The 137561-nt window shown below is 49.2% G+C and overlaps 7 protein-coding genes, 1 long non-coding RNA gene and 1 other non-coding gene across 13 annotated transcripts in view; 4 read left to right on the top strand and 5 right to left on the bottom strand.

Moving 5' to 3' along the window:
- Positions 1 to 4150, top strand: part of ACAN (aggrecan) — a 26978-nt gene extending 22828 nt beyond the window's left edge. For both annotated transcript variants that reach the window (XM_066558663.1, XM_066558662.1), the window contains 5 exons: positions 231 to 389; positions 718 to 800; positions 1109 to 1253; positions 2262 to 2444; positions 3868 to 4150. In XM_066558663.1, coding sequence (XP_066414760.1) covers positions 231 to 389; positions 718 to 800; positions 1109 to 1253; positions 2262 to 2444; positions 3868 to 3953 — 656 coding nt within the window. In that variant the 3' untranslated portion in view covers positions 3954 to 4150. The remainder of the gene's footprint in view (positions 1 to 230; positions 390 to 717; positions 801 to 1108; positions 1254 to 2261; positions 2445 to 3867) is intronic.
- Positions 4151 to 17675: 13525 nt separating this feature from the next.
- On the bottom strand, positions 17676 to 19363 carry LOC136562031 (uncharacterized). The gene is made up of 2 exons (XR_010784457.1): positions 18946 to 19363; positions 17676 to 18200 (listed from the first exon to the last, which is right to left on the bottom strand). It is a non-coding gene; the product is annotated as an uncharacterized lncRNA (long non-coding RNA).
- Positions 19364 to 20517: 1154 nt separating this feature from the next.
- On the bottom strand, positions 20518 to 24726 carry HAPLN3 (hyaluronan and proteoglycan link protein 3). Its single transcript, XM_066558848.1, has 5 exons — positions 24664 to 24726; positions 23003 to 23149; positions 22384 to 22764; positions 21013 to 21315; positions 20518 to 20865 (listed from the first exon to the last, which is right to left on the bottom strand). The coding sequence occupies exons 2-5, from the start codon at positions 23127 to 23129 to the stop codon at positions 20585 to 20587; spliced, it is 1092 nt and encodes a 363-aa protein (XP_066414945.1). The 5' UTR covers positions 23130 to 23149; positions 24664 to 24726; the 3' UTR covers positions 20518 to 20584.
- A 3993-nt stretch (positions 24727 to 28719) lies between these two features.
- MFGE8 (milk fat globule EGF and factor V/VIII domain containing) lies at positions 28720 to 40140 on the bottom strand. Of its 3 annotated transcripts, none has more exons than XM_066558914.1 (10): positions 39961 to 40140; positions 36389 to 36514; positions 36057 to 36182; positions 35431 to 35544; positions 34833 to 35014; positions 34270 to 34425; positions 33237 to 33381; positions 32195 to 32397; positions 30763 to 30918; positions 28720 to 30098 (listed from the first exon to the last, which is right to left on the bottom strand). In XM_066558914.1, exons 1-10 carry the CDS (start codon positions 40043 to 40045, stop codon positions 29955 to 29957), a joined length of 1437 nt encoding a protein of 478 aa, XP_066415011.1. In that variant the 5' UTR covers positions 40046 to 40140; the 3' UTR covers positions 28720 to 29954. The 3 variants fall into 3 exon arrangements, with proteins under 3 accessions (XP_066415011.1, XP_066415012.1, XP_066415013.1); XM_066558915.1 differs by having other exon boundaries at positions 32195 to 32379; positions 39961 to 40139; XM_066558916.1 differs by lacking the exon at positions 36389 to 36514.
- Positions 40141 to 53220: 13080 nt separating this feature from the next.
- On the top strand, positions 53221 to 90007 carry ABHD2 (abhydrolase domain containing 2, acylglycerol lipase). The gene is made up of 11 exons (XM_066558672.1): positions 53221 to 53278; positions 62918 to 62998; positions 63789 to 63989; positions 72103 to 72278; positions 73191 to 73358; positions 76183 to 76366; positions 79861 to 79953; positions 81610 to 81723; positions 82939 to 83008; positions 83715 to 83799; positions 84664 to 90007. The coding sequence occupies exons 3-11, from the start codon at positions 63796 to 63798 to the stop codon at positions 84858 to 84860; spliced, it is 1281 nt and encodes a 426-aa protein (XP_066414769.1). The 5' UTR covers positions 53221 to 53278; positions 62918 to 62998; positions 63789 to 63795; the 3' UTR covers positions 84861 to 90007.
- A 2010-nt stretch (positions 90008 to 92017) lies between these two features.
- On the bottom strand, positions 92018 to 97959 carry RLBP1 (retinaldehyde binding protein 1). The gene is made up of 8 exons (XM_066558988.1): positions 97839 to 97959; positions 96997 to 97040; positions 96643 to 96771; positions 95802 to 96003; positions 94519 to 94697; positions 93262 to 93420; positions 92532 to 92642; positions 92018 to 92422 (listed from the first exon to the last, which is right to left on the bottom strand). Exons 2-8 carry the CDS (start codon positions 97006 to 97008, stop codon positions 92264 to 92266), a joined length of 951 nt encoding a protein of 316 aa, XP_066415085.1. The 5' UTR covers positions 97009 to 97040; positions 97839 to 97959; the 3' UTR covers positions 92018 to 92263.
- A 2496-nt stretch (positions 97960 to 100455) lies between these two features.
- On the top strand, positions 100456 to 124685 carry FANCI (FA complementation group I). Of its 2 annotated transcripts, XM_066558560.1 has the most exons (37): positions 100456 to 100539; positions 100619 to 100691; positions 101236 to 101366; positions 101770 to 101926; positions 102005 to 102062; positions 102493 to 102534; positions 102791 to 102914; positions 103824 to 103909; positions 104086 to 104218; positions 104427 to 104519; positions 105015 to 105151; positions 105938 to 106118; positions 106717 to 106804; positions 107954 to 108084; positions 108743 to 108813; positions 109688 to 109802; positions 110189 to 110311; positions 111400 to 111468; positions 112516 to 112617; positions 113464 to 113652; positions 113747 to 113868; positions 114239 to 114403; positions 114651 to 114830; positions 116102 to 116265; positions 116665 to 116741; positions 117180 to 117296; positions 117997 to 118048; positions 118601 to 118728; positions 118851 to 118919; positions 119045 to 119141; positions 119438 to 119622; positions 120249 to 120305; positions 120389 to 120448; positions 121158 to 121244; positions 122323 to 122418; positions 122935 to 123060; positions 123794 to 124685. In XM_066558560.1, exons 1-37 carry the CDS (start codon positions 100456 to 100458, stop codon positions 123857 to 123859), a joined length of 4035 nt encoding a protein of 1344 aa, XP_066414657.1. In that variant the 3' UTR covers positions 123860 to 124685. The 2 variants fall into 2 exon arrangements, with proteins under 2 accessions (XP_066414657.1, XP_066414658.1); XM_066558561.1 differs by lacking the exon at positions 114651 to 114830.
- On the bottom strand, positions 123480 to 135134 carry POLG (DNA polymerase gamma, catalytic subunit). Its single transcript, XM_066558562.1, has 23 exons — positions 135087 to 135134; positions 134017 to 134632; positions 133027 to 133222; positions 132464 to 132631; positions 132076 to 132222; positions 131570 to 131649; positions 131204 to 131386; positions 130922 to 131088; positions 130598 to 130721; positions 130298 to 130522; positions 130046 to 130166; positions 129790 to 129861; positions 129572 to 129691; positions 129231 to 129391; positions 129076 to 129129; positions 128872 to 128989; positions 127981 to 128116; positions 127647 to 127893; positions 127451 to 127573; positions 126986 to 127157; positions 126523 to 126731; positions 125350 to 125507; positions 123480 to 124272 (listed from the first exon to the last, which is right to left on the bottom strand). Exons 2-23 carry the CDS (start codon positions 134595 to 134597, stop codon positions 124211 to 124213), a joined length of 3624 nt encoding a protein of 1207 aa, XP_066414659.1. The 5' UTR covers positions 134598 to 134632; positions 135087 to 135134; the 3' UTR covers positions 123480 to 124210.
- Positions 135135 to 135258: 124 nt separating this feature from the next.
- TRNAR-UCG (transfer RNA arginine (anticodon UCG)) lies at positions 135259 to 135331 on the top strand. The gene has a single exon. It is a non-coding gene; the product is annotated as a tRNA-Arg (tRNA).
- The last annotated feature ends 2230 nt before the right edge of the window (positions 135332 to 137561 follow it).

Raw genomic sequence — 137561 nt, 5'->3', positions numbered from 1 at the left:
GTCACTGCAGACACAGGGCCTTCCACACAGGCTGCCCTCTCTGTGTGTCTTGGATGCCTTCTGACAACTTTCCCAGGGAATTCCTACAGGCAAAGGTGTCAGGGTGTGCTTTTTAGTGAAAGTGACCATGTGTTGTCATGTGCCATGGGAGCATGAGCTGCTAAGAGGTGAGTTGAAAGCTTTCAGACACATGCACCAACTCCTTTTCATCCCTCCTCTGTGTGTTCCAGACTTGGAAAACTGTGAGGAAGGCTGGACCAAGTTCCAGGGCCACTGCTACAGGCACTTTGAAGAGAGGGAGACTTGGATGGATGCAGAGAACAGATGCCGACAACATCAAGCCCACCTGAGCAGTATCATCACCCCAGAGGAGCAAGAATTTGTGAACAGTGAGTGCTGAGGGCAGCCTAAGACTGGGCATGGGTCCAACCACTGGACTCTGACTCTACATGCAGAATTATCCAAAGTGGTGTAAAAATCACCATGAGTCCTGACAAAGCCTCATCCCTGTATGGGTGCACCCATGCTCATGGCAGTTGAGTGGGGAGGGAGCTGGACAAACATGATGTGAGGAAAAAGGGCATCAGGGAATATTGACTGGGAGGCAGCTGAATGACCCAGAGGCTCCAGGGCCAGGGACAGGTGAGATGACAAAGAAATGCTTCCAGCAATGTGTAGGACAACCATGACTCTTTTCTCCCCCTCCTGCTCTTCCAGGTCATGCACAGGACTACCAGTGGATCGGGCTCAGTGACAGAGCTGTGGAGAACGACTTCCGCTGGTCCGACGGGCACTCCCTGGTGAGCCTGGAGCCCACAGCACGAGCAGGCACCAGCTTTTCGGGGTGGTGGGAAGGGTCCCATGGCTTACATGGGTTGGGCATTGAGTGGAGGCAACCCTAATCTTAGAAGGGCTCATGGTTTTTCCAAGCCTCTAGAAAAGCTGGTTGGATCCCGGGCAGCACCACAACAGAAATAACTGGTGCAGGGGCAGCGCTGGCAACCCATGGATCTGCTGGAGAGGTGTGGGAGAGGTGGGGTGAGCATGAGGGAGGGAGCAGGAGAGGCCAGGGCCCAACCTTAGCTGAAGGACTGTCCTCTCTTGGCAGCAATACGAGAACTGGCGGCCCAACCAACCCGATAACTTCTTTTCGGCGGGCGAGGACTGCGTTGTGATGATCTGGCACGAGAAAGGCGAATGGAACGACGTTCCCTGCAACTATCACCTCCCTTTCACCTGCAAGAAAGGAACAGGTCAGCACCCTGTGCCATACTGGCAAGGATGGGGGACTCAGTAGGAGGCTGTGGGTCGGGAGCAGAGTGCCCAGTGCCCAGGAATGTGGGTTTTGTTACTGCAAAGGGTGAGCAAAGAGATAGAAGGAATTAGAAACAGGAGTTGGCCAAGGGTCCAGGAGAAAGTTTCTCAAGGACTTGAAACTAAATAGGACAAGCCATTAAGATTCAACATCCCCAGGCAGAGTCATACCCTGGCTGCAGCATCACTCCCACACACCAGCTCTGTGCCCTCCCACAGACACAGGCAGCTGTTGTGATGCTCAGCTCTCACAGTCCCTCCAGGAGGCAGGAGTGAAGCACTGAGGCAGACCCCTGCTTACTTTCAAATCACAGAATTTCCATATCCCCCTGCCCCTAAGCCTTGTGGACAGAGGCAATCTCAAAGGGAGTTAAGGTTTTATTTGTGGAAGAGCGATGAGGCTTTGCCCACCCAGCCTGCCCCGGGTGTGAGCTCCCTGCTCAGCCAGGCTGGTGCTCTCTCCCTCACTCTCCAGTCTCTGCCTGTAAGGACCATGTCTGGATGGGCTGTTTGGGTCCAATCCAGCTAGCTATGGACTCCAGCCCCTATGATCTTACACAGACAAAAGCAAAAGACCAGAAGCGCTTTTCTCCATGTGGGGATGAATGTCCTCTGTTTATTGAGATGGAAAAACCCACCTGGGAAGAGACCTCATGGCTCATGGCTGGAGAATTTTATCCCAGGGGAATGGGGGGCTAATGGGATAGCAGTAAGGAAGGGCAAGGGCAGGGAGTGACCAGGGAATAGATCACCAGGGAGTATTGGGGACAGGGGTGGGTGAGGGAGAAGCCACATGATAGGAGAGATGGAAGAACAAACCATGTGATATAACATAAACTATTCAGTGCAATATAAAGACTACTCAGCACAAATCTCTAATAACCCAGTGCAAAACAACAACTAAAATAAACTATTTAGTGCAATGCAACATCTCCCACCTCCCACAGTGGCCTGCGGGGACCCCCCTGCCGTGGAGAATGCCAGGACCTTCGGCAGGAAGAAGGAGCGCTACGAGATCAACGCCATGGTGCGGTACCAGTGCGAGCCAGGCTTCATCCAGAGGCACATGCCCACCATCCGCTGCCAGCCCGACGGGCACTGGGAGCAGCCACGGATATCCTGCCTAAACCGTACGTCTGGGCTGGGGCTGGTGCCTCCCTGCAGCTGGAAGGAGCTGGGAATGCGGGGCGTCATCGCGGGGCAGGATAGCTCTGAGCCAGGCAGAAGGGGACACTGCGGTTCTCTTGACTTCTTGGGATTTTCCCCTGGGATGGGGACATGGGAGGTGACATCTTCTGGGGTAGGTGGGGACCACGGAGCTTGGCTTGCAGGACTGCCCTGGAGACCCACCAAGGCAGAGTAGGGGCAGCTCCAGAGTCAGGAAAGGGAAACAAGGAGCTTAGCAATGGCCCAGGCTACTCAGAGAAGGAAAAAGAAATGGCTTCTGAAAGGGTGATGCAGGTTGTGCCAAAACCTTCTGAAAGGTTTTGGCACAACCTGCATGAACAGAGAGAAGAGGATGGAGAGCTATGGGACCCCCAAGCCCTTCCCTGGTGTCCCCCTGCCCTGGGAGCAGACAGGAGTCCTGCAGCTGATACAAGCCAAGGCACAGGGCTGGGTTCCTGACTCTCCTTCTGTCAGGCCTCCAGCTGATGGCAGTCAGCCTTCTTCCACTGGTGTCCCAGCCCACTCCCAGGCCTGCCTACACCCTTGTCCCATCCCTGATTGCCTGCAGCTTCCCAAGAATTTTGTTGGCCTCAGACAAATCACATCTGTCCAGTGGCCTCCTTGCCAGGTCCTGCTGGGTAATTCCAGATAAGGCAGATTAAGCAATGGTCCCACAGCCAGGGAAAACTGATATGAGCTTAAGAAACAAACCTCCGCCCAGGGAGTAGATGAAAGGAGGGATGGAGGAGGTGTCCAAGGGCGGCTGCCTGGTGCAGACCAAGATGCTGATTCCTTTGGCTCTGCTGTGGGTCTGGAGAGCTGCAGGCTGTTCCCAACATGGACTGCCAGAGATCAAGAGACCTGGTCTGCTCCCAACCAGCTTTTGCTGCTTCCACCAAAACCCTCCTGCAATTATCACACCAGAGCACGCCAGCTTCCAGGGAGACTGGCAGCAAAGATCAGGCAGAAACCTTGTCCCTGCCAGCCAGGCCGGGCTGTTTCCCCTCCTGTGCCCTGAGCACATCCCACTACTAATGAATATTGGGGTTGGGGATTTCGGGATTGATAGGGCAGTGTGTGAGATGGGGACGAGCTGCCCTCCTGGCTGGGCACAGGGAAGGGATGGGACAAGCAGCCGTGGAGATGATGCTCCTGCCCAGGCTCTCTCTGAGCCACAGGCACCCTGTCCCCTGGGTGAAGCAGAGCCGGGGCAGGGCGAGAGAAGGGCCGATTGTGCGTGTGCGGGCGGGCTGGCGCCCCCGGGCAGCGCTGCCTGCGGCTGCCCGTGTTTTTCCAGGCAGCCAGGGGCCGGGGCGGCCAGCGTGGGACAAGCAGCTCCTCTGTCCCGGCTCCTGCCAACAAGGTGCCTTTTCTTCTCCTCCACAGCCTCCAGCTACCAGCGCAGGCTATACAAGAGGAGCCCCAGGAGCCGGTCGAAACCCAGCGGCAGCGCCGTGCACAGCACCCATTAGAGCGGGGCGAGAGACCGAGGGGGAAAGGGAGAAAGAGAGATTTTTAACGGAACAGTTATATTAACAGAGTCGATTTCTTCTTCTTCTTGTTGCTTTTTTTGTCATATAAGGAAAAAAAAATTATATTAAAGACAAACCCACCTTTGTGTATACATATAAAAAAAAAATTGTTTTTCCAAGCACCAAAGCAAAACGAATTAGATCTCAGCATTTTTACTAACCGTCCGGTTCCAATTATCTTCGTGCCTTTGGGGACAGGGAGGGGGGTGGGTTTGCAAAGGGCAGGGGGTTAAGTTAAATAATAAAGATGATTATTTTTTCCTGATTTTATCCACGAACAATGTAATTATTTCTGTTATTTAATCTCCAGGGTGAACAGCACCTTTTGGGGTTTTATTTTATTTTATTTTTTTTTCCAGAATCCTTTTACTGCTGCAGCACGTCAGGACGGGTGGGGAGGGCCGGGGGGCTGTGGTGGAAGGAGCTGTGGGAGGAGGGAGGCAGGGGGATGCTGAGACCCAGGTGCTGGGGGCTGTGGCCCCTCTCTGCTTCCCCACTGCCCCCTCTGCAGCACAGCACTCGTCCTGGCACAACGTGCTCTTTCCAGGGGACCGTGCGGGGCACCAGCGTTCCCTGCACCTATTTATATTTTTGAACATATCCTATTTTGAAAGAATGGTAAATAATAAAGAAAGCTAAATTGGAACGGGCACTTGGTCAGTGTTGGTTTTTTTTTTATAAGGAGGAGGGATGTCTGGTGGGCTGGGAAGAGAGGGGTCTCCCATGGCAAGGCAAAGAAGGAAGGAAGGAGAACCCAAAGAGGGTGCTCCAAGCTACACAGGAATGGCTCAGCCCCAGGCAGCACCTAAGGGACCATGGAGGTGGGAAGGGTGTCCCAAGCCCTCCCTGAAGAAGGACCCTGGAGTAGGATACTGCCCTCCCTGCTCAGCTCTCAGTTTGGGAGGGGGTTAACTCACATGCCTAAAACCCATCTAAAACCCATGACCAGTAGGAACTGCTTCACCTTGCAGCTTTCAGTCCTGACACCCAGGGGGTTAATTAACACTCACCAATGAGGGAACACGAGGCACTTGCAGGAGCTGAGCTGAGCCAGCACCAATGAGACAATGCTCAGCCAAGGATGAGACAGCCAGGGACCCCCAAATACTTTCTCCACAGCAAACCTTTCTCTTGTGTTGGGACAGAGATGGGGACACAACCATGTCACTCCAGGGCTTTCTCCACCATTTTATTAGAAGATGTCCAGAAAAACACATCTTTTCATAGCCAATGCTCAGAGAAGAAGGCACCAGACTTCAAATGGAGTTCAGGCAAGGGGCACATAGAGATAAGGCACTTGTGCTCCAGCAGGGACAGGCACAATGGCATCCTTCAGCAGGACATGGATGGGGCTGGAAGAGGGGCCAGGATGCAATGGAGATACCTGCTCTTTGCCCTGGTCAAATCCAGCCTTGCCTCTCTCCCTCATGGCCTTGACTCATGAACTGGGAGGCAGGACCAGCCTGGAAGGGCAGGTGGGTGTCAGTGACAACCTGGCACTGCAGGAAGGGGCCACCACCCATGGGGTGGCACGGCCAAGTGGGGTGGCAGCAGTGGCCCATGGGGATCATCCTTGCACACATCCCACGACAGGGACTGTCCCACGCTGCCCAGCTGGCAGCCACCCCAAGCAGCTGCAAGTGCCAGCTGTTGAGCAAGATGTGGAAAATATAAAGGAAACAAAACAAAACAAAACAAAAAGAAACCTCCCCCCACCCCACCTCCCCCCAGCAGAATTGGCTACTTGTGAGCATTCCCGGAGCCGGCAGAGGGGGCCCGGCACCCGGCAAGCCTCCGGCAGACCCCTTCCCAGACCAGGGTGGGGTCTGACATCCGTGCCCTTAGACAAGGCTCACGAGTGCCTGCAAACATACCCCAGGCCAGGGGGCCGTGGGAGAGCAGATGCTCAAGCCGGAAGGGTCCAATACCGGGTACAGTGGTGCTCTGCAGGCTCTGAGCGTGAAACCAGCTGCTCCCACCGCAGCTTGCTCAATCCCAGGCTCTCCCCTGCAGCCGGTGCCTCTGCTCACCGTGGGGTGCAGCCGCACTTTGCCACCACGCACTGTGGCCGGCAGCGCCGGTGCCCGGGGGCGCAGGGTGCCGGCGCAGCCCCGGGAGCTGACGCGGCAGCGGCGGCGCTGCTGGCCCCGGAGCCTGGGGACACCGCGGGGACACGTGCTGCCCACGCGACACACGGTGGGCTCGAGGCTCGGCAGCTTCACGCCTCGCTGTGCAGGGCACCAGCCCCGCTCCCCCTGCACCCCAGTGCCGGGTGACCCCCCCGGAACCCAGCGCTGCAGTGATGTGCAGCGCGCCCCACGTTCTCAGCTGTGAGCATCGTGCTGCAGCACCCAGCACGGCGATGCCTGGCACCCACAGCAGTGATGCCCGGCTCCCTCCATGGCAATGCCAGCCCCCCCTGCCCTTCGCGGCAAGCAGGGTGCCCATCGCCCCGCGGTGCCAGCCCTCCCCAGTCCCGGCACTGGGGCCAAGCCCTACTCACGCTGGTTGCGGGCAGGCTGCGGGCAGGCGTGCAGGCAGGCTGCAGGCTGATGCACTGTGTTTAGGGCTCTTGCAAGGCTGAGAGGAAGCAGCTCCAGGGCCTGCCTCTTAAAGGGAAACACACGCCTTTCCCAACCCCCTGCTCGCAGCCCGGAGCTGGGGTGGGTGCCCCCGGCCCCCGCCTGCCCACCATGCCTGGGTGATGGCCTCACCGTGCGTCCTCACACTGCCCACATGGTGCCCACACACCTTCTCTGTGGTGTGCCAGCTGCCTGCACTACCCCCGACGTGGAAGGGGCAGCAATGGGGACAAATGTTCTCTGTTGGGGCTAGTGGGATCCTGTGGTGTCCCAAGCAAAGCCCTGGTGAAGCCACATAGAGGTAAGACAATGCTTATACCACTGGTTTCAAGCACTGCCTGAATAAAACATCTCCTTAGGGGAAGAATACTCCAGATAGAAGGATCAAGACTGTTTTTGTGTTCTGACCTTAGCCTGAGAATTGTACAGGGGAGAAGGGGAATTACCATTTCCATCAGTAAACTTTATTTGATTCATTCCAATACTGGACATGCTAGCTGGGTTATAAGTAAATGCTTGAATTGTGAGAATAATTAGTATTGTAGTTCATAACATTTATGCTCTTATTGCAAAAAGTGTTAAAGTAATAACTTAGCTTTGTGGATGGGAATTATTAGTGCCTGTTGAATGAGAGGTACCTGAAGAATGTTAAGAGACCACAGTTAAAGGGTGTCCAAAGCAATTTGCCTGGAAATTAGTTAAGAGAAAGTGACAAGGAAATAGAGGGCAAGACCAGATTGGCCTCTGTATTTTGCCACCAAGAAGATCAAATACACCTGCTGTGGGTTGCAACCTCACAGGCATGGGAGGTGGGAGTATAAGCCATACTGGACCTCTGTTATTCCTGCTTCTGGCACTCATTTGTTGTCTTTTCCCTTTCGGGATACCAACAAGATCGTGTCACAAATGCTACAGAAAGCATCACATGGAAAGAAACCAAAGTTCCTCTTTTATTACACTTACCTATGTCAACAGCCACTGTTATAATCCATCCAAATTAAGAACCTGTAGGCAAAACAGAGTAAATTATTGGATTACAAGAAACTTAGGAAAAAGTGGTAATAGATTTGGAATTGAATGTCCAAAAGGAAAGAGATGGATTTGAAGATTCGGTTCAAGATTTGGTAAAAAAACAAATAATAAACGAAAAGGTAAAACCAGCACAGCAATTTAACTCTGTATTGACCCCAAATTATCTATTGAGTTGTACTACAAGTCTCCAAGCAGCTATAGAAACGATAGCAAATGGAACTGCCCAGCATTAGAGTTAATATCAAGTCAGCTAAGCCAAACAAAACCTGTAGTGTATCAGAATAGGTTGGCTTTAGACTATTTATTGGCCAGCGAAGGGGGTGTTTATGGAACGTTTAATATATCAGATTGTTGAAAATTCATGACCACAGAAAAGTCATTCTAGAAAAAGCAAAAGAAATCAAAGAAGAAAAAAATATATATGCATATAATAACCCAGATACCGGTCCAAAAATTAGAAAACAATGTTAAACCCTAGCTGGTAGGGTAATGTATTAGAAGAAATTAAGATCTTTCATTTTATACGTTACAACTCTTTTTATATTTCTTCCTTGTGCCGGCGCTGGATCTCTCGGTACCCGGCAGAGGGAAGGATACATGCGAGGCTCTGCAGTTTTCGCTTGCTGTGGTGCCGTGCACAGACACGGTGGCGGCGGAAGCGGCGTGCCAGGGCACAGGGATGCCGGCTGCGGCTGGACAGCGGCAGGCAGCGGCTCGGAACCGGGACCAGGCTGCACCAAAGCTGCGGCCGAAGCAGTGGGGGGGTGGCGGCGGGGCCGTGGGGATAGAACTGCGCATGCGTGCGGCTGATCCCGGAAGCGGCGCTGGGGTTGGATGAGTCGGCTGCGGAAACGGGAACGGAGCCGCGGCTGCGGTCATGGAAGGGATCGCCGGGACGCCCGTGCTTGCAGGATGCGGCGGAGCCGCGCCATCCAGCAGCTCTGAAGCGGGGGGGGGCCGCGGGGGAGAAGGCGCGGCTCGGCCCCACGGGCGGCGGCGGAGCGGCGCCATCCAGCAGCTCTGAAGCGGGGGGGCGGGGGCTGCGGGGGAGAAGGCGCGGCTCCGCCCCACGGGCAGCGGCGGAGCGGCGACATCCAGCAGCTCTGAAGCGGGGGGGGGGGGGGGGGGCGCTGCGGGGGAGAAGGCGCGGCTCGGCCCCACGGGCGGCGGCGGAGCGGCGAAGCGGCGACATCCGGCAGCTCTGAAGCGGGGGGCGGGGGCTGCGGGGGAGAAGGCGCGGCTCGGCCCCACGGGCGGCGGCGGAGCGGCCCCTCGTCAACGGGAGATGATCGCGGGAGGCGGGAGGAGCGGCGTGGAGGCGGCGGGAGGCTGCTGCGGGGGGGGACGGCATGGCGGGCGGGGGGCTGGTCGGCGGCTCGACCGCGGCGTGCAGCCGCTGGGGGCTGGGGCGGCTGCTGGCCCGGCGGGCAGGGGCGGCGCTGACCGGAGCTGGGCTGGAGCGGCAGCAGGCACGGCAGAGGCTGCAGACACCGGTGTAGGCGCCGCGGCGCCGGCACGGGCGGGCTGGGCGGGGTGGGGCGCCCCGGTCCCAGCGCAAGCGGGGCTGTGCCGGGACCGGGGGATTGCGCTGAAACGCCGGCAGGGACAGGGGTAGCCGTGGGGGTTTGTCCCGCGGCGGGGCCCGTGGGCAGCTCGGGGTGTGCGGCGTGCGCCTGGAACGCCAGGGCGGGGGGAGGGCGGGCTCCCGCGGCAACGCGCACAGGGGGCGCTGGGGACGCAGCGCGGCCGCGCCAGGCGTGCTCGGCACTGCAGATCCGGGAGCCGCAGGGAACTGCAAAGACGCAGCAGCGATGGGACTTGAGCCGCCGCCGGCCCCGCTGTATCGGCAAAGGGGACGTGGGGGGCGGCAGGAGCGGCCGCACTGGCAGCGGCGGGGAAGCGGCGGACTGGGGGGCTGGGGCCACGGTGACGCTGATGGGCGGGCCCGTAGAGGCGGAACTGAGGGGCGGGGCCCGCCGTAGCCGGGACGGCAGGGACCGACGGCATGGCAAAGGCGGGGATGGTGGGAGTGGCTGGGGATGGGTGGCGGGACCGCGAGGGCGGCGGGCGGGGCGGCAGGGGGAGGAGGACTGCTGTTACCGGAGCTGTGCGGTCCGACGGGGAGGTGGGGGGCGTGTCCCGTTGGAGACTCGCGGCGGCAAGGGGTGGACTCGCGAGAGGAGCGGGGGTCGGCGGGGCGGCTGCTGCCGGCATCCCCCTTGCAACAAACAGCTCAAGCAGCACCCTGCAAGCTGGGACCAGCTCCGCAGCAGCCATGGCCCAGCAGGAGATGCTATTAAAGCGCTTTAAAAACCTGTGTCCCAAAAGTCTCTGGTAAACACAGCTGAACGGTCAGCATTTGGGAAATTCATTAAAGTCCATTTTATCAGGGTTTTTTAACTCCTGTTGTGGTACTTTAACTTTACGACCGTCGCGCTTTACGGCCGCTTTTACGACAGTCGCGCTTTACGGCACCTTTTACGACAGTCGCGCTTTACGGCACCTTTTACGACAGTCGCGCTTTACGGCCGCTTTTACGACAGTCGCGCTTTACGGCACCTTTTACGACAGTCGCGCTTTACGGCACCTTTTACGACAGTTTTGCTTTACGGCCGCTTTTACGACAGTCGCGCTTTACGGCACCTTTTACGACAGTTTTGCTTTACGGCCGCTTTTACGACAGTCGCGCTTTACGGCACCTTTTACGACAGTCGCGCTTTACGGCACCTTTTACGACAGTCGCGCTTTACGGCCGCTTTTACGACAGTCGCGCTTTACTGCACCTTTTACGACAGTTTTGCTTTACGGCACCTTTTACGACAGTCGCGCTTTACGGCACCTTTTACGACAGTCGCGCTTTACGGCACCTTTTACGACAGTCGCGCTTTACGGCACCTTTTACGACAGTTTTGCTTTACGGCACCTTTTACGACAGTCGCGCTTTACGGCCGCTTTTACGACAGTCGCGCTTTACGGCACCTTTTACGACAGTCGCGCTTTACGGCCGCTTTTACGACAGTTTTGCTTTACGGCACCTTTTACGACAGTCGCGCTTTACGGCCGCTTTTACGACAGTCGCGCTTTACGGCACCTTTTACGACAGTCGCGCTTTACGGCACCTTTTACGACAGTTTTGCTTTACGGCACCTTTTACGACAGTCGCGCTTTACGGCGGCTTTTACGACAGTTTTGCTTTACGGCACCTTTTACGACAGTCGCGCTTTACGGCACCTTTTACGACAGTTTTGCTTTACGGCGCCTTTTACGACAGTCGCGCTTTACGGCACCTTTTACGACAGTCGCGCTTTACGGCCGCTTTTACGACAGTTTTGCTTTACGGCACCTTTTACGACAGTCGCGCTTTACGGCCGCTTTTACGACAGTCGCGCTTTACGGCACCTTTTACGACAGTCGCGCTTTACGGCCGCTTTTACGACAGTCGCGCTTTACGGCACCTTTTACGACAGTCGCGCTTTACGGCACCTTTTACGACAGTTTTGCTTTACGGCACCTTTTACGACAGTTTTGCTTTACGGCACCTTTTACGACAGTCGCGCTTTACGGCGGCTTTTACGACAGTTTTGCTTTACGGCACCTTTTACGACAGTTTTGCTTTACGGCACCTTTTACGACAGTCGCGCTTTACGGCACCTTTTACGACAGTCGCGCTTTACGGCCGCTTTTACGACAGTCGCGCTTTACGGCACCTTTTACGACAGTCGCGCTTTACGGCCCCTTTTACGACAGTCGCGCTTTACGGCACCTTTTACGACAGTTTTGCTTTACGGCCGCTTTTACGACAGTCGCGCTTTACGGCACCTTTTACGACAGTCGCGCTTTACGGCACCTTTTACGACAGTCGCGCTTTACGGCCGCTTTTACGACAGTCGCGCTTTACGGCACCTTTTACGACAGTTTTGCTTTACGGCACCTTTTACGACAGTCGCGCTTTACGGCACCTTTTACGACAGTCGCGCTTTACGGCACCTTTTACGACAGTCGCGCTTTACGGCACCTTTTACGACAGTCGCGCTTTACGGCACCTTTTACGACAGTCGCGCTTTGCGGCCGCTTTTACGACAGTCGCGCTTTACGGCACCTTTTACGACAGTCGCGCTTTACGGCACCTTTTACGACAGTTTTGCTTTACGGCCGCTTTTACGACAGTCGCGCTTTACGGCACCTTTTACGACAGTTTTGCTTTACGGCACCTTTTACGACAGTTTTGCTTTACGGCACCTTTTACGACAGTCGCGCTTTACGGCACCTTTTACGACAGTCGCGCTTTACGGCACCTTTTACGACAGTCGCGCTTTACGGCATGACCTTTTACGGTCCTTTTACAGTACTTTGCAGCACTTTACGGTTTTTATTTTTTCATTTATTAATAATTTTTTTTTAATTTTTCTTTTTTTATAGCTTTTTTTTAATTTTTTTTCATTTCATTTTTATTTTTTTCTATTTTCTATTTTTAGAGCTTTTATATTTTTTAATTTTTTTAATTTTTATTTAATTTTTTAATAATTTTTTTTTAATTTTTCTCTTTTTAAAGCTTTTTATTTTATTTAATTTTTTTTATTAATTTTTATTTTTAATTTTTCTTTTTTTAAAGTTTTTTAGGTTTTTTTATTTTATTTTTTATTTAATTTTTTTATTTTTTTCTATTTTCTATTTTTAGAGCTTTATATTTTTTAATTTTTTTTAATTGTTATTTAATTTTTTAATTTTTTTTTAATTTTTCTCTTTTTAAAGCTTTTTATTTTATTTAATTTTTTTTATTAATTTTTATTTTTAATTTTTCTTTTTTTAAAGTTTTTTAGGTTTTTTTTTAATTTTATTTTTTATTTAATTTTTTTTAATTTTTTCTATTTTCAAAGTTTTTTTTTTATTTAATTTTTATTTTTACTTTTTCTATTTCTAAAGTTTTTTATTTTATTTTTAATTTTTTTTATTTTTAATTTTTCTATTTTTAAAGCTTTTTATTTATTTTTTTTAAAGTTTTTTAATTTTCATTTTTAATTTTTCTTTTATTAATGCTTTTTAGTTTATTTTTTAAATTTTATTTTTTATTTAAATTTTTTTAATTTTTTCTTTTTTTAAAGCTTTTTATTTTATTTTTTAATTTTATTTATTATTTAATTTTTATTTTTAGTTTTACTATTTTTAAAGCTTATTGTTTGATTTTTTTAATTTTTTTAATTTTTTCTATTTTCAAAGGTTTTTATTTTATTTTTTAATATTTTTTTATTTAGTTTTTATTTTTCGTTTTTCTATTTTTAAAGCTTTTTATTTTTTTAATTTAATTGTATTTTTAATTTTGTAATTTTTCAGGCTTTTTTTTCATTTTTTGAATTTTATTTTTTATTTAAATTTTTTTAGTTTTTCTATTTTTAAAGTTTTTTAATTTTTTTATTTTTTTTATTTTTAATTTTTCTATTTTTAAAGCTTTTTATTTTATTTTTTAATTTTATTCATTAATTTTTATTTTTAATTTTTCTTTTTTTAAAGCATTTTATTTTTTTAATTTTATTTTTTATTTAATTTTTATTTGTTATTTAATTTCCATTTTTCTATTTTCTATTTTTAAAGCTTTTTATTTTATGTTTTTAATTTTATTTATTTAATTTTTTTTCTATTTTCCATTTTTAAAGCGTTTTATTTTTTTAATTTTATTTTTTACTTAATTTTTATTTTTTAATTTTACTTTTTATTTCATTTTTATTATTAATTTTTCTATTTTTAAAGCTTTTTGTTTTATTTTTTTTAGTTTTGTTTTTTATTTAATTTTTATTTGTAATTTTTCTTTTTTAAAGCTTTTTATTCTATTTTTTTAATTTTATTTTTTATTTAATTTTTATTTTTAATTTTTCTATTTTTAAAGCTTGTTATTTTTTTAATTTTTTTATTATTTAATTTTTTTATTTTCTACTTTTAAAGCTTCTTATTTTTTTAATTTTATTTTATTTATTTTTTATTTTTAATTTATCTATTTTTAAAGCTTTTTTTTACTTATTATTTAATTTTCATTTCTAATTTTTCTATTTTTAAAGCATTTTATTTTATGTTTTCAATTTTATTTTTTATTTAATTTTTATTTTTAATTTTTCTATTTTTAAATTTTTTTTATTTAATTTTATTTTTAATTTTTTAATTTTTCAAGCTTTTTATTTTATTTTTTTAATTTTATTTTTTATTTTTTTATTTTTAATTTTTTTATTTTAAAACTTATTTAATTTTATTTTTCATTTAATTTTTTTTACTTTCTCTATTTTTAAAGCATTTTTTTTATTTTTTTAATTTTATTTTTAATTAATATTTTATTTTTCTATTTTCTATTTTTAAAGCTTTTTTTTAATTTTTATTTTTAATTTTTCTATTTTTAAAGCTTTTTATTTTACTTTTTAATTTTTTTAAATTTTTCTATTTTTAAAGCTTTTTATTTTATTTTTTGAATTTTATTTTTTATTTAAATTTTTTTAGTTTTTCTATTTTTAAAGTTTTTTAATTTTTTTAATTTTTTTTATTTTTAATTTTTCTATTTTTAAAGCTTTTTATTTTATTTTTTAATTTTATTCATTAATTTTTATTTTTAATTTTTCTTTTTTAAAGCATTTTATTTTTTTAATTTTATTTTTTATTTAATTTTTATTTGTTATTTAATTTCCATTTTTCTATTTTCTATTTTTAAAGCTTTTTATTTTATGTTTTTAATTTTATTTATTTAATTTTTTTCTATTTTCCATTTTTAAAGCGTTTTATTTTTTTAATTTTATTTTTTATTTAATTTTTATTTTATTTTTTAATTTTACTTTTTATTTCATTTTTATTATTAATTTTTCTATTTTTAAAGCTTTTTATTTTTTTTAGTTTTGTTTTTTATTTAATTTTTATTTGTAATTTTTCTTTTTTAAAGCTTTTTATTCTATTTTTTTAATTTTATTTTTTATTTAATTTTTATTTTTAATTTTTCTATTTTTAAAGCTTGTTATTTTTTTAATTTTTTTATTATTTAATTTTTTTATTTTCTACTTTTAAAGCTTCTTATTTTTTTAATTTTATTTTATTTATTTTTTATTTTTAATTTATCTATTTTTAAAGCTTTTTTTTACTTATTATTTAATTTTCATTTCTAATTTTTCTATTTTTAAAGCATTTTATTTTATGTTTTCAATTTTATTTTTTATTTAATTTTTATTTTTAATTTTTCTATTTTTAAATTTTTTTTATTTAATTTTATTTTTAATTTTTTAATTTTTCAAGCTTTTTATTTTATTTTTTTAATTTTATTTTTTATTTATTTTTTATTTTTAACTTTTTTATTTTAAAACTTATTTAATTTTATTTTTCATTTAATTTTTTTTACTTTCTCTATTTTTAAAGCATTTTTTTTATTTTTTTAATTTTATTTTTAATTAATATTTTATTTTTCTATTTTCTATTTTTAAAGCTTTTTTTTAATTTTTATTTTTAATTTTTCTATTTTTAAAGCTTTTTATTTTACTTTTTAATTTTTTTTAATTTTTCTATTTTTAAAGCTTTTTATTTTATTTTTTAGTTTTATTTTTTATTTAATTTTTATTTTTAATTTTTCTATTTTTGAGGCTTTTTATTGTATTTTTTAATTTTTTTGTTTAATTTTCATTTTTCTACTTTCTATTTTTAACGCTATTTTTTTTAATTTTATTTTTCATTTAATTTTTATTTTTCTATTTTCTATTTTTAAAGCTTTTTATTTTTAAATTTTATTATTTTTTTTAATCTTTCTTATTTTAAATCTTATCTTATTTTTTCATTTTATTTATTATTTAATTTTTATTTTTAATTTTTCTATTTTTAAAGCTTTTTATTTTTTTAATTTAATTGTTATTTTTAATTTTAAAAGCTTTTTACTTTATGTTTTTTAATTTTATTTTTTATTTAATTTTTATTTTTAATTTTTTTATTTTTAAAGCTTTTTATTCTATTTTTTATTTTTATTTTTTATTTTATTTTTATTTTTAATTTTTCTATTTTTAAGGCTTTTTATTCTATTTTTTTAATTTTATTTTTTATTTAATTTTTATTTTTAATCTCTATTTTTAAAACTTTTTATTTTATTTTTTTTTTAGTTTTGTTTTTTATTTAATTTTTATTTTTAATTTTTTATTTTTAAGGCTTTTTATTCTATTTTTTTAATTTTATTTTTTATTTAATTTTTATTTTTAATTTTTCTATTTTCTCCTTCAGTTTTGGGATCCAGTGCTGATTGCAACCAGGTCTGGTGAGAGAAGTGATCATAAATACACCACATTTCTGTGTGGCTCCTGAAAATATAAGAGCGGGCGTGGCCCAAGGCAGGTGTTGGGGTCAGATCCTGTCTGCTCTGCACGGAGTTTTTGGTCCCTAGGAACTTCTTGTGTGGGGCAGGAGTTCACGTTGCAGCATCTCCTGCTGGGCTTCACTCCCACATCCTCCAGTAATGATAGCTGAGGGTTATCTGGCTGCACTGGCCAAAGATTCTCTGCTCAGACACCTTCTCCTTCAATTCTTTCAGGTCCCATCAGCTTTCATAGCCTTGTATATTTTTAAATCCTTTGACATTTGAAACACTGTTGCCCTGCAAGGCCTTCTGCTAAATGCCAGCTTCTCAGAAGGCCCAAGGGGACAGGGTTGGCCAAGGGTGGAGCTGTTCTGGGTTTGTTGGTGGTGCCTTGTAGTGAACAGTGTGTTCAGAGCTGCTCTGCTGGTTCTGCCTATCACTTTGACAGGGAAGGAGTGTGCTGGGGTATGATAAATCACTGAATTGTCACTTCTAAATGCTGCTTGCAATGAAAACATTGTGTATAAAACCTCCTAAATGGTGTTAAATTTCTCTGCTATATTTCTTCCCTCCCACCCCACCACTGCTGCTCTGATTCCTTAGTAGCTCAGTCTTTCTTTGTGTTTTGTTTGACATTTATGCCCACTTTCCCCAAAGCTCTGGGGGTTCTTTTTAAAATATTATATTGATTTTTTTTCTTGGTTTAAAAAAAAACCTGAAATACATACACACACACACAAGAAGCAGGTCTCCATGGCCCAGCCCTGAGTGGTGAAGGAAGAGCAACAGGAAGGGTGGTTTGTGGTGCTGGAGAAAGTCTCTGCAAGGCTTAAAGGAGCATCCCATTTCCACAGATGACTTTTTTTTTTTAATGGGTTATGTTGCTGGGAAGATCTGGAAAGAGTGCAAGTCCCTCATTCCAGTTTGGATGTCTTGTTTAAAGAAATGTGTTCTTTCAGCTCTTGGAGAGCATAGTTTTGGATTCATCCTCGCATCCTCCAGTCTTGGTGGCTCTGTTATTTTTTTATTTCCCTTTCTCTGCCCTTTTCCCTGCCCTCACTCCCCGATGGCTGCAGGAGATGTGATTCAGGCACTCATCACTGCTCTGTAGCTGCTTTACAGAGCTAAAACTGACTGGGTCTTTCACCCTCCTCTCATAGCAGTGGTGCAGAGTGAGGCACATGGCAGGGCAGGGGTTTTAGCTGTTGTTTTATCTTCTGGTTTGATGTTTAACACATGAGGCAGAACCCCAAGCCCCTGCTCACCATGTCAGGCTAGGCTGCAGGGGAGCACATTGACAGCAACACAGTGGCTGCACCGCAACCACAATCAATCTGACAGAAAAAGGGTTTAAGGCTTCTAACGGTGCCATGGTGACTGAGCTGAGCCCAACCTGGGTCTAGCTTAATCCCTGATCTGTGTAAAGCCCTCTTCTGTGCTTTCCTGAGGCTGGGACAGCTGGAGAGGTTGCTCTGCATGAGCACAGGATGGCAGCTGTGGGCTGAAACTTGCTGAGCTGCCTCCCCAATACGTGATGGGGTTGTGAGGGATTTAAAAGAAAAAACATTACAATGTCTTTGTCAGTCTTCCATGCTCACTTAAGCTGGCTGTTGGTGATTTGTAGTATTTTTTAAAATAAAAACCAAATGCTTTCCCTTTATAAGTAAATATGCTATGAAGAGGGCTTCAAAGGAAAGATGGTTACTATCCACCTGTTGCTTAATTCATTGGTTGATGGTCCATATACTGCATTTTTTAATGTTACTGATACCTGACACAGACCATTCCCAAGCTGTTTCATAATTATTCATCAGCCATCTGCATCAGCATCATCTGCATGACCAGTGATGGCCAAAAAGCAGGAAGGAGAGAAAGGGGTTAAGCTGTAGGCAGGAAAGGGAAGGCAGAAACCAAGCAGCAAACAATTGGCACCTGGGCTCCATTGAAGACTAAAAGTGGGGGAAAATGGCTTAATTGAAAAATCTGCCTATTGTGTGTGTAGTCTCCAAGGGGAAACAAACAAACCTATTCAAAGGAAGGGATAAAAAGACAAAGAATTAAAAAATCCTTGTGCTGTTGTGCAGAATTGGGGGGTTTAACTCTTCCCAGTCTCAGGCAAAAATATTTTTATAACCAAACCACCTCCCTTTTTAAAGCATTTAGTTGGATTGAGTAATTTCTTAAGTCCTCCATCATCAGGACCAGTTTGGGTTTGGCAGCTCAAACACCAAAGCTCTTGGCAAGGCCAGGACGAGTTCAGTGGTTCTCCCTGTGCTGAAAGAGAGGAGAAAAGGGAAGTTAAGCTCACTGCAGAATCAAAGACTCCTGCGTTTAATCTTTTGGCTTGGATTGCTCACCATGGAGTTTTAGCCATAAAAAAGTGCTCTTTCCCAGTGCTTTTATTCCAGACATTCCAAGAAAGCTCATTTTTCTTCTAGCATTCTTTCCCTAATTTTAGCAGAACCATTCTCATCCCAGACCCCACTCATCAGTTGTTCAATCCTTTGGCACTGGATCTGGACAAAGGAAGGGACACATCTGGGTCACAGGAAAGCACAGAGAGAAACCCTCCAAAACTGGACAGAGAAAAATGAAATGCAGGAAGACTTACCTGGAGCTGGATGCTCTTTGCACTGGGCTTCCTTTAAAGGAATGGATTTGCTGCTAAACACATCTCAGGCTCAGATGTGACCAGGAGAAAGTGGGATGGAGATGAGGAGTCAGACAGGGAATAGCCAGGGAGATGCAGGGCCCAGGAACATCAAGGATGGAGAAGAGAAGGAACAGGGATTGTTCTCCTTGTTTAGATCCATCAGTGCTGGGAGCTTGGGAAGCACATGAGGGTACCAGAGGGATGCTGGGCAGGAGCAGGAGAACTCCAGCATAAGGGCAAGCTGCTCCCACTCCAGGGCTGGGCCAGGGAAGGAGGGGAATTATTTCTCTCCCCTTTCCAGTGGGATGCAGGTGCCACCCCATGCAGAGACAGGAAAACTGCCTTGCAATCAAGTACAAAACCTACCTGGCAAGCCCAGGATGCCAGCAGCCATTTCTCCTGGATTTCCTCTCCGCAATCTTTGGTACTAGCAGACGCCACTCCCGGCCGAGCCGCCTTCTTTGTTGTGGTACCCTTAAGCACCCCCCGCTCCTCACACAGGCATTTCTCTTGCCGGCTGCCTCTACCCGGTCCCGACGCCGATCCCGCGCTCTCAGCGCCATTTTCTGCTGCTTTTCCCGGCGGCAGAAAACGGTTGGCGGGGTCAGCGGCACCGGAGCCCGGGGAACCGCGGCAGGGAGCGGCGGCGACGCCTCTGCTGGAGTCCTGAAGAGTGCGGCCGGAGCCCGACCCGGCTCACGCAGGCTCCCGGTACGCGGGCGCTTCGCCATCTTGAAACGGGAGCTCTGTCCCCGCCGCGCCTCCGCCACCCGCCCAAAGCGGCCTCGCCGCTGTCGCTCTTCCCAGGCACCGCCCCGCACGGCGGCCGCTCAAGCCCGGCCGCGCCCCTTTGCCCTCCCCACTGCGCTTCACCGCTCCCCTCTGTGCACAGCGCCGCTCTGTGCACACAAGGTGGCAGCACCGCCCCCCTGCCCGGCCCGGGCCGGACGCGCTACGGGGCAGGCAGGGAACGGAGGCCGAAGCTGCAGGAGAGCCGTTTGTATTTATTCCCTTCGGCCCCAGCAGCTGTTCCTACGGCTTAAGGGCACTTGATTGGTTCATTCCTAGGTAAAAACGTTATAACACTGGTTTCAAAATGACTACGCATCTCTAGTCAGAGTTTCCAACATTCCTGTATACAATAGAATGGATAGATTCTTTCCAAATCGTTCTTTCCAGATGGTTTTAGAGATAAATTCCAATTCTTTGCCAATACCTATAAAAACGAAAAACTTGACAGGTTTTGGTGTTCTACACCCACCCCTCCGTGTGAATTTTCTGGCAGCTTTTAGTCCCTCCACAGCAAACCTTTCTCTTGTGTTGGGACAGAGATGGGGACACAGCCATGTCACTCCAGGGCTTTCTCCACCATTTTATTAGAAGATGTCCAGAAAAACACATCTTTTCATAGCCAATGCTCAGAGAAGAAGGCACCAGACTTCAAATGGAGTTCAGGCAAGGGGCACACAGAGATAAGGCACTTGTGCTCCAGCAGGGACAGGCACAACGGCATCCTTCAGCAGGACATGGATGGGGCTGGAAGAGGGGCCAGGATGCAATGGAGATACCTGCTCTTTGCCCTGGTCAAATCCAGCCTTGCCTCTCTCCCTCATGGCCTTGACTCATGAACTGGGAGGCAGGACCAGCCTGGAAGGGCAGGTGGGTGTCAGTGACAACCTGGCACTGCAGGAAGGGGCCACCACCCATGGGGTGGCACGGCCAAGTGGGGTGGCAGCAGTGGCCCATGGGGATCATCCTTGCACACATCCCACGACAGGGACTGTCCCACGCTGCCCAGCTGGCAGCCACCCCAAGCAGCTGCAAGTGCCAGCTGCTGAGCAAGATGTGGAAAATATAAAGAAAACAAAACAAAACAAAACAAAAAGAAACCTCCCCCCACCCCACCTCCCCCCAGTCACCCCCAGAACAGCCCTTGGAAATGCCCAACACTGGGCGCTGGCAGGATGGAAACGTCCTTCATCCAAGAAGGATCCCTCCCGGCTCCTTATCTCTCTCTGTAGCAGAAGACTCCAAACCTGCCCTTTCTGGGGAAGCCGAAGCTGCGCACACCAGGCTCCGCAGGGCCGCAGTTGGCCCGGGGTGTGACAATGGGGTAGCGGACACTGCCATCTGCCAGCCAGCCGGCATTGCAGCGGTCCAGCCCCGCCAACTTCCAGGCGGAGTAGAGCTGCCCCACCCGGGCGATCTCGGCCCCTGCATCCTGGCAGCTCTGCTTGGCCTCCTCCAGCGTCATCCCAGCCGGGCGGTCCAGGTAGAAAACCTCTCCTAGGAGGGAGAGCGGAGCGTGAGAGGGGAGCATCATCCCGAGCATCCCCATCTGGAATGCCTGCAACAACCCCACCCAGGCCCTAACAGGGAGGGACACACAGCACCTTCCGAGCATCCCAGCCCCACCCCTGGCCCAGAACGCACCTTTGAGGGCAGAGGAGAAGCAGAAGGCATCGAAGCGGTGCAGGTGGCGGTGCCGCGGGCCGTAGCTGCGGATGCCCGGGGCGAGGTGCACGCCCCCGCAGGGCTTGCGGGGCAGGCGGATGGGGTACTGCACCGTGCCATCGGCCAGCCAGCCCGCGTTGCACCAGTCCAGCCCCTCGCTCCACGCCTGGAAGAGCTGGTTAAAGTTGGCAAGGATGGCACCTTGGTCCTGGCACGCTTGCTCGGCTTCGTGGAAATTGAGCCTGTACTGCCCGCGGGGAGGCTGGTAGGGGAACACGATGCCTGGAGGCAGATGGGACACTCAGCTGGCTCCGCAGGCAGCCCACCCAACCCGAGCCCAGCCCCAGCAGGAGCCACAGGGGTCCCCGAGCCACGTCAAATTCAGGCTCTGGGACAGGGACCACCTCCGTGTGGCGGAGACAAGGCTCAGGCATGCAGGGATGGGACCGCTCTGGACATGCAGGCGCCAGCAGCGAGTTGCCAGCGACATCTGGTGGCACAGGGACACACGGGCTCGGTCCTGGGGACACAAGGACCCCCTCACGGGGACAGCGCCTGCATATACAGGGATGCACAGACTATAATGGGGATGCAGGGACCACCGCCACGGTCCTGGGAACGCACAGACAGTGGTCCCAGGGAGGCATGGACCACCCCTGTGGGGATGGAGAGATCATTGTCATGGAGATGCACAGGCTTCAGGAACAGGCATACAAGGGGGAGCATCCCCGTGATCCCAGGGGGCACATGGACCACCAGCACGGGGATGCCGTGGGGATGGATGGACAACAGAACCACGGGCATCACCACTTTGGACACAGTCACAAGGACTGGTAGGGACGAGTCACTGTGGGACGCAGGGCCAGGGACCAAGGGGGTGGGGCAGGGACAAGAAAGGGGACATTTCCACAGCTCTGAGCTCCAAAGCAATGTCAGGGCTGAGTCAGGTCCCTCATGACAAATGAGCAAGAGAGGCTGGAGCAGTCACCAAGGATCAGTACAAGATGCATTGGGATATCCAGAGCTGGGAGGGGAGGGGAGAGCTCCACGTAATGCAGCACAGTGGGAAAATGGGTGGGAAAAGGCAGGAACTGCTGCAGCCGTGGGGTCACTCCCAACTCTGACTCCAACAGCACCCTTGGTGTCCCAGCTGAGCAGACAGCTCTGGGCTCACTCACTCCTGAGGCGAGAGCCACACAGCCCCAAGCCAAAAGCATCCCAGCCCTTTTCTGCCATGATCAAGCTCCCCAGCCCCCTGCCTTGCTGCATCCCCAAAGGAGAAGGTACCACAGGAAGGCCAGGCTGACTGGCTTGGCACAGAGGGTGGTGTGATCCCCAGCATGCCCCCACCTTGCAGCCGGAGGTCCACAACGTCGCTCTCATCCTCCAGCCCATCGATGACCTCGCAGCGGAATTTGCCATCGTCCTTCAAGCGCACGTCACTGATGACCAGCGAGGCCTCGTGCCAGCTGGCCTCACCGGCCTGGCGCATGTGGGCACGGCCCTTGAAGTCCCCAAAGGCCACGTAGGTCTTGCCAATGGCCACCATCACATCCTGCTCTTTGGTGTAGTCGTCCCGCAGCTTGGACCACTTGATGCGGATTTTGCGCTTAGGTCCCAGGTCAGGCTCGTAGCGGTAGCGGCAGGGCAGGGTGACGTTGGCACCATTGTAGCTGTAGACAGGGTCTCTGGAGGCTTCCACCACTAGCCTGGATCCACTAAAATAATCCACTGGGGGGAAGAAGGAAGGTGTGATATGCATGCCAGGATCCAGGGCTGGACATCCCCAAATCTTCCCTCCAGCCACCACCTCTTCTACCATGAGCATCCCCCAAGTATCCCTGAAGCATTCCCACCTGCTCCTCTGGGCCCCACATCCCACCAAGTGATGGGTTTCCACCCCACCCAGGGGCAGGGGGCACTTCAGCCTCCTGTGACAACCTGCCAGCCCCCATTGTCCCCCATATACCTTTGTCCTGCTCGTCGCTATTGTCATTCATGATGTGGTTGTAGTAGAAGCCGTTGTGGAAGGGGTGGTAGGAGCCACTGGCCAGGTGCAGCAGGGTGGCCTTCAGGAGCAGTGGGAGCAGCAGCATGGCTGGGAAGCAAACCCGGGCTGCAGAGGGGAAAGGACTGCTGTGACACCCCCAAATAGCCAGGAGAAAGGCAGCACTGCCTGGCAGTGATGCTAACCATACCAGGGGTGCAAGGAGAGGGTGGCAAGAGCCAGCAGAGCAGCTTGCCTGCCTGCAGGGGAGAGTGCAGGCAACCTGAGCCGTGCCCCCAGACCCGCCTTCCTCCCAGTCCCTTCCATCCTCATCCTCCCACCTGGCCCACACTGCACACCTCCACATTCCCTGCCCATTGTGGGGGTGCCCATTGAGGGGAGCACCTGGCCCCAGAGCAAGATGGGGATGGGGCAGCTGGAGGAATGGGATCCCAGGGTGTCCTTTGGACAGGGAGCACTGGGAAAAGGTCACGTAGGGGTGCAGGGGGAGAGAAGTGGCTGAGCCCCACTGTAAAGCAGCCAGCTCGGTTTACAGAGGCAGCCGAGCGTGCAGCCCGACCAAGGAGTGGGGGAGAGAGCTCGGGCTGCCTCCACTGCCCCAGCTCGGGACAAAGCCCAGCAGGACTCACTGTCCTGGCCAAGGACCCCCTCCTCCAACCCAGGGCTGCCCCTCTGCATCACAGACATGCCTGGCACCGACCCCATGCGACACATTTGGCTGCCAAAGCACGTCCCATGGGTGGGGGGCAGCCTGGCTACACCACGACACCAGAAATGTGCACTGTCCCGAGCTCTGGGCGCCAGGACACTCAAGAGTGCCCTGCCCGGGGCTCACCCGGGGTGCTACCAGCAGAACTGGCTACTTGTGAGCATTCCCGGAGCCGGCAGAGGGGGCCCGGCACCCGGCAAGCCTCCGGCAGACCCCTTCCCAGACCAGGGTGGGGTCTGACATCCGTGCCCTTAGACAAGGCTCACGAGTGCCTGCAAACATACCCCGGGCCAGGGGGCTGTGGGAGAGCAGATGCTCAAGCCGGAAGGGTCCAATACCGGGTACAGTGGTGCTCTGCAGGCTCTGAGCGTGAAACCAGCTGCTCCCACCGCAGCTTGCTCAATCCCAGGCTCTCCCCTGCAGCCGGTGCCTCTGCTCACCGTGGGGTGCAGCCGCACTTTGCCACCACGCACTGTGGCCGGCAGCGCCGGTGCCCGGGGGCGCAGGGTGCCGGCGCAGCCCCGGGAGCTGGCGCGGCAGCGGCGGCGCTGCTGGCCCCGGAGCCTGGGGACACCGCGGGGACACGTGCTGCCCACGCGACACACGGTGGGCTCGAGGCTCGGCAGCTTCACGCCTCGCTGTGCAGGGCACCAGCCCCGCTCCCCCTGCACCCCAGTGCCGGGTGACCCCCCCGGAACCCAGCGCTGCAGTGATGTGCAGCGCGCCCCACGTTCTCAGCTGTGAGCATCGTGCTGCAGCACCCAGCACGGCGATGCCTGGCACCCACAGCAGTGATGCCCGGCTCCCTCCATGGCAATGCCAGCCCCCCCTGCCCTTCGCGGCAAGCAGGGTGCCCATCGCCCCGCGGTGCCAGCCCTCCCCAGTCCCGGCACTGGGGCCAAGCCCTACTCACGCTGGTTGCGGGCAGGCTGCGGGCAGGCGTGCAGGCAGGCTGCAGGCTGATGCACTGTGTTTAGGGCTCTTGCAAGGCTGAGAGGAAGCAGCTCCAGGGCCTGCCTCTTAAAGGGAAACACACGCCTTTCCCAACCCCCTGCTCGCAGCCCGGAGCTGGGGTGGGTGCCCCCGGCCCCCGCCTGCCCACCATGCCTGGGTGATGGCCTCACCGTGCGTCCTCACACTGCCCACATGGTGCCCACACACCTTCTCTGTGGTGTGCCAGCTGCCTGCACTACCCCCGACGTGGAAGGGGCAGCAATGGGGACAAATGTTCTCTGTTGGGGCTAGTGGAATCCTGTGGTGTCCCAAGCAAAGCCCCGGTGAAGCCACAGTGCCAGGGAAGAAGAGACATCCCTTGTCCCACATCCCACTGGAGGGGACTGACCACAGTCTCCAGACAAAGGAGGTGTCCCACACACATGTGGCAGGAGCAGGCACAAGCAGCTCAGGACAGGTGGGCTGTGGCACGGAGTGATCTGTGCCCAGTGCCTGCCTGCTCTGGAATTCAGGAGAGACAGCTGAGCTGCGGGGTTCAGCCTCTTCAGGGTCTGCTTGATGCTGTGGGGACAAAGCAGAGGTACAGAAACCAGGGCAAAAACTCTGGGGTGCCCAGTAGCGCCCATCTGTGGGGGCATCATCCCTAAACTTGGGCGATGCCCTCCATGCCAGCTCCCACTGGCACACAGGCAGGCAGATAGGAGGATGGAGTCCTCAGGAAGGGCAGCACGGCGGCCGCACCGCCAGGGGATGCCGGTCAGGGGATAGACAGAAGGGACAGAGGAACCACGATGCGGCGTGTGCCCTGACCCATCGACCCGCTGTCCCAGTCCAGCGAGCCGCTTCACCCCCCACTTTGTTGTTTTACGGCGAGGAAATGAGGCGCGGGGCCCCCGGTCCAGCTCTTGCCGCCGTGCAGGATGGCTTCAAGCCGGAAAGAAAACAACCCGTGTAAAAACAAACGGCCCGAGGCTGGCTGCGGGGCGAAGGGGGCCGGGAGCCCAGCCCGGAGCACTCGGGGAGCGATGCTGCCTTCCCGCCGCCGCCACGCTGATAGCGAGCAGCCAGCAAGGAAACGGCGTTATCTGCCGCCAGCGCCGGCACCACAGCTGCCTCGGGGGAAGCCCCCACCAGGGGTGACTGCGGGACCCAGAGTCTGCAGGCACTGCTTTTCCTTGTTCTCTTTTTCCCGGGGTCTGCAGGCACTGCTCTTCCTTGTTCTCCTTTTTCCCTGCACACCCCCAGCCCTGCCAGCGCTCCCTGACCAGGGATGGCTGCGGGACCCAGAGTCTGGAGGCACTGCTTTTCCTTGTTCTCTTTTTCCCGGAGTCTGGAGGCACTGCTCTTCCTTGTTCTCCTTTTTCCCTGCACACCCCTAGCCCTGCCAGCCCTGCCCGACCAGGGATGGCTGCGGGACCCAGGGTCTGGGGGTTCTTCCTTGTTTTCTTTGTGCCTGCACACCCCCAGCCCTGCCAGCGCTCCCTGACCAGGGATGGCTGCGGGATCCAGGGTCTGGAGGCACTGCTTTTCCTTGTTCTCTTTTTCCCGGGGTCTGGAGGCACTGCTCTTCCTTGTTCTCCTTTTTCCCTGCACACCCCTGGCCCTGGCAGCCCTGGCCGAGGCGGGACGCGGCGGAGCCGGGCTGCCCCGGCCGCGGGAGTGTGACGGCCGGGCGCGCCGCCTGCTCACCTGCCCGGAGCAGCCTGACCCGCAGCCCGCAATGCAGGCACAATTACACCTTCCGGCATGGGGCCACTGCACTGCCTGCATCCTGGCCGAGGGTCGCTGCTAACCCCCAGCCCTGCCGCTTGGCCGGAGGAGGTGGTGGGATGGTGTCCCAGCTGCATCCTGGCTGTCAGTGCCCCACTGTAGCTGCTTGCCCAAGTTGTTCTAGTGATCCAGCAGTTGGGATGGTTCCCTCCACCCTCGGGCTGTGCAGGAAACAGACAGCCCTGTTGGGGCACGCTGCTCCCTGGCATGGCTGTCCCATTGTTCCAGAACCGAGGAACAAGCCCCACAGTGTCCTGCACTGCCTGCACCACAGCACCTGCCAGCAGCCTGAGCAGGGGAGCAGCAGCAGAGAAGGGGACAGGGATGCTTTCTGGCACCTCTTCTCAGCACCAGTTCCTGCCTCACCTTGGGCCACTCTTTTCTGGACGTGGGCAGTGATTTCTCCATCTCCTTCTAGGGAGCAGAGGCATGAGGAAGGATCTGGCCACCAGCAGACCCTGAAGAAGAAGGGATCTCCTTCATTCCTTCTCACTTCTCACTGTCTTTTTGTTTTCTATTCCCAGAAATGTACCTGGGTGTGACCACAGGTTTCAGGTTGAGCAAAGCCGTGCAGGGTCAGGGAAGCTCTGACCTGGGAGCACATGTTTGGGGCATGTGTCTAGGGCTGGCTGAGCATTTGGCTGAATGGGAGCCATAAAAGTGTCATCCCCATCTTCCCCACCTCAAAGCCAACACCTGACAGCTCTGCTGTGGCCTCAGCAGAGATTTGTCCATGAAATGCTGCTTGCACAGGATGATTCCAGCAGGAACACTCACATTCCTGGTGGGAAGGAGGAGGATTTGTGATCTGTGCTGGGCTTTCCGGGTGGTGGTGAGAGGATGCTCTCCCCGACGGCTGCTTCCTGAGGAACCAGCTGCCAGCAGCTGGCAGCAGTCAGCAGGGTGCCACAGCCTGCTGGCCATCCCGGCCTTCCTGCTGTCCCAGCAACCCAGCCACGTCCGGGAAGAGCATCCAAGGCACCGGGACAAGCCCTGAGGGGCTGTGCATGGCAGGGAGGGCACTCTGGCTCTCCCAATCCCCCCATCCTGCAACTCCAGGGGATGAAGGAAATGCCACGAGGCTGGGAAGCAGCTCAGAATCCATCAGAGGGGCTTGCTTGGGGGGTAGCAATAGGCAGGGGGAGCAGCAGTGGGGGGCTGAGGATGCATCCCCCACTCTGGTGTGCAGCATCTGCTCCTGTCACCCTCCTCGTGGAGCCCCTGCCATATCCCTGGCTCACAGCTGTCTCGGCTGGACTCAAAGCGAACTGCTCTTATCTCTGCCTCAGCTTCCCGATGATAAGGGTGGCATGTCTGGAGGTGAACTGGGCAGACTGTCCCCCCTGTCCCTGTCTCTATCTGTGGCTGCTATTTGTCACCAAGCAGCTGCAGCCACAGCCACAATGAATTCAGCCCAGTCTTCACAAGCAGATCCCCAGCTCCTCTGATGCCCACGGCTGGCACTCCCAGGGCAAGGCAAGAGCCCACCTCCCATAGGCAAGGCCAAGGCGGAGATGCCTGGCTGAGCAAGGCACTTGTGGCCACAGGGAGGTGCAGGAAGATTGTCCAGAGCTGCAGGGACAGAGAGCTGTGGTAAGACATGGATGACACTTGGCTATTCATGCCAATTTCAGGGGTCCCCTCCCAGTGTGGCAGATTCTGGACATGAGCAAAGCTCCTCTGTCCTGTTCACCACAATGTTCCCTACATGGGATCACACCCTCAGTGCAGGCAGATCCTGCTCCAGCAGCATCCATGTCCCAGCCCTTCCCAAGAAGGCTCTGTTTGGAACATCCCCACAGGCAGCTCTTGCAAAATTCACAGCTCCCTCCAGCCCTGGAGGCACGCTTGAGTGTAAGAGCCGATCTAGCTCCAAGCTGGGGGATTTACTCCAGGATCAAAGCCAAAGGAGGAGACACAGGGTGTGGGTGCTGATAGAGGCTTCCCCTCCCCAAGTCCCATCCCGCCACGCCTGGACAGCTGTGAGCAGTCTCCAGCAGCTGTGACAGGGTGGAGACGGTGGGAAAGATGCACACAAAGCCCTGAGATATCCTGTTTTTCAGGCAGGGAAGGGAGCTTGGAGGATCTGTGAAGGCAGGAGAGGTGCAGGGCCAGCACAGCAGCTGGCACCCCCCAGGGTGGAGGAGTCAAGGGGCTCAGAGGGAATCCTGGAGGATCACCAGCCCAGGTGGGCTTTGGGAGATGGACTTTGGGGAGGCACAGGTCAGACAAGCCAACACCCCCAAAAGTTTCAGCTGGTTTTAATACTGTCAGAGACACCCCAGAGTGGGGCCATCGCTGCCATCCCACTTGGGCTCCCTCAGCCCTTGCCAAAGCAAACCCACTGCCAGCCCAGCCCCACGGGTGCTTCACATCCCAGCAGGCAGGGGAAGCATCGCTGCCAGCCCAGGACAGCCTGCCTGTGCTCCCACCTGGGACTCACTCATCTCCTACTGCTGATCCCGAGGGCTCGAGCATTGCAAGAGGCTCCCCTCCACCCCATGTAAAGGGAAAAAAATCAGGTTACAAAAAGGGTCATGGCACGGCCCTCTGCCCACTGCATTTGGGTGGTTTAATTACCATCTTTCCCATCTTTTCTTTGCATCCTTCTGGTTACAAACCAACTCTCCCCACTACCAGATCACAGTCCCCCTGGTCACCACTGGGCTCTGAGGACAAGGGATGGCCAGGCATGCCAAACTGCAGTAAGTTGGGGATGATGGCAATGCTGAGACTGGGAGGCTGCTGGAGCTGGCATCCCAGGAAGGGGAATGGGCAATGCCTGCCAGAGTGCCCAGCAGGTAGAGCCACCATCAGTGGGGATCTGGTGCCTCCTGACAGGAGTGTCTCATCACTCCACTTGCACTATGTGGTGCTGACATCGCAGACAAGGAGACTCAGAGCCTGGCAAAATGGGCAGGGGACAACAGCTGAGATTTTTCAGAGGATTTTTACAGCCCCTGCTTGCAGACAAGCAGGGAGCAGGAGGGAAATTGGAGGCTGCAAGCCAGGGGAGCCTGCCCTAAGACCCTGAAAACTGCTGAGCCCCAAGACACAGCTCAGGCAAGAGACTGCCACTGGCTATAGCCTCTCTGCTGGAAGCAGAAGCGAGAAGGAGAAAATTTGTCCCCAGGCTTAGCTGAGAAGATAAAGCCAAGCCCTGGTTGCAGGACAGGGTCCCCCAGCAAGGCCTCATTTGCAGGATGGTGTCCCCAAGAAAGCCCCAGTTGCAGGAGGGGGTCTGAGCCCTGGCTGGAGCAGCAAGAGGACAGGAGCCATCCCCACGTCCCACCTGCAAGGGCCCCGTAAAGTGCAGTGCTGCAGCCCCAGCACCACCGCGGGGCAGGGGAGCCCTCTTGGCCGCCTCCTGAGTGTGGGGACATGAAGAGGGGGGTGTGAGGGCAGAGCAGGAGTGGGCAGGGGCAGGCAGGGTGCAGGCTGGGCAGCGGGGAAGAGCAGCCCCGTCCTCGCTCCCCGTGCCTACTCATCGCAGCCCAGCAGCTCCATGCGCAGGGTGATGCGGTTGTGCCAGGCCACGGGCAGGATGCGCACATAGCGGGCGTAGAAGGGCACGTCGAACACGTTCTTCTTGTGTGAGTAGTTGTCACTGTTGCCATGGAAGATCTAGAGGAGAAAGGTGGGTTATCAGGGCTGCCAGGACCCCAGGGCAGCGGTGACAGCACCGATTGACAGAGTTCAAGAAGGCTTTGGACAACACTCTCACATGGCGTGACTCTTGGGGTGCCCTGTGCAGGGCCAGGAGTTGGACTCAATGATCCTTGTGGGTACCTTCCAACTCAGCATATTTTTGTGATTCTGTGACCTGAGCCCCACCCTTCATCCCTCCCTGCCATGGCATGTCACAGACACATTTTATGAAAAATCCTTTTTTTAGGATTTTTTCTCCTGAGAATCTGAGAAGCCTCAGGAACAAAATGTAAACAATAATTATTTGCTGCTGTGGAATGCAACAGGTGCATCTGTGATTAGTCTTATGTAGTTGTTTTTAATTAATAGCCAATCACAATCAGCTAGTTTGGACTCTTTGTCCAAGATACAAGCTTTTGTTATTTTTTTTCTTTTTTTTTTATTCTTAGCTAGCTTTCTGATGAAATATTTCTCTTTTTTTAGTATAGTTTTAATATAATATATATAATAAATAATAAATCAAGCCTTCTGAAACACAGAGTCAGATCCTCATCTCTTCCCTCATCCTAAGACCCCTGTGAACACCACCACCATGGCATGCCTGAGCCCTGGGAAATCACTTTGCCCTCCTCACACCCACCTTGGTGCTGTTTGTCTGGGCATCCCGGTACAGGGTCCAGGACGTGCCATTGTCACTGTAGGCCACCTTGTAAGCTGCCACATACTGGATGTGCCCAAAGTCACGGGCTCCTTGTGTGATGATGCCTGTCACCTTCTTCTGGTCCCGAAGGTCAATCTGGCAGAGACAAGGCTTGTCAGAGCTCCTTGCAGGAGCAGTGCTCCCACCCTACAGCGCCCTTCATGCTCCAGAGGCAGCCAGGAAAAGCTGGCCCCTGGGGGTCAAGAATGGAGAAAACACCACTTGACCCCCATGCCAGACAAATCATAAAACATGACTGTGAAATATTTGATCCTTCAACACTCACAGCATCACTCAAAGCAACCAAAAGTGGGCGCAAACCCATCTCAGCTCCCTTGCCCATCCCTGCCACCTCCACATTTTTTGCTGGAAACACCAGTGTGGGAAGGACAGCAAAAAATTTCAACTCAAAAAAAATACAGGATTCACAGAGGAAATGCATTTCCACTGGAAAGTAATTCTGGCTGAGAAAATATGCAGTTAACAGAATGTGACATTTGGGTTCTAAGCGTGACGGTTTCTATTCTCTTTACTCTGCCACACTGTGTTTACTGCTGCTGGCACGTTACAGGGTAAACCACCAAAGGAGCTGAAAGCCTCATTAATTTAGCTCTGTTTTCATGCTCATGGAGGGCAATTCCAGTGATACAATACACATAAATCCTGAGTGCACATGTAAATCTATACACATATATACAAACAGGCAGCCTGTGGTGCAATAGCCCAGCTCAGCGTGTCATCCTGACCCCGTCATCAGCCAATGGCTCAACAAGCTGGTTTATTTAGAGTTGAGAGACAGCTGCTTTTAATCATTTCCCAAATAAAAAGTGGGACAAATATCTAAACTGCTTTGTCCTATTATGTCATGGAATCATGTGAAAAGTACAAAAACAGGGGAGCAAGGGAAACTGAGAAGGAAATTTCAAAACCATTTGTTTCTATTCCAGACTGAAAAGAGAAAAGCAAGCCTGAATTTTTTTCCTGCAAAACAGAAACATGGTGTTCTGGGCAGCCAGTGTGTTGGGATGGTCACTCCAGGCTGGGATGGCATTTCCTCAGGGGTTGAGACAGAACTGCGGTGCTGCAGGCTTGATGCACCCCACAAGAAGGTGCAGATATGGTACCACCTTGCTCCTATGGGCTGATTCTGACCCAGAGCTCCAGGACTGCTGTTAAAACCTGTGGCTGTGGTCCCATCCTGACCTGCCCCTGTGATCCCCACTCAGGGAGAGCATTGCTGGACTTTGTGACCCACAACAAGGCTCTGGTCACACCAACCCAGCTGTTCCAGCTACCCTGAAACAGGAGGTGGCCCTAGGCACAGCTGAGGAGCTGGTGAGGAGATATCAGGTTACAGAGACCAGAGACCCACCTGCAGCCACTCAGACGGGTCGTTGTTCAGGGCTGTCCAGGCGTTGGTCTTGCCTGTCATGTCCAGGCGAGCGTAATGAGGGTGCCAGGTAAAGGCATCGATGCCCCAGGTCTTGAAGACACTGGAGGCTGTGATCTGCTGGTCGGAGATGAGGCGGGATTTCATGCCCAGAGGCTCCGAGCAACCTGCCGTGTTGAAATACACTGTAACACAACAGTTTACACGGGCAGTGAAAAGGAAAGAGACAACTGCAAGCACAACCCCGCAGACCTGTCAGAAGCCATCCCCACATTCTCATTCCACTGCCCAGAGCGGCACCAGGGCCAGGCAGGGAAATGCTCAGCAGATGAGCAGGGCGGTCTTTTCCCGGGATTTTTAGCTCCCAGCTATTCCCTGGCTCACAGTGCCTCCTGCTGCAGGGATGAGTAGATGTCCCCATAGCCCAGACCAGCCCAGCCCAGCCCTGGAATACAGAAAGCTTTGGCAGGAAGCAGAGAAGGATGTGGAAAGAGAAACGCAAAGATATCCCCAGCCAAAAGCACGGATGGCACCACACCCACACAGCAGCAGGACAGAACCCAAGCCCCCACAAGATCCCACTCCCACACCAACACACGAGTCCCACTCAGTTCCCAGGGATGTGCTGCAGGGCAGGAATGCAGGAGGCACAGGGAAAGGGCTCAGGCTGATGATCCCTCCCATTTCCCAGAGGACTTTGATCCTCTGCTGCTTTTTAAGCTCTCTCTTTTCAAGCAGGAAAAGCAGCGGGTTCACAGCTCAGACAGGGAGGGGGCACAGTAGAACTCCTGCCTTGGGAAGGTGTTAGCAGGGTGAGAATGCAGCTCGAGCGGGCTGAGCCGATGGGATTAACGGCTTGTGCTCCCCAAACGCACCCCTGGGTATTCCCAGGCACCAACATGAGGAAAAGCAAGCACTGACAAATCCCCTGTCCTGAGGGATCAGAAGCAGGCCAAGGGGTGATGCCCTGCCCTGTGTCACCCCCTGCCCTGCAGCCCCTTGAGGGGACAGCACTGGCATTTACCGTTCATCTCGCAGCCGATGAGCTCGAAGCGCAGCGTGCAGGCACGGCGGCACGTCACGGGGTAGATGCGGATGAACTGGGCCGTGATGGGAGGGTTGAACATGTTGGTCCTCATGGTGCCATAGTCCACGTTCCCCTCAAAAACCTGCAACAGTGACCAGGGCTCAGTGCCCCAGCTCTCCCACAGTCTCCTGCAGCAAATCCCTTGCACAGCAGACAGAGAGATCTCGGCACTGCCAATGGCAAAAGAGCACAGAGGGGGAAGCTGGGCTCTGTTTTTGTGCCCTGGATCAGTGCAGGACCTTGGAGGAGCTCCAACACTCCCAACAGAGCTTTGCAACATTCCCTGCTTCATCCTCACCCCCACAGAGCCACACATGCAGCAACACCCACTCCCGCCACCACAATGCTCCTCAAATCATGACAAGCAGAGAGGTGGTTCACTTCTTCCTTTTTAACACAATAAATAGAATCAAATTGCCTTTCATGCACTTTTTCCACTGCTGCAGAAACAAGAGGAATTTTTCTATTTTTTTTTTAAAGCAAAGCAGAAACTCCCAACCATTCCCTGGATGCTCAGAAAGCCAGCAGGAGACACTTGCCATAAAGAACTGCAAGTAGAGTGTAGGCAATCTACAAGTATTCCCACTTTGAGAGACTCTGTCAGCTGGTGCTTGCTGCAGATACATCAGCAAGCTATCCAAGCTGCTCAGTAGCACTCCCAGACCAAGCCCAGTTCCCACAGGATGTCAGTGATAAAGATACTATCTGAATGACCTAAATCAGGCAGGGCTGCTTCTTTGATTATGCTTATTATGGTCAATTACACAGAGACAGGGAGTATTGCTTGGCACTGGAACAGCCTGTGCCATCTCCCTGCTAGCAGAGTTCCCATTGGTTCCCAGCACAGCTTTGCCCCAGGTCAGAAGCGCTTTCCCACACACAGGGATGCAGCTCACAGCCACTCCAGCACCCACAGCACCGCTGGATGGGGGGAGCTGGGACATCCCCTGCACAGAGCATCGCAGCCCACCTTGTCTACATCCTTTTTCTCATCCTTGAAGAAGATGAACTCCTTCCCATCGAGGCTGTAGGCGACTCTGTAGGCACGGACAAACTCCTGCTGCCCCACGCGGCGTGCGCCCTGTGTGATGATCCCACTCAGCCGCATCTTCCGCAGCAGGTTGGCCTGCGGGGGGGAGAAGAGGATGAGTGGGGTGCAGTGAGGATGGCCTGCACACAGTTCTTGCACCCACCAGGATCACCAAGTCTGGGTGGGAGGGTGGGCACTGGGACAAGGAAAAGGGGCTGCCCAGGGTGCTGGAACTCCTTTAGGGAGGAAGCCCTCCATCCCTCCAGCCTTGCATCCCAAGGTGGGCAGAGCAAGGGGGATGATCAAGCCATGTCCCACCTTCCTCCAATGGACTTGCCTCCTCCAGGCACATCCCAAGATACCCCTGGGTGGCAGCTTGATGCAGCAATTTAGCTCCACACTTGCCACCAGGAGCAGTGAAATCACGTAACAGCAGCACTGCAAGACCAGCCATGGCTGCTGGGCTGCTCTCTGTGCTGGCAATCCAGTCCTGCCCCAGGTACCTGGATCCAGGGGCTCTTGTCGTAGTTGCTGGAGGTCCAGGCATTGACAATGCCGTGGTTGTTGAGGCGGGCGAGCTCTGGCCCCCAGCGCTGGAGGCCAAGGAAGCCGTAATAGACAGAGGATGCTGAGAGCTGGGCATCAGAGATGGCTCCTCCTTCCATGCCCAGGAGAACAGCACAGCCTGGAGGTAGAGGGGAGATCAGGATCAAAGAGAGACAGTAACCAGGGAGAAGAACTAGGGGTCATTTGTTTCTTGTTTGGAGGCAGAACAGGAGAAGGAGGCCAGCCCTAGTGTCTGGCTGTCCCCAAGGTGTCCTCTTCTCCTCATCCCTCAGCCAAAACTATACCATCCATCAGTCCCCCTCACAGCACAGAAGTCTGGAGGAGAAAGGACCTTCCTGGAGCACTCCAGAGAGGAGAAAACACCTTCCTGAGGATGTTTCCTCCATTGAGACCAGGCCTGCTGGCACCAAGGATAGCCACAGCTGCCTTCCAGATCCCATAAACCAGCTGGTGAGATTCCCCCTGGCAATGAGGGACAGACAGTAGGGAACAGGAGGGAAAGGGAATTCAGTACAGTTGGTGCCAAAGACTCACGGCTGTGGCAGGTCTTCCCCAGGAATGGAGAAGGACACTTGCAGGTGTAGTCACCATCTAGGTCCAGGCAGGTGCCTCCATTTTTGCAAGGCTGGGAGGAGCACTCGTTCTTGTCTGGGAGAGAGAGAGAGGAGGAGCTCAGAAGGCAATCCCAAAACCAGTCCCAGAGAGAAGACCCCCCTCATTCAGTGCAACAAGAACAGGAGGAGGCATCCCCTGAACAAGGGCTATGGCAGTGTCCCTGAAGAGAGGGTGGCACAGGTTGAAGCTCTAACCCAAGGATCTGTCTATGCTGTGTCCCCACGGAGTGCAGCTATGCAGGTGCACCAGGACACACAGTCACATCAAGGCTGGGAGCCTGCATGGAGCAGGCTGAGCCTTGAGGCACCCCTTGTGTTATTACTTGAGACACCAAGTCCCTCCAGAGATGCAGAGCAAGGTTCAGACACAACCAGTGCCCACACCATGGTCCTTCCCTCCACCCTGCAAGCTCCAAAACAGCCCATGATCCCTGTAAGCCTGGTGCCCCACGCAGTCACAGCTGCTCACAGCCCCTAGTTGTTACCCCAGGGGTCCCCAAGCTGTCAGTGGACAAGCTTCCCCTGCCTGTCCCCCGCTGTACTCACTGTTCTGGCAGTGCAACCCATCATACCCCGCAGGGCACTTGCAGATGTAGTCAGTGAAGACGTCGCCCCGGTTTGGGACCAGCTGGCACTCACCATTGTTGTGGCAAGGATTGGGGTGGCAGGGCCCTGGGGAAGGGGAAAAACAACTGTAATATAGGCACAGGTGGAAAATTAAGAGCATCCATAGACATTGCATTCCCCCCAAGTTCATCCCATCACCATATCCCTACTCAGATCTGTGCTCTATGTGGCCATCAGCCATCAGAAGGGCTGAACCCCAGTGGTGCAGGGCCAGGACAAGGGGAGCATCTGGGAAAGGGTCAGCTCCTCACCTTTCTCTGTCTCATTGCAGTCAATCCCAACATAGCCCTCAGGGCAGATGCAGAAGAAGGGGGCCTCATTAATCCCAGTCAGGCAGGTGCCCCCATTCTGACAGTGGTTCACATCACAGAAGTCACCTGGAAGTAAAGCCAGGTGTCACTGCAAGCCATCCCTAAGGCAGCCATTCACCAGAGCCCCATGCACACAAAGGCATCCCAGCCCAACAAAGGAACTGGTCTGCTGCAAACCCCACAGGGAAGGGAGCACCTAGCAGGGACAGGCTGCTGGACCTTGCACAAGGCTGCTGGCATTCAAATGCAATGGTTGAGACTGGGAGCATAATCAGCAGCAAGGACCTGCCTTGTGCTGGCACATTAAAAAAGAGGTTGAACAGACACTATATGACAAAGTGAAAACAGGGGAAACCCAGGTTTTGGTGCATTAAATGTTTTTGACACTTGGCTGGAAAATGTGAGTTGCCAGGCTGGGGCTCGCTCAGGCATGAGAAGGACAGAATGATTCAAGGGAATGGGGCTGGTGCTGTTGCTGGGGTTTGCTAATGTAAGTTTGTACTTGTAAGAACACCAAAAAGAAAAATCATTGTAGGGGGAGCTCGCATTCCTCAGTTCCCACATGCTGGAGTCAGGCAGGGAGGAAGCACAAGGTCCATCTCTGCAGGACGCCTGCCAGACCTCCATCATTCTCCAAGCAGCTCCCACGAGGCAGCCCTGGCTCACAGGCAGGTTCCCCCAGGGAGCTGGTGGGGCTGCACCATCTTCCCTGCCTGTTCATCCATCTCCAGCATCTGCCACAGTGTAGGGTTTTTGTGGCAAGGTGGTGGTGGCAGGGCACTGCAAAGGTGGCTCAGCAAGAAGACAAGAGGAGCTGCTCCCATGCTGGAGACAGCCAGTCCCAGACAATGCCAAAACAGACCCTCTGCTGCTCAAAGCTGGTGCCCATCACCAGCACAGCTTCTGTGATAATGTATCCAAGATAAAGTAAAAAACACTGTGCAGCAGCTGTAGGAGAGGAGTGAGAAAAATGTGAGAGAAACAGCCCTGCAAACACCCCTGGCAGAGAATAAGGAGGGAAAGGAAGTGATCCAGGAGCAGGGATTCTACTGCAGCCCATGGAGAAGACCTGTCTCCCTGAAGCCTGTGGAGGACATGGGGAGCAGATATCCACACTGCAGCCCACAGACATCTCCAGGCTGGAGCAGTCTCTTCCTCATGGACTGTATCTCATGGAAAGGACCCACACCAGAGCAGTTAATGAATAACTGCAGCCCATGGGAAGGACCCACTCTGGATCTTTTCCTTTTTTTTCCCCACCCTGTCCTGTTGAGGAGGGAAGTGAATGATGTCAACCCACTGCACCCTCCAACCTTCTACGCTCCATTGCTGGGCTGAATCAGATTGCAAAAGCTGGGCTGAAATTCCTCCCACCCTCAATTTATTCTGCCTAAAAGCTGCAAGGCAGCAACATTCCATAAACCTAGAACAGATTTCCACAGGACTGGTTGAAAGCCTCAGTAACTCCTTGTCAAACAGGACAGCACATCCCTTGATGCCAGGCATTTCTCTGCTACGCTGCAGAAATCAGAACAAGGGCTGAACCCAGGTGGAGACCTAGGAATAACCCTTCACTGCCTGCATGACCTGGAGAAGGTGGAAGTTGATGAGCTGTGGGCTCACTGCCCAGACGAACACCAAACAACGCAGTTCTCATTTGCGTAAGCTACTACTCAGTGAGCTCCTACTCATTAGTCCTTTAATAGCAGGACTCCTTCCAGTTAATCCTACTCTTCCTGACACTCCACATGTGTAGGGTACACACTGGTGGCAGGCAGGCCAGCATCAGGTGGAGGTTTCCATAAGGATGCTGCAGCTCCCTTAGCCCAGCCTCAGGAGGCAGAAAAACTTGGGCACCAGTTCAAATCACTGCCTGTGCTGCCCAGCCTGTTCTGCATGACCTCATGCTCCATCAATGCGCTGCCACAAGCTACAGCATGGGAGGAGAGGGCTCCTGCTGATAGTGGGGATGCCTTTGCTTCACACCCCTCCACCCCTCTGCAGGTCTTGGGCACATCCACCCACCCCATCCCACAGATCTCTCCCAGCAGCCAGTCAAGGCCACACAGACTGAGCTACTTTTGTTTAACAGTGGGAGACACGGCTGCTTCCCCAGGCACGCTGATGCTCCCCAGCACCAGTGCTGCCTCCAGCACAGGAGTGTCTGGGGTATGACATGGCAGCAAGGTCTCCTCCCAGGGTTGGGACAGGAAGGGTCCAAATTTTATGCTTCAGTTATTTGCAAGTAACTGGACTCCCTTTTATCCCCTCCCAGGAATAATCCCCTCCCTTACATAGTGGGTGTTGGTAGCCAGCCCCCTGCCTAGCAGTGAGGCACGCAGGTCACTTTTTCCACTGTAGCAAGCAGTTTTGGATACTCCTGTTTCTGGGCTGTTTCAGGCCTGGTTTCAGAGCTGTTCAGCATCTCCATCCTCCACACACACATTTTTCTCCAGTCAAGGACAGAGCTGTCACAGGCTGAACACTCAGGAACCAAGGCAACAAAGATCAACCACCGCTTTTGGAAATGTTTGCTTATATGAACCCACAGGCTGGCTGGGAGGCAAAAATAACATCCTCCAAATACTGGGACAGCTCATCCCAGCGGGGCTGGGGGAATTCAGGTCTCGGGAGGGCAAAAAGGGCACCTCAGCCATCCAGGGAGAGCAAACATAAACAAGGCCTTTCTCACCCCCTCCTGCTGCCCTTTGTCCCTGACCTGGAGCCTCTACTTAAGCTTTGCTCCCCTTTTCCCTGGTCTCGTCCATCCCTTTCAGAGCCAAGTGCCTCAGGCATGACCCACGGGGTTATGATGAAGCTGCTACTCCCCGGGGTTGCCCTGGCCAGGCCAGCTGGGCGCGTACCAGGCGGTCCCAGGGACGCTGTTTACATTGCGAGCACGGTTATCTGAGCCTGAAAGCACAGGACAGCCCGGCTGAGAGACTCCAGCCTCGGGAGAAGGGACGGGGCCGTGGACCCGAGATTCCCGCTCCGGCAGCAGCAGCAGCCCTGGGGCTGCACGCTGTCCCACTCGCACTGCGTGCCCTGCAACCCGCACCGCAGCCTGGACCCACTCACCCTGCACCCCCAGGATCCTCGGCCCCGTGGATCTCTGGCATCTCGGGTTTCCCCGCACACACCCCCTACACACCGGACAACCCCTGCGCCCCGGATCCCTCGCACTCCACACCCCCAGCATTACGGGCTCCCCTGTATTCTGGATCCCCTGAAACTCACCCTCTCCCGCCCCGCGGATCCCCTGCACACCAGGCAACCCTGCACTCCAGATTCTCTGCACTCTGCCTGCCCCGCGCCCCGGAATCCCTGCACACCGGACAACCCTGCACTCCAAATCCCCACCTCTCCGGATCCACACCATTCCAGCCTGCCTGGCACCCAAGTTTCCCTGCACCCCGCATCCCCTGAGCCCGGTTCCCCGGCACCGCTGATCCCCGGGATCCCGGCACTCCTGATCCCCGCTTCCCCGGCACTCCGTCCCGCCGGGCACTCACCGGACACGACCAGCAGCAGCGGGAACGCCACCGCCACGGCGAGCAGCACCCGAAACAAGCTCGCCGCGCTCATGTTGCGGCTCATCCCGAGCTGTGCCGTGCGCTCCCCCCGAGCCGCTCCGCTGCGCTGCGCTGCGCTGGACTCCGCTCGGCTCGGCTCGGCTCCGCCGCGGGGCTCGGGGCGGGCAGTGACTCAGCCCGGCCCGGCGCGGCCCCACGTGCTCCGCCGCCCGCCCCCGGGGCGGGACCGGCCCGGAACGGAACGGCCGAGGGTCCGCGCCCCCGGGCTGCAGCAGCACGGGAGGTACAGCAATAAAGCAGCCAAGGTGTCTCTGCAAGCGAGAGCCAGCACGGCCATGCTGATGATGCTCAGTGAGGGGGACCGCTGGCTCACCCCGTGTCCCTCGGGTGGCCGGTAGGGACTCGCCGAGCCTGGCAGTGCCCATGGCTCCTGGCCCTGGCTGGCAGGCACAGGGTGCAGAGCTGGACCGGAATGTACTGGGGGCTGCCAGCACTTGGCAAAGGGAGAGCTGATTTGCAGCACAAACCCCACTTTCTTTCCCTGGGTGGGATGAAAGCTGGAGAGGGCTTCCCCTCCGACGGACAGTGAACACAAGTGCCCTGTGTCATCCAGCATGCCAGTGGCATGGGGTTTTCCCAAGTTCCTCCTAACTAGCATCAAGGAAATCAGCTTGCAGCCAGGTCCAGCAAATTTGTGAAAAGGATTGGGAGTGACATAACAGCTTTCTGCCCAAAGCACTGCGCCACAGCTCCACTGGTTTGGCCACAAACTAGCTCCTTTTTGAGATGTGCCTGGCCACCAAGAGCTGGAAAAGCCCAGCCACACTCTTGAGAGGAGCTGGTGCCCTGTGGGGAGCTCTGGCCTGGAAGGCAAAAACAGATTTAGCCCTGGAAGACTAAAGCATATTCAGGCTAAATCCATATTCAGCAGCAAATTCTTTGGAAAAGAGCACTGCACAGCACAGGAATGCTGGATCATTTGACCCTGTCATGGAAATCCACTCCAAACCCTCCTCCTCCTAAAGGTGAAGCTGATTTTATCTCTTCTTGCAAAACCCTCCATTTCAGCATTAACTAACCCACCTCAGACACTTGGGCTGCTCATATTTATGTGTTGACTCTGGCAGAGTGTTGCTACATTCCTGCCTTTGGCAATGCAGCCACGCAGCCACCCATGAGCTGGGCAGTCCAGCTGCATGCCATGCACTTTGACCAGTCTTCCCACCTCCACTCCAGTGCCCAGCTAATGCTTTTGTCAGATGCAGTGCCCATGAGAGCACACAGAGCACAAGCAGCACCCTAAGGGAGAGATCCAGTGGCAGATCCAGCTGCCCCACTGTGCTGGTGACTTCTCAGGGCACCAGAGAATGAGAAACACATGGAACTGGACACGTATTCCCACCCACACCCACCACCCTCGCTGCTGGTGTTTCCCTAAATTAGTAACAACACAAAGAAAACTCCAGGTAGAGTTTAACTCCAGTGTAGGGAGAAACAACAGCTGGAAAGGAGGGAGCACACAAGACACAGGACTTGCTTTCGAATAACCCTTCAACCTCAGGGTAATTACTGCTGTGGTGTTCCGAGGAAAACAAGGTCAGGAGGAGGAGAGCTCAGGGCAAGGTTCCCAGGGCTGTGCACAAGCAACTAGGACAAGGGTGTTTGTTCGGCCTTTTGAGGGGCTACTGCCTGGCTTAGTCTCAGAGAGAATGCAAGACCCAGAGGGAGCTGCAGAAAAAGCATCAGCCTCTCTAAAAACAGAAAGCAAAATGTTTTCTTTCTGTCCCCAGAGGCATGAATGCCAATGTCCTAGGAGCGTGCATGGGAAAGGATATTAAGAAGCAAGTTGTGGAGGCCAGATGGAGCAATGCTCTCCACAGGGACAGTGCTGCTTGCAAGTTCCAGTGGCTCTTTGAATGATGTGATGGAGAGGGGTATCCCACAAGAAACCACACTTGGGAAGTGTCTCTGCTGTCCCAGGGGGCAGAGGGAAGCTCTGGACATGGGCAGCAGAGAAGAGAGAGGAACAACCTGTCAAGAACAGGGAACAAAGGAGGAGCAGAGACAGCTCCCACAGGCAAACACCACGCCCGGGCTCCTACGGCCGCCAAGTTTTTGCAAGGGATGGCTCCACTTAAAAGAGCTGGGTAGGTCGAAGGTCAGGCATAATTTCACTCCCTTCTGCAGGGACTACTTAGGCCTTGCTATTGCAGTATTTACCACTGGGTTTGGTTTCTTCTGCAGAGAGATCTGCCAGATTCTGCTGTGCGTAACCCTTTCCAAGCTGTGCTGATAGCAGATAGCCTGCTTCCCGTAGCTGGGGTGATAAAGAGGAAAATAGGTGAAGATGGGGGCCATGCATTTCTCTGATGCAATCTTATTTATTTTCCAGCTTATACAAAGGTGTTTTCCTGTGAACAATGCACAGGTGATCCCTTTGCCAAGCATAAAGGCCCCATCTGCCATAAAACTGACCAGGGCACGTCTCATGGCTGATGAATGTGCAGTGACAGCTTTGATATCAGCAGTTTCATGTTCCTTCCCTCCACTCCCTCTCAGAAACTTATAGGACCTCTCCCCACCACAATCAAGTAGCAAAGATGCCCCTCCACCCCCCACTCAGCCCTTGAATGGATCTTGTTTTGGATAGCAGCTCCAATTGTTTCAACTATCTGTTCTGGAAAGGAGTTCACTGGCTTAGGTCTATCTCAAAAGTCAGCTGTTACACCCCAGAGGGATTCCCCACCCAAAACGCTCCCACAACACTCCTTGCAACATGGTTTTCCTCTCCCACCCCAGTTTTGAGAGCCCCAAAAAAACCCCTGACAGAGGTAGCCCTCATCCTTCATAGGCACCACTCTTTAAGAGTTCAAAGTTGTGGTTCAGGCTACAACACAGGTCCTGGGAAAGCTTCCTGCTGCATGGGACCACGCCTCCCATCCTGCCACACGTGCTAGCCACTCTGAGTGGGAAGGAGAAATGATCTGTGGCACCACAGCTGTGGATTAAGCCCCAGTCTGCTCTTAATCCCTCTAACAGGATAACCAAGGGCTTGTGCCAGCATCTCTAACCTCCTGCAGCCCAGGCAGCGTCACTGCCTGCTGGCTTACCAGCACGAGGTTTCCAACAGCTGCCCAAGACATCCACGGGCTGGGACAACCCTTGCATATAGCCAGACTCCTCTGTTTAGTTTCTTGAGGAACAAAAGGCTTCCACACTCTCTGCCCTTTCCACCAAAAAGGTAATAGCTTCTTTAAACACAGGCTGTACACTTAGGGATGCTACTGTTTAGGAATCTTCAGGACCAATCACAAACCTAGATACTGAATGTCCTTGGGGCATGGAAAGCTCCATAAGGCTACTGAGAGCCCTTCAGGACATCTAAAACTTTCTGATTTGAAAGGAAGAAGGCAAAGGGCAGCACCATCCCCTGGTTTCACTCTGCTGCCCGCTGCTGATCTTGTCAGAGCTCAGATGAGATTCCAGCCAGTTTAACTTCAAGTCCTTTGCTCTAACCTAAATAAACAAGATTATAGCCAGCTTAGAGCTGGTGTGTCTGTGTAAGGTACTTAATATAAGCACCTTTATATAACCCCCCTCTCTGAATCCTTTGCAGTCTTTAAGGATTTATCCATGCTTATCTCCAGCAGAAAAGGTGTTGCCTTCATCTTCATCTGGCAGATTGGAAACCAAGGGCTAGAAGGGCTCAAGGGAGGGACGTATCTCCCTTTATTTTGTCCATCCAAAAGCTAGACATGCAGGCTTGGTCTCTTAACACATGGCCTCATCAGCCAGTGGTAACAGCACCGCTTCCTAAGGTCATTTGTAAATGCTGCAGCAGGAATTACCCTGGGAAATACCTGTCTCCTCACTGATGATGGATTAGCATCGACCTCAGGCCAGGATTAAAGCCCTTTGTGGCAGTGGCTCCCTGTGGTGCCCATTTCAGAGCACTGCCCAGGACAGACAGGGCACAGTCCACATCCCTCTGTAGCCTGTTGCTTGGGAGCACCAACCTGTAACAGGAGCCCACACTCCGTGGTACACCAGGGTGCTTAATTCCTGATGGATTAGAAGCTTCAAGCAGCCTGAGCACTGAGCAGATACCACAGGAAGATAAGCCATGGCTCTTTTGTTCTTTTTCAGGAAGCTCTTTGCAAGCTCCTGCCTTGACACAAAGCACTAAATTGTGTACTTGATAGCTTCATTATCCAGGTCCCTCTGATAACCCGGGTTTCTGTGGCAGGTTTCTGATCCTCCCCCTGTTACGACGCTCACAAGACCCTTCCTTACTCAAGCCATCAATTTGGTGCATGTGCTTCTGGCACATGCTCGATGGAAGGTCCTCCAACGCCTGCAGGGCTTAAGGCAAGCTCACAGTCTGATTAAACACGGGCCTGATGGTGCTAATGCTGTATGAATATGGAACAACACTAATGAACTCTAACGAGCTAGACCACAGGGTTTGTTTGCAGGAGCCCAGAACCTGTCCTACCGGCTGGTGGAGAAGAGGCTGTTTGCTCATTACTGCACGCTCCCCTCCCGCCCATCCATGCCCAGAGAGGCTCTGCCCAGGTGGAGGCCTTATTAATTTGTAAAGTTGTCTTTTGATCTCTGTATCTCGAAGCATAATGAGAAGGTTTGAACTCTGCCCGTCCCACCCTCTCCATACCTCCCACTTGCTCTGATCCCCCAGAACCTGGCAGGCAAGGGGAGAACTGCCACAGCTCTAGGATTCTCTTCTTCCTGGAGAGAAGCATATTTGTGGCCTTCTAAAACACACTTCAGTAACCACAACCATGGCTGATGTAGCAGGAAAGCATCAGTCCCTGCACACCTTCCTCTCTCACACACACACACCTGACCCTGTGAGGGAATCCAGGGTGACCACATCTCAAAAGCAGCTCCTTATTCCCTTGGTTCCCCCAGGCCAAAGCAGCTCTTGGAGGCCACCTGAAGCCACTTGTGCCCCTAGGTGGAGAGGTTGGTGACCACTGATGCAGGATGTTGGCTCCTGTAGGACTTCTGCTCTGGAAGGAAGTTCCTGGTGACCGGTGCCTTTCGCTGGAGCTGCTGCAGGAGCTCCTGTGCTGGCAAAGAGCCAAACATCCCACTCATCCCGTGACCCATCAGAGCCTTCCCTTCATGATTCTGTCTCTCTCCCATCCGGGATTGATCCTGCACTGCTGGCACACCAGTTGAAGCTCCTTCTCAACCACTTCCTGCCCCTTGGGCTGCAGCCTCCAGAGCCGCAGCGGAAACCGCAGCAAGAGCTCGTTTGGCACCGCGCTCTGCGTCCAGGACAGCCGGCTCAGCCACTCAGTTACTCCTCTCCCATGGCTCCTCCTTCCCTCAAAAGGAAATAAAAACAACTCCAAGGCAGCCATGTGTCCTCAATGAAAGCCATCTGTCAGAGCCATCGCCACGGTCCCACTGGGCTCTGGTCAGGGTGTCCGACCCCGCCATGGAGAAGCGCACGTAGCCAGTCCCAGGGGCAGCACGCACCCAAGGGGACACGAGGCTGGAGCAGGGGATGCCATGGGATGGCCAGGCAGCTGTGTCCTCTCTGAGCACTCTGCCTGGGGCTGTGCTACCTCCTCTCTCAGCAGCGACAACAACTTCCAGGCAAGGAGCCAGCTGATAGCTCTGCACATGCACAGATGTCTCCATAGAGTTCCCATACACACTGTTTGGAGTGGTGAAGAGCTCCCTAGAAGAAACAAGAGTGGGCTGATGGGCAGGGGTATCCATTCATCTCCCCTACCTGCTTCACGATTTCCTCCAAGGGATCTTTCCTAGCACTTAGTTGTGTGACTGTTGTAAAGACTCCCAAGTGTTTCTCCCTCCCTGCCAGCAGGTTTATACCAACATGTTTTTACAACAGGCATTGTTAGTCATACTCCATATGTCCTCTGCAATCACCCCTCCTTCTCAGTGGGATCTCCCATCACACCAACTACTTTGTCCAGCCTCCAACAGAGCCTTTATTAGAGCGTGAGCCCATTTGCCTTCTGCCATCAACTCCTCCTCCAGGCATTTTCACATTTCACTGTTCCCTCTCACCTCCTTGTTCTGCCCCACAGATCAGTTAATAATAATAGATCCCACCTATTCTGCATTCATCCAGTGTTCTTGGAGAGTTAAGCAGCTGCAGCTCCAGTGCTGAGTCCCTCTACATGTCCCCAGCTGGCAATGGGCTGCTGCCCTGAGAGCCCCAGCAGTAAAACCAGTGACTCTCGCTGCAGACATCCAGAATAGACACAGAGTTAAAACATGTGGGTTCAACAGCCCCTCAGCTCCTGACAGGGCTTTGCAGCTTACCACAGCATTCCCTTTGGTCCATACTCTGGGCCAGGTTTGTTTGTACCTCCTTTAAGACGTCCCTCAAGGACCAACAGATGCAGGCCCAGCACCTCCTTTAGCACCAGAGTAGTTATTAGGGGCTTGTGTGGTAATCTGTGTCCAGTTTAGGAAGCTCTCTTCCATTCCTTGCTAACCCACCTCAGGACTGAGGTGGAAAACAGAATGGAGGTCACCTCAAGATCTGATGTGGCTCATTTCTGTGAGCAGGGCTGGCTTCTTGACACTGTGCTGCACACACCACTCACCTGAAAGAACCCCAGAACCTCCCCACGGCCCAGAGGGAGGCGCAGTCCCTTTAGTTGTGAACGGTGCTTATTTGCAGTCTCCCTCCTCTGTTGTCTGCCTGCATCTTCTCCCTTTAGGCAGGTTGTTTTCTGCAAGACCTGAGAACATATCTACCTGTGCTTCCTCCTTCTCCAGCTACACCTGCACATCTGCCCTGCCTGCTGCAGGCAGGGAGAGGAGAGCAGCCCTGCCAGCTGTGAGGACAGTGACCCGAGCCGCAGGCCAGCAGCAGGGCTGTGTTTTGCAGAGCACGTGCAGCCCCACACAGGAGGCACGTTTGCTCCTGCTGCCTGTGGTTCCTGGCAGGCTTTCCAGGGAGCAGCCCTCGGCTCACAGAGCTGCTTGTTCAGGAGCATGTTGTGTTTTTGCCTGGGCTTGCAGCTGCCTGTCAGCTGCTGTACAAACACAGCCCTGTCTCCCATCTCCCCCTGGCCTCTTCTCCCTCCTCAGCCCTGCTCTTTGCGGTGCTCAGGATTAGCCACACCTCAGCTGGGTAAACAGGAGCTGATCCTGCCCCATCGGCCAGGGGCTTTGCAGCCTCAGCTGCCGCAAGCAAAAAGTGCTCCTTTATTTTTCTCCCAAGTAAATCTCCCTTTCATCATTCAGCAGTTCTGAAGCCCTTAATTAGACACAGCAGTGGATGTGATCCTCTGCATCCATCTTCTATTTTCTTTCTTTATCCTTTTATTTTCTTTCTTCATCCTTCTATTCTCTGCTTTTATTCCACTCAGCCTCCTTATCTTCCAAGCCGTTCTTCATTTTCTCACTCCTTTTACCCACTTTTTGTTTTTATACCCATCTGAGAAAAGCCACCCTTCCTTTCTGTATGTCACCTCTGGGTGCTAAATAATGAACTATTCTGGTCTGAAAAAAAGCCCTGGAGGTTGTTCCTAACTCCAGCCAGCACCTTAGTCTTCATCCCAGCTCAGAGGCAGCATTTCCTGCAAATTTCTACCTGGCTCTGAAGGGATGCTGAGCAGGGAAGGAGGAGGACACCCATTCCCTGCAGCACAGCACCCTCTAGCCTCCGCCGGGGCGGTAGCTCTTTCCTGAGCTGGAAGGAAAGAACGACCTTCACCATCATCACTCAGCCACGCATCCTCCCATCCTGCCACAAGCCCCACACATCCAGCCCTGCTCCCCGCATAACTCTGACAAAATCCTCCTGCAGCATTACTGCCAAATCCCAGGATGGATTTCATGGGAACTCTGGAGGTCAGGATGTTAAAGCTGGTCTGCTCTGAGGAGACGTGTGGCAAATCAGACGTCATTTCCCAAAAGTTGAGACATCAGTTTTGCAAGGTGGAGCCCGCAATGAGCCAAGGTGGAGTCAGCCTGGAGATGGGGTCATTACAAACCATCAGCAGCACTGTTTATTTCCTCCAGCCCATGCAATGCATTAACTCAGAGATGGTACAAAGGGAAGTGCTGCTCCTGCAAAGCCAAGTAAAGTCAGCCAGAGGAATGGAGTGCAGTAGCTCTGCAGTTGCTTTGTTTCCTTGGGACACTGATCTGCAGCTTTCCAGGTGCATGGAAAAGGGTGGTCAGCCCCAGCTCACCCCTGGCCATGGTGGCAGACCTTCAGTGCTTGGCTGTGACTGCCAGTGCATCTCCAGGAAGCCATCAGGCAGATGGATTAGCCTTTCATCCCAGCCATCCCACTGCTCTTTGCAGCTTCCTGCTCACCTACCCACCTCACCAAACCATGGCTCCCATGGACCCCAACAGCCTCACCCACAACCCTCCTCCCTGCACCAGCATCAAGCCTGTTTCCTCTCACCCCTGCTTTCCTTCTACACCTCCAGGAAACAGAGCTCTGCCTCTCTGCTCCCAAACACCATCACTTCTTCTCCCAAATCACAACTGAAACCATTTATTTTGTACTCACCATCATCCAAACACTGTTGTGTTCTCCCTCCCTCCCAGATCTATCCCAATTCCCTCTATTTTGGCACAAAATCAATCTTCCACCTCCACTCAATTTATTCCCATGAATATTGCTCTCTAGGAAATGGCCCTTCCCCATTCCTCAGGCAATACTAAAATTTGGATTTTTACAAGGGGCTGCTAATCCCATTGTTCAGTTCACTGAGCATTTCAGTTTGCAGGATTGCAACCCTGCATTGTCCTCAGGCACCACTATTTCTATGGAAACTTTCCCACAGAAAGCATTTTGCAAGCGGCCACTGAAAAAAAACAAAAAAAAAACAAAAAAAAAAAACCAAAAAACCAAAAAACCATAAGACTGTGGCCTTAGCAGACTCCTTTGCCAGCTTTCTGAGGTGGGACAATCACAGCCTTTCCAGACTCCAACCTCAGCAACACACTGAGGCAATAGTGGCAAATGTCAGACAGACCACTTGGGATTAAACAGAAGACCAGTGGTTTCCTTTATTCAGCAAGACATCTTGGAAACTCTCCAGGAGAAGCTCATACATCCTTCTGGCTCTAGTACATCCATTTATCTGAATCCACCCTGCTTTCCCTCAGAGATGCCTCCTCTCCCTGCTCTCACTGCCTGCTAAACACCTGCTGCTCTGGTGCCACCTTCCCTGCACAAAACCCCCCCTGCTTCTGCAGGTGGCTTTAGGGACAGGTGCCACACCAAAGCCTGGTTCCTGCAGCTCTATCTTAAGTTCAAAATATGTGAAATGGGCAGAAACAGCTCTAACTGAACTAGAGGTGACATTAGAGGTGGCTGCAGAGAACAGGTCTGCTCAGCCTGGCAGCTTTTGGTGCAGAAGGTATCCTGAAGGTAGGAATTTCACCTAACCAGACTCCCTGGAAAATTCAGTAGTGTTGTGGTACAGGTTCCTTTCAGGGAGATACAAGATGGATCCTTCTCCCAGACCACTGAGTTTGTTTGTGGAGCCAGGCAGGGTTCAAGTGCCATGGAGCAACCAAAAGCAGGACCAGCAGCACTGCTGATGCCAGGGAGTGATTTTCAAAACCTCTTCCTCTGGGCAGCAGCTGTGGCTGGATGTGAGATAAAAGCAGTGAGCTGGCTGCTGGGAAATTGTGGACAGAAGCAGCAGAACACAGCATGGTAAAGTGCTCAGCTCAGCGGCATTTCTCTTTTGGCCTAAAGAATTTGGGAATGCAATCGCCCATCTGCTCTGAAATGATCAGTGATGCTCTCTGTACAAGCAGTCTGAGCCCTCTGGGGTTTGGGAGAAAAACAAAAAAAAATGAGTCATAAAGTCTCTAGCAATGTCTTTCAGCCATTAGAGGAGACCAGAGTCTATGGTCTAGAGGGGACAAAAAGGTGGACAGCAGTACCCAGAAGGGCTGAGGTCAGTCACTTCAGTTCTATAATTAGGAAATAAATAGCATGCTAAATAAACCCAGAGTAGAAGCTTTTGAGGAGTGTGACAGAGCTGGAAGTTGGCAAGGAGCAGCTGAATGAGAATGTGATGGAAAAATACAGATCAGGTGGGCCACATGCCACCTCCCCAGCTGGTTTATATGATGCAGCCGCTCTCCCATCCCTGGCACTTGCCTCTGTACATTGCCAGCTCCTCAGGACAGAGGCTGGTCTATTTAGAGCTCTGCAAAGTGCCCACTACTCTTTTAGACACCATTTTCAGAAAATATGTAAGAGTCCAAAGAGCACTGTGCCTCCAGATCCAACAGGCTCAGAACAGCATGGCTCTGCAGCCCAGAAGCCAAAGCCTCACTGTCACTGCAGGGAAGGCAGGGCAGGAGAAGAGGGAAAAGCATTGCTTTTATTTCCATCTGCAAAGCTTTTTTTGTGCTCACATGTCACTGACAGGCACTTTGCTTATTTTCAGCTGGCAATCAAACCCTGCCTAAGAGGTGTTTTCCTTTTTGCTCCTGCTACGCACTGCCATAGATGAACACCCTGATGTTTCCTCTGGCAAAAAGGTTTCCTCAGGCAAAGTCCACAGGAGTCCTTCAGTGCACAGCACGTTTGCTGAGCAGGAGAAAAGCTGGGCATGGGGAAATGAAGCAGAAAAACAGTTCAGAGTTGTGGCAGCAACAGCCAAAAGAGAGAGGGATGTGAAGAACAAAAGGTAATTGTCACCACGGTGTTGCACGGGGGTGTCTCGGGCTGGTTCAGCAGCACGTAGAGTTCTCTGTGCCTGGTACCTTTCCAATTGCTGCATTTAAAAAGGTGGGATTTTCATTAGTCTTTTTTTGGCCTCTCTGAACAGAGGTAATTGCCTGCTCAAAGCACAAGGCAAAGCTGCATTCTTCCTGTGCTTGCAGTTTCCACCAGCATGTACAGTTGTCCACATAGCTCAGAGAGGGATCCTCCAGTCTCCAAAGCATTAGGGTGTTCCCGGACACTCCCACCCCACCTCTCAGCAATACCAGCAGGCAGAAATATCTGCTGGGCTGCAGCAGCTAAATCCCTCCCTAGAAGGCTGGAAATGAAGCTCAGCTCTTCCCAGCACTGTTCCTTTGGGGATGGCTCAGGCTCAGATGGCATTTTCTGGGTATGACCTGTTCACTGTGAGTGGCACAGCCTTGCCCCTGGCTCTGAGCCAGAGAGCTTCACCCACAGCACAGGCACCCAGGGCTGCTGCAGCACCAACCCTGCAGAGCCCACCAGCACATTGGCCACAGCAACTCCCCACACACCCAGAGGGACAGCAGCCTCCTTCACAAGCCACAGCTCACCAGCTGTGTTAACTGCCCAAAGTCAAATTTGAATTCCCAAAATGTGCTTGCTTCCTCCCAGACATCCCTGCTCCCACACTACAAGGTGCAGCTGGAACCCCTCAACACTGCCCAGAGTAAAACACCAACGACCTGCACTGGTTCTTCCCTCCCTTTCTGCAGACACAGCACCTTTTCCATCATTTCCCTCCTTGGGAACACAGCTCAGGATTCTGGCTCCCACTGCCACAGCCACCCGTGAATTTATGCTGCCACCCCTTCAGTGTTCACCTCTCCTCAGCAAGAAGTGAGCAGCAAGTTTGGTTTGCTTTGTTTTCTGGCAGTGCTCTCTTCTTAACAGCTGAGCTTCTCTCACTCCAACAGTCTCAAGGACTTAAAATAAAAGCCTTGCCTGGAGGTTCAGCTCGGGTTTGAGGCTTATTTTCCTGCCCGGATCTGTTTTTTCCTGCCTGGATCAGGTGAAAGAGCTAAGGTACACCTGGAATCAATTGGACTGCAATTTTCTGCAATCAAACTCAAACACATTCCTCAAATACCTAAAGTTGAGTCTGATACCGGATGTTTATCTCCTGAGCCTATCTGTTAACTTGATCACAAGCATAGCTGCCTTGAGACACACCAAACCTCAGCCCAGCTGAGCCACTGACAAATTTAGCAACCATAAACCCTGGGTATTTTCACAAGGTTAATTAAAAGATAAGGAATACAACTCTGTTTGACTGAGTGGTGTGGGATCACACCTGTAGCAAGTGCTGAGAGAGGAGGATACTGTTTGTTCTGCCACCTTCATTCCAGAATTTCCCTCCCTGCCCTTACCCAGAGTTCCCTCCTTCCCTGTGACTCAGGCTACAGCAGTTACTCATCCCTCCACGTACACAGCGCCCTGGAAAATGTGACTTGCTCCTTGAGAGCTTTCTCCATGTAGGAAGCTCCAACACCCAGTAAACAGAGGAAACATTTAAAATATCTGAAATGAGAGGAAGGATTTTTCCATCCAGTTATATAAAGCAACCATTAACACAGCTCAGAACAGTTGATGTTACCAACAACGTAATGCAGGGCTCTTTTGGAAGAATACCAAAAAAAGCAGGTTTATAAACATCACATCAGGGACAGTTTTTTATCTTATAATTTATTTTCCTCGCAGTGCCTTTCAGATGGGGCAGGGTCCATCTGCCTCAGAGTGGATTTTGCTGTCCCAGTCACACACCCCACTTGGTGGGACAGTGCTGAGCACTCTGAGGGGCCAGGGCAGAGCCTTCACCATTGCCAGCACAGCCCAAGGCTGCTCCCAGCGCTCGCCACCCAGAGCTGGGCCCACGATAAACAAACCCAGCGTGCTGAGGGCCCAGCCACCATTCCTAAGGCTAAAGGTACTGTTTGTAAAAGGCGCAGTATTATGTAAACCAGCGCCGGGTACACCACACGGCTTATCGGCAGCCTGGAGGGATCTTTGGTCCTCACGGCCACTGAGCTCCATGGCACTGAGGAGCAACCGTGTCCTGCAGCTAGAGCCTCTCCCCAGGCCGCGTCCCCCACACCACGGGCGGTAACTGTGGCAGCAGGAAGCAGCAGTATACTGAAAATATAGCTGAAGAGAAGGCTGAGGCTGCCCCACCCCTCACAATCCCCTGTGCCCTCAGGCCCCGCTCTGTCATGGCCGCGGCACCGCTGGCACCTCCGCTGCCCATAAGCCCGCCCCCAGGCTGCCGACGCCGCCAATCACCGTCCTCCGCCTGACTGACAGATGCCCGAGCCATTGGGCCCACAGTGTCCCGCCCCCCGCTCTCCTCTAGCCAATGGCACCCGCGCGTCAGTGATGGAGCGCCCGCCCCCAGCTCGCATTCTGACTAATCCACGCGAGGGCCTGGGCGGAAGCGGCGCGGCGGTGGCCAATGGGAAGGCGAGGGCGGCCGGTAAAGGGCAGCGGGCGGCGGGCCCGGGGCAGACGGGCGGGAGCGGTGGCAGGAGCGCGCGGGGCTCTCGTGCCCGGCCGGGGCTGCAGGTGAGGAGGGGGCGCCCGGCAGCGCCTTCCCGCAGGGTCCTGGGAACGGGTGAACCTCCTTTCCGTTCCTCTCGGCACGCCTGGGGGGCTGCCCCGCGGCCGGGTCGGTCCCTGCCCACTGTGTGCACGCCTGGCCTCGCGTGTTTGTTGCCCGGGGGGCGATGGGGATGCTCCTCAGTGGAGCTGTGGCGGTCAGGGCCCGGGCCCCTCGCGGTTCTCCCCGACGCTGGGAGCTCTGGGGGTGGCGGTGCGGTGACAGCTTTCTCCGTGGCTGCCTGGGGTGCGGGGCTGTGAGGGGCAGGGGCTGCGCTGGGAGCAGCGCATCCCGGGGCTCGTAGGGAGGGGAGGGATGCGATCGGAGCTGGGCGCGGAGCGGAGAATGGTCCTGCGTGAATGAGAGCCTGGGGATTGTGCCCCTGTCTGGCCATTCTGCTCCCGATAAACAATGCTCTTCCCTGGGGCTCCCGCTCCAAGGTCCTGACCCTGCTACCAGCATCTTGCATCAGCTTCAGAATTCGTTTTGTTGCCTGCTGTTTGTTACTCTGTATGATGGGACTCTGCCCCATCCCTCACATTCAGGTATAACTTGTGCATCTCCTGCAGCACAGGAAGTGTCGATGTGTCTATCACAATTGATGAGTTACAGCTGCTGAGATGTCTCACCTGATGCTAACTTGATTGCAGAGTTATGTCAGGAGCAGCTTTATCAACGCAGTTGTGGCTGGAGGGATTGCATTCTGTACTTTCAGTCTCATGTTGGTTCCCTCAGAGAATTCCTAGCAGCTTCCTCTTATTGTTGATGAACAATTGTCACTGGTCTGGCAAGTATAAAGGTTCCTGTCAGCCTCTTAGATTGCTTTTTGGCTTTCACAGCACTGGTGTGTCTTTCTGTAACAAATGTTCCTGGCTTGTTAGTCAGCTAACTGGTACAGTGTGTTCGTCTTCCATGCCTCATTTATCAATTATTATCATGCTCAGCCATGTTCGTGATATTGCTTAGGATGACATGTTCTAGTCCCTGCTGATGTGGTATCCATAGAGCATTCGGTTGTTTGTATTTGTGATATCTTGCTTTTAGGCTTTCTTTGATAATGTGTATTTCCTGTGCAGGGAGTTTTGTCTTGGGTTGCTCTCTTATCTTTCATGAGTCACCGTCTCTCTAAGGTGCTTGCTTAGTTCTCATATCACAAGAGAAGTTTCAATAGCTTCTCTTGCCTCTTCTTAGATCAGAGGACATCCAGCCATTCTTCTTATTCTAGACATTGCTTATTTTGGTCTCAAAGTCAAGAAGGATATGAAATAAGAAATAAAAGCTAATGCTTGAGTTCTTCCACTCTCCTGTCTTAGTCTTAAAAATAGTGCTTTTGGATGGGAGGTCCTCTGTGTTACTGAGTGAATTAGCTGCACAAAAGATGAGGCTGACCTAAGATTGTGCCAGACAATTTTTTTTAGGTGTGGAAGAGATGTGGAGGTTGTGGATAAAACCTTCTATCTTGCAGAATTGTTTCTAAAGAAACTTAAAAATTAACTTGTTCTTCTCTTCCTTTAAAAGATGTATTTCTCTATTCAGAGAGTGAATAGCAGCTTAAGCTCTTAGTGTTTCATAAAGCTGCTTTATTAAACCTGCCATGTGAAAACTCAGAGATTAACACATTGAAAGAATAGTATTGGGAAGGAAAGATGGCAAAATAACACTGTTTGACCTTGACACAGGCACATGAAAATGTTTTCTAAGTTCCAGTTATATTCCAGAAGGGATTTGGTGTAGGATAGGAAATGGTTGCTTTAGAGCAGTGAAATGCCTGGGTGCTACTGGATTTACAGTGTCTTGTTACCTTTCTTCTTCCATATCCCTTGCCTCTTCATCCAGACTTTCACACTGCCAGCTCTGGCAGTACCAGAACTTGGATTAAGCTAACCAAGAACAGGATTTTTCTGGTAGGAGTGCAAGTGCTGGGTTCTTGGCTGCTTGTAATTCCTACTGAAAGGTGCAAAGACCAGCCTAAAACTGGTCACTTGGACTTTTCAGCAAAAGCCTAAGCAATCATGGTTTGTTAGTACTTTGGAGTCTTCATCTGCAGTTCTGAATTTCTCTGGAAGAGTGTTTCATGATGTGTTACAGCTCTGAATTGCTGTTCTTAATGTGCTGTAGATTAATTGATCTTCTGTGCAAGTATTTACCCTTCTTCTGCCTATATATCTTGCAAAGTTTAAGCTCACACGCAGTTAAACATCTGATCAAACTCAGCTGATTGATTGAATTTCAGTTGATTTAATTTCAGTGTGCAAGGGCACACTGCCCTTCTTGTGGAGAAGCAAAGTCCCCCTTGCCCAGCATACAGGGGTGGCACTGATGGTGTCCTGTGGGGCAGCTGTCTTGGCCTTTTCTGGCTCTAGCAAGGCTTCTACATCCAAGGGCTTCTCTTTCCTCCAGCTCCCTCAGCTGACTTAATAATAAAGATTGTCTCTGACTGCCAGCCTTACTCTGCCAGTATCAGGCAGCAGTAATTGAAAATGCTTTGCACAGCAGTTCAGTACAAACCAGGTGCTTGAAACGTCATTGAGTTCTTAGAGGTAATGGCAGTGGAAGGCAGTGCCAGGCTTGGCAGAGAACAGATTTTTATCTGTATCTCTAGACTGACCAACCAGTACAGTTGCCTATTACTCTGTCTGCAGTTGAGTAATATTTTCATTTCTTCTTATCATGGGTTCAGTCTGACAAAAACAAATTACATTGACAACTTCCTCTGCTCATATGGGTTGAGCTCCTGGAAACACCAAACTTTTCTGAAATGTCTCATGTCTTATTTGCAGGTAACTGAGCTACAGCCCTATTCAGGGCATCAAGTACTCAAAAAGTATAGTACAGACTCCTCATAGGAAGAGCCTGACTGCTGCTGAGAGTAGCTTGTCCTGCTTCTAAACTTACCTCAAAGCATCCTCAAAGATGCTTTTGTATAGAGCTGCAGGTTCCAAAAAGCTTGTGCAGAGGGGATTCAAGCCTGGCTCTCTTATCTGGAACACCCAGTTCTGTGAAGTGTTGGTTGAGCATATGTGAATATGAAGGGTTGTACTAAGTGAAATAAGCACATGCACAGTCATTTACAGTGAACCTCCTTGTAAGAGGTAAGGACAAAATGTCCTAAAACATGAGCCTGTAATACCCCTAGCCTGTCACTCTGGTTCAGCAGGAGAGAGGGCCATGTAGCTCTTTGCACGTTGAATTGCTGGTGACTGCTGTTTGCTCTAAAAGCTCTATTTTAGTTGCAGTCTGGGAGAACCTGAGTATTCAGCAGTGGTGGTAGCTGTGTGTTGGTCAGCCCCTGTCTCTTTACGTATAGTTCTTCTGTCCTGAAACGTTTTTGCTTCAATTTCAATGTTTCTTGTGTGAATTACGTTACTCCTCTAGTGCAAGCCTTCTATCTGTCATGGGCAGGCTGTGAGAGAATGACTCTGCAAATCTTCTGCTCCCCTGTGGAGAGGAGCTGCTCTTCAGGGGAACAAAGTAAGCAAGATGTTTAAAGACCTCAGTGAAACAGCACCTCAGCTTTTCATCCTGTTCAATTTTTTGTTTTCAGGTTGCTTGAACTGGACTGTTCTCAAGTAAAGTTCTCTTACCTGTGTTGTGATTTGTTATAGGTGGGCTCTCCCTGCTGTGTGTGGACCATGTTCCCCACTTACTCAGCCCTCTAGCTGAGCAAACAGCTGTGATGTGTTTGGATTTTGAGCTGTTCCTCCAGTATATTCATCTGAGCCCTGTGGCAGTGTGGGAATGGAGGGGTTGCAGTCAGAGGATAAATGAGGCTTTAACAATGTGATGCTTCAAAATATAATGAAGGAATAGAGCAGACTTCCTTGAGAAGAGTTGGTCTATAATGCAGTTTTTATTAGCTCACTTAGCTCTCTGTGGCTTGATTCCAGCAGCATTCCCTCAGCTACTGAGCATGGTTTGTTGGGTTCTCTACAGTCTGTTTACTCCATTTCTTCCCTGGAGCTTAATGCTGCTCCCTGGCATAGTTATGTGGTAGGCAAGGGACACCTGCTAATGCTGTAAACTCTGCAAAGGTGTTTACCAACATTTCTCTCTGTACCTAGAAGTTATCTTGACCTCTTCAAGGACCTGTAGTTACATAAGGTAGTGGTTGGAGAGACAGTCCCAAGTCTCTGCACCTTATCTTAAAGGAAAGGTTCATGTTATTTGAGCAAATGTAATTATTTGACTACTGCAATTAATTGATTTCTGTGAAGTCAGTGTCTGCTCCTGTCTTGGTTTAATCATGTTCATGAGGTGTGTGCAATAAAAGCTAATGCAGAGGTTTTCAATCCATTTGACACAAACAGGAACCAGGATAAGGTGATGTAACAAGGACTCTACATAGCAACCTTAGCTAATGTATAAAAGCTCCCTGTCCTGAAATAGAACTATTTCTGATTAGTTAAGATGATATTGTGGGGAAACAAAGGCAGTTCCTGTAGTTAGGAGGAAGTGAATATCAAGGCTCATTTGACTGCAAATTAACATTCTTGGAGAAGTGAGAGTGCTAAAGAGCCTTTGGCCCTCTTGGCTGTAGATTTATTCTTGGGTGCGTTTTTTTAGCAACCTGCCTTGGGCTGTACACCCAGCCCTCTGAGATGCTTGATTTTTGCTCTGAAGGTGTAGAACTCCTCAAGGGCCAGGTAAAAAGCTCTAGTTCAAGGCACCTGTCTTTCTGACTGTGCTGATGGTTCCTTGTGCTATGAACTTTATCCCTGTAACCTCACAGTACCTCTGAATTTAGTGTGAGCCAAGTTTGTAACTGATGAAAAGGTCAAGTTCCAATGAAGGCACCAGCCAAGAATTTTTTTTCAGAGCAGGGTGTAAACAATACTTGTTGGTTTCTGTATTTGCCAACCAGCCAAATCCTGACCTGGGTATGGCCCTGGCCCAGGGAGGGATTTGCACTGAGGACTTCAAAAGGCTGTCCAAATAGTGTTCTTTAAACATCCTTATGATGGGGCATGTCAGTGTGCCCTCTTTATTTTGCAGAAAAAAATCTGTCACATGTTGGACAACAAACGTGTGGTGGGCTTTGCCAAACTCCTGGGGACTGCACTTTATCTCTCATGGCCACATCTAACCCTAAACTTAAGGCACTTAAGTGCTCAGCTAATTCTTAATCATACCCTCTGTGCTCTGAGACTTAGCTGGCTCTTTTAAATGGCCAGAAGTACTGAGTGATGCATCAAGATCTCAGCATTTGCTTCTGACGTGTTCTCTGAGCCACACTGAAGGTAATGGGAGGTTCTGCACTGGGTGAGCTTGGGCTGGATAGATGCCAGTCTCTAGATAAGTGGTGTTATGACTTGGTTTTTGTGCATAAGCTGATGAGGCATAGTATTGGTGTGGCCCTAAAATACTTGTGCCTGTGTAATTTTCAGGGAACAAAGCAGTTTAGACTTAACATTTTGCCATGAAAACAAAGGCACTTTTTATAGAGCTGCTGGGTAAAAGGATATGGAACTGTGCAATAAAGCTTGAGCCTTTCCTCATGAGTCCTCTTACACAGGTTCTGTACTTGTGTAGCTTGTCCTCCAGTGTTTAGTCTGGCAGCCTTTCCCATCAGGACACATGCTTCAGAGCCTTCCTCGAGTGTTTTCATCTTCATCTGGATGGTCTCTAAACATCATCCTCTGCATTTAAACTGCTGAAAGCTCAGCAGTGTGACACTTCTGTGCACTTCCTGGAGTGACATTTGAGTAATATGCTGGCATTAAATTTGTCTTTGTTTTAAAAACTATGCAGGGCTCTACGTTTTACCCTTTACTTAATGAAGTTCCTTTGCCCATAATGAGGATCTCAATATCCTACCTGGTAGTGACAAGCCTGTACCTTCTGGTTTTGCAGTGTATCTTTCAGAAAAGTCATTAGCTTTGGCTGATGTTAAAGATGTTAATTTCCTGGAAACATTCCATAAAGAACTAACTTCATCCTTCCTCCTTAAAAAGGTGGGAAAAAACCCCACCTTATTTCTGATCCCAGTCTGCCTAGGCACAACTCTTTAAAGTAGGGTGGGTTTGCTTTCCTCTTGTCTGATATACTTGTTTTCAAAGTTTTATTCCCAAACAGATGCTAAAATATATGAAACCAGTCCGGGAAACATCTGATATGTTAGTTAACAAAGTCTGCCTGCTTAAAACTGTCAGAAATGGCCTATCTGGCTCTTCTGAGTCCTGGTGGGTAAGAGTATTGCTCTGCTTGGTAAGCTGTAACTGAATAGGAAAGGGAATTGTTAAAGACTCACTGCTGGCCAGGCATGTTTGCAGTGTTGTGGTGTCCAGCTGAGCTCTGAGAGCATCAGTCAGCCAGAATGCTGAGGGGTGGGGAGGCATCCATGAGGCTTTTGTACCAAGCTGCCCTTCCTGGAAATGGCATTCCTTCAAGATTCTTCAGGCCATGTAATGGAGAATAGCATATCTCGTTCGTGCAGCCCCTTTGCTCTTTGTGTTCCATAAAACTGCATCCTTGCATTAGCCCCAAGCATTTCTAATGCCTCAGTGAAATAAATGAGTCTGCCAGGCTTTCAATGGCTTGTTAAAAGGAGGGAGGATCCTGTGGGAATGGCTCCCTTTAATATCTTTGCTTTTTTAGTGTTGCCTTTCCAGTATGAAGAGTCAGACTCTGCTTTCGTGGGTGGAGGAGCTGTAAAGCTTGGTAGCTACCAAATCCTGTGCGTGCCCTGTTGAGTCACAGTGACTTCTGTCTCTGGAAGTTTCCTCTCCACAGGAAACCAGAAACTGAAATGTGTACGGGTTTTGGATTTGTTGATAGTTATGAATTCACTTACTGAACAAGTAAATATTTTGATGATGGATTTCCCAAAAACCCAGTGTTTTTGAAAGGCCACATAAAGAATTTGCTGTAGCTCTGCTGGCTTTTGTTGTACTTGTGTCTGTTTCTGTCTGGAAAGGGTGAGACTTGGGATTTTTTTTCTCATTATACTTAGACAGATGAAGTGCACTCTGCTAACAGTAATGCTGAAATGTTTCCTGTAACATGATTTTCAGCTTCTTGTGATGAAAGGGCAAATGAAAAGACCACAAATCCAGCACTTGCTGTCCAGTGATTGATTGATTTTAAAGTTATCCCTCAGTTAAAATTGGGATTTAACAACATTGCTTGAGAGGCCTGCAGGTCTTTGGGGCTGTCATGCCTGTAAGTGATTAAAAAAGAAAGAAAAAAAGAATTCTGCAATAACATGCTTGGGGCCAAGAGCTTCAACTTCCTTGGGTTCCTTAATTTCAAATGCTTTGATGGATGGACAGGCTAGATTGCTTCCAGTGGTGTGCTTTTTGGTAATTTTGCCTAGCCTGCCAGCAGTGAATCCAATGTTTTGTATATGGAAAAAGCCAAATGTCTGTCCATTTAGATTAATGCTGACCTAGTTAGAGGAGATTCTAGATTAACATTTGTCTGGCTCAACCCTGTGGTTATCTATCTTTTTTGTTTAAACAGACAAATTTATTGGGTCATTGCAAAAAGGGTTTAACAAAACAGAAGCAAGGTGACCTCATCCCAGCTGGTTAAAGAGGGAGATGTTTGTCCTAGGTGATTAGAGGCAAAGCTCAAATCCATTTTAGTAAGCTAAACCCTTAAAATTTTAGAGTTTGACTCTGCCCTGGCTGAGACAGGTGTGTTTAGGTCTTCAGAAATACCAGGCTTTAGAGCAAGTGCCTCAAGTGACACAGCTGAATCCACAGAGCATGGAGTCTTCATGGACTGCATCCACTGCTTAAATAATCACTGCAGAAAGCTGTGCAATTGAAGCAGTGCCAGCTTTGTGTTACATCTACAGGCTGATCTGAGCTTTTGGGTAAAGATTTTGACAAATACATAAACCCCTAGCACATGTTTGTGGCGTAAGTTCTGTGAATGTGTGTTTTAGACTGTCTAAAATGGAAAATACTAGTTCATAAGTGTCAAACATAATCCTGCCTACCAACAGCTGATTTTTCTGAAAGCATAATGGCAAGCTTGTATGCTGTTTTAAGGGAGTGACAGGCTAACATGAGATATAAAGGTATCAGAAAAGATGTGGTGTGTTTGTCTTCTGGAGATTATATGGGAGAGAACATTCTCAGGAAGATATGGTTTAGTTGGGTTAATTAGACTGAGTCACTAGTACAAAATCCTAATGACTAATTGTGCTCAGTTTTATTTTTAAAAATTCACTAAGGTGAAAGTTGTAAACAGCAAGCTCGCTTAAAATCCAGGTGTCAGGATGGTCTCAGACATTAGTGCCTCTTAATTTTCTGAATAAAACAATGATAGGAAGATGTCAACAGAACTTCTGGGAGTTTGGTATGAGAGACATTTGCTTGGGCACATGATTGTCCTTGAGTTCAGGAACCTGGTCTGCTCTTCAGCCAGTTGTACCTTCCCTGGTGAAGCCATTGCTGTAGTTTGCCTGCTGTCTCCTACAGAACTGATGGTAGTGTTGGTGAAATCTTACCAAGCAGATACGAGATAACATCCTGCAGCTAAACATCGTGCTGGAACTCCTCTCATGATGCCCGTGCAATCTTCTGAGCAGAAGAATAGAAGGCTTTTTGTGGCCCATCTTCTCACTTCTACTGTGCTGCTCAGACCTGGAAAAGCTGAAGAGTTGTCCAAGATTAAATGTCTCTGCTTCCCTCATTCTGTTTTGCTGTGCAGATGGTTGTGGTGGCAGAAACTTGAAGCTTTCCAGCATGCTGTTAGTCAATAGCTGATGTCACACGTGTTTTCTTCCAAGGGGTTTTGATGTAGCTACACTGAGTACAGAAAGTACTTCTGAGGCTCTTTACTCCTGCTATAAAGGAGAGTTAGGCTTTGGTATGGTCTGTCCTGGTAGTGTTTTTCCATTTGGAAGCAGCAGCTGTGGTAGAGAGCAGACAGTTCTGGAGCTTTTCCTGGAAGCCCCGAGTCCCCATCGATTTGTTGTGCCTGTGGGAAGGCAGTTCTAATGGCAAGTATTGCTTACACTTGTATGGGCACAGGCTGAAAGCTTTCTCTTTTATTGGCATCATCAAATTCTTGTAACAAGCCTTCTTGCATGTGCACTGGTGTTAATTAGGTGGCTGTGTCTGAGCCTCCTGTGGCTCCCTCTGCGTTGAAGTGTGATATATTGTAACATCTCAAAAAGCAAGTGTGGGAACAAGCGGAGACTGTTTACAAGGTTCCATCTGTAGGAGTGAGCTGCCTTGCTAAGCCTGAATAAAAGTAGCAGAAACTTCTTTCAGACTGGCTTCACACTTCAGTAACATTGTAGATATTGCAAAGTTGAGAAGAGTATCCTGTTAATCCTAGTGCTTTAAATAGGAAGAGATTTGGTAGGTTTTGTGAGTACAATGTCTCACTGTCTTGCAGAGATGGAGTCTCTCTGCTCATGAAGTTGCATTTGCACATTGCAGATGAGTTAATACACTGTAGGCAAGTGATCTAGTCTGGAATCTGTCCACTGGCAATGGATTTCAGGTGCAGATGGATCAGAGTTGGTTATGACTGACTACACAAATAGCTTGCCATGTCTGTGATGGGACCTTTGTATAAATTTGTGTTCATCCTTTCCATCTGAGAAATGCAGCTTGATGAGTAATAATCAATTTGCTTTCCCCCCACAGGGTAGCTCAGGCAGCACGTGGATTGGTGACAAGTCTGCTGAGGACTGGCAATTTTTTCTAGCTTGAAGAAAATTGAAATTGGTAAGACTTGGCTTGTCACTTATCTTACCTGGGTTACCCATGTTACTTAGGAAAGACCCAGGGAAAAACCTGTCCTTTCAACAGTAAATGCAGCCAGCTGTTTAAACTGTATGTTCAAAATAAGCTGGATCACTTTGAGAATTTGATTTCAAGCTGGAAGGATATATTTTTTTATACTTCTTTGCTTCTGTTCCTTTACTCAGAAGCCCTTGAAAGACTAGATATTCATCTAGTCCTTCAGCTGCAGAACTGCAGTGAATAAAAAGAAATGCTGATAATGCCAGTACATAAAGTGGCCATCTTAAGTGCAGGCAGGATTTAGTACCAGTGTTCTCATGGAACTGCAAGACTCAGGCTGAGGAGCTGACACAGTAGTTCTTTCAGGTGCTCCTTTTCAAGTCTGGCTTGGACACCTGTGAAGGAACACTTGTCCAAAGCTGCCAAGGTGCCTTTATAGCCTGTCTTTTCACCCAGCTTCTGTTTGACCTGGGTAGTCTTGGCCAAGATCCTGCAGGTGTTGACTGGCTGCTGACACCTGAGACACTGGTGCAGTTCTAGGGCAGCACTGATTAGGAATAAATCTCCTTCACAGCTGATCATCCAGTTTTTCTTCTGTTGGTCTGGGTGTTTAGAACAATACTACCTAAATTTTCTTCCAACTTAAAAGTTGGTATGGTAGGATTTCCTGGCAGTGTTGACTGACAAATTTACTTGTATATTTAACATGACAGTTGATATTCATATCCATCACTGTATTTCTAGAAGCTTTAATGTTGTTTTTTATCTGCAGGCTGAAAATGAGTACAATATTGGAAACCTCTGAGCTGCCAGCAGTGTTTGATGGGGTGAAGCTAGCTGCAGTTGCTGCTGTTCTGTATGTTATTGTTCGCTGCTTGAATTTAAAAAGCCCCACTGCCCCTCCTGAACTCATTTACCAGGACTCTGCTTTGGCTCGCTTTCTACTCAAATCCTGCCCACTTCTGACCAAAGAGTAAGTGGTATATTTTTTCCATGCTGACCTGTATTATAGGAAGAAGACCTGCACTTATCCATTCCTCCTCATGTGTTTCATAGACTTGGGTTCAAATGAATGTCAGGGTATACTCTTACTAAAATAAATCTTTTTAGCATTTCTTTGTCTCAGGTACCTGAATTTGACCAAGCCTTGTTGTGTGAAATCTTCAACAGATGCATAGAAAAAGTCATCACTGTCCATCTTTATAGAAGAAGATACAGAATGTCATCTGTATGCTGATGTTGTACTATAGCAGCACCAACAGCTCACTGTGCAAATGGGGGAGGGATGGATGCACTTAGCACTTGTTCATGATCTTGTACTGCTTTTTATTAGGGAAGGAGTCTGTTGGGGCTCACAGGAGGAAACATTTTCATGGTGTGTCAGTGCCCTTATAATGAATACAGGGTTGGCTATTAAAGTGCCTGCTCTTATCAGAAGTACTTCAAGTTGATTGAAAACTAATGAAATTTATTACTGGTAGAGCACACCCTAACTAGTTTAATAAAGTAATGACACAAAGGCCAGCTCTAAGCCTGTTGAATGCACTTTCAAATTGACCTTGTGTCAGCTGTGTATTTGAGCAGGCTGATCCCTGATCTTCCATTCCAAGACCTCCAGAATCAGTGCAGCTGCCCTCAGCTTCACCAAGAACATTCTCCAATAATAGCAAGCATTTAGTACAATTTCATGAGGCTTTGGAGGGACAAGGACTTTGATTACAGTATTTCTCTTCTGCAATCACTTTGAAAACTTGCAAGTCCTATTTAGAAGCTCTAAGTACATCAATTATATAGTAAGTGCTGAGTGCAGCTGCATGAACTTTCCTTTTGGATCTCAAAAGTCAAGCTGACTTAAGGATAGTCATTTTAGGGGAGATGAGAGGCTTTTAGCAGTGCTGTGTTCAGTGCCTTGATTACATAAGGTTTAAGATGTTAGGCCATGGGCTCTGTAAACTTTTAGAGGAAACAAAACATTATCTGTTGAAATTGGAACCCAGAGAGGTTTCTGTGATGTACTCCAGGTTAGTGATAACATAAATGTGTTTGGATTCTTGATTGTGTGTACTGCTTTAACTGCAAAGCAATTTCTTTCCTAAAAAATACCTTGAGGAGGTTTGAGTAACTTGGTACTTCAGGCAGTTGCCATCCCAGTGTTGCATTCCAGTGTGACATGTCCCTAGTCACTGAAAGAGCAAGCATGAAGCTGATTACCAGCCTTGAAGGCGTATTAGTATCATGCTAGTCTTTGGAAATGGATTGTAAGCTAATTTAGAGTCCATTTCCCTGCTATTTCAGCTCTGTTCTCACAGCACAGGCTCCTAGCACTGCTGTATTATTGACTTTCAGTTGGAGAACAAAGCACTCCCAAAAGAGTGAAAATGCAAAACATGTCCAGCAGTACTTAGGCATCTGTTGTGCATTAATTGCAAGAGTGATGAGCTGCTTGCAGGACCCTGGTGTTTTGTTGGTCGTGTGCAGGTATGATTTGTTTGCTTTCTCTGGATCAGCTGAGCTCAGGCTTGCCAGCTTCTCTGAAAACTGTAGCAGTCATCTCCAATACCTGGTTCTTGGGCAAAATATTGTCTGAAAGACAACCATGACAAAAGGAAGCAAACTCAGATGAAACAAACCAGAACAAAATGTGTCAATAGGTAGCTGTTCAGTCCTCTTACCTCTCTATCTCTGTTAAGGAAGACAGGACTGTTGGGAGTATAATTGCTGTTGGGTATTGAAAGGGTTTACAGCAAAGACAGCTCTAAGATGTATATGTGATTATTTATTTTTACTATTCCAGTGATGTTATCACAAACTTTTTTTCCAATATAGAAATTTTTAAAAAATCAAAGAAATCCTGTCTTTAGGCATAAAAGTCACCTGGAGACTACAGGGGAACAAATGTATTTAAATTCCTGCAATTATGCATGAAACTGTTTGTAGGATAATTAGGAAAAAGCTATGTGAAAACAGCTTGTGCAGTACTCCACCAAAAAATCTTGCAAGGCTTTGATTACTTGCTAATTATTCAGAGTGTTAGGAAAGCTGATTAAGCAGCTCTTTTCAGATTCTACCATGAAAGCAAAATAAGTAGCCCAGCAATCCCTTCTGTTATATTAGTACTGGGTTTGTTGTCAAATCTGTTTTAAGACCAATTCTTCTGTGCAGAGGAATGTTCATAGCTGTGAGCTGACTTTCAGACCTGGTTTGTTCAGTTCCTGCCTAAGGGAGGAAGGAGTGAGGGCACTGCTATGAAAAACAGGCTGGCAGGGAGAAAGAATAACTTTATTTCTGCTATCTATGCAGGTGTTTAAAAATTCTTGGAGTAAACACTTTTGGACTTTATTTTCCCTTTATGGCACAATCCTCACCTCTGGTCTAATTCAGTGCATTGTAACCGTGGTGTCATTCAGTAAGCCAAGTGGTGGTGGATGAATAATTTAAGAACTTTGAATTGTAAAACTGCCTGAGATGGCTGTGTGCCAGGTACCTTGTACTTGTGGATGTTAGTACTGTTTTTTACAGTTCTGTAAACTGCCAGAAACTTTCTACATATCTGCCAAACATTGGGATGCAAGAGAATGTGTCTTCTTAGAGCTCATGTCCTCTTACCCCTTTTTCCATTGCTCTGACCCTGTCCAGCTCTGTACTGTGGCTTACCAAGTGGAGAGTAGCATAATCAGACCCTCTTCCATTCAAATTGCTGCTTCTTATAAGGAAGCTCTTGCAATTCAGCACAGCTATTGGTGCCCTTGAGCACTTGGGCCCAACTGCTGGTGGCAGCTGTGTCCTTTTCCTGCCTTTCAAAAGGGTACAGAAAGTCCTTCATCTGCTCTTATTCCTGTAGAAATGCAGTGCTGGCTCTTTGATTCATGAGGGTAAATTTGGCCAGTGCTTGCTGTACTAGGCTAGACATTTTTGGCTGTTTACAGTTTATTCTAACAAAGTGTGGGTATCTTTATTTCTGTAGAGATGTGGCACGTGCCATCCGTATCCAAAATAATTATCCTTGCTGTCTGCACACTTTTTATCATCAATAAAGGCAAGCTCCTCAAAGATTGAGGCAAATGACTGTCAAACCTGTTAGTAAACACTGTCAAAGATCCAGTCTACATCCTTCTTATCCTTTGTTTGCACACCAACCTATGCTGGGTGAGCAGGCTGCCTGGTACCAGAAGACTCTTTTACACTGTCACTGCTTTTCTCTTAGATGCAAGGAGATGAGTAGTCAGAAAAGCTGTCTTCAAGCTTTTCAGTGCTCTTTTCTTCCCCCTAATAGCAAGCAGTGTTTGTTTGATCCCTGTCAACTCCTAGGTGTTTTACTCTGGGAGGAACACTTCCAGGAGAATAATAAACTAGAAGAACAGTGTTACCCCTGAAGCTTTGGCAAGTGAACATGCTGAGAGGTAGAGGAGAATGGCAGCTCCCTGTTGGTAAGTTGAAGCTTTGACCTTGCAGAGGAAGCAGCCTCGGGGGTCTGAGTTTTTGCTGGGTGCTGTGGCATTGGCAGCAGCCTTGTGTTCTCCAGCTCTTATCAGCAAGGGAGATTCTAAGTGCTGTAAATCCTCATGCCTTGTTTTGACTAAAATACTTCTTGTATTTTAGTGGGGGAGGAGGGGTGTGATGGGCACTTTGCTAAATAAAAGCTTCTTAAAGGGTGAAGGAGGTGGTTTAGCCAAGGGGCCAGTCAGTACTTTTAAATAGTTCTGACTTCACACAGGTACTGTGGGCAGCAGACAAACACTTCTACTCCATTTGTTTCTTTTTTGAGACTCAGGGAATGTAGAAGCTCCATAACTTGCTTAAATTTTTTTGTTGCAATTTTTTTGCTGCGTCCTCATCACGTTGAGCAATCTAGTTGACCTGATGCAGAAAAAGCTGCTTTCTACATATTTGGGGTCGAGGGCTGAACCCTGCAGACTTTTATATGAGTTTCCTTGATTGGAATTTAATTTGCATTCCCTAGCATCAAATAAAGGACAAGGCTCAAAGTTTGATTTTGTAAAGCATTTTTTAAATACCCCCAAACTGCTCTGTAAAGGGGAAAATAATCTTACCTGTTGTAATGCAGGCAAAAGTTCTTCAAATATCCTGACATTGACAATTTGTAGACTGTTTTCTCACCATCAGTATCCAGTGTGCACGTAAAGGCCATGTAAGAGTTAATGTTTAAAGTGTTAATCTCCTCAGATGAAATGAAGCAATGCACCAGAAATAAGCCTGTTGCTGAACTTCCACTTCACATCTTTGAGGACCTGAATGCTGATGCCTGCTAATAAAAATAGCACAGTTTTTATGTGCTTTGTGTGAGCTGCTTATACAGCTGCTGCTTTCCTAAATTCCTGCATACTGGATTATGTATGTGCTTTAAAATTATAATCTACTGCCTGAGAGCCACTAAACTTAATCTACAATCACATGCTGGAATTGTTTTAAATATTAAAGTGCCGGGAGAAATTTTTTTGGGAAAACCTAGGAGTTGTCTTGCTCTTGAACACTGTGGGCAGCCACCTATCAAGATGTGAGGCTGTGCTGCACAGCTGGAATGCAGGTTTGGAGCTCAAGCACTAGCATTGGTGAGCAGATTTATGTAACTGCCTGTGAATTCACTTAGCCACTTAGAGTAGTGAACTCTGTACTTGTTGGGCCATGTAAGTGACCTTCCATAATGAGTAAATGCCATCCCCAGGCCTGTTCTCTCTGCCTTCTGTTGCAGAGTCCTGTTACTGGAAGCTACAGGGCTGGTTACTGGAAGACATAATTGCTTCAAATATTTGCCTTTATTCAGAGTGCCTGCTATCTATTGCAACTGACCAAAACAGGGAAATGAATCAGTTAAAGGCTTTTGTGTTTGGAGAAAGCTCAGAAGCCATTTTTGGTTCACAGACATAAAAATCTCCATTTTTGGTACAACGCAACTTTTCCCTTGGAATTTTTTTATCAGCATGTGCTTGTCTGGGTTGTTGTGTTATGCTGTCCTTGTCCTCCTGTGGAGGCCTTGGCAAGAGGTCCTGGCTGGTGTTCACTGCTCAGCTCCTGTCACCATAAGCCACTATTGCATAACAGTGGAAATGCTGCTTATGGACATGGTGTTTGTTCCTGGGTTTTTGTACATCTGGGAGCAGCTTCTCTGGAACAGGACACTGAGGAATATGTGCTGAACCATCTCTGTGCTGTGCTGGAGTAATCTCTGCAGTACACTGCTTTTCAGAACCATTTCAGTTTATAGCAGACAGAGAGGAAGGAGTTGAAAATCTGCTGTGTCCTTGAATGCTTCCCTCATTTCTACTTGTTATCAATGCTGGAGGAAAGCTACCTGCTTTTGAGTGAAGGGCCCTTGTTTGGAGGACATGCTTAAATTTAGCAGTAATTATAGTTTTAGCATAAAATGTGAAGGGCAGTACTCAAATGCCCCTTAGACTGACTACTACTTAGTTGCTCAGTTTGCATGGTTGTGTTTCCCTGTGTTGCATCCTGCTGAGCTTGTTTTCTTTAGGTAAACCACAGGAACAATGCCCTGAGTACATGCTCTTCTGCCTGCAGGATGGTTGTTTTGGAGAAGCATCTTTTTTCAGCTGTTTGCCAGGAGGAATGTTGACTTCACTACAAAACAATCTGTTCTAGCTCTTGCTATCAGCACTGGGTGGTTAGGTTTTTTCAGCTGGGTTGAGGATAGGAATGTCTCTGGAACTGCTTTTCACATAATAGGCTTAAATAAAATCTATCTGATCTGTCCTTTCAGAGGGTAAAGGCTTTTGCACAATTCCTGGCAAGTTTTCTCCCTCACCAGTGTGAGGACTCCTGCACTTTCAGGACTGTGGAGTTCTTTCCATGCTCTCTTCTTTGAGTAGGTTAAAGCAAGCTGAGAGTCCACACAAACCCTGTGTGAAAAGATCACCCATCCTTCAGCCTCGTGCAGTCTTGCACCATTAGGCTCAGTACTTGTAGACTTTGTCTCAACAAAAGACTTAAAAGTCACATGAAGATTTCAAAAATAGATTTGCCCATTGGCAAAACAGAGGGTCAACAGAAATAGTGTGCCAGGCAGATCATATGTCTGATTCTGCTATAGATTATAAGGATACCTTGTCCTCAGCTGAGGACAGATTTTACCTGAATTCAGTAAAAGAGAGGAATCACTCTTACTGTAAAGGCTTCACAGGGTTTTGTAGTAGGTTAGATTGGCAACTTGTCTTGGTAAACAGAAGTAATGTTTTTACTAGCTGCTTGGCTTTGCATCAATCTGGTAAGGTAAATTCAAATCTGTCTTAGTTTTCCCACTGATAATACAAGATCTGTACTATCTGGGCAGCTTTCTTCCCTTTCCTTGTTAAAGTGTTGTGGTGTTCAGTCTCCTGAGCCTGGGTACTTTAGGGATGTATTTTGCCTCACAAGTCTGTTCCTTAAAGGCTGATAGGCCTAAACAAAAAGACTGGTGAGATAAAAAGCCTCTGCCTGAACACTTGCATGTATTTCAGAGCTTCAGCTGCTCTAAAACTTATTTCTAGTGCAAAGTAGAAATATACCTAATGCCTCAGTAGCAGTTACAAATCTCTTCATCAGAGTGCCATGCACATTACTCATGCTGAAGCTTGGCCCTTGAATGTTGCTTTGACTGTAAGAAGTCCCCCTCATAGATGAGGGAAAAGAATGGGGAGAAAGAGGGCATACTGCTGCTTTTGTCTTGCTAAACAACCCTAAGTAGTCTTTATTTGATAGGAAGCATTTTTAAGGAGTGTGGGGGAGGAGAGAGTTGCAGATATGACACATAAGAGCTGGCATGGGGAAAGGTCCAGCTGTATGAAGAGGGAGTGTCAGAGCACAGAGGTAGGGTTTCTGTCACATTCTAGTGGATTATGGGCTTAAGTAGTAAATTTGTGTGCTGAGCTGCCTAGGTTTTTTGTGAACAGGGAAGAACACGATCTCTGCTTCATATGCTCTTTCAAAGTCAAAAGGAATAATTGCAGGAAGCCCTAAACACAACAGGGAGGGTGTTGCTAATCCCTCAGGATCCAAGGTGAAGTCAGAAGCTCTCAAGCTTCTTCTGGATACCCTGGTCTGTGCACAGTGCTTTGATTGGAAGTGTGTCCCTTGGGACTGCTGTTCTCCTCAACAGTAAATCATTCATCCTTTCCTGTTCAGAGCTGATGTAACTCTCTTTTTCAAGGCATTGGCTCAGTCTCCTTTGCTGAGTGACCAGGTGACTTACCCACATGGTGGTGGTGCTAGGGCACAGTATGTTTCCTGTTAAACCACTTGCAGTTCTGCTTGTGCTAAAAAAATCTGATAACTAAGCCTTTAATGCTTTCCAGCTCATAGCTGTGATTCTCACATATCTTTTTTGAGGCCCTGTAAGCCAGGAAAAGAGAGACAATCTGCTTTGTCACATAGCTTTAAATATACCCTTGATAAGCATAAGTAATTGGTAGACTCACCCCTCTTACTGAAAGGGATTTGTTACTCAATGGAGTTTGGTCAGTTCTGACCGATTCTCTTAACTCTGTCCCAACTTTTACCTAATTCTGAAAGGCAAAATCAACCTGTACTGGGCTCTTTACTTAACTTAGTAAAACAGTTCTGTGTAAAATGGTCCCAGCTATCAAGTCTTGGGGCTTTCCATTTTCTGGAACTTGGTGTGAATCCTGTTGTTTCTGCCACTGGCTTGTACAGTCAAGTGCTTACACAAGTTCATGTGGCTCAACCCAGGAGGCTTCAGTGTTTCAATTAAAACAGATTTACAGCACTGCACAGTTCTGGAGGTCACTTTGGTTGGTTGGCAACATGCACTCTCAATCTCACCAACGCACAAGGCTTCTGTGTATTTAGTGAGAAGCATTTATTCCTCTAACATCTCAATGTAGGGAATGTCTGGGGTTTGGCTCCTGCTGCTGCTATAAGTGCTGATTTTTCAGCACAGTCTCTCCTCTTGTGTAAGGCTGCAAAGATCACTGCTGCCAGCTGAGTCAGAGCAGAAACAATTCCATATTTGTTGCTCTATTTGGGAGCTGGTGAGATTTGTTATGGGAGTGCTGATATGTTCTCAAGGGCTTGTTAACACAGCAGGGCTAAGCAATTAAATTACTGCCTTTCAGGTACATTCCACCCCTCATCTGGGGAAAGAGTGGACATATCCAGACAGCTCTTTATGGAAAAATGGGGAGAGTGAGATCACCACATCCAAATGGACATCGCAAGTACCTGACCATGCCAGATGGAGCAACAGCCACCTTTGATCTCTTTGAGCCACGCTCTGAGCACTGCACTGGAGGTCAGTCCAACAGCTGCTGCCTGCATCTAGCTGCTAACCTTGATTCTGTGCTCTGTCCCTCATCTACAGATGCCTATGGCTCCCATTTGGCCCTCAGAAAAAGCAGATTTCTTTTTTAAAACTGTCGGTGTTGAGATCTTCATGGTACAATGCTGCAGCATTAGGACAGTTACTGTTATCTTTATTGCTGTGAGCAGTGCTTTTCTAATGAGATAAAAATTCAGTAGTAGAGCTGGTAATGTTGGAGCTTTGCACAAGAGAGTTACAGTTAATTTGAAGTGCATATGATAATCCTGAATGTAATTTACTGTGCTTACTTGAATTACAGCAATTACTTTCTTGGTTGATGAAATGATATCTTGTTAAACTAGTGAACGGTGTCAGCAGATCAAATATCATTAGATTAGCCACAAAGTAGATGATGGTTAATGTCAGCTGATCAGAATGTCTGTGCTTAGCAGAGCTGCATTTGGAAGATCTGCATTACACCCAGCTCTAGAGGGGAAATGAGGGGGAAATAACATAATCAATCTCCTTGGAGTGCTGGGCTCCACAGCTTCCACACACATTGCAGTCACAACAGGCTGTCAGAAGGCAGAACATGTGTAACATCAAAAATGTCCTTCAGACAGAAGAATGTACTCTAGGTTTCTAGGCAGTGCCTGGAGAACTGTTTGCACAGCTTTCCCTGAAGTTAAAAACTGTTCATCTCCCATAGCATGAATTACTTTTTCACATCTGAAGCACTAGGGCTGCTGGTCTCCTGTCCCATCCGGGATTTTTGGCAGACTAGTAGGAATTCTAGCTTGCTTGTGGTGGGTGGTTTCCCACGGAGCTGAAATGGAAACCTTCTGACTCTCTTAATTTGCATGAAGTGACATTTGCTTAACTTCCCTCTCTCTCTGAGCACAGAGGATGTCACGATGGTGATCTGCCCCGGGATTGCTAACCACAGTGAGAAGCAGTACATCCGCACCTTTGTTGACTATGCCCAGAAAAATGGGTACAGATGTGCTGTGCTCAATCACCTGGGAGCCCTGCCAAACATTGAGCTCACTTCACCACGGATGTTCACCTATGGTAGGTACTTCATGGCACCTGGGGAATTTATTTTCAGGCTCATGGAACTTCTAGGGATTGATCAGCCTCCTCCAGAATAACAGAACTGCTGTATCCCAGTGGGGATAAAACAGTTTTGTACTGTTTCTTAAGAACTAAACTGAACTTAGATGGTAGGAAGAGAGGAGGCTAATACTAAATTCACTTTTGTCTCTTCTGCCAGCTCCTATACATGTATTCTCATCAAGGAGGCAGTTTTTTCTAAGAAATCTTTTGGGGAAAAAAGCCCTTTTGTGCCTACCCAGAGCCTGTTCAAATGATTTTAGCAATACTGAATTTGCCAGTTTGATGGAATGTGAAACAAACATGTCTCTGAAGGATAAATGCCACTTCTCAGGCTTTGTAAAATACAGCCTGAGAGGAGCTTGTACCAGACTATCCAGAAAGTACATTTATATCTTAGAGGGTTCATGTGAGGATTTGCTCTTGGATGTAACACAAGTCAACAACAGCAAAAGTTCAGGATGTGACAGTAAAACTACAGAAGTGGGTAGTGCTTAACTGCCATGATTATGGCTCTCACCTTGAGTATAAGGAAGTCTTTCTTAACCTAGAAATTAAAAGGAATAAATGATCTGAAACTGTGTGAAGGGTGACTCCAGCCTTAATTGCCCTTTTGGTGAGTAATGTGATCCTTGTAAAATGGGGCCTCTTTGCTGTGACCTAATCTGCTTGTTCCTGAGCTCTCTTGAGCCCTCATCTCCCTCTTTACTGTAAGTATCTATAGGTATCCTGTCAATTCTGTGTTTAGCAGACTTTAGGCTTTATTTTTTAGTGTTAGGCTTTATTTTTTAAAGTTAGCTGAGCTACTGCTTAGATTTTGGATTAACAGAATAGTTATCTTGAACAGTTAAACTGTCAAAACAGAAATACTGTGCTTTGAGATGCCAAGGTCTGGCAGGCAAATAATAATGCTTTGTTGCTTGTTTTAGAATTATTAAATATACTCCTCTTTGGGAAACGCTTCAGGAATACCAAATACCCTCATTTGTAGTGAGGCCCTGGGCTGTTATGGCTGCAAGACTACCATGTCTTGAAAACTAAATTCTAATGTTAAAGCAATTGCTGTTTTGATAGAAGTTAAGAGTTTGCTTTCATGAAGCTTTGCTTTAGGCCTTAGGGTGTTATTCTGTAGTGCATCTCTTGAGACATACCTTTCTGAGTCTTTATAGCCTTGGAAAGGGCAAAGAATGCCTAGCACTTCCTTTGAGTAAGACAGTAAATCACTTGGGAGAGCTGCTTCTTAAGTAAAGTGCCAGCAAATCCAGTAGACTTTACCTCCTACCCAAATAACTCAGTGCCCTTTCAGCTTTGCTGTGTTCCAGGCATACTTGCTGAGGAGCAAGTAGCCTAAATTTGGGATTCACTGAATCCCAGCCTCTATATCAAGCCTGACCTGTTGCTTTTCTAATTTTGGATTTCTGAGCTGCCCTGAAATCATGAAGGTCAAACACTAAAGTATTTTGACCACTGGCTTCTTCCAGAGGAAACCGGAGCAGTGCAGAATTTGTTGTCTTGAAGATTGTTCATTAAGACTGTTCAAAGGAAGTGCCCAAACCCTGCTGAAACACTCAGACAGGAACTTGCTGTTCCACTGAAGCAAACAAGCTCTGGTGCTCAGGGTTTACTCCAGAACTAGGTAAAGCTGGAGTCTGATGTCTGCTGAGGATGCTCCAGCTGGGGTGGGGATAGAGTGGAGCAGTGTCATGTTAGTACAGGGTGGAATGCTGGAATCCTAGGATTTATCTCTCTGGATGAGTTCCACAGAATAGAGCTGAGTTTCTGACTCTAGACAAGAAGAAACATCTGGAGTTCTATTTCTGTTGTTCATGTAATGCCTCCTGTGGTTTGCAGCCTTAAATCCAAAGGGAAGGTTAACAAGCTACATAAACACTTGAAACCAGTGTAGTAATGCCATCACTATTGCAGCTGCTGCTCCATATCTCCTTTTCCCATATTCACAGGCAGGAGAAATAGCTGTAGGTACTCAGATTGTTGTGTGTGTGGAGGCCTTCAAGTCTGTCAAACAGTTGGAGGATGTCAGCACTGCCAGAAACTGGATCCCTCAGTGCCTGCAGCCTGTGAGATGCAAGTGGGTGTTTGCTGACAGTGGAACAGATCTCTGTAGAGACACTTAACTATTCTCTTGGTGTGGGGATACCCGTGTGTCTTTCAGGGAGCTGCAGTATCTTTACCTTTTCCCTGGCTACAAAGGGTTGAATGTCTCTGCTTCAACCCTTCTCCCTGATTCCAGAGATCACCTGCTTAGTCAGGCTCTGCAGCAGTCTCCTGGGAGCTCTTCCTGACAAGCCACTCCTTTCCCCTCCCCACAGCAGCATGGATTTAGGGATCCCTATCATCTTGCTTAAAAACAAAGGAGCAAGCTGCATTCCAAAAACCTCACTTCACTTTAGAAGTGGCAAACTGCCTCAGGAAAGTAATGATGTGTGCTGCTCTTGCATGGTAATGTCAAGCCCAGAGTTGCTGGACTCTGCTTTTTAAAGCTGTTTTAGAAACAAAGCGTTTTGATTTTCACGTTAACTGTCGCCATGACTTTTAAGCAACTAAATTTCATTTTGCTTTGGCACTCTGTCAGAACTAAGCGTGAGCTAAGCTCCACAGGACTCACAGATGTATGAACACATGTGAATCAGAGCTGTTAGAACCTTAAGGCTATTGAAAAGTCAGAAAGGGTAAGAAGCCGAATTCAAAGCACACAACTGAAGCTTCAAATGAGAATTTAAATATATTAGAAGATATTTTTTAACTTTGTTCTTCTTTTTAGGATGCACCTGGGAATTTGGTGCCATGGTGAATTACATCAAGAAGACCTACCCTCAGACCCAGCTGATTGTTGTGGGCTTCAGCCTGGGTGGAAACATAGTGTGCAAATACCTGGGAGAGAGCCAGGCCAACCAGGAGCGAGTGCTGTGCTGTGTCAGCTTGTGCCAGGGGTACAGTGCACTCAGGTGGGTCTGGAGCCTTCTCTGTGCTGCTCTCTTCTGGGACTGCAGGAGGGAGCAGATCTCTGGAAGGGCAAGGTGAAGATGGGTGTTTCTCTTGCACTGAACTGGTCTGACAGACTGTGTAGGATGGCACCCTCCTGAAGGAGCACCTGAAGCTCTGTTGATTTGCAAGCACAAGTAAACTTTGTCAGCAGTGCAAACAGGTTTTGTGTACCTGGCCAGGTACATGCTGGCAGCTTCTGCACTGTGCATGAGATGCTGTCTCATGGCTAGAGTGAAGAGGAGGCATTCCCTGTGCAGTCCTGCTGTAATTAACCAGGCAGGCTGGGCAGCCTGACCAGCTGCTGAGCTGATGCCAGGTCTGCAAGCAATAGTTTACACTGTCTCATCACTCTGAGAAATATCCCATGGTTTGTAATAGCTTGTTTGGCCTCAGTGTGCAGTTTCATCTGGCAGCTCTTAGCCAGGGAGACTGGAAGGGCACAGCACAGTCTCTGTCAGTCTGTGCTCCCCTCTTAGTGTCACTGAAACAGTGCTGGGTGATCAAGGGATGGAGAGGTGCTCACAGCTGTCTTATAGGAGGGGGGAAGATGGGGTGGAAAAGTATTACAGCCCTTAAGCCTGAAAATATTGATGTTTCCCCACCTGGAAGGCAAGGTTGTGGCACTTGAGGAGCTGTGATGGCTTCACTTGCATGTCCTGGTGGAGGGACCAGGCACAACTTGAAAACTGGACTCAACTAATGCACTTTAACCTTTCCATGTGTGCACAGGTCATGGAGATTAAAACACTGTAACTGGCTAAGCTGCTGTTTTCAGTTTTTACTGTCTGTACATATGGACAATTACTAAAGTGCAGTTGACTCTGCAGTAATTTACCTGCAGTTTTGAGCTATGGGACTACTTCCAAGCCAAAAGGGACTGTTAGAACTCAGGTATTTGAGTCAAGATCCTTTGGGCTGATATGAATGATGAAACTGTGGCAGGTCTGTGAGGGGCTTGCTATGGAATTCAGCCTCACAGCCTGGAACTCTTGATGCTGATGATGCCCTGCCTGTGTAGGGACCAGTTTGTTATTCAGCTGTCTGAAGACACCTTTTATGAATCAGGCTCTTACGGGAAAAAGCAAAAAGCTTTTCTGGAAGCACTAAGATGTGAGTAAAAGCTTGATATGCTTGTAATATTCTTGCTATCTAATCCCTTTTGAGGTCAGATGTGACTACTGCTAAAAAAGTGTATAATCTGCTGCTAGTTCACACCCTTAAAATCTGAACAGATGCTAGAGGAACAGCTGTTCTGTTTTGTTTCAAGTAAAATGTTCTTAGCTGTCCTGGGATTCTGGCATAGAGCACAGAGCATCCTTTTGAAGCCAGCTCTCCTTAATTGCAACCATCAGAGAAGGTTTGCAGGGATAATATCTGGCTGAGGTCCACTTGGTTCATCTTCTACAATTATGCAATATTGTATTCCTGATCTCCAAAATGCTGTTATGAGTAATGCTGTTATGCTTGCATGGCAAGGACAACCTGATTAACAATTCTCCACTTGGATATTTCTGTGGAAAAACAACTCATGGGGTTTTTTTTTTTCCCTGAGTTTAATGTACCCCATGGTGTGGGCTGTGTGGATTATTGAGCTCTTGCCTCCACCTGCTGGGTAAACATCTCCTAGCAAAGCTCCTGCCACAAAACATCTGCTCTGTATTACTGGACAGCCAGCAGGAAGGATTTCAGCTCTTGTGTCTCCCTTCCTAATACTCACATCTGCTCTAAGTGCTAATTAGCTGAAGAACCACAGGGAAGCAACATCTACTGAGCAAAAGGCAGGAGGCGGGAGGGCCTTGTGCCCTGGTTATAGAAATGGGAGGGAGGAGGTATAAAGCACCTCCAGGTAGAATGGTGAAGCCACTGCTTTCCTGGGCTTGGTCTGGTACATGAAAATAGCTGGCTTCAGCCTTCAGGGCTACATGGAAGTGGAGTACCCTGGTAACACAACCAGTTAGTTTACAGTTCCATTTTTTTTTTTTAATTGGCTTGTCCAACGTTTATTCCCCAAATAACTTTCATAAGCAAAGGAAAAAATTTTAGTGAGCAAGGTGAACCAAGGATCTCAAATAGGAAAGCCTTTCCAGAGCAGCAGCAATACTAGGATCTGCCAGAACAATGAGATCTTTAATGAATTAACACAGTCTAGGGAATGTGTTCCCTGAGGCTAAACAGGGACAGGTCTCCTTATTCCTTAATCTCTGCCTGCATAAGCTTGATTCTGCTTCTTGATCTTGTGGAATGCATCTTCATCATAGCTCCAGGCTGTGGGGAGAGACCTCAGCTCTGAAACCTGGGCAGTCCTCAAAACACTGGAAGCTGTCTGTGGTGGTTATTTTAATGCTTGCAGCTCTTCATATATTAGGAGTACTGCTGTACACCACAGGAACTGCAGGGAAATGTAGTAGTTTTAACTTCAAACATCTTGGGATAACTTAATAGGTTTGCTTGGAAAACCTTTTGTGAAGAAAGAAATGTGCATTTTTCTATCTTCTTTCATTCCCCTGCCCTGGCATAAATGTGGTAGGTATAGCCTGGCTAGACAAAAAGATAATGGATTTTTCTTTTTTTTTAAATCCATACTCTCCAGCATGGCTAATTACAAGAAAACAGTTTGTTCCTGCCTGGTAGGGGACTTGCAAGCTGTAGCTTGGAAGGTCATGCTAAATCTACAGTAGTTCTCATGGTATGTTAATGTTTAAGTGGTAGGAGAGCTTCAGTAGCTGAAGCTGCTCCCAGCATTCTTCAGTCTCTCAGTAAATGATAGTGTGTTCCCTCAGCAACAGCAAACCCTGCTAGGAGTAAAGCTCTAACCTGCCCATGACCCTGCATAGCAAAGGAGTGCTGGGATCTGGCAGAGCTCACACAACTCTGGATGGTTTAAATTCTGTTTTAACAACAGATAAGCTGTGAAGTGCTCTTTTGCTCTGAGAATGGGTAAAGACTTCAACTCAGATGCCACTTGCAGCTGCAACTAGTATTTATTCCTACAGTTCCTGCCAATGAACTGAAACAATAATAGTATCTGTACTTATTGGAAACATCTGCACAAATTATTTCCTCTGCAGAGCTGTATTACACAATAGACAACACTGTTGAGCAACAGGTTTTAGCCCTTTCCTTGAAAGTCCCATTATGTAAATTACATTCAACTTCTGCAAAGGGATACTAAAATCCTCTTGTCAGTGTTATGGATCTTGATTGATGGCTCTTAAATGCTCTGATCAAAACTGCTAATTGTATTGTGCAAGATGAGACTGCAGATCTGTTTTCTGATACTAACAAACTTCATCAAAGTGGAAGTCATTTCCTGGAAAAGGTTAAGCTGTGGCAGAGAAGGCCTGGAGGTTTGTTTACACAGCCCCCAGGCTGCCATAAGATGTTAACAGTGTATTAATCTGATCTTTCAAGGGCTCCATTAACAGCTTGGTTTGTTCTGCTGTGTTTTTTCTAGGGCACAGGAAACCTTCATGCAGTGGGATCATTGCAGAAGATTTTATAACTTCCTCATGGCAGATAACATGAAGAAGATCATCCTTTCTCACAGGTACTGCAGTGCATCACTCACACTGACAGTATTGATTGGGTCAATTGCTATATTGGATTTGTCTGCCTGGTCCTTTAAAATAGGACTCCTGACAGGTTTAGCACAAGTTCCTTGGTAGATCTTTTGATGAACCAACAGAGAAGGTGAGCCCCTGTCAATCTCATTATACTGTAAAATAGACAAACAAGCTTTGGCCATTTTGTTAGAAGAAAGACATTGTTGTCTTTTTGTATTCTGTGGAAACTTGCTTAATGAATAAACAAGACATGCACAGGAGAACATTGCAATTAGACTTCAAAGTGGAGTATTCTGCGTCTGTTTTACTTCTAGCCAAAGAATTCCCTATTGAAGGAGCCTCTTGTTCTGCCACCTACCTGAGGTAGGACTAATCTTCCAGATCTGCTGTATGGAGTTGCTGCATATCAAATAAGCAAATAGTCAAACCTGTAGCTCTGGCTTCTAGCTGTTCCTCTAGAAAGAGCATGTAGCCAGCAAAACACTTTAACATTGCTGTTCCTGGAGTGCTGTAGGATCCTTGTGCTGCTCTTGCTGATCCGTGGCTCTTGCATAACAAAAGAAATTTGTGTGCTAAACAGGTGACATGCTCTTGTTGGTGTTTTCCCCATCAAAGGTTCTCTGGGTGGTACTTTGTAGACAAGAAAGTACCTCATGTGTGTGTATTGGAAGTTGCCTGACTGAGGGGAAAGGAGGGGAATATCTTAAGACCTATTTCACTGAAGGAGGATGTATCACTTGAGACTTCTGGTTTGTTGTTTACACTCGGTGCAGTATGAAACACTTGTAGAAGGAGGGTGGCCAGTGTAGGATGATCCACGTAATTCATTCCAGGTTTACAAATATTTAGATGACTTGAACAAATTTGAGGAGTGAAGTTAGGTAAGCTCCCATTAAAAGGTACTTAAATTCTTAACCCAGAAAAAGCTGGTGCTGATTTGAAAGGAAGTGTGTTGAGCAAACTTTTTCCATAATCACTTGTGCTCTACCTTGCCCAAATCAAACCTAGCCTGCCCTGCAGCTGCCTCTCAAAGGGAATAAAAATCCCTTTCCAACTTGTGGCTTTTGTTCTGTTAGTTAGGGAAGAAGCTTGTTCTGGTAAAGAAACACATCCTCCCCTGAGGGCAGTAACCAGCTATGACAAGTGTCCATAGTAAAAGCTTTCTGCTAAGGGAATAGCCTGAGTAATTTCTGTGTGTGGTAGCCTGAAGTCTGTGCTGGGGGCTTTAGAACCAGATGATGCAGGAGATGCTGTGCCCAGCATTGCTGGTGCTCTCACTCAAACCACGCCCAGGTTTGGTCTGAAGCCAAAAAGCCCTCCCTCTAACATGTAGCCTCAAGTCCAAATGCCCTTAGTGCCCTCTGTTGTGGGAAGTTTCTTTTAAGAGGGCCCCCTCATGCAGTTTTTCAGTAGATAAGGAAAACATTTTTTCCTACAAGGAGGCTGCTGGGGTTTGTTATGTCTTGCTGCTGAGGTAAGTGGACAAACAAGCTGTTCTTGCTCCCAAGGAAGCCTCATGTTTATGTAACCCAGTTCTAATCTTATCTTGTCAGATTTGGTAAACTCAGTTGTCCTTGAACAGGTCATGGTTTTGCTGCCCTTGTGTTATTTGGATGTAATTCTTGATGTCACTCTTCCAGGCAAGTTCTTTTTGGAGATAACAACATGAAGAAGCCACATAGCCTGTCAGAAGCTGATCTGGGCAAGCTCTATACAGCAACATCACTCATGCAGATTGATGATAATGTTATGAGGTATGAAGGGCAATTCTCTGCTCCCCTATAGAACTCCAGGTATCTTCTCTTCCCAGTGTTGCTCTTGCATGCCCCTTGTTGTGCCTGTGGGACTCTGCTGAAGTACAGTGAACACAACTTCAAATTCTTACTTGCCTCCACATTAAAGAAAACTTAGAAGAGAGGAAGAAGACAAATTTACTGTTTACAGTCACAGCTTCTTTAAAATCATCCAGGAGGCATTTATTTATTAGTGACACCTGAACCTGCAGCCTTCACTAAGGTAGGAAGAGGCCAAGCTCTAGCAACAAAAAAGGGCAATGTGGAAAGAAGCTCAGAACTGTTCATGGATTTCCTTAACTCTGTTTGAAAAGTCTTCTCCCCATAAAACCCTTCTGCTTTCTCAATACACAATAGGGCTGGCTGAGATAATGCAACCTTTCTTATTTGTCATACTAACACCTAATTAAGTGCTCTGCTTTAATAAGCAGTAGCCTGTTACTGCCTGTGCCCTTGACAATAACATAGCACTTTAGGTGGCAGTGTTCATACCATGGCATGTTCTGTATCAGGCATTGACCCCTTTCCAAAATAAAGCTGCAAGGTGTTAGCTAAAAAGCTATGACACTTTTGGCAAACCAGGAGAATGGTTGGCTGCTTATAAAAAAACCATTCCTTGGGAAATCTCCCTGCTTGTCCCCCACCACTGAGACCTTTTAGTTTGGACCAACAGCTATGTTGCCCCTTATATTAAAAAAAAAAAAAGGCACTTGAATATAGGCTTACTGAACTCTTGGTTTGGGATGGTGTGAAAGGATTTGGCAAAGTAGAACCACAGTGAATTCTAGGGAACTTGTTCAGTAAATCTGAGGTTTATAGGCTGTGCTGGGTTTGTATTTGAAAAGACTTTTAGGGAAAGATGAACAAGATCCTAACTTTCTTTCATTCACATGTACAATTAAGTGAAGTGGGGTGTTTTAAAAGAAACACCCTGAGGGCTGCTGGTCCTCAGTTTGCATGTTTGACTTGCCCATGCTCTCAGAATGTTTGAGAAGGCACAGAAACCATCAAGGCATGTGCTGCCAAAGGGTTTTGCAAAGAGACTGGGTATTAAAAAAATTGTCTATGGAAATTGAGCCATTATTTCTGTTTCTGCATGTGTCCTCACTTAAAAGTAATAGTGACAATAATAGTGACTGAAACAGGTGATATTAAGTGACAATCTGTCCATTTCAGGAAATTCCATGGCTACAGCTCACTGAAGGAGTACTATGAAGAGGAAAGTTGCCTGCATTACTTGCACAGGGTAAGCTCTTGCAGCAGGCTGCTCTTGCACTCGAGGGAAAATACTCTGTGGGTTTTTTTGTTGATACCTGCAGATGCCTTAGCTGAGATTTTCAGAAATAATCAGGCAGTATATTGGAGTGGGATTTCAGATCTTGCTACCTCTAACACTGGGGCTAAATTCTCTGGGCTCTTAAGTGCAAATAACTCTGGCAGGTGATAGCACCCATGAGATGGAGACAAAGCCACACATTCAGCTGACCTGCTCTGAGTGTATGAGGATAAAGTGGGAAATGGGAGCCTGCCCCTTCAAGGAAGAAAGGCTTACTGGATTCTATGGAAGAGACTCAGGATACTGACAGGCAGATGCTTGAGCAAAGTTTTGCCAAAGTGTAACTGAGATCAGTTCCTCCTTTTTCTACTGAGCCAGAGAATGGAGATGTTCCAAGGGAGTTTTCCTGGACTTTAACTAAGGTGTCCATAACAGAGCTGGCAATAGCTGCCTGATGTGCAATGCAATGCAGAATGAAAAAAGGGTGTAGTTCTTTCAATTCTGAGAATGGGGACTCAGTCTGTTTGCTCTCTGCCTCTTAGAGGAAAAAATTAACTCTGAAATAAGATCTTAATTGAATTATGCTAAGATACTTTTACAGTTGGTAGATTGACATTCAAATACTAACCCCTTTTTGGTTTGGTTTTTTCATTTCATGTCATGTTTCCTGATGCAGATCCATGTTCCTCTTCTGTTGGTTAATGCTGCCGATGACCCTCTTGTTCATGAGAGTCTTCTTTCAATTCCAAGAGCTCTTTCAGGTATGCTGAAATAGCCGCCTCCAGCTGGGCATATTTGTGTACCTACAGCTTGCTTACCACATCACAATTCCTGATTTCAAAGCAGCTTGACTTACCTCCTTACATCTGTAATGCTGTGGGAGGGGTGCTAAGCCTTTTTAAGTCACCAATTGGTAGAACTAACAAGGCTAATCCTGAGCAGGAGGAACTTCAGTCCTTTCAGGCACCTGTTGATAGCAGCAGGTTCCATTCTTGGATTAAAAAAGATTTCCTCACATCTCCATTGCTCACTGGGATTTAGTAGGAGGATGGTGGTTGTGACAGTCTGGATGAAGCACAGATAAACTCCTCCTTTGCTGATGAAATGGGGACAGTGCATGCATGGCTCTGTCACTTGGCACTGAACTGGGATCTCCCTTGAAAGGAGTTGAGCTGTCTGTCTTCAAACAAGGAAAAAGGTAAATTATCCTTAGAAGCTCAGAAGAGGGAGCTGCTGCTGCTTCATCACACAAAGAGTGGGTGCACAAGGAGGGAAGCAGGCTTCATCCTTTTCCTGGTCAGAGGTTGTGAGCAGAGAATTTATCCCCAGCTGCTTTCAGACAGGAGCAAGCACAGAGAGTTTTTCACTGTCCATGCAACAAGATGGCTGATGCACTGTCAGAGCTTAGTGCAGCTTGACATGATGCAAACAGTCCTAGTTCCAGGGAATGTGAGTTAAAGGTGTTCATTTGTAAAAGAATGACCATTCCTACAGCAGTACAGGTATTGCTGTTAGGGCCCAGTCAGCAGCATCTCTTGGGCAGCCTTTGTCCTGGCAACTCAAGATGCTTTCATTGTCATCCTGAAGATGTTATCCTGGAACTTTCTGCCTTTTTTCTTTTACAGAGAAAAAAGAGAACGTCATGCATGTGCTGCCCCTTCATGGAGGCCACCTGGGATTTTTTGAGGGGTCTGTGCTGTTCCCAGAGCCTCTTACCTGGATGGATAAGCTCGTGGTGCAGTATGCCAATGCCATCTGCCAGTGGGAGAAGACAAAGCCTCACTGCTCAGATGCTGAGCAGGCTATGTCTGGCCAGGAGTAATCGACCCAAAGACTCTGGATCACTTGAGTAAATCTCTGTTTGGGAACATCTTGTTCCCTCACCTGCTGCTTCAGGTTTCCATTCTCTTTGATATCCTATGGCTGGGGTTTGATCACCATGTGTTTTTTTCCAAAATTGAGTTAAAGCAGAGGTTAACATCTGGTCAGAGCCTCTTTGGATATCCAGTCATGTGGATTTGTAATTTACTGCTCTGCTTGAAGAATTGGGTTGCTGTCTGTAGCTTGTTCCAGGGCTACTGAGCTAAAGACTGCTTGCTTTAATATAGCAGAAGTTTCACATGTCAAAATCTCTTTACCTGCTGGTCAAAAACTTGATCTGCAGCATTTGTTTAGGTGTAGATGATGGGATAACTGTGGCTCTCTTTTCTCTGGGTGCTGGAAAATCCCTGTACCAAGCCACAAGCCAGTGAGTGGTTCAGTCTGTAAGGCACTACAGTGTGGCTTGGAAAAACAGGTGCTTGACTGCAAGTGTAGTGTCAGCTTTGCACCATCTCAAGGGAGACCTTTTAGTACCTAGGAATGCACTTGCACAAGTGAATCACTTTTAAAATATTCAACTTTTCCATGCTTGAGCTGTGAGTGGATTGGGGTGGCTTTATGCTGCTTCTCCAAGTAGAGAAAAGCTGCAGCCTGGTAATGCCAGTTAATGTTTCTATGTAAACATGTTCTCACTTCAGGACCTGATCAGTCACCTTCTTGTCACCTTTGCCTCTTTTTAAATACTGTTATCTTTTCAGTACTGGATTCTTTGTTTGACCTGGGTCTTTTTAAAGCTGGCTCTAGCTTCCAAATGGAAACCCATGATTAAGAATCTGCAGGATTTTTTCTGTGAGCTCAATTTGCTTGAAAGAATATTTAATGGAGAGCTATTGTACTCTCTTAGGGATTGATTGGTGGGGGGTAGGATGTATCTGTTTAGATTTACTCCCCTTATGTCAGGGTAAATAATACCAAAATTCCTCCCATTAGCTTTCAGAGCATCAGGTGGGTTTGAGACATGTGACTTGCCTTACAGTTAATGTGGAGCTGGTGTCCCCAGCCCTGTGCAACTGAAGTGACATCTTTGCATGGCTGACTACTTCCAGATCTGTGTAATCTGTAGGATTACTGGCTCCAGTAAGACACTGGGCTCTTTCTCACTAGAATTTTTTTCCACAACCAGACGTCCCCTTCCAGTTTTAATGTGCAAAGTGAAGTGTGAGAGCTGTTTGTAGGAAAGCTGGCTACTCACCTGTGCTTTTCCCTCAAGTGGCAGCTATGGTCTGTGCCAAAATAGTTATTAAAGGAAAGTTGTCCCATGACAATCTGGAGACTGAAACTAGTGGTAAAAATCTTTTTTTTTTCCTTTACTGTTTGTTCTCTCAATATTGTAGAGTCATTAATCCATCCATAGGGTTTCTTTATCACAGTGCCAGTGAAGTTCTTTTCCTGTCACAACTTCCCTCATCAGCACTTTATTGCTTCAGCCTTGGTCTGTGTTCCAGGCACTTTAATTTATAGCTTAAGGGTGAAACCAGCTGCAAGTCTTCAGTCTGGTAACAACAAACCTGGGGAACAAGCCTCCTGGACTGCCCTGTCCCTGAACTTCAGCAGGTTGAGTAGGTGGGGTTTCATTTTAATAAAGCAATAATTAACTATTGTAGCAAAGATGCATTGTCATATCAGGAAATTCCTTTCATTTGCCTTAGGCCAAACACCTTGGCCTGTGATCCACGATGAACTGTGGATGTCTGCACATTCTCCTAGTCAGTAAATCTGGGCTTCTTTTTTTCTTCAAAGAGAAGATGAAACTAAGTAAAGCTACAGCAAGATTTGGCTGTGCTTGTGGCTGTTCCTTAAGAGCTATTTTAGGGCATCAGTTAGCAAGGATATTCTTAGCTGATGGATATCTTGTCTCTGTGTTATGTTCTTATTCATACTGCATCACTAAAGTATGTCATAAAAGACATTTCAGGTTTTTTTTGCTTAAGTAGTGTTCATGTAATATTCATTGGGTATGACTTAAATATCTCCTCACTTCAGCAGAAGTGGAGTGTAAACAACACATGTACACATCAAATAGCTACAGCATAAATTTAGGTGTCTAAGTCTCCCAAAATGAGGTGAGCAACTGGACAGTTCTCAAAGCAGCAGGAGCAGTAGCTTTATCTAATCAAGTTGAGATTTTTCTTTAAACTTGGAGAGCCTTTCTGAGGAGTACTCCTTCCTACCCCACAACCCAAGCCTTCAGAAGGGCCAGTGCTGTGGACTTTCTGAAACTCTCCACTACAGAAGTTCTGTGGGTTGCTCCTTTGCCCTAGTTTTGCACTTGAATCTAAAACTGTTCAAGTCACTTGTGACTTAACTGAGTCTGGCTTATGTGGGGAAGGACAACTTTTGTTGTGGCTTTTTTGTGCAAGGTTTCTGGAGCTTGAGCTTCAGCTTAAGCCTGTAGGTGGAAGCAGTGTAAAAAGAAAACCTGTTCTCAAACAAATTTGATGCTTTTTTCAAAGCAAGACTTGTAGTCAGACTTGCATCAGTAGTCAGACTTTGTTCAGTCCTAATCTGAAATACTCTTATCTCCCAAAATAAGGCAATACTACTCTTGTTATGTGGGCAGGTGGTCTTTATTTGCCCAGTGAAGCCAGCCTTAAATGCAGTCTGAATTTTTCAGTCTTAGAGGTGAAGTCTTTCATCTCCTGTCAAAACACATGGGGCTGCTGAAGTGTGCACTTGTAGATCATTGCAGTGTGGTCTGATAGAGCAGTTCAAGATTACAGCTTGGTCAATCTGACATGTGATCTGCTTAGTTTCAAACTGGGATTAGAAAAATCTTTAGGAGAGCTCTTCCATGGGTAGTTTCATGGTAAACACACCTTCCCCATCACTGAATGTAAGTAGCACTTGAACATCAACCCTGAGGACCCTCTCAATCAGACAGCAAGTTGCAGAACAATTACTCTTTGATGGTTAGGCTGGTCCAACCATCTCCTTTGCCATTTTTCTGGAGATATCTGAAAATGGTAAATAAGCAGCTCAGACTTGCTCTGACTGAGCACAAGGAACTTCAGCTTCCACTACACGAGCTCTGCCAGCATTTTTAATTGTCCCATTGTTCTAAATCAAGGTGTTTTCAGGTGGGTCTGGCAGTGTTATAGTTGCACTGTAAAGGCAAACAGTGAACTTCCTTGCAATCCTTTTCCTGAGTGTTTTTCTGCAGTTCCTGTTTATGAAGGTATGGGTTACAAAGACAGGGCATTAAGTAAAAACGTTGGGAACTATTAACTCCAGTACTGAATTTAGCCAAGCTACCTGTGTGTCATCTGTCCTGGGTCTGTCTCAAGTTCCTAGACCACAGCCCTTTGACACGTGGTGCCTTGCCCTTTTCCTCCTCCTCCCCTGACATCAGCATATCTAGAGACTTTAGTAACAGCTCTGTCAGAGCTTTTGGGGCTTTGCTTTTTGGTGAATGAATTTTCAGACACTGAGGCACACCAGTGATGCACATGGCACAATTGAGTGCTGATTTAAAGGACCTTTGTGGGCAGCCTACAACTGGCTACAGTCAGTTTCAAGGCTGAAAATAACAGTGTATATAAGCAGTGGATCACTTTAAACTCTCTGTTCCTTTAGCAGTAGGAATTGAGTCATAGAAGCAGGATTTGCTTTGCTTAATGTGTGACTTGTTATCCTGCAATCCCAAAGTTTTTGTCTGTTAACACTTCAGCAGCAAAGCTGGAGGTAAATTGCTCAAGTGGCTGCATCTCAAAGCAAAGAGCAGAGAGTACCATCTTCAGGACTTAATTGCCAGTTTAGTCACCTGGATTGCTTCCAGGTTTTTCTGGAAATGCTATGCTTGTCTGGAGCTTAATGAAATTCTTCAATCTTTTTTTGTGAGACCAGAGAAGGCCTGAGCCTTGTGCTGCCTGTGCAAGTCATTTGTTGTAAAGAACATCTTGTTTCTGCCTTGAGTCATACTCCATGTCTGTAACCCTCCTGTGGATTGGTTCATTTGGGAAGGTGCTGGAGCCACAGTGACTCAAGGCAGTGTCCTTTCCATGGCTTTTAGGTGAAAAGCAAACAGCCCTTTTTGGTGTGAGGACTTTAGGATTTTTCTCCAAGCTTAGAATGCCTCAGAGCAGCACCAGCCCAAGGGAGGGTGCCCTGTTCCTGTACCCTCTTCTCACTGGCAGTGGCAGTGACACTGGCCTGGGCTTCCTCAGCTGTCAGGGGAGCTTAGGCACAAGTGCCATCAATGAGTCAAAGCAGTTGTCAGCTTTCCATGCTGTGCTGGAAAGGTTTCTGGAGTTATCCTGAACATCTGCACAAAGCCCCTTTGCTTTGGTCTGACTGACAAGCTCCCATTGTAATCAAAGTTCTTGCATGACCAGAGAGGAGACAGACAATTTTCTTCTTGGATCTCCACTATAGTTCTGCTGGGGTGTTGACCCATCTCATGGTCCCTGCCAACTGGAAAGTCTTTAAAATAAAAAAAAAGCCAAATAAAACCCATTTGTATTTGTTATAACCAATTCCTAGTGCTTTACCCAAATCAACACCTTTCCAAAGGGGCATATTGTCTCATTGTTACATGATAGCTTGACTGTAATTTCCAGTGACAGATCTCTAGCAATTCTTCTTGAGAAAGCACAACCTCTCTCTGAAAGTTCCTAGCCAAAAAGGTGTGTAAAGAGCTTGGTAAGAGGAGCCCTGTGCCCTTGTTTTTCTCATGCAGCTGTGTTAGAATGGGCAGAGTGACTTCCAGTGGTCTTGGTGAACAGTTGACTATGAAAATATTTTCAATTTGGCAAAATTTTATTCTGTAACTATCTCTAAATGCTGCCCTGAAGAAGCCTGTATATTGAGACACCCTCCCTGCTGCCATGTTCTGAGTCAGATTCTCTGGAGCTGAGAGCTGCAGGGGAGATGATTTGCAACTAGCAATGCAATTTTTCTATATCTGCTGATGTTTACCTTTAAAATTATATATAAATATATATAAAACTGTCTTTGATTTTTTTTCTTTAATTTTTGTTCTTGTGTGGTGTAAAATGGAAGTCATTGCAAAACAAAATGTAATTTTGTTATCTTTGATTCAGTGGGGTTTCTTTATTTAAAAATAAAGGACTTATTGAAGTCAGTGCTACAGCTAGTGCCTGTGTGTGAAGTTCCCTATGTTGGCAGAGGCTCTCAGTCTTCCCTGAGGCCCAGCTTGGGGAGCTGGCTGAGGGGAAGGTGATACAAGTGGTGCTCAAGCCTTTCCTGGTTGCTTTTTGTCTTCTGGCCAAGAAGAGGTCTTTGATGCCACTCTGGTGGAGAATGGGTACAGCATCAGCTTAAAAAAAAACATATCTGCCATGAAACTACAGAAAAAGAGTTCTTTTTGCCACTGGAATACAACATCAGCTACTTTTCCCTATGTGAGAGCAAGTGCATTGCCTGATCTTTCAGCTGCTGGCAGAAGGAACACAAACCAGCACCTCTGGCCAGGACAGTGACATCTGTGAGCCTAGGGTGTACAAAAGCATTACTCACCTGACCTAACAACTCTCCACTGTGTGATTTATTACCTACAGCCCAAGGGAGGGAGCTGTGGAGGGGAACTGGGACTGGTGCTCTGCTGGGGCAGCTGGACTGGGTGCTCTGTGGCACACAGTGGCCTTCATCTGTAATTTATTGGCCATTTTGAATTAGCTGTTAGATCCACTTCAGAACACCTTCCTGCCTTGCTCAGTCACTCAGCTGCCAGCTCTGCTGTGCTGCTCTCTGTCTCCCCATCACAGCAAGCTCCTGGCTGACAATTTGTCACAGGAGTGATGAGCAGCCACAGGCACCTCCCAAGAGCTGTGGCTGTCCCAGTCCAAATCCCAGAGGCAGCAGTGTGATACTCTTGTCTCTGTGGATGAGTTTTTTCCCCTTGTTCTGTTTCCACAAGCTGCAATTGCTCTGCCTTCCAGGCAAGCTGTGCTGTTGTGTTTGCACTGGCTTGATGCTGGCAGGGTTGTCACACGTGGTTTCCTTGGGATGGCTCCAGGTACAGAAAGGAGCCAAAGGAGGTGGAGAAGTGCCTTTTGCTCTGTCTCTGGACTCCTGCACAGCCTCAGGCTTTGGGACTGTCCATGCATGGACTCACCAAGCAGCTGAGGCTGGAGCAAACATCTAACCCCAGGCAGCCCTGTCCTGTTTGGTTTGAGCCCAAGCCAGTGCCCTGCTGAATGTGGCTCTTGTCAGCACCCTCCACCTCAGCCAGCTCTGGGTGGGGGGCTGATCTGGCTGATGAAAAGGACTCATGTGGGGCTGGCAGGGGGGACAGGACCCGCTGTGGCACCAGGCTCAGGGAGAAGGTAACCTGGGCAGAGACCAGGAGCTTGTTCCTCTCTGAGCCCTGCTGCTGGCTGAGGGAGGAGATGGTCTGGGAATGGATGTTCAATTGGCTCTTTGGAGGAGATGCCTGGTTCATGACCCAGAACAGACTCTCTAGCCTGGGACAGCTACTTATGCCTCCCTCCTCCCCACCTGAGCAAGCTGTAATTAGTGTCAGGTGCAGCTTGTTTGCTGCACAGGTACCATCCTTTGCCCTCCATGGTGACTTTTGGTGGGGCTTCCCTGAATGAGCTCCCTTTCACAGTGCAATGCTAGGAGAAACAACTGCGCTGAGGCTTTTGAAGAATTTAGGAGGGTACATGCTGCTTGTCTTTCAATTGTTTTGTGATTGAAATCCATCTCCCAGTCCCAATGGCTCCTGCAGGTTCTGTTCTCCTCCCTGCCCAAGCAGGAATTGGGCAGACACAGCTCCACCTGGGACCCTGGTTGGATTTTTGTTTGCATCTGTTTTCTCTTCCCTACTTAGAGCAGATAAGGAAGAACTGGGAGCCCTTTCTTAGGCAAGAAAAGGACTTGATCTGGAATGCAGGGAGGATGGAGAAGGGCAATGCCTTTGTCCTGGTGCCAAAATGCAGTCAGTGATGAGGGGACTGGGGTCTCCTGCCAAACACTGGCACTCCTGATCTCCTTAGAACCACCAATACAGCCAGCACCCAAAAAGCTGTGCCCCTGTTCCTCACCATGAGGCACCAGAGCTCTGCTTTAAACACTTTATTTCCCCCTCACTGTAGCCCTCCCTTCCCAGAGCAGACACTCTCCTGTCCTCCCCTCGCAGCTCCAGGAAAGGCTGTGGGAGAGGGCTGGTGGCCTCCTTTCTCCACCAGCTCCAGAGGGAAGGATGCTGTGCCAGGGAGGGACAGCCCTCTGCCTGGAGTGGGGACAGGAGGGACAGGCATGGAGCAACACACCCAGGCTGCTTCAGCACGAGCAGTCACTCAACCAGCATTACAGGAGGGAGGTGGTGGGGTTAGAAGGCCACCTCTGGTGCTGTGGTGCAGGGGAGAGCAGCAGGCTCCTGCTTTAGAGAGCTGTGTCCTCAGACTCGATGCGAGGCCCAAAGAGCTTCTCTGCAGTTGCTTTGCCATCGTACTTGGGCAGGTTGCCACCAAAGTCTGCTGGCAAGATGTCAGCATCGATCTCCTGGTAGAAGGATTCCAGCTCCTCGCCGTGCACAAAGACCTGGGGGAGATGGGAGTGACCCTCAGCAGAGGAACAGGACAGCTTTTCCCAACTGCTCTGTTTCACCCAAGGAGGTGCCTTTGCCTGCAGGTCCCTTTCCCACACTCACCCTCTCCAGCAGTTTGCTCTTCAGGAAGGGTTTGACCACGTTGTAGGTGGTGGTGAAGTACCAAGGCTGGTGGATGAAGTGGACGGCCTTGAACCGCGCTGGGAAGGAGTCCTGGCATCCCAAACCCAGACACAGATGGTTACAGATGGTGATCTTACCTTTGCTCAGATCTTACCCAGATCTGAGCAGGCAGCAATGGACACACCAGCACTGGCACAGCTCTCCTTGCTCCATGTCCCCTACTCTGTTCTGACCCAGAGGATCAACCATCCTCACCTCAGGAGTACCAGGGAGCTGAAGAACCTCCCAGACAGCTCATTGCTCCCACCCATGAGAAGGACCTTCCCTGGGAGGAGCTGAGTGTCTTTGGCATTTGGTCCAAGGGCAGAAATCCTGGAGTGCCTGTGTTTCCATCCAGCCTGGACCAGGCTGGGCTGAGAGGCTCATGAGGAAAGCCCTCCAGGCCATGCCCTAGGATGCTGCAAGGAGTGGTAGCACTGCTTCTGGTCAGGCATATGAAAAGGCAGGGAGATGGGGTGGGGAAAATTTTGCAGGGTTAAGCCAATTAGCTGGCAAGGCAGGGAGAGGGTGGTGGGGAACAGCCTCTCCACAATGCTTTCTCATTGTTCCAGCATGGTGGCGATCCCAAACCCTGCTAGGCCTGCCTCTGAGCTCCCTGCTTCCCCAGGGTCCCCTCTGCCACTGCTGGGTGCAGACTTTGCCACCTCACCTGCAGCATGTCCACCATCTTCTTGAGCTCGGAGGGTTTGATCCCTGATGCCTGCTGCATGGTGAAGCCCTTGAAGTTCTCAATGATGCAGAACCCATTGATCTGGGTCTCTTCGTTCTCCAGCAGCTTCTCCAAGATAATACAATAGGCACGAAGAATCTAATGGGGAGGAGAGAAGGCAGGGTCTTGGATGAGGTCTCACCTGCAACAGACCTTAGGAGGTACTCAGGAGGAGTCCCATGGAGTGTTATCCAGGGTCTGTTGGACTCCAGCCTGCTTGTCACAGCCAGCACCCAGATTTCAGAGCAAGGAAAGGGTGACCACATTCTTTTCAAGTCATGAGCATCAGATGTGGATCAGTGATACACTGAGACCAGATTCAGAGCTGAGCAGAAAAGGAAGCTGTGAGAAGCTGTGAGGTTCATGCTTGGAACCTCTTTGTCAAGAAGCCCTTCCCATGCCCTCCATTCCCTATGCCTCAGTTTCCTCCTCTGGCCCTGATTTAATGCTGTGGTGCCTTTCTTCAACCCCTGTTACACGGGCTGGGGGATGCACAGCCTGAATTTGGCATCTTGCACTGCATCCTTTGAGGTGAACCATGCTCTCCCAGGCTCCCTCAAAGGATCAATTCAAAGGGTAACAGATTAACTTCCACCTGTATAGCTGGTCAGATGCACGTGTGTGTGTGTGTGTGTGTAAGGATGCTGTGCTCAGTGAGTGTGTGTGTGTGTGTGTGTGTGTGTGTGTGTGTGTGTGTGTAAGGATGCTGTGCTCAGAGAGAGTGTGTGTGTGTAAGGATGCTGTGCTCACAGTGTGTGTGTGTGTGTGTGTGTGTGTGTGTGTGTGTGTGTGTGTGTAAGGATGCTGTGCTCAGAGAGAGTGTGTGTGTGTAAGGATGCTGTGCTCACAGTGTGTGTGTGTGTGTAAGGATGCTGTGCTCAGAGAGAGTGTGTGTGTGTGTGTAAGGATGCTGTGCTCACAGTGTGTGTGTGTGTGTGTGTGTGTGTGTGTGTGTGTGTGTGTAAGGATGCTGTGCTCAGAGAGAGTGTGTGTGTGTGTGTAAGGATGCTGTGCTCACAGTGTGTGTGTGTGTGTGTGTGTGTGTGTAAGGATGCTGTGCTCAGAGAGAGTGTGTGTGTGTAAGGATGCTGTGCTCACAGTGTGTGTGTGTGTGTAAGGATGCTGTGCTCACAGTGCCGAGCAGGACAAGCCCATATGCAGGACCGCAGCTGTGAGCAGCCTCTGAGCTGGGCTCACCTCATCGAAGGTGATCTCCTCGTAGTCCCAGTTCTCGATGTTGAAGAGCATCACCACGCGGCCGTACTTGTCCCTGCTGGCCAGGATGCCGGGGTAGCCGGCCTCGATGGTGCTGCGCACGGCCTCGGGGCTCAGGTTGTCAAACAGCTCGGGGTACTGCTGCCGGAAGTTCACGTAGCCTGCAGAGGCAAAAATTGGGAAAACTGGCTGCTTGCCCAGCCTCAGGAGGCTGGGAGAGCTGCCAGAGACGGGAGGGGCTGGTGATGGTGAGATGTCAGAGCCTGAGAGCTGTGGAAAGCTCTGCCTGTGGTCCACATGGATCAGGTCTCCTCCAGCAAAAGGGGAAAGAGAAGCTTAGCAGCAGACCAGCCCCAGCATGCTTGGTGCAATCCCTCCCCTTGCCAGGAGCTTCCCATACCTGCTTTCTCTCCAACACCTTAACAAGTAGATAAAGAAATTTCCCCCTTCATTTCCCTTCTCCCCTTCCTCTCTCTTTGGGTGAAACCCCCCATATACCCTCTCTTGGCACCCTGCAGGCACAAAACAAGGAATTTCATCCTGGGAAAATGCTGGCAAACAAAACAGCTCGTCTGAGAGCCAGCACTGATAATTACAACTCATTATCCCCCAAGCTGACACAAAGAAGACCAGAGCTGGAGCCAGGCAGGTTCCAGTCAGCAGCCACCCTCTGGGCTGCCCTTCTGCTCCCCCTCCATCCCTATGGATCACTCTCAGTGTGAGGAGAGGGTGCCACAAGCACCCCAACCTGTCCCCAGGGATGCCCCAGGGGTGAAAAGACCCCCAGGCACCATGCACAGCAGCATCAGGAGGGTGCAGAACTGGCTCCTTACAGGGGTACAGAGGGGGGAGTGTAGGGCATGTACAGGGCATGGGGGTCTCAAGGGGATGCAGCCCAAGCCAGCTGGGTTGGCTGCACGAACAAAAGCATCACCAAATGTGAGGTTTTTTTCCATTTTGTTTGGGTAAATTTGCAAGGAATGGGACTGTCCTGGTGCTGCAGGATGCCTGGTGTCACCCTCATTTATCTCCTTCCTCATCCCAGCTCCTTTCAAGCCCCTCAATCCTATTATTCTATTCATCCCCTCTCTTCAAACCCTGACTTTTTCTATTTACCCCCTCTCTTCATTCCCTTCCCCTGTCAGGGTCCTGCTCTGCCAGCACAGCCCAGTCTGGGCAAGGAGCCACCAGCACAGGACAGGGAGCTGCTGGGGGATGTGTACCCTCACTCCCACCCAGCATCACAGCCCAGGAGGCCTCCCCACCTTTCAGCAGGTCATAGGCTCTGTGCACATCGAACTTGCGAGCGCGGATGAAGCGGAGCAGGAAGGAGTCGTCCCTCTCCTGCACCTTCTCGGCCACCTTCTGGCAAACGTCCTCGCCGCCCGCCCGCTCCTGCACCAGCTCCCGCAGCGCCTTCACCGCCACCTCCCGCTTCTCCTCCGTCTCGTTCAGCTCGTCCTTTGCCTGGGGGGGAGCAGAGAGGACACCCAGTGATGGGCACGCATGCTGAAACACCCCGGGGGTGTCACAGACATCTTTTATGAAAAGTCCTTTCCTTAGAATTTTTCCTCCTGAGAAGCTGAGAAACCTCAAAAACAAAATGTAAACAATAATTATCTGCTGCTGTAGAATGCAACAAGTAAATCTGTAATTTATCTCATGCAGTTGTTTCTAATAACTAATCACAGCTAACTCAGACTCTCAGTCCAAGAGACAAGCCTTTGTTATAATTCCTTCTTTTTCTATTCTTAGCCAGCCTTCTGATGAAATCCTTTCTTCTATTCTTTTAGTATAATTTTAATATAATATATATCATAAAATAATACATCAAGCCTTCTGAAACATGGAGTCAACATTCTCATCTCTTCCCTCATCCTCAGACCCCTGTGAACACTGGGGGATCATGGAGGCACCCAAAAACTGGGGGAGGATAGTAAAGCTCCTTGCAGCATCCCAGCATAGGGAGGGCAGGGTCACTCAATCCCCAGCCTGGAGACATTTTGGTAAGTGCATCCCCCCCAGTGCAAAAGACAGCAGAGAGTCTCCTCTGGCCCCTGAGGAGCAGGAGCTGCACCTTCCCCCCGTTCCCCACAGCTGCCTCACCTTCTGCAGGGTGTGTGGGGGGATCTTCTCGCACCTCCCGAAGACGGGCCCGTGGTCCTTGGTGGTGAGGCGCTCCAGCTTGGAGCGCAGCGCCTGCTCCTCCTCCGACACGATCCGGAACGTGCCCGTCTGCGGGGAGGAGAGGCTGTGGGGGCTCCCCAGACAGCCCCCTCAGCTCCCTGCCCCAACTGGGAGCTCTGGGGAAGGGGAGAGGCTCCACACGGGCACCCCAGGGGGTGCAGTGGAATAGGGACAGACTGTGGAGTGAGGTGCAGCCTGTGCACCCCATTCCAGCGCTGCAGGGAGGGCATGGTCAGGGCGCAGAGGATGGGGCAGTGTGGGGACAGTACTCACAACTGCAGACATGTTGTCCTCTGTCTTCTGTCAGCAGCAAGACACTGGCAGAGGGAAGGAGGAATCAGCATGGATCCAAATGGTGTCCACGGCCTCCCTTATGCCCCATTCCCTGACATCTTGCACAAATAGGGGCAGAAGTGGGTGTCCAGAGGACACCCCCAATCCTCCTCAGCCCCATCACCTACTACCTGCATCTCTGCCTGCCCAAGGAGGCTGAGCAGCCTGGAGAAACACCAGGGATGTTTGCAAAAGCAGCTTAAAAATCTGTGTATTGATCATCTGATACCTTCACATGTTTTTCTCAGTCTGCCTTCCCTCTTTGGGCTGGGGACATCTCAGCCTACCCTCACCCAGGTGGTCTCAGACCACCTTCACATTGGCAGAGGTCAGCATCCAACTTTGGCCAGGCAGCCAGCTCACCCTTTTATTTCTACTACCAAAATAAATAATATTACCAAAATAAATACTCATCCCCAAAGTATTTCCCAAACTCTCAAGTCTCACTGCTCCACCAGCTGCAAGGCTGGACTATAAACCTCTCAGCATCTTTCCAATGCAGTCTGGGTGAAACACCTTGTTCCCATCCACGAGGACAAGGGCTGCCTTCATCCTGCCTCCAGCACCTACCCCTGCCTGGCTGTAGCACCAGCCCCAAGCCCTGGCTGTGTGAGGGATGCTTGGCTCCAGCTCACCCATTTCCCAGGGCTATCCTCTTTCCCTCCACCTCCTGGGGAAGGGATAGGCATCAAAACCAATTCAAGCTCTGGAGGTGCCAGGTTGAGTGAGATTGATGGTCTTCAACGCAGTTCCTTCAGTTGAAAAATGTCCTGGGTACTCACCAGGAAGAGCTGAAGTGTCCTGAGCAGGTGAGTGCACAGAGCTGAGGTGGGAGCAGGGGTGGCGAGGCCGGAGTGGAGCAGTGAGGGAGCTGGACGAAAGCTTTGTAGAGTCACCGGGTTGGGATTAGACCGTCACAAGGCATCAACTCACTGCAGCTTTACAATTAAGTCAGCCCAGCCCAGGAAAGAAACCCCATTAAAACATTACAAAAGGCAGCTGAGGAGAGGGAAGGAGGGAGCTGGGGCTCCACGGCCAGCGGGAGCGTGCGTGGGGAGGCGGGCTGGATGCCGGACCCGATTAACAAAGTATAAAAGCTCCTTGTTGTGTAACTCGCTCATTAGCACGGGGCAGGGGCAGAGGCAGGGGGTGGGCAGCCTGCCATCCCGGCCTGCTCCCTGGGGTGAGCAGGACAGGTCTGTTCCCCAGCTCCTGCCCCAAAAACCCTGGCAAGGTCCTGCTGTGAATTCGGCTGTGTGGGCAGGGTCTGGCTGCGGGGATGGGTCTGTGGCAGAGGATGCTCCTGGGGCTCTCCAGTTCCTCCCCTATGGGGCCTCCCAAACCAGCATCCATACAAGGCCCCTTTCAGTTTTTATAAAAAAGAGACGCAGGCAAAATTTCTACAATGCCCTCGAGTGATGATTGACTGCTCGGAGCTCTGGGAACTGGAGATGCCACAGACCCATAAGGGAGGGGAGCCCTGGGATGTGGGAGAAACAAAGCTCAGTCCACATGTGGGTGCAGCAGGATGGCAAAATGGCTTTTCTGGGATGCCCCAGCATGCTGAAGCTACACAGGGCAGGAGAGCCCTTGCAGCCTTGATTCTTTGGGTCAAGGGTTGTGGGAGCTGCGTGAAGATGTGGAGAGGATGGAGCTGTGCTCAAGCCCAGGAGAGGAGCTTGGCCAGGCTCTTACCATGGTGGGGATTTTGGGGAGGTGGCAGGGCTGGGCTAAGAACCAGAGCAGGGCTGAAGGGGCTTACACAAGGCATGTTTTGTAATGCCCCTGGGATTTACGGATTTGGTTTCCACATAGGGCTGTCCTGCAAGTGGAGGTGAGACCCCAATGTGAGGGAGGGAGGAGGAGGAGGAGGAAGGCACGAGACTCCAGATGAAAGGCTGGGGTGCTGCTGAGGGAAAACTCAGACCTGTGCCAAAAGGCTGAGCAATGCCACTGTGGCCTGAGGCACTGTGCTCTGCTCTTCTGAGGAGACCCCCAACCCTCCCATCCCCTTCTCATAGCCCTGGTGCAAGGCTCAGCTCCCTCCTACAGCACGTTGGACCTTTGTGTGCAGCTCCGTGCAAAATAGTGCATAACAGGGGTACATCATCAGCATGGGGTTCCCCAAATAGACCCAATAATGCTCTGTTGGGGTGCCAGAGAGAACCTATGATCCCTGGGGCACCTGGGCATCCCAGCCAGCACGGTCAGCATGGTGAAATGGTTTTGCAGACTCATGTACAACCCCTGGCATCATGAAGCGAGTGTCCTGGGTGAAGGGGTCTCAAGGGGGACCCACCCTGATGTAGTGTGACAGAGCCCTAAGTGCACCTCTCTTCCAGGTCTGGTTATCCCCCTGCCCACAGCCCCATGTCAGACCCTCAGCACCATCAAGTCCAGCTCCACGTGAGCACGGAGCTTGTGAAATATCCCACGCTGTGCTGGCTTGGGATCCTTTGGCCAAATCCTGCTGCTTAAAGGCAGGCTACACCTCCTGGTACGCTCAAGGCCACCCCGCATGTCCCCCGGAATTAAGGGGTTTACTCAAACCCCACGTGGGTGTGTGAAAAACGCCAATCACTTGTTCTTAAAGTTTTAAAAAGTTTAATAGTAATAAAATGGTTATAAAAATAGGAATACAATTAGAGTAATAATAATTTGGACGATTTGAATTAGGACAATATGAGACAATAAAGACAAAGAGTTACGGATGTCCGGGTACCTTTTTCTGGCCAGCATAAGCCCGAAAAAGGACACTCGTTAACAGAGGATTAACCCTTAAAAACAATAGCTTGTTGCATATTCATACACTTCATACATAAGGCATAAATTCCATTCAAACACAGGATTCTGTCTGGTCATCATCAGCTTCTTCCTCTTAATCCTAACGGCGTTGTCCTACCTGAGCGAGGTGGGAAGTTCATTTCTGCTGATAATGGAACAATAAATCCTATTACTCTGAGAGATTTAGGTGTCCTGTGACTGCTATCTCAGTGCGAGTCCATTCTTTAGGAAAAAAAGTATCCTACATAGCATCCTAAAACTATATTTAACACACTACTTAAGAGAATTAATACAGCATCACTTTCTAACACAACACATATAATATTCATTTTAATATTTGCGAAAAGCTAATCATATAATCATAAAATACGCATTTTTCACACGCAGGACGACCCTGCTTGAGCAGACAGGCCGGACCAGGTGACGCAGGGCGCTCCCTCCCAGCCCGACCCACACTGTGACACAGCGACACTCCCCGCGCGGGACTCGAACCCGCGGCCCCGCGGGCAGCGCGCCGGGGGCGGGCGCTGTTCCCCGGGTGACGCGCGGGCACTTCCGGGCGGGAATTTCGGGGCCCGGAGCCGCGGCCCGGCGGTCCCGGCGTTTCCCGGCCCCATGGCTCAGCGCATCCTGTCGCTGGCGGCCGAGGAGGGCCCCGAGCGGCTGCAGGAGGCCCTGCAGAGCCTCCCGGAGGGCGAGGTGGGTGCGCGGTGCCCGCGGGCCGAGCGGGGATGCGCCGCGGGCTGGTAGGGGCTCACAGCGTCCCCTTGTCTTGCAGCTGGGCGACATGGTGACCAGGCAGGCCCTGAAGGGCAGGGAGACGGCGGCTCTGCTGAGAGGGATCTTCAAAGGTGGGTGATGTGTGCGCTGCGCTCGGGGGGCTGCGGGCCCAGCCCTGGTGGGAGCCGGTGGGTGCTCAGCAGCACAGGGAATTGTCACTTCTGGTAAGAAACCCGCTGGTCAGGGCTCTCACAAGCAAGCACGACATCCAGAATACATGCGGGGAGATAGCAAACTGGACTGGAGTTGTGAGGAGCCCGTGGTAAGTGCAATTTGCTTTTGAGAGCCCTTGCAGGAGCACTGAGCTGGCCAGGGGAGAGCCAATTGCCCAGCTGGTTCTTCTCAACGTTTTGATACTTCCTGGTCTCCGGGTGCAAGTTGAGTGAACCACAGGATATGGTAACACGGTGGCCGACTATTTTATCCAACACCTTGTTTCCTGTTCTCTGGGGTTTTTGTTTTGGTTTTTTTATTTTTTTTTATTTTGTCAGATAGGTAAAATAGGAAGTTGCAGCCAGGTGACAGTTTATTCCTGCTGATTTCCTGTCGTTTAGCAACGTGTTACTTGCATAACTTTTCTCCCCACTCTTTTGTCCCTCTTTTGCTTGCTGTAAGGCTCCCCCTGTTCCCAGAGAAGTGGTGTCCTCAGGAGACTCCAGGTTTACAAGCACTGCGTCCCACTAGTGGAGTCAGGTGACCTGCATTTGGGCAAGGTGTCTGAAATCATAGGACTGCTGATGCTGGAGGTAAAGCTCCTTTGGGCTGGCTTTCCTGGGCTCTGCTGAGTATAATTTAATATGTAAATTGAGATACTTCACTAAGCCACTGAGGAAAATTAGTTGTATCCTTTCCATGGATCTTCCCTAGACTAAATTAGCTTGTATTGCAATTGGCTCAGTGTGTGAACTTGATTCTCTTTAGATATTTAATCTTAGGCTCAAAACTCTAAACCTAATCACATAATCTTGATTTATTGCTCTGTTCTGTAAAGAACAGTACAAAACAGAGATCTCAGGGCTGAATTTTCCCTTAAAGGGAGCATTTCCCTGTAAGAAATTCTGTCTTCTGCTGGGTTTTGGTGACAGTTTGGATGTGTATGTGGAATTCTGTGTAGTGCCTCAGGCTCTCTCCTGTTGTATGCTCTCCCAGGCCCGCCAGCTGCCAGGCCATGCATTAGCAGAGCTTGCCAGCCTGTTTGTGGATGTCATTAAAGGAGGCAGCCTGACCAATGGGAAATCCTTGGAGCTGTTTTCCACTGTTCTCACAGCACTGGCCAGTTCAAAGGAGAACCTGGCTTATGGGAAAGGTAACCCCTATCAGCTCCTTCTCTGCAGCTTGTCCTCCCTTCCTCTGCAATCAGCTCCTAAGACTTTTGCTTTTTCAGGTGAACTGAACGGGGAAGAGTTTAAGAAACAGCTGATAAATACCCTCTGCTCCAGCAAGTATGTATGTCTGGCAGGTCTTGGATACATGGCAAAATACTGTGTTTCACATTGTGCTTGGAAAAAGGCATGCCCATGGGCTGTGTGTCCTGTCATCCTTGAATCTGTGCCCTCTGTGACAGTGTCTTCTTTAGCTGGGAAAGCAAAGGAACAGCCTGTTCCCAGATCTTGTGAGACTGCTGCATGAACTGGTCTCAGGAAGTGCTTGTTTTTATTCCTTTTCAGGCATTTGTTATTAAAGGGGCAGTTCAGAACTAAGGAAATGTGGGTGGTTGGATTGCTGCTGATGATTTCTGGTAGAAATCTGCCTTCTAATTTTAGTATCAGAATGTAACAGGGAAATGGTGACATTGAATAATTGTGTAGGAGGGAAGAGCTAAATAATAATCCAGCTTGCTCTCAATCTTCCAACATATCTTTGTTTTGCTAGGTGGGATCCTCGGTGTGTAATACATCTTGCCAACATGTTCAGGTAATTCTTTTTCTCTTCAACATCAACTTGTGCCATGGTCCTGTCTGTGTCCTATTTCATAAACAGTTTGGGGCAAGTACAAATAGGAGGTCTGACCATACCAGGCAAAGCACCATGGATGGTTGGTCAGTGAGCATCCACACCAGATCCATTTGGATACAAAACACCTCTGGACATGGCATCGTGGTTTTTATTCCATGTGTGAGTGAGCCTTGGCAAATAAATGTATGAAAAAAAAAAATCTTTGATTCAACAGGGATATTCCACTATCAGGAGAGGAGCTGCAGTTTGTGGTGGAAAAGGTCCTTAGGATGTTCTCCAAATTAGACCTGCAGGAAATTCCCCCTCTGGTCTATCAGCTGCTACTGCTTTCTGCAAAGGTAAAAGCTCAGGGGAGCTAGATTTCCCCCAGGTTTAGTCCAACAGAAAGAAAATGTCCAGAGTAATCTGTAGCCTGGATTTTGGCAGGGATGCTGATTGTTCCCAAACCATGCTGTAGGGACACAACAGAACATCAGTAGGTTTTGTTTCCTCTAACTCCCTCTAGACTGAAGAAGCTGACTGCTCAGAGAAAGATAGGATCTTGGTCTTCCTTGTGGGAAAATAAGCAAACCTTTGGGAAATAAGAGATGAGCATAGAGCTAGCAGACAGCAGAGAGGGTTGGTTTTTTTTCAGTGTGGTTTTGCTCACTCTCTGTGATCTGCATGCTACAATAAAAGCTCATGCTCTATGATTGTCTACTGGGTTGTGGTCTGACTTGTACTGGGAATGTGTCATCTCCTGTGCTCTTCTCCAGAGCAGAGACTGCCAGGGACATCTCTGCCCTTTAACAGGGTGATCTGGCTCTTTTCCTTGCTTCATTTGTGACCAAGTTAATGCCAAAATGATCCAAAGACAAATTATATGTGTGTTATAGAGGGTCATTTGGGTCCAAAATGTATTGTTAGATTTAAGGTTAGGAATTTGAAAGCCTTCCCAATTGATTAAAACATAAAGGATCCTTTCTAATTAATAACAGCTTCAAAAAAAAAAAAGACAATCAGGATACCTGAGAGCTTGAGTTTCTTCCAGCTATTCTGTAATGCAGTCAAAAGAAATAAGTGCAGTCAAAAGAAGTATGAAAACTGGAAATCTGGAAATGAGCCATAGAGGAGTGCTCACCCGCCTTAGCAATTTATGGAGGGAAATGAAGGCTACCCTGAGATTTGTGACAGGTGTGGGAACTGAGTATTGTTATCTGGGATACTGCAGGCCCTGCAATGGCTTCATGTACTGTCCTGCCTTGCAGGGCAGTAAGAAGACTGTTTTGGAAGGAATCATCAGTTTTTTCAATCAGCTGGATAAGAGACAGAAGGAAGAACAGAGGGTTCCAGAGTAAGTTCTTGCTCTGTCACCCCTCTCTTTACTACCTGGGTATTTGTAGTCACACTGCTCCTGCCCAGGGCTCCTTGAATTTGAACACTTAAACCTTGTACAAGAACATCCTTCTTCATCCATAAGGAATGATTTCTGGCTTGGGATGGCTTGTTACTTTCTAGTAAAACTTACAGGTCAGTGGACCTTGAGGTGGCCACAATGCCCCTGGACCAGCTCCGCCACGTGGAAGGCACCGTTATCCTCCACATTGTTTCTGTCATCAACCTGGACCAGGACCTGGGTGAAGAGCTAATTAGACACCTGAAGGTATGGCAAAGATGGAGCAGCCACTGTTCTGGTTTAAAAACTTAATTTATTATCTGGACAAGGGATTTAATTTTTATGATTGCAGTCATGTTCTCTTTAGCAAGTGCTGTGATATGTTTGAAGAGACATGTGCCTGATGGCTGCCTGAATTTCCAGGGTGTTTCAGTAAAGATAACAGGTTTTCTCACTGCTCCTTGCTATTTCCTAGACTGAGCAACAGAAGGACCCTGGTAGAGCCCTGTGTCCCTTCAGCGTGGCTCTTCTGCTGTCAGTTGCTGTAAAACACAGACTGCAAGAGCAGGTATGTGCTTGATAAGCTTGCAGAGGGCTTCCATGGGGATGCACTCTGCACTCCCTGTAAAGGAAAGGAAGCATAGTGCGGTCAGAGTCCCATCAGAATTAGGCTTAAAATGGTTTCAGGATGCTCGTGGGTAGGCAATTAGATCATTGGTATGCTGTACTTTACTGAGCACTGTAAAAGACCCCAGAGCAATATCACAATTTTCCAGAGCAGTGATTCCTGTGGGTTGGTATTGTAGGATGAGAAGAAAAGCAGTCTATTTTTCTAATGTTTTGGCTCTGTGATGGCCACATGAAGAGCATCTGGCAGCAAGTCACCCTCCTTGAAGCACTTAATGAGACTGGTGTATTTGTCCTGACAAAGAAGTGAGTTAAGATTTTTGGCAGGCTCTAGTGGAACTTGTGTTTGGCTGGTACTCTTACTGGAACATACCCAAGACTATACAGGTCCCATTTCAAAGATCATTTCCTCACACGTAATGATTTTATGTTCCAGATATTTGATTTCTTGAAAACATCAATCACAAGAAGCTGTAAGGACCTGCAGTTCCTTCAGGCCTCCAAGTTTCTGCAGGATTTGTTTCCTCAACAATATGATATAACTGCTGTCATTCTGGAAGTGGTGAAAAATAGGTGAGTTGCTGCCACGTGCTGCAGAACATTCAATGGGCTTTAGAAGTGGGGAGAGTTTCAGCTTTGTTAAAACACTCTGGGATGCTAAATACTTCTGACCATGTGCTGGTAGGGATCAGTGTCAAAATCCAAAGGTTTTATCCCAGTTTTATATTAGCGAATTAAAAAAAAACCAAACAAACATGCGGCGGTATAAATCTGCTCCTTCTACCTCAAATCTCAGGCTCTGGTGGTACAAAGGACTAAACTGATCAGGGCCTAATCTGCAGTGTGAGTCATGCTGCTGGCTGTAGTTTGTGTTCTGATCAAGGGATGAGGAGTAGGTTCACTGTTTAATCTGGTTTACTACTTAGTCCTTTAAACATCCTGTGGGATAGCTCTGGTCTGTCACCAGTTGTCCTTTAGTTTGATGGGAGGCATTCCTCTTCTCTTTTTCTCCAACTTGAAGATCTTGACATCAGTGGGGTACCTGTGCATCCCAACTGTAGCCTGCTGTAATGTTCAGGTCAGACCTGAGGGCATGTCATTCCCAGTGGTGAGGGACCCTTTGGGCTGGAAAGGAATTCTGATGGAGAACCAGGACAGCAGAGATGTGCTGAGCACCTGTCCCTCAGCCTAAGGACACTCACAGGGTTGTGAGGGCTGTCATCTTCCCTGATGTCATCAAGTGTCTCTCACTGCTGCTTTGGACCCTGGAATGACGGCAGAAGATTTTACCTCAGTTCTAATCCAAACTTTCCTATGACTAAGTAATTTCTTTCCTCATCTATTTCATGTTTTCCTCAGTGCATTTGGTTGGGACCATGTTACTCAGGGCCTGGTGGATCTTGGCTTCAGCCTAATGGAATCCTATGAACCAAAAAAGCCCTTTGGAGGAAAAGCTGCTGATAACAATTATGGCCTTTCAAAAATGCCAGCCCAGCAAGCTTGCAGACTGGGAGCAAGTATCCTGCTGGAAACGTTTAAGGTAATGTAGGTTTTGGAGAAGGTTTTTTTTTTTTTGGTGGGAGGAAAACAACTCTGTTCTTATTCTATCCTGGTAAATGGTGTCAAAACCTTGCCTGCTATATCCATTGTGAATGTTTTGCAAACAATACTAGATTTTGTCTCCTATTTGACCCTTTCCAGCCATCCTCATGAAGATCTAATTCTAATCTGTTCCAGCTGTCATGATATTTGTGTAATCTCTATTATTATAAACTGTATTACAGTTTCCAAGAAACTGCAGAGGTAGAGATGGTAGAGAAATTCAGGGGTACAAATAAAATCTGACAAGGTGGGATTGAAACCCATTCATCTTCACCAAACTGGTAAATTTTGATCCCATAGATGATTGGAACCGTTGTGTTCTGAGTGTACTGTGTGTGCCTTGATGTGCTGGTTCTGATTGTCCTGGGATGAAATCTGAATCAATCTGTGTGGATTTAGCTGAAAGGGGACTTCTGGTGACCATCCTTACTTACCTGTCAGATCTGGATTTGCTTTGTACTGTACAATGCCTGTACTGTGAAGTACAGGAATATCTTAATGGTTTTGATTTTTATTTATTGTTCTTCCTCATTCAGGTTCATGAGCCCATCAGAAGTGATATTCTTGAGCAGGTCCTGAACAGAGTCCTCACAAAAGCAGCATCTCCTGTCAGCCACTTCATAGGTAACAGAAAGAGAGAAATGTGCTCTGCTCTGTGGACAGTCTCAACACAGCTCCTCAAAACTCATTATAGAATCACAGAATTGGGTTTGGGTTGGATGGGACCTTTGAAGATCATCTAGTCCACTGCCATGTAATGAGCATGAAGATCTTCCATTAGACCCGGTTACTCAGAGCCTCATACAACCTAACCTTGAATGTTTCCAGGGATGGGACATCCACCACCTCTCTGGGCAACCTGTGCCAATGTTTCACCACCTTCACTGTAAAAAATTTCTTGTTTATATCCACTTTGAATCTACCTTCTTTTAGTTTAAAACTATTAGCCCTATTCTTATCACAAAGCTACTGATAAAAAGTCTGTCCCCATCTTATAAACCCCATTTGAGTACCAAAAGGCTACAACAAGGTCTCCCCAAAGTTGGCTTCTCCAGACTGACCAACCCCAATTCTCAGCCCATCTCAACAGCAGAAGTGCTTCAGCACTCTGAACATTTTTGTGCCCCTCTGGACCTGCTCCAGCAGGTCTCTGTCCTGCTTGTGCTGAGGACCCCAGAGCTGGACACAGTACTCCAAGGGGGCTCTCACCAAAGTGGAGTAGAAGGTGAGAATTCCCTCCCTCAGCCTGCTGGCCAAGCTGCTTTTGATGCAGCCCAGGATGTGATTTGGTTTCTGAAGCACCTGCTGAAGTGACCTGAAGCCTAGAAAATCAGTTGTTCCTTTTCCTCTGACTGAGGTATCAGCTGCATCAGATTGCCTTGTATTCATCACAGGTGAAAAATATGTTTGCAGGCAGTTGCCATGGAACAGCTGACGCACAGAAAATCAGAATCATCAGTCAGTTGCCTGTTCCACGTTCCCAGCCTTGCCTTCTCCTCGTCCTTGGGCTTGGGAGCCACTGGGGCTCCTGGGATGTCAGTGCTGCAGCCTCTTCCCTTGCATCTCAGTGCCCTCTGCTGGGGTGAGGCTGTTCAGCTGGGCTGGGAGCATTTTTAGTGCTTGGTGTCTGCAGCAGACTTGGTTTGTCAATGACCTCTCTGTGTCATGGAAGGTCTTTGATTAGTCTGTAATTGTTAGCTCTACAGACATCTTCTGCTGAGGCTTTTCTGGCCCCTTGGCATCAGCTGTTCTTTTTGTCCTTTTATTTTTCAGACTTGCTGTCCAATATTGTTGTGTCTGCTCCTCTTGTGCTTCAGACTTCATCCTCCAAAGTCACAGAGACCTTTGACAATTTGTCCTTTTTGCCCATTGACACAGTGCAAGGGCTTCTCCGGGCAGTACAGGTAAAACTTTGCATTTCTCCATGGGTCTCCTTGCTACTTCAGTTCCAGTGACAGCTCTGGGCCACAATTACATGCATGATCTGATAACCCTCCTCATGAAATAAGCCTTCATTCTCTGCTGTGGGTTGTTTGGTGTAGCATGGAACTATTCTTCAAGCATGGATTTGCATGTGCCCTCTAGCAAAAAGCATATGGTGTGGTCTGGCACAGTACCAAAACTGCTCTGTGCTGACCTTTCATCTGGAAGATGCCCAGATGCTGCACCCTGTAGAAAACTAAGCCCACAGTGTTTAGCTGAACAGCTGTAGCTGTCACATTGATTTTTCTCCTTCCAAGCTCCATGTCAGTGTTCCTCTTTGCCTGGGCTGAGATACTGCCCTGGTGTTTTAGCTTTCATCTGTTTTGTCCAACCTGGGGATATTTTCTTAAGTTATTTTCCTAAGCCCTTGCACTGTGTCCTCACTGACCTGCTAAGGTGTCTCACTGCCACAGCTCTATGGGTTTTCTTGTCTATTTTAAAATGTTTTGGTCTTCCTACTGTACTGATGACAGTACTGGAAATTCAGGGCCAGATGGGCCTGAGGAAGATGAGCTCATATGCCCCAAGGGCTTGGCATGCCTTAGTGCTTTTCTCTCCAAAGGTTATTTTCCTTTCCAGCCTCTGCTCAAAGTCAGCATGTCAGTGAGGGACTCCCTGATACTTGTTCTCCAAAAAGCTATCTTTTCCAGGTAAGCTGGGGAGAGGATTCTTTGAAAAAATTTCTACAACTCGTTTATGGTTTTGGAGCAGAAGTATTTTTTATTTTGGGCTGTCTTCTTACAGTGTTCTTCCCATAACTGGATAGTGACATCTCCTGTCCCTTTAGCCTGGAATTGTGGTACAGTCACAGCTCCACTGAATGGTAACAAAAATCCCAGCCCCCATCTGAATGAATGGGATTTGCAAGTTCAGAAAGCTGTTGGGAACTCCAAATACATAGGCAAAATTAAAACCAATTCCACAGCTAAATACATCCAGGGAGGGTCTGGAAGGAGCCACTGATCAAAATGCTGAGCTGCCATGTTCCCTCTGATCTCTTACAAGGTGTTGTCTTGGTCAGGCTTGGAGCAAACCCTCCTGCTGTGGTAGACTGGATTTTGTGGGCCAGTGGCTGCATGGTTATGAATATAGAATTCAAAATTTAGGATTATTTTTCAAAGCAAGGGACTTGGTCTTGAGAAAGACTTGGTGTTTCTGTGAATAAAGCAAAACACCAGGTTTTTATTAGGAATTTTCCAACTCTGAGGTCTGTGACACTCTCCCAGCTTTCAAAGGATATTTAATACTTAGGTCTTGGCCTGGGCTTTTCCTGAGTGTGTGAGCATTGTAAGACAGAAAGGAGATTGAATATTGTGAGAATGTAGAGCAGGGGACTTTCCAGCAAACTGCCCAGCTCTTGACTGTTTGGGACTGTACTGCCCTTTTGGGAAATATAGTTGTACAGGGCCCAGTCACTCTGTATTTGTGGCCTTTTTTTCATTGCTGAGTTGATATTTTATGTGCTTCTGAGCTTCTTGCCTCCACATTTCCTTACATAACCCTCTTTCCTGTCCCAATTCCCAGGCAGCTCGATGCTCGTAAAGCTGCAGTTGCTGGCTTTTTGCTCCTGTTAAGAAATTTTAAGGTTCTGGGCAGCCTGTCCTCTTCCCAGTGCAGCCAGGCCATTGGTGCCACTCAGGTAAGTGCTGTTCTGCAGTCCCATGTGAGACAGGCTGGTGTCTAATATCCACTGTTTGAAACAACTCAAAAGGGAAGTGTTCCCCCAGAATGGAAATACAGCTTTAGTAAGGATTAGTCCTGGAAATCCAGCAAGGATTTCCTTCCTGTAAGGAAAGCTTTAGGAAGTGCAATGTGCAAAGAGAAGCTGGCCTAGAGATGTTGCTTCTCAGAGCCATTGTCACAGCACCAGTGCTCTGGGGAGCATTCCCACTGCTCCATGACTGTGATGAGGAGCCTGGCAGCACAAGGACTATCTCAGTGATTGTTCAGCGGCCAGACCCTTATCACCTTGCTCCTGTGTTGCAATATTGTAACCAGTATAACGTGACTAATGTTCCTTCTCAGGTCCAGGCAGATGTTCATGCCTGCTATAATTCTGCAGCTAATGAGGCCTTCTGCCTAGAAATCCTGGGCAGCCTGAGGCGATGTTTGAGCCAGCAAGCAGACGTTCGACTCATGTTATATGAGGTAAACATGGTTTCTTCTGTCTCTTAAACAGCCACAAGCTCTTCTGTGGTCTGATTCTTCTCTAGCCTCAGGTAAATAACAGCCATGTTACTGTGAAAAACAGCCTTTCAGCTCAGTTTTGTTCTTCATGGGACATGTGTAACATGTTTTCACTCCTTCTGTTGCTGTTTTTTTGACCGTTATGCACCCAAAGACACGTTGATGTATCTTCTTCAGCTCACGCATTGTTTAAGAGCAAAAATATGTCAAAGTCTGTCTTGCTGTGGTAGGGCCTAGGGAATGGGAAGGATGTTTGATGCCCTGTGAGGAGGAGTGGTATAACAGGCACTGGGCAGATGTGGAGCTGTTGAGAGTTAATTATGGGCTCCAAAGAACCCTGTCTGGAGAGTATGGAGAAACTTCCTTAGAGACTGCATCAGGGATCTGTCTTTTCTCCTCTTCCTTTCCAAGTTTCTGTAAAAACTTGGCTGTCCTTAGGTCTGTTGTGATAGGCCTGTTATAAAGGGCCATTTTTGGGTGCATATCTTAGGCTGTGTTATAACCATGGGATACCACCTTGAGGAAAAAAACCCTGTACCACTCAGAGAGGTTTTGTTTCCTTCTTATCTTGGGTTGGATTGACCTTTGATGAGCTGCAAGTTCTGGGTGTATTCGTCACTGTTGCTAGAAAACTTGTGCTTGCTTTATCCATCCACTGAGTTTTCTCAGTCTGCAGGATCTGTTGCCTGCTACAGTTTCCCCACGGGCTTGTTTTGCCTTTGAAGCAGGGTTTCACAGTTTGAAGTTGGATCTTGTGCTTGTGTTAAATAGCAGTGAAAGTCACTCTGGGCTTGATGCCACCGCTGCTAGGGAGATACAGCTTGTGAGAGGGCCCCTGTGAGGAAATTCATACTTTTTCTGATTCATACCTTCTTTCTGTGGTGCCTTTGCTTTGCCAGGTATGGAGTTTTACACTGAGCACCTTGTTACTTCCTCATGGTTCCTTGCGGTGCCAGAGTGTTGTTGCAGTCTGATGACGCCAACTTCTTATGCCTGTGGTTCATTTTCTCTGCTGTGTCAGCCAACTTGTCCTTCCTTCCTGTCTCCAGGGTTTTTATGATGTCCTTCGCAGGAACTCCCAGCTGGCCAGCTCTATAATGGAAACACTTTTGTCCCAGGTAAAGTCCTGCTCCATGGTGGGGCTGCAGAATTCTGCACTTCCACCAGTATGGCAAACAATTAAATATTGGGAAAGTTGTTTTCCCTCACACTGGAAGCATGTTTGGGTGCTGTGACACTTCCCTAAGGAGGCGTTCAAACCCCTGCTACACTGTGAGAGCAGACTGGGTCAACACCTGGAGACAAATTCATTTCCTGCCATAGGGTGGAAGAGGAAGGATCTCTTGGAGCTCTTTCCAACCCTTCAGTTCTTAGGTGCTGTGGAAAATGTGAGCCCAGAGAAGTTCTTTGTGCTCTCCCTGTTCCTTAGCAGTGCACAGCAGTTACCCTCCCATAGTTCCCCAAGGATATGTGCTGACACAGTAATTATTGTTGCTGTCTTCCCATTGGGAGAATACCCAAGTCCATGTAGGATCTGGGAGGATTAACTCATCCCCCAGCAGTGTTGCTCATGGCAACAAGACAATCACATTTCCTCAATCCATTGGACAGGCTGTGCTTTCTTTGAGACAAGTAATTTTCTTCCCTTTAATCATCCAAAGAGTTCATGCTGACTAATTCCAGCTTTCCCATGACTGTATAGGGTCTGGTAAAGAACATGAACAGAGCCAAGACAGCTTTTGGGTAACAGAGGGCACTTAATAGTAAGTTGGTGTAAAGGTGTAAAATTTTATAGCATCGTTATGTATCTATAACTTTCAATGGCAGCAGCAGCTATTGATCCTCACTGTTTAAAGGAGGGGTAACACTGCAGGTGGGGTGCAAGTGATGTCACTTGTTGAGGCAACACAATAGCAAGTGGTCAGCTAATCTTGTTTTAGGGCACTGATGTGTCCTGGCTGAGCTACAGGAGCAACTCAAGAAGGGATTTTAATCACCAGTAGAGCAGATGACATGGCTCATGTACTTGTACAGTCCCCTTATCACAGTGCCAGGTTTTGCTCTCTAGAATGGGGTACAAAGATGATTGTGCTCTGTTTTCAAACATCCTAAGAGGCTCAGTTACCAAGTAACTGGTTATTTTTATTTCTTGTTTTCTGTGACAGATAAAGCAATATTACCTGCCCCAGCCAGACCTCCTGCCTCCACTCAAACTGGAGGGATGTATTATGGCTCAGGGAGATCAAATCTTTCTGCAAGAACCACTGGTAAGAGCTATATTGTTTGGCCACAGCTGCAAGCTCATCTGTTACTAGCATTTTAGTTGTCCTACATGAGCTGAATACCTTGTGCCTCTTCAGCCTCTTCTAGCCTGGAGCAATTCTTTTAATAGCAACAGAGCTGGGCATCTCACCCCTGCCTCAGGCTATTTATTTGAGCTCCCCAAGCATAGTGGTGGTGGGGACCTGTGTGAAAAATGCTCTAGGAATAGTGTTCTTCTGTTATCCTCCACTGAGTTCACCCTATGGGGTTTTTTCCCTCCTTTAACTTAATTCCACATAAAATAGTTGTGCAGTGTGTGTGTGTCTGTGTGTGTAGGAGGGGGAAGAATTTGTCCTTTGGTTTTTTTTTGAGGTTCTGATTGGTTTTGCTCCTTTGAAATTGTTGGAGATGAAACCTCAATGATTTGTTGAATTTCCAAGAGAACAAATTCAAATTAATCATTTTGTTTTCCCCTAAGGAAGCTTGTGTGCAGTAGCACACCCAGGAAGGGCACAGACACTTCAGCTAGAGTGAGAATCCCTTTGGAAATTCCCTTCCCATCTCCTTCAGTACCTCAGGTGGCTGAGTGGAGGGAGCAGTGGGAGTTAAGTCTTTACATCCCATCTAGAAAAGCTCAGGCACAGAGCACTGTCTGAAGCTGGAACTGAGCAGCTTTGTGTGACATTACTGATCCCCTCAATTTGGGAATCAGGCATATCCTCAAGACTGAAGGCAGTTACAAAGACAGCCACAGCTCTGTACATCCCACCAGAACAGTCTGGCCCCTGTCCACTGCTGCCAGTGACCTCCAGCTCAGAGGCTGAGTGTGACTGTGTGGCTGCTTCCTCCAGGCCCACCTGCTCTGCTGCATCCAGCACTGCCTTGCCTGGTACAAGAGCACTGTGCGTCTGTGCCAAGGAGCTGAAGATGACGAGGAGGAGGAGGAGGAGGAGGGTGTGGGATTTCAGCAAAACTTTGAAGAGATGTTAGAATCTGTCACACGACGAATGATCAAGAGTGAGTTGGAAGACTTTGAACTGGTAAATCAGATTTTCAGTTTGACTCAGTGGGAGAAGATGCCGAGTTCTTGTCAGTTTTTAAAAAGATTTTTCACTTGTTTCCTTTACCTCTCAGGATAAATCAGCAGATTTTTCGCTGTCTTCTGGTGTCGGTGTGAAAAACAACATCTATGCCATTCAGGTGATGGGAATTTGTGAGGTTCTGATTGAGTACAATTTCAACATTGGGAATTTCAGGTAAAACATTAAATCTTACCCTCTAGCACTAGCTGTGCTATTATTTGCCCAGCTCTTTGGAGTACAGCGTCATTGGTAGTGCCAACACAGAATCAGTGATCTGAGCATGAGTGCCTTGTGGCACAGCCATTCACAGAGCCTTGGGGAATGTTTTCCTATGGAATGTCATGTGTTGTGGGAGATGGGATCTGACATTTTGTAGAAGAGCAGCTTGAGGAGGATTGGGTGAGGTATACCCTGTTAGGGAGATGTAACAGGTTTCATCATTTAGGCAGTGTCACTGTGTAATTTGGCAGCTGAAGCTTCAAATGGGAAAATCCAAGAATGCATTTTCTCCATTAATACTTTCTACAATACTATTTTATTGCAGTAAGAACAAGTTTGAGGATGTCCTAGGCCTGTTTACATGTTACAACAAACTCTCTGAAATCCTGAAGGAGAAAGCTGGAAAGAACAAATCTGCCTTGAGCAACAAAACTGCACGGAGCTTTCTGTCCATGGGTTTCGTATCTACTCTGCTCACAGCTCTGTTCAGGTGAGAAGGTGTCCAGTCCTCTGTGGAGCAGAGCATTGATTCAAACCATGTGTTAGTGTGCTTGAAAAGGCTGGTGCAGCTCTTACCCTCTAAATGTTCACTACAAGCTACCAAAACAACAGGTCTTTTCCACCCTCAGTTCAGCCAGAGCTTTTATTTGCAAATGCATATTAAATTTTGGATCTCATAGGCCATTCCTGAGCTTTCTGTGTGCATCCCCAGTTCTCTGACAGTTCTGGTCCTGCAGGGACAATGCCCAGAGCCACGAGGAGAGCCTGGCTGTGCTGCGCTCCAGCACGGAGTTCCTGCGCTACGCCGTCAGCGTGGCTCTGCAGAAGGTGCAGCAGCTGGAGGAGACGGGACAGACGGACGGACCAGACGGACAGAATCCAGAGAAGATGTTCCAGAACCTCTGCAAAATCACGCAGTGAGTCAGCGTGGCACGTGGAGACATCAGCAATGCGTTTTCTGGGATTTTTGATTCTCATTCTTCTTTGAAAGGAGAATGCAGTCCATAGCTGTTCCATACTGTTGCTGTTGCTGGGTTGGGTCAGTGCCTTTCTGTGCTTCTGAGAAATCAAGTGGAGGCACTGCAGTTTCTGTGCCATAGTGAGTGATACAGCTTTAATAACTTGGCCTGGAAGAACCAAATGCCATCAAACATTTTCAGCCTCTTTCTGACTTCTTGTTCATCACTCTTTGTCACAGAGAAGGTAAGATGATTACAGGCTGGATTCTTGAGGCCTCTGGAATGCAGCAAAGTTAAAATTCACTTCAAGCTACAGAACAAAACAGATGTGTGAGGGACACAAGCTTTAGAAATCATTTGTTTAGGACTTCTGCAAGATGCTTGAAGACATTCATGCATCTAATCCTTTGGAAATCCAAGAATGTGAACCATGTAAATGTCTTTTGGAATCTAGGTCATATCTGCATGGGGTCTTTTCAGAGCCCAGTCAGCAGAGAGCACAAAATGCAAATTACCCCTGCCATGCATAATGCCGGTTTTGTGTCTCACCCCAAATAATAGAGGCTATTTTTGTTGCAGTCATTAGGACTACATGTGAGCTACATGTTTTCCGTGATTGGACATTGAAACAGAATAAGATCATCTGTGCAGGCAACAGAACTAATGAGAAGAAAGGAGAGGGAACAAAAAAGGGAAGAAGTGGGGTTAGGGAAGCAGGAAAATTATGTTTGCCTACAAATAGAAAAGTCTTCTTTGGGCCAAACAATTTTGCTTTCCTCACAGGTCTTTACTTTGCTTTGCCTGCCTTTACCTTTCTGATTTTATTTATAGAGAGCCCTGTAATGAATTCTGACATTTCACAGAACCAAACTGCCACGAGTAAAGCTCTTTTTGTCACTGGTGGATTTGACACTAGTGGTCAGGGTAGTCTGAGAAAAAGGGAAAGCAGGGTGGAAGAAATGAGTGTGAAAAGATGGACTTGAAATGGGATTGGAAGGTCCCTTGGCACCTGGAAAGAATTAAATTATTTAGCTCTGCTGGAAGAATGCAGTAGCTGTTTTGCTGACATTGAAATAAAATCTTCTTAAAAAATATTTCTTCCCCACCATTTTCTGTAGGTAAAAGACCTTCCAGTTTAGTTATATTAAAAATGGGATCCTAAGAGTAGATCTAGTTCTTGCCCTGTGCAGCCAGCTTTACTGGAATTAATCTCATCTCCCATCCCACAGGGTTCTGCTTTGGAGGTACACTTCAATTCCCACCGTTGTTGAGGAATCAGGGAAGAAGAAAGGCAAAAGCATTTCACTTCTGTGCTTGGAAGGTTTGCTGCGGATCTTCAACACGGTGCAGCAGCTGTACTCTGCCAAGATCCCCCAGTTCCTGCAGGCCCTGGGTAGGCACATGGTACCATTCTGCTCTGGTTTCTACCCTCCAGCTTCCAGCCCATGTGTGGGCAGGTCCCTTTATCCATAACTAGGGAGAGATGGGTCTGGTTCTTGTTTCTCAGCAACAAGGTGGGCTTAGTAGCATAGGTTTTCACACCAGAGACAGGTTCTAGAGATATATTTTACCTGCCTTTATAGAGCTCTCAGTCTGTCAGCAGAGGATAGCTGGGGTCTGACACAGCATTCATCTATTTGAAGTTTGCCTTTAACATGTTTTTCAGCTCACCGTGGTTCTGCAGTCTGTATTCCTCCTCTAGCTGTGAGCAGTCTTTCCCACTTTTGGAAATAAATCCTATATTCTGCTCTTGGCATTTAGCTTTTTTTCTGCACCTTTCTGTCTCTGCCAGATATTACTGATGGTGACGCAGAAGAAGCGGATATTAATGTCACAGAGAAAGCTGCCTTCCAGATCCGACAGTTTCAGGTGAGTACCACTGTGTGCTGCAAGTGTTCCAAAGCATTTGGGATTCTGGCAGGAAACACTGCTAGCTCTCTGTTGCCTGACCACAGGGTTGAGTATGTGATAGCAACTGTGGCACTGATTCACTAGCAGTTCAGAGAAGTTTCTGATCCCTGAGGAAAGCTTCTTTAGGGTGGGTGGATGTGCATGTGTGTTTACAGAACTCTAGGTTCTTCAGTGCAGCATAAACTTACCTGAGTATTCTAAAAGTCACACTGACCATCTGCAGGCTGTGTGTAAGCACTCCTATCAAAAATCAGCACTTGTTCTTGAGAAGAGTCCTGTTTTTGTACTCTTTGTCATTCTCCTTGCTGCTGATCCCTTTATCTGCTTGCAGCTTCTGGTTATTTGCTTATGCAACACATATTCACACTCAGGGAGTGTTTTCCTTCCCCTAACCAGAGGTCCCTGGTGAACCAGCTCAGCAGTGCTGAAGATGACTTCAATGCCAAGGAAACACAGTCACTCATCACTGTTCTCTCCACACTGTCCAAACTGCTGGACCCAGCCTCACAGCAGGTACTCCTCAGCCTTCACATGGTGGCTGGGTGTCATAGCCATGGGTGTGGGAAGGAGATTATCAGATGGGGTTGGCATCTGTAGTCTCTGGCATGTGTGCCCTGCTCCTCCTAGACACCACACCAGATCAGAGGGACAGTTCTGTTACACTGTGAAGGGCTCTCCTGTCACACACCTGCAAGGACACTTCAGAGGAAGTTGTCTTGCCACCCCATTCCTGCACATTCTGATCCTGCCTTTGGGCACCTGAATGATTTGTTTGGCTGAGCAGGGACTCCTAACATAGCCTAGGTGTGGTGTGGCCTCCACATGGGAGTAGAGGCAAAAAAGGCCAGCAGACTTGTGTCCAGTCCAAACTGGCTGAGTGCCTAATTCCTTCCATGCAAGGAGTCATTTTCTAAAGTGCCCCAATTTTACAAGCTAGGAACTGCACTAACTGTGCCAGAAGTCTGGAGTCATCATTTACCTTAAATTAAATGGAGCTGTTACTCTGTCCAAGGGGATGTATAGCCATTACCCTGTCCTGGGTCTCAGTTTTTGACTTGTTAGTAGGCTAAGTGTCCCTTGTGGAACTTGACAGAGCACAGCTGGGTTCCCTACTCATCTTCCTCTGCTATGATTCATTGTCTTGGATTTTTATTACTGGTAGTAGTTTTGTATTCTGTTTCAAAGTCATGGTATCTTTTCTCCTCTTAAATAGTTCCTTCAGTTCCTGACTTGGACAGTCAAAGTTTGCAAAGAAAATGCCCTTGGTAAGTAAGCTTTGAGGAACATGTTTAGATGTGATGTGTCAGGTCTGACATTAGACCCTTACATGGTCTGTCCTGGTTTTACCTCTTTGTCAAGATACATTCAGGTCCCATTCTGTGGCAGATTGCCACAACATTGTGATATAAGTACAAGTTTTACAGAGGGAGCTCCATCTCTAAAACTATTAGTATTTCTGAAGGAAAGGAAGCCACTCACATACTTGACTTTTCTGCCTTGTTATTTAGGCCCAAATTGGGATTTATACTCTGGAAAGACAGTACTCTTGCCAGGGTTTGTATTGCACTTCCTCAGTGCTTTTGGTCACCATTTTCCTATGACCCAACAGCTCCAATGGGCCATAGCTCCCCTTGCACTATTACAAGGGATGCCTGATGTTTTAAACCTCGCTTTTGTAGCTGGGGTATTTTGATAGGATTTTCACCTACTGCTGAATCCATACTGAATCTGAGACTTTCCCTCACTGGATGTCTGATGTTCCTAAGTAGCTAGGCAAGCTCTGCACCTGGCACTGTGTCACTTTCTCTTCCCCACAGAGGATATTTCTTGCTGCAAGGGTTTGCTGTCTCTGCTCTTCAGTGTCCACGTTCTCTACAAGAGCCCTGTAGGTCTCCTGCGGGAGCTTGCACAAGACATCCACGCCTGCCTGGGAGATATAGATCAGGTATGATGCAGGAGCAGCTGAGCTCTTCCTCATAGTGCTGTCAGAATTGACTGCATCTCTGGTGCAAACTGTGTGACAGCAATTAAAGTCTAACCAGAATTTGTTTCCTCTCCTCTGCCCAGGACATAGAACTGGAGGGTCGGTGCCATTTTGCCGTAGTGAATGCCAAGACTGCAGCCCCCACTGTCTGTGTGAGTCAGAACAGCATGTGTGTGACACCTGCAGAGTCCAAGGCTACTGTGCTTGGAGCAGCTTGCAGGTTCCTGTTGTGCCAAACTCCTCCAAAAATCTGTTTTGTTATTGGTTTCTGTCTCAGCTGCTGGTTCTGGGTCAGGTGGACAAGGTCCTTGAAGAGGTGGATTGGCTTATCAAGAAACTCACCAGTCTGGGGTCAGACACATCAGGTAATGAAAGTGGTCCAGTTCTTACTGTTACATCTTTGTCAAAAACAGGTAAAGACAGAGAGCAAAAAGATAATTGAGGATTTTGAGATAGCATCATCTGAGGTCAGGTTAAACTCTCCCTTGAGCTGGTTCCACATGAACAAAATAAGATAAGGGTGTTGTCATAAAATCTCTCCAGTGATTATTTCCCCCTTGCCCCACCGGGGCTTTATGCATCAGACACAAAGATGGTCTTTTGTGCCTCCCACCTGCACAACTGGATTCATTAGATATATATTCACCAGATATTCATCTCTTTCTTCTAGAAGACCCCTCTCAGGCATCAAACCAAACTCAGGCTCTGGAGAAAGGTGTAATTCTGCAGCTGGGAACTCTTCTGACAGTCTATCATGAGCTGGTGCAGACTGCACTCCCAGCAGGGAGCTGTGTGGACACACTGCTGAGAAGCCTCAGCAAGACATACGCAATTCTCACCTCCCTCATCAAACACGTGAGTGTGCTCTGCTGACTGTGGGCTGCCCCTGAGCTAAAAACCTTCTCCCCATCTGCTGCAGCAAGCTCACAGTGACCCCTGGCAGCAGCTATGCTCAGGACTGGCCTGTTGATCTCTTGAAGGAGTTGAGCCCTTGTTCTGCTGGCTTTCATGCCCTCAATTTCGTGCCCTTTATGAGCAGTGATAGTTGTACCAGTGGAGATAAAAGGAAAGCTTCTCTCCAGCTGGATTTGGCTTTGCATGGAGTTGCTGTTTCCAGTGTGTGCTGTGGGTTCCTCTGCACAACTGTGTGCACAATGAAGGGCACTCACAGTGTTCTCACAGTGCTCACCAGCCCTGCCCTTGCCAGTCATTCCCATTCCCTGAAGCAGGACCTGGGGGAACTGGGCCATGAAACTCCACAGGCCTGTGGAGCTCCTTTGAGACCAGTGGTGACTGCCCCAGAGCTCTCCTCTCACAGCTCTGGAATGCAGACATGGCATTTGGGGTGTAACAAACCACTGGGGAGGATATCTGTGCAAATCCTGCCCTCCCCACTGTGCCATTGTGTGAGCTGCTTCGAGCTCCAGCTGGACACAGGGTGGGCACAGCACACCTAGAAGAAACTCCTGTTTTCCTTGCAGTATATCCAGGCTTGCCGCAGCAGCTCCAATACCATCCCAGGAAGACTGGAAAAGCTGGTGAGCGTGAGCAAATTTCTGGGGAAATGGCTCATTGCCTTGAGTTAGGAGTAACAGCAGCCTCTCTGTCTGCTCCTTTGCAGGTGAAGCTCTCAGGCTCCCATCTGACCCCACAGTGTTACTCATTCATTACTTACGTACAGGTGAGGCCTAAATTAACTGGCAGAATCACAGGCAGTCTGTCTGATGCTGAGTGGTGTATCAGCTTCAGTACACAGGCACTCTTGGGGATTATTAATCTTCTTGACATGACCTGAGTTTCTCACAGTTCAAGCTTTACTTTGTCAAATATAGCATAAGACATTTCAGCACCATTGGGACTGAACATGCTGATTTCTGCTTGAGCAGGGAAGGAGCTGGGCTTTAGCTGTTTTTTTTTTTTCCCCTCTGTTCATGTGGGGTTTTTTGGATGAGATTAATACTGCTGTTAACCACAATGGCAAATAAAGGTCAACAACACTGCAGTCATCACAGTGTGAAGTAATGTGGGTGCCAAAGACTGCAGTGCTGAAGCTGGGATTTATCTGCCTGGAGAGGACCTGGGTACTTATGTGAGGACCACAGGAATTTTACAACATACTGGGGAAGGTGTCATGGTGTGCAGAGCTATCACTGCTGGAGATTCTCATGCATGCATATCTGACTGTATAAATTACAAAATTAGTTTCTTTCTTGATTTTTTTGGGTTTTTTTTTTTGAGATCATACCTAATTCTACCCTTATATTGCTACCTTTCTGTTATCTAGCTGGTAATGCTGTAAGCTGGCTAGAGCAAGGACTTCTGGCCTTTCTTGGCTGGCCTTTCTTCCCTGCTTACCCTCTAATGACACATCTTTTGGCATTCTCCTTCAGAACATCCACAGTGAGAGCTTAAGCTTTGTAGAAGAGAAGAAAAAGAAGAAGAAAGAGGATGAAGCTGCTGCAGTCTCCACAGTAATGGTAAGACTGACTCACTCCATGAGAACCTAGGCAGGATCATATACCTCGAGGTTTGTGGTACCTGGTGGCTTCTTACAGATCACCAGACAATTTGTCATTTGGGCTTTAAGTAAAAACAAAATTTATTATACTGTAATTTCAGGGAAAAGTCTAAAAAAGCACAACCAAACAAAATACAACCAAAACAAAAACCTCAATAAAAAAAGCCATCTTCACTAAATGGAGCTTAAAATCCCATGGACATGAAAGAAAGGTCAATCTGGATAGTCTGCCTTGTCTGGTATTTTCACCATTTGGGGGTGAGCTATGAAATTAGAGATAATTGGGGTAAGCTATGGGGTAAGCTATGAAATTAGAGATATGGGCTAATTTCTTGGAACCGATGTTGCATCCTCTTTAAGTGTTTCTTAATTTTATCAGCACATTTAAAGATGAAGGAAGGCATGGATTCCACTAAAGTAAAGCAGTTGAAAATGACTGGATTATTTGTTTGGGAGCAAGTGAGCAGGCTGGCAGGTTCCTGGTCCTTGATGTCCTTTGTTTGTGCTCCCAGACAGCATTTCCTCCGTCTCGACAGCTGTCCCAGACATTCCTGTGATGTTAAGGGTTTAAAAAAGCCACAAGTATGATCTTCCTAGCATTTCCCTGAGTGTATGGAAATGGGCTGAAATGCTGCATGTCCTTCACCACGCTGTCACCATGGGGAACAAACACCAGTGCTGGTGAATAAGCAGGACAACAATGTGGTGAAACGTCAGGGTGCTCCTTGCTTGGATGGCTCATGCTTGTGGTGCCTTAGGAAGCTGGAGCAGAGGAGCTGCTGACAGGGATGTCAGGGCTGTGGACTGCAGGCAGAGCACAAAACAATGCACAGGAGAGCCTCAGTGCAGAACCATCCTGGGAGTCAATTTAAAGCTAGTGACAAAGCTGGCAAAGCTTGCTGGGTGGGGCAGGACTGGTACAGAGCAAGGCTAATGAAGACTCTTTTCTAAACTGGGAATGTTCTGGTCTTCATTTCACACTACAGTGCCATTGTGCCCTTCCAAATCTGACCCATCTCATTCCTCTCACATTTCAGGCCAAGGTTCTTCGGGAGACCAAGCCAATCCCAAACCTGATTTTTGCAATTGAGCAGTATGAGAAGTTCCTTATCCATCTCTCCAAGAAGTCAAAGGTAATGTAAAGCAGAGGGATCTTCTGTCAGCTGAACCTAGTGGAACAGTGGGATCAATGGCATGGTGGAGGGCTGTTGTTAAAGTCTCTATTAATGCTCAGATTAGGAAGTTGTAGGGATCTTTCAGCCCTTGCCCTTGCTCCTGGCCCAATACTGCTGAACTGTTGCCACATTGATACCAGCCCATGCCAACATCAGTCCACATCTGTGGTTCCTGGTGGAGTAGAACCTCATGCCAGCTTTCCTCACTCTCCCCCAGTCTGTGTCATGAAATGTACCACAAGGTCCTACATGAGAGTGAGAGTAGCTGGCAATCACTTGGCTTTTAGGAAAATGTAAATGGGCCCCTGGACTGCATGGGGGCAGGTGCTTTTTCACCCTCTTTGTGCTTCAATCCTGCATTATTACTGCAATGGACTCTGTCCCAGTGCTGTTCAAAGGACTAGGCAGGGTAAGAAACTAAAGAGGCTCATGGCTGAATGTTTCCCCTGCCTGGCTTCCCCTGGGTTGCTGCAGGTGAACCTGATGCAGTACATGAAGCTGAGCACCTCCCGGGATTTCCGCATCAACGCCTCCGTGCTGGACAGCGCCCTGCAGGAGCGGAACTCCGAGGATGCTGAGAACGAGCCACACAACGACCAGGTCAGCATTCATTTAGCTGCTTTTACTGATAGCTTTCCTCCTCTTTAGAAGCCAGCTGTATTTGTGAGTTGTGCAGAACAGCTTGTCTTTCCTGGGTTAGCTCTCATTTTAATACTAAGCTGATAGGAAGGAGAGAACAGCTTCTCTCAGAACACCCCCTACTCCCCAGCCCTCTGCCTCTAGCAGCCTTTATTTTCATGCACCAGCTCTGTTCCCTGGTCTTGGGGAAGTGAAACTGTTGGCCAGGATCAGACCTTTGCAGCACGATGCAAAGTGGTTTTGTATGCAAGTTTTTGTAGATAAAGACCTGTCAGGGCAAATTCTGCAAGGCATCATTCTCCTCAGACCCATCTCTCCTACATAGTGCTGGTGAAGGCAGTGCAACATGCTGGCTAATTAAAATAAACAGTTTACTCTGCTGATTGTCCAGATTTTTATTGGTGCTTCTGTCCATATTTTCCTGAGTGTTTAACAAGCCAAAACCCAGGACAGCATCCCTATCCTGTGCCACTGGTAGCCTGTCGTCTAACTTCCAGCATGAACTGGGTAGGGGGTGACCCATGGGGAAAGTCTCAGTGGCTGACAGGAATCCCATATTCAGGTCATTTTGTTAGTGAGAAAAAAAAGAGCTAAATCCTGTTCTGCGCAGCTTCTTGCTCTAGGTAACCATTCCTTAGACTGTTCACACAAAAACAATCACACTCTACTGCTGCTCTCTCCCTCCCCTCTCCAGAGCAGCACAGCGGAGCAGACAGATGAGAACCAGGAACCCAAAAAGAAGAGACAGAGAAAAAAATAAACTGGAGTTGCTGCCACTGCCTCCTCTCACAGTGCTCATTCCATGGTGGATGCTCCTTGGTCTCAGAGGCTGCAGATATGGAGATGATGGTTTATTGCTTCTCTTGTCAGATGCTTCTGCTCTCTTCCTTTGTGTCCATGGGAGCGACTCTGGCCCCTGTCACAGGTTTCACAGCTGGCTGCTGCCATCAGAAGTGCCTCTGCTATTTGATTCTTCCCCAGGAATATCCCTTACAGCAAAATGGAAAGGGAGCAGCTGGGATCAGTCAGTCCCTGCCAAAAGATCTGCTTCTGAAAGGACAGGGAGGCTTTGGCACACAGTCTGGACAATTGTCCTGGCCCTCTGGTGTCGTCACTGCTTCTCCAGCGAACCTTTGGTTATTTCAATTATCTGATATATATCCAGTGCTTCCCCTGGAAGACAAGGGGACAGTCAGTTCCCTGCAGTACACTCAGACTGTGCAATGCAAGAGAGTGATGGTTGGGATCTGTTTTAGTTCAGAGCATCGAGCACAGAACGCCCTAAATTTATTCAAGCTTGTGTTTTGGGTGGTGAGAATGCAGAAACCAGCACCAGTAGGGAGCTGGGAACGTGAGCTGTTGTGCCTTGGAGTTGAAGCTGCTGTGTGCATCTCCTGAGCAGCAAGAGGCCACAGCTTCCTCTGCCCAGGCTGGTTTTGCTGTTATGTTTTTGCTGACCCTGATTGTGATGCACTCGTTTAATTTGCCTTGTTCTTGGTGAAAAGTGCCCATTTTGCCTACAGAGCACAAATCCTGTTTCTGAAAGCACCCTTTGCCTGTAAGAGTCCTAATAAAGGTTATTTAAGGGCAGGGCATCTGATGCGTGCAGTGACTGAAATAACAAATTTGAGGGCAGGTTCTTCCCTTATGTGGGGAAGAGCTGCTGCACAGTGAGGAGGAGCTGCTTTCCCAGCCACGAGTTAAATGTTTGCTTGCAGCAATTGGAGGGTTACACTGAGTGCAGACAGGGATGACTTGAGGCCTTGGGACTGCTGAGGAAGCACCAAGCAATGCCAGAACAGTGCTTGGCTAAGGGAGAGCAGGGAAGGAGAGAAAGGAATGAAAGATTTTGGGTATGCAGGGCAAAATTGACAAAACAAGGTTGCTGAGGTGCTTCCTTTCAGAGAAGAATAAATTAAATTTGGTTTGTGTTAAAAGTGCACAGGAGGGCTCCTCCAAGGGGAACAAAGCAAACAAAGTGGGGGAGAACAGAGCCAGGCCTGGCTCATCACTCACAAATATTTGGAAAGCAGCAGCACGAACACTTGAGGACTGAGGAAGAAGGGGCAGCCCTGTAGGTGAGAGGATGTGCCAGGAACCAAGGGGCTCATGAGGTGCCTCAGGTGAGCAGAGCCCTCAGGGAATGACTACTCAGGCCAAGTGCTCTGCTTAAGCTGGGAAGGCTCATGCAGAGGAGATTCCAGGGGGCAGCTTGCAGGTGGAGAGGAGATTCCAGGGGACACTGCTCACCTTGAGGGATGCCATACTTCTCCATCCCCATGGGATTTGATGGTGTCACACAGTTCATGGTCACCTCTTTCCTTAAGCACTGGTCAATATCCACTGCACTGAAGAAAGCCACTGACTGTGGCAGGTCCTGGAGGCCCAGTTTGTAGGCAAACATGCACCTGGAGAGCAAGAAAGCCATCAGCCACATTTACCAAACACTGGCCAGCCACCCCTCACAGGGTATTATCACTCAGCAGGTGGGGGACAAGGTGCTTTCTAAGCCCTGGACAGCAGGAGGGCCAAGAATTGCTATAGTGAGCATGGGAGGAACACTAATGGCGCCTCCTTGGAAGAAATGGAGCCTCCTCAAGAAAAGGGAAGAATCTAGCCCCTCACTGCTGGCTAATCCTCCCTGGCAGGCAGAGCAGATGCAGGATTTTCCCAGCAGGAAGCCCTGTGCTCGCAGGAGCCAGCACAAAGGCAGGAACGTCAGGGTGCCTGCCCTGCTGTGGCTGCAGAAAGGCTGTTTGTGTCATTCCTGCCTCCACACAGGAGAAACAGCTCACCTTGGCCAGCTCCTGTGTAACCAAACACCCCACGGTGCTGGGAGGGGGATTTGGCAAAGCTGGCTGGGACAGAGCTGGATCAATGGGAGCCCTTGGAGGTCAGGAGCTTCCTAGGCTGATCTTAGCTCTGTGTGAGGCAGGGAAGCAGCAGGAACACCGCATGCTGTGGGAGGGGGGACAGCACTGGTGCTCACAGCAGAGATGAGCCATGCCCCTTGCTGTCCCCTGAAGGCAGCAGGGGATGAGGGACAGGACAGTTTCAGGCTCCCAGCTCCTCCACCAAGCCCAAAGGCTGCTGCCATGTGACAGCTGCAGACCCAAAGGGAGCATGAAGTGATGCACTTGCATCCCAGCAGAGTCAGTGACTGGCCCCATCCCTGCAGGGCCAAAAGCTGATGATAAAAAAACCCTTTTGTCAGCACATTATCCCTGGAAATCAAAGCTGAGGTCCATTTATAGCATGAAGGAACTGCAGCCTCCAGTGCTGCTAACTTGCCCAGAGCAGAAGAAAACTGCTCTGCACCAGCTTGCTGCAGGCAAAGCCAACCCCAGCCCCTGGGGCTTGCCTGTCCGACTCTGGAGTCACAGCTGCTGCTGCCCAGGAGACAGCAGGGCCATCCCAGCTCACCTTGTGAGGAGGTTGGTGATCTGCAGGGCCAGGGCAGCCCGGTAGCGATCCTGGTGCTGGACCAGGTACCGCACCTCATCGTGGATGCTGATGCAGAAGCGCCCGTTGATGTCAAACTCCTCAAACAGCCACTTCATGGCAACCAGCATGAGGTGCAGGTAGTCCACAGCTGAGCTCTGCACCACCCAGTTCACCCTGCTGGTCACAAACTGGTGAAAGGAAAGAGATGGACAGTAAGAGAGTACTGCAGTCAAGGACATGGTACCTGTACATGGGAGAAATCTGTTAAACTCAGGGTGGTTGGGTTTTCTGGGTGGCATGGAGATAAAGGCACAATGGGTTTCCCAAATGGCACAAGAGCCTAGTGGGCCTCCAGGAATCTAAGAGGGGCTGAACATCAGGTTCCCATTTCAGAATATATAAGCAAAGCCAAAATCTCAGCATCCCAGAGCTGCATCCTTACCTCCCCCTTGACCATGGCAGGCTCCAGGGCCCTGCTGATGTGACAGCCCAGCACGGGGGTCTGTGGGGAGGGGGATAAGGCAATGCTTTCCAGCTTGTTGAACATCTCAGACTCAGTGCCTCCAGCCCACACTCTTTGCTCCACCACATTCCACTTCTTCTCCCACCGGGACCTGTGGGGCAGAAGGGAGGTTTGCTGGAAGAGCGGGAGCGGGCTGCAGGTCCCCATTTGAGACCCTCAAACACTCCCTCCTGGTTTGGGGCAGCAGGACTAGACCCTGCTAACCGTTCACTGGGAAAGTGGGTGAGGCTGACGGCCCCCAAATCAAACCTCCTCGGCCCTGGAGGAGCAGGAAGGGCAGACCAGGACTATCCAGCCCCATCTCTCCTCTTTGCCTATCAGGCTGGAGCCCTCTCCCCCTCACATCCCGAAGCCACAGAGCCGTGCAGTGTCAGACCATCTCACCCTTTCATGGCTTCTCTCTGGAGCCGCTGGACATCCTGGGCCGACACCGATCCATCCTCGGCCCTGTCCACAGCCAGCTCCAGCTTCGTCAGCAGCCACTCCCCCTCCTCAGAGAGATGAAACCTGCAGGGGAGAGCGAGTAACGCAGCTCCTCTGGCTGGAACACTGCCCCCAGCCCTGCCCAGGCTGCACCCACCTGCGGATGCCCTTGGTGACAGCGTACATCTGCTGGGCCTTGTCCCGCGCCTGCTGCGGCGTGAGCCGGTGGTTGAACTGCATCAGCAGCCGCTCGGCGAAGGGCTGCCCTGCCCCGTAGATGCGCCCGTAGTTGAAGACCTTGGCGTGCTCCCGGCTGATGCCCACGGTGGCGGCTGTCTTGCTGTGCAGGTCCGTGCCGTTGCTCTTCTTGCCCTGCAGGGTCATCCAGCCGAAGGCCGTGCAGCCTGCGGGAGGGGAGCAGGGGCTGGATGCCCAGCGGGATCGGGATGAGGATCAGGGATCGCCCCCTGCCTGGCAAAGCCCCGGCTCACCGTGCATGCCAGCGAACTGCGCCTCGCCCAGCACCGCCGCGATCCACAGCTCCTGGGAATCCACGTCTGCTCCCACCAGCGAGTAGCCAGGCGGCACCTGCACCATGGCCTTCAGCTCACTGCCCACCCTGTCGGCCTGCAGGACACGATGGCCGGGTCAGCACATCCCTCTCCTGGCACAGGAGCAGCCTTCCCACAGCCAGGGCGTGCTGGCACAGCACTCCCTGTGCCCCTGTGTTGTCATCCTATTGCAGGGTTTCCATACTGTTGTCTCCTTATCACAAAAGTTTCATACTTTCTTGGTGTTTCTCGTGGGCAGCTCCTCAGAGCACTGATTCTTTCTTCTTCACAAAGCAGCCAACTGATTCCAGTTCCCCTCTCAACCAGCCAACCCACTCTTTTAGAGCACTCTTCTTCTCATTGGTTACAGCTGTGGCCTGTTAAAGTCAGCCCTGTTCCTAATCTTTGATAATTGGCCCAGCTGCAGCTCCTTAGGGGTAAGATTACTTTCTACACTGTCTTTATTTTCTTATATTCTATCCCCATACACCGCTAAGTTTTGCTCTCAATGTCAAACTGAGTTTAACTCATGTGGACATCACCCATGCTCCAGCAGAGAAGAAAGGGAGCTTGAGAAAAGACAGAAATTGGTATTGGTATATGCTGGTGTTTTCTTCCCCTTTCACCACATCCTGAAGCTCCAGAGCCCCTGCTGACTCCTTCCTTTCTCCCACATGAAAGCACATCAGCAAGAGGACCCCAGCTCTGACCCTGCTACCCCAAATCCCAGCATCCATATCCAACCCCTATTCCAAGCCAAGCACCTGCCATCAGTCCAAAACACAGAGGGAGCCCCCAAACACCCCTGCAAGGATCCAAGCGTGGCCATACCCGGGCGTTGCTGGCTGTCAGCCAGGTGGGTTCCACGGCCCGGCGGGTGACAGTGCCTGCAGCCACCACCTGCGGCAGGATGGCCCCATAACTCTCCTCCTCGTTGTAGTCAGGATGCCTGGGACAGAGGCAAGGATGAGCATCACCCTGCAAGGGCCCTCCTGGTGCAGGGTAAAGGGAACAGTCTGGGTTTGGGTACTGTACCTGGTCACCACACGAGGCAGCTCCCCCTTCTTCAGCCACACCACCATCTGGGAACTGAGGGGACACGTGGCAGGTGAGATGCTGAGCCCCTGTGCATCCACACAAACACCCCTGCCTCCACCCCCAGAGGTGTGACCATGAAAGCAGCTGCTCACCTGATCCTCTTGTGAGCATTCCTCCAAAATGAGATCATTTTGTTAATCTCGAGGGCTCTTGTCCCGTGGGTGCGGCCCACAGCAGCCCGCAGGGTGCCGTCCTCCATCTGGGGCAGGAAATCCTTGGCAAAAGGGCTTCCCACGTTGTTATCATTCCCATCCTTTAGCAGCAAAAGAGGTGTCAGGGCTCGGCAAGCCTCCACTCCACATCAGCAAAGCTCTGTGCATCCTCCTGTCCCAGCTACAGAGATGGATTTCCCCCACCTAATCCCATGGGATGAGATCATGTGGGTCCCAGCATCACTGTGGGCATAGAAAGAGCCCCAGGAGCCCCAACTTGCCTTGTGAGGCAGCTTGAAGAACCAGCACCCAGGGATGTTGACATCGTTGTAGGGACCATTGCCATGGTGGAACGAGGGCTTGCTCTTCCTCTCTGTGCACCTCAGCTCTTCCATCTCCTCCTGAGACCAGCAAAGTGAGGCAATGCCAGGAACAGGAGGGGGAAATCAAGGAAAGAGAGACCAATCCACCACCCCATTCCACAGGAAATTCCCCTTACCAGCACCAGGCTCTGGTCTGCTTTGTTCATTTTCTCCTCTGGATCCACCTCAATCCGGCTCAGCTCCTCCATCTGCGGCAGAGAGGGACCATGGGGGAGCCAGATCAAACACCAATCCTCCAGCAACCCTTACTAAAGGGAATTTCTTGCTTGCAGCCCCTGGGGCTGCACAGAGGGCTGGTTACTGCATGCACACAGGAGGAAGCACAGCCCCACATCTCCCTCCCACCAGGGAACCCTCCATCCCTTCCTTCACCTTCTGCCAGATCGTGCTGCTGTCCATCCCCAGCAGCTCGTCCTCCACAGCTGCCTCCAGCCCCGGGGGCTGCTCCTTGCCCTTCTCCAGGCAGTGCTGCCTGTACAGGTTCTCAATCACCCTAGCAGAGGAGAGGGCAGGGCTGATGCACCCACAAAGGCTCTGGGGCAGCACCTGGGCAGAGGGCCAGGGAGCTCCCAAATACCCCTTTGGGGCAGCTCCCAGCCCAGCACCCCATCCCATCCCTCTCACCTGTGTGGGCAGGAGGGGCCATCAGCCTCTCCAGGGGCAGCTGGCAAATTGTCCTGCCGTCCTGGCACCAGGTATCCCCAGCCATGCTTCTCTGAGTAGTGCAGGGGGAATCCATCCCAGGCCAGGCGCATCAGCTTTGGGGTCACCCTCATCTGCAGGCTGATGAGGCTGGGCCCAGGCACCCAGCCCTCCTCCTCCAGCCGTGGGCACAGCTTGCGGTACCAGCTGGGCATGGGGAGCAGCAGGGTGGGTCAGAAAGTGCAGGGACAGCCCTGGGGACACACAGGGTGCCCAACTCACCCCGGGTGGCCTGGCAGGTGCTGGAGTCTCTTGGGTTGCAGCGTGACCGTCTCCTTCAGGCGCTCCAGACAGAGCTGGCTCGCAGAGACCTTCAGCTCCTCTTCCTCACTGGGGGGACCAGGGTCTGGTGGGGCAAGGAGAACTGGCTTCCAAAGGGCCCTCTGTGCCACCCTTCTGGGGACAGGGACACCAAACCATCCCCCACCATATGCAGCAGCATGGGACATAGGCCAGCAATGATTCACCCTGCAGCACCAGCAAACCTTGTCCACCCCTTGTCCAGCCCTGGAGCATCCCTCATCCCCAGGGATCCCCTGTGCTCACCCTCCTGCCACTCCTGGGCTGACTCTTCTGCTTCCATTGCTGCTGGGGAAACTGGGCTGCTCCCATCCTGACCTTTCTTCTTCTTCTTCTTCTTCTCTGGATTCTTCTTTTGCTTAAACTCCTGCGTGTCCCACTCGAGATCCCAGAGCCAAGGGTCATCCTTGTACCTGATGACACACCATTGTCACACCACAGCTTTGCTCCTGTCCCTCACAGCCACCCACAGCCCCCCAAGGACCAGCTGGTGCCTGAGCTCCTTCCTGCAGCCCCAGCCCAGGGTACCTGTGCTCGTGCAGCAGCTGGCAGGCATCATTGGCCAGGTTCATCAGGGACTTCTTCATCTCCTTCTGCAGCTCCTCATAAATACCCTGAGCATCATCCAGGTACCTGTTCCAATTCCCATTGACTGGCAGGTAGGACACTCCCATCTCCAGCATCCCTGCAAACGTGACAGGGTGGGGGCACCTGGACCCCAAAGCAGCAAGGAATTAGAAATCTGCCAGAAGGGACAGGCCCTGGAAGCACCAGGCTACAACAGACATGAATGTGTTTTCATCTAGAGCTTCCCTCGATGCTCTTCTCCTCCCCACTGCCCACCAAGCCCACAGCCCCCTTGGCCACCACCAGCCAGAACCTGGCAGCTCTCACCTCTCCATAAACAGTGGCAGCTGCTCTTGAAACACCTCATGGGTGGCCTGGACATCACGGGCACAGTATGACACCAGGTCCTGGGGAGGGACAGCAGCAGGTGAGAGCAGGCAAAGCAGCCACCCCTGTGCCAGCACAGGGCAAGGCATTGGGGCTGCAGGAGCACAGAGCAGGTCACAGCCCCACGCACACCCAGTGCTGCAAGCGAGGGCAGCAAAATGGAAACTACCCCAGCATGGAAACTACCCCACAAAATGGAAACTACCCCACAAAATGGAAACTACCCCAGCAAAATGGAAGCTACTCCACAAAATGGAAACTACCCCAGCAAAATGGAAACTACCTCAGCATGGAAACTATCCCAGCGTGAAAACTATGCCAGCAAAATAGAAACTACTCCACAAAATGGAAACTACCCCAGCAAAATGGAAACTACGTCAGCAGCCACTACCACCCTGCTCCCCTCTCCAGCTCCTGCTGCCTGTCAGTCGGATGGCCTCCTGCACCTGGAAGTTGCTCCTGATGTCAGCCATGGTGCCCTTGACAAAGAGCTCCCGTGCCTCCTTCTCCAGGGGCTCCCCCCCGACGTAGAGCGCGTGCACGTCCGCCAGGTTGTTGATGCTGCCCACGTGCACCCAGTCCCACGAGGTGACCTGTGACAACAGGGGGGTCACACACTGTGGGAAGACAACCAGCTGCAGCCAAGATCAGGAGGAGGAAAGGATGCCTCTGCTCCAGCTTCAACCAAGGCCACCTTATCTGACACGCGCTGGGAGAGCTTCACTCAGTGGAGCTGCTCCACTCTGCCAGAACAGCAGCAAACAGCCCTGGCACAGGAGCCCACTGTCCCCTGCCACCCACAGCACTGCCAGCAGCTCAGCTCCCCTCACTCACCACCGGCCCCTCGGCCTTGCTGCGTGTTTTCTTCATGTGCTCCTTGACCTGCTGCAGCCCCCTCCTCTTGCCGTGCTTGGCAGCCATCCAGAGGCTGCGCTGGAAGCCCGTCAGCCCCGAGATGGCCATGTGCATGCTCATGGTGTCCAGGAAACGCATCTTAGAGCCCTGGGATAAACACAGAGGGAGAAAAGAGAGGGCTGGGGATATGCTGGAGGAGCTGCAAGTCCTCTGCTCAAGCTGGTTTTGTTAAGGGAAGCTTTGCCTCCCACACTCCCCTTTTGAGAGCCAAAAGCATCCCCAGTGCAGGCTGTCAGCTGCTCAAAGGCTCCTGCCACATCCCCAGCTGGCACCCTGCAGCCTCCAGCAGCCCTAAAGGGTGCAAGAATATCTTGCTCTAAAGAGATCCAGCCTCAAACCTGCTCTGCAGGACAAAGTGAGCACAAACCTGGGGTACCTGTGCAGAACAGCATCTGCCAAAATAACCCTCAAGAGCCAACGCAAATGATTATCTGGGTAAGAAATTGCAGCTGCCAGAACAAAGCCAAGGCTCGGTGGATTACCTGGATAAGATACTGCTCCTTGATGAACGCCCGGTCGAAGGCCACGTTGTGTCCCACCACCACTCTCTCCGTCCAGTCCTGTTTGCTGGCACAGCTGGCACCTGCTGGGCTCTCCATGGGAATGAGGTCAGCCAGGGTGAGGTGGCTGGACCAGGAGTAACGCTGCTCCAGGAGCCGCCTGCTGCACCACGAGTACCTGCGGGGGACAGGTGGCACCTGTGACTGTCACAGAGCAGCCACAGTGCCACGGGGGCTGACAGGACCCCACCTGTGCCAGGGAGGTGACAACCCCAGGGATTGCTGTTCTAGCTAAGCAGGACACACACCCCACATCCCAGAGCCACTGGGGCTTTGTTGTGTCTTCCCTGCCAGCCAGCATGGACTGCAGGAAGAGGCTCCGCTCAGGACCATCCCCATCTGTCACAGACATCTTTTATGAAAAATCCTTTCCTTAGGATTTTTCCTCCTGAGAAGCTGAGAGGCCTCAGGAACAAAATGTAAACAGTGGTTATCTGCTGCTGTGGAATGCAACAGGTGCATCTGTGACTGGTCTCATGTGGTTGCTTCTAATTAATGGCCAATTGCAATCATCTGGCTCAGACTCGTTGTCCAAGCCACAAACCTTTGTTATTCATTCTTTCTTTTTCTATTCTTAGCCAGCCTTCTGATGAAATCCTTTCTTGTATTCTTTTAGTATAGTTTTAATATAATATATACCATAAAATAATAAATCAAGCCTTCTGAAACATGGAGTCAGATCCTCGTCTCTTCCCGCATCCTCAGACCCCTGTGAACACGGTCACAAGAGCTGTTCTAGCTAAGCAGGACACACACCCCACATCCCAGAGCCACTGGGGCTTTGTTGTGCCTTCCCTGCCAGCCAGCATGGACTGCAGGAAGAGGCTCCGCTCAGGACCATCCCCATCCCCTCAACACCGTCCCCCCCAGCCCTGCTGTGACCCCAGCACCGCTCCTGGCCCCGCATCTCACCAGGCGTGCGGGGACACCGCCACGGCCAGCGTGGGGCAGTGGCCCTCGGCCACGCACACCTCCACATCCAGCACCAGCGCCCGCTCCTCGGGGAACTCCACGGGCTCCGCCTGCCCCTGGGGGCCGTAGCGGGTCCAGCCCAGGCGCCAGGCCCAGCGCTCGGGCAGCGGGGGCAGCTGGCAACGCAGCAGCTCCTCGGCCGCCTCCAGGTAGGGCAGGCTCTGCTTCTGCGCCAGCAGGCGAAAGTGCTCGTCGATGTCGCGGCCGTACATGCGGGGCAGGCGCAGCTCCACGTCGGGCAGCGTGGAGGTCTCCTTGCCCCACAGCCCGTGCTGCTGCAGGTGCTGCACGCTGCGCTGCACGTCCTCCGCCGAGTAGCGCACCCGGGCGCCGCGGAAGATCTGCTCGTGGAGGCTCCTGGACAGCATCTGGATGTTGAGGGGGTTCATGCGCCGCTGGCCCGTGGACGGCTCCTGGCCGGGCTCCTCTGGCAGCGGGCGGCTGGCCGAGGAGCTGGACGGGCAGCGCCGGGGCTGGGGGCTGCAGCCCCTCACCGAGCGCATCCAGGACACGCGCCTCATCCTCCCCCTGTGCGCCCCAGCACGGGCAGCTGGAGCTGCACAGGGGGAAAGGCAAAGGGTGAGCTCAGCACTGATCACTGCCATGCACACACTGTCCTGTACAGTCATGCACTCCTCTGTACAGCTGTGGTCCCATATAGCCCTGCCCCATACAGACTTCCCCCATACAGCTGTGCCCCCATACAGACATTTTCTCTCATTTAGCTGTGTTCACATAGAGCCATGTCCCCCATATAGCTGTGCCCCCATACAGCCTTCCCCCATATAGCTGTGTCCCTATACAGGTGTTTCCCCCCATCCAGCGGTGCCCCCCCTACAGCTGTTTTCCCCATACAGATGTTTTTCCCCATCCAGCCGTGCCCCCGTACAAATGTTCGCTCATACCGGTATTTCCCCCCATATAGCTGTTTTCCCCCATACGGCCGTGCCCCCATACAGCTGTCTCCCCCCCATACAGCTGTTTCCCCCCAAATTCCCCCCTGTTCCCACCTGCTTCCCGCAAGCGCCGCCGGGGCCTGGGCCGGCGGGCAGATCCAAACCGGGACGCTCGGGGGAGCTTCCGGCCGCCGTGACGTCCCGTCCCGTCCCGCCCCCCGCCCGCGCGTGGTACGGCCCGCCGGGATTCCCTGAGTAAGGCGCGCGGGGAGGCGGGAGTGGAGGTGGCCGCGTGGCCTAATGGATAAGGCGTCTGACTTCGGATCAGAAGATTGCAGGTTCGAGTCCTGCCGCGGTCGCGCTGAAAGCACTATAGTAGTGCTTATTATTTTGCTCCTTCCGCCCGTGCCGGGGCTGTGCGGTCCCGGTACGGGATTCACCGCACTCCCGGTGCCCCTTTTGCCCGTGAGTTTAACCGGGGAAGGAGGCGGGGCGCGAGAAGCGGCTGAGTGCAAGCAGGCCGCGACGCTCAGAGTGGCGGGGCCAGCGCGCACCGCGCTTGGCACCCTAAAAGCCCCAAACCCCACAGATAGGTTGGGGATGGAGCAGTGGGTGTAGAGCCGAACATGAGCACAGGGTGTGAGATAACGGGCTGTAGGGAGCAGGAAGAGGATGTAGGGTGCAAGGAATAGGATGCGGAGTGCAAGGAATGGGTGTAGGGTGACGGGAATGGGATGTGGGGTACAAGGAATGGATGTAGGGTGTAGGGAAAAGGCCACAGGTGCAAGGAGTAGGATGTAGGGTGCTGGGAATGTTGTTAGGTCGAAGGAATAGGAGATGCAGGGAGAGAAAAGGCCACAGATGTAGGGATGATAGGCAGGGCATATAGGGTGCAAGGAATGGGATGTACGGTGCAGGACGAAATGTAGGGTGCGAAGAATGGACGGTGGGGTGCAGAATATGATGTGGGGTGCAGGGAAGGACATGTAGGGTGCAGGGGAAAGGCCGCAGCTGCAGGAATGCGATGTAGAGCACACGGCAGGGGATGCAGTGTGCTGGGAATTAGGGTGCTAGGAAGTAAATTGCAAGGTGTGGATGTGGGGTGCTAGGAATGGGATGCAGGGTGCAGGGAAAGGTCACAGGTGCAGGGTGCGGGGGATTCAGGGTGCCAGGGATGGGATGGAAGGGATGGGATGTGGGTTCACAAGGAAGGGAAACAGGAGGTCCAAGGTGCGGACAGGTATGTGCAGGCTGCGTGGACGCCGCGGGAGCTGTTGTGACCGGACAAGGGCTCTCGGCACAGCCCAAAGAGCGCTCACATTGCCGTGCCGTGCCGAGCCGAGCCGGGCCGGGCCGTGCCGAGCCGCCAGGTGGCGCTGCGGCCCCGCCGCTGCGGGCCGGGCCGGGCCGGGCCGGGCCGGGCCCCCCGGGGCCGTCGGGGCGCGGACACCGCTCGGGTCCCGTCCCGCTCCCCACTCCCCGTACGGCACCGGGCAGGGCCAGCGGGCACCGGGACTCCCCTTCGGCCCTCCCGGCCCCTGCGGAACTCCACGGCCCGGGTGCGCCTCACCACCCACTCCAGCTCCTCATCACCCTCCCACGGGGGGTGCGGGCTCGGGGGGATGCAGGTGAGGGGCCGCTGCTGCCCTCCGCTCTCCGAGGAGGCAGAGCCAGCGTGGAGCGGTGCGGGATGTGAGGAACACGCACACAGGGCGCCGTGCAGGGCTCTGCGGCTCGGAACGCGTTCCACAGCCCCTCGGTGCCCCGTAAAGTCCCTGCCGCCCCCCAGCTTGAGGCTGGATGTGCGGTTGTGCTTCAGCCAGTTTCACCCAGCAGCGGGAGGCACCCGCTCTGCCTGAGCCTGCCGGGAGCCGCAGGGGCTGCCTGTCCTCGGCCACCTCCACACCGGCGACTCCGGGTTCCCGGCTCCTTCTGCGGGAGCTCCGCGGGGCGCGGGGTGCGGAGCCGGCGGGGAGAGATGCTCCAAGACTGCGGGTGCTCTGGCCGGGGTGGAGGAGCCATGAGCTGCCCTGGAGTAAAGGGAAGAACGGTTTAGGGACCCCCGGCTCCCGGGTGGCTCTAGGAAAGGACCTGGGTGCACTTGTTCTCCCCTCCGATGCATTGTGTTAACGCCGATTTCTCTTATTTGGTGTCTTTTATTTCCTTATTTTCATCGTGTTCGCAAAAAATTAAATTCTAAAAATTCCAAACCCTCCCCATCAAAAAAAAAAAATTATCCTCTCTCCAAAGCGTAAATAGCAAAAATAAATTCTCTAAGTGTTTCTCGCGGCAGCGCTCTGGGGAGGGTTGATGACAACGAGCTCCACTGCCTTGTCTGCAGGCAGGACCGGGCCGGGGCTGCCTGTGCCTCACCTGAGTGCGGGCACGTAGGTTCGGCAAGGCACGGCACCACTAAAAAAAAAAAAAAAAAAAAAATCACCACTGTGAACAACCCGAAATAACCTCAAAAATCCGCCGTTTCAGCAGAGCTGGCTGCAGTGCATAAGTCGGAATGGGGTGTGTATCGTCTTTTTTTTTTTTTTTAATTTTTTTTTTCATTCCCTAGGTTTTTTGTTTTTATGTCTGTCT

Source organism: Molothrus aeneus, chromosome 13 (genome assembly GCF_037042795.1).
Source record: "Molothrus aeneus isolate 106 chromosome 13, BPBGC_Maene_1.0, whole genome shotgun sequence".
NCBI lineage: Eukaryota > Metazoa > Chordata > Aves > Passeriformes > Icteridae > Molothrus > Molothrus aeneus.
The sequence above is the reverse complement of the archived record's forward strand: the minus strand, read 5'-3'. Positions and strand labels throughout refer to the sequence as shown.

What these genes read in the sequence shown, in the direction of transcription:
- HAPLN3 (XM_066558848.1), bottom strand. Translation starts at nt 23,129, where the DNA reads ATGCTGCTGCTCCCACTGCTCCTGAAGGCCACCCTGCTGCACCTGGCC. An exon ending in TAGCGACGAGCAGGACAAAG is followed by an intron (nt 22,765 to 23,002) that starts GTATATGGGGGA and finishes TCTTCCCCCCAG; the next exon opens with TGGATTATTTTAGTGGATCC. An exon ending in CTTCTCCTCTGCCCTCAAAG is followed by an intron (nt 20,866 to 21,012) that starts GTGCGTTCTGGG and finishes TCTCCCTCCTAG; the next exon opens with GAGAGGTTTTCTACCTGGAC.
- MFGE8 (XM_066558914.1), bottom strand. Translation starts at nt 40,045, where the DNA reads ATGAGCCGCAACATGAGCGCGGCGAGCTTGTTTCGGGTGCTGCTCGCC. An exon ending in GCTGCTGCTGGTCGTGTCCG is followed by an intron (nt 36,515 to 39,960) that starts GTGAGTGCCCGG and finishes CTTTACTTCCAG; the next exon opens with GTGACTTCTGTGATGTGAAC. An exon ending in TGGGTTGCACTGCCAGAACA is followed by an intron (nt 35,545 to 36,056) that starts GTGAGTACAGCG and finishes TCTCTCTCCCAG; the next exon opens with ACAAGAACGAGTGCTCCTCC.
- ABHD2 (XM_066558672.1), top strand. Translation starts at nt 63,796, where the DNA reads ATGAGTACAATATTGGAAACCTCTGAGCTGCCAGCAGTGTTTGATGGG. An exon ending in CTCTGAGCACTGCACTGGAG is followed by an intron (nt 72,279 to 73,190) that starts GTCAGTCCAACA and finishes CTCTGAGCACAG; the next exon opens with AGGATGTCACGATGGTGATC. An exon ending in GCCTGCATTACTTGCACAGG is followed by an intron (nt 83,009 to 83,714) that starts GTAAGCTCTTGC and finishes TTCCTGATGCAG; the next exon opens with ATCCATGTTCCTCTTCTGTT.
- RLBP1 (XM_066558988.1), bottom strand. An exon ending in AGCCTATGACCTGCTGAAAG is followed by an intron (nt 94,698 to 95,801) that starts GTGGGGAGGCCT and finishes TTGCCTCTGCAG; the next exon opens with GCTACGTGAACTTCCGGCAG. An exon ending in AGGAGATCACCTTCGATGAG is followed by an intron (nt 93,421 to 94,518) that starts GTGAGCCCAGCT and finishes CCTCCCCATTAG; the next exon opens with ATTCTTCGTGCCTATTGTAT.
- FANCI (XM_066558560.1), top strand. Translation starts at nt 100,456, where the DNA reads ATGGCTCAGCGCATCCTGTCGCTGGCGGCCGAGGAGGGCCCCGAGCGG. An exon ending in GCCTGGGAGATATAGATCAG is followed by an intron (nt 118,729 to 118,850) that starts GTATGATGCAGG and finishes TCCTCTGCCCAG; the next exon opens with GACATAGAACTGGAGGGTCG. An exon ending in ACGAGCCACACAACGACCAG is followed by an intron (nt 123,061 to 123,793) that starts GTCAGCATTCAT and finishes TCCCCTCTCCAG; the next exon opens with AGCAGCACAGCGGAGCAGAC.
- POLG (XM_066558562.1), bottom strand. Translation starts at nt 134,597, where the DNA reads ATGAGGCGCGTGTCCTGGATGCGCTCGGTGAGGGGCTGCAGCCCCCAG. An exon ending in GTCACCAAGGGCATCCGCAG is followed by an intron (nt 127,574 to 127,646) that starts GTGGGTGCAGCC and finishes TCTCCCCTGCAG; the next exon opens with GTTTCATCTCTCTGAGGAGG. An exon ending in GAAGTATGGCATCCCTCAAG is followed by an intron (nt 124,273 to 125,349) that starts GTGAGCAGTGTC and finishes CTTGTCTTCCAG; the next exon opens with GGGAAGCACTGGATATATAT.